The sequence below is a fragment of the Notolepis coatsorum genome (genome assembly GCF_963971535.1).
Source record: "Notolepis coatsorum genome assembly, chromosome: 2".
Lineage (NCBI taxonomy): Eukaryota > Metazoa > Chordata > Actinopteri > Aulopiformes > Paralepididae > Notolepis > Notolepis coatsorum.
Genome location: NC_140166.1, coordinates 50247978 through 50386421, shown reverse-complemented (window position 1 = coordinate 50386421; position 138444 = coordinate 50247978). Strand labels below are relative to the sequence as shown.

General features: G+C 45.1%; 3 protein-coding genes across 7 annotated transcripts; 2 read left to right on the top strand and 1 right to left on the bottom strand.

Annotated features, from left to right (window-relative positions):
• Window positions 1-33948: 33948 nt before the first annotated feature.
• Window positions 33949-39289, top strand: LOC311222862 (tubulin beta-1 chain-like). The gene is made up of 4 exons (XM_084307501.1): window positions 33949-34045; window positions 35670-35778; window positions 35888-35998; window positions 38021-39289. The coding sequence occupies exons 1-4, from the start codon at window positions 33989-33991 to the stop codon at window positions 39079-39081; spliced, it is 1338 nt and encodes a 445-aa protein (XP_084163627.1). The 5' UTR covers window positions 33949-33988; the 3' UTR covers window positions 39082-39289.
• A 15399-nt stretch (window positions 39290-54688) lies between these two features.
• On the top strand, window positions 54689-107406 carry LOC311224250 (tubulin beta-4 chain-like; the record flags this gene model as incomplete). Of its 5 annotated transcripts, XM_084309157.1 has the most annotated exons (5): window positions 84722-84778; window positions 85045-85153; window positions 85263-85378; window positions 95234-95296; window positions 96155-96286. In XM_084309157.1, 5 exons carry the CDS (start codon window positions 84722-84724, stop codon window positions 96284-96286), a joined length of 477 nt encoding a protein of 158 aa, XP_084165283.1. The 5 variants fall into 5 exon arrangements, with proteins under 5 accessions (XP_084165280.1, XP_084165283.1, XP_084165282.1 ...); XM_084309154.1 differs by lacking the exons at window positions 84722-84778; window positions 85045-85153; window positions 85263-85378; window positions 95234-95296; window positions 96155-96286 and adding exons at window positions 54689-54783; window positions 55920-56028; window positions 56138-56248; window positions 60273-61527; XM_084309156.1 differs by having other exon boundaries at window positions 95234-96286.
• Window positions 107407-108082: 676 nt separating this feature from the next.
• Window positions 108083-110344, bottom strand: bcl2l16 (BCL2 like 16). Its single transcript, XM_084307956.1, has 4 exons — window positions 110216-110344; window positions 109959-110073; window positions 109177-109641; window positions 108083-109025 (listed from the first exon to the last, which is right to left on the bottom strand). The coding sequence occupies exons 3-4, from the start codon at window positions 109582-109584 to the stop codon at window positions 108894-108896; spliced, it is 540 nt and encodes a 179-aa protein (XP_084164082.1). The 5' UTR covers window positions 109585-109641; window positions 109959-110073; window positions 110216-110344; the 3' UTR covers window positions 108083-108893.
• Between the last annotated feature and the right edge of the window lie 28100 nt (window positions 110345-138444).

The following is a 138444-nucleotide window of genomic DNA, read 5'->3' as shown; positions in this document are numbered from 1 at the left end:
CATCCCGTACAGGAGTGCTAGCCCTCCTGATGGGGTTTTGTGGTTGAGCATTAAGCTGTTTGTCTCGTCTTTTCAAACACTCCACCATTGACTGTTGGAGGTTATTAATATCGCTCTGAAAAGTCTGTTGTAGTCGTTGACATTCACGGTCAATGTAATACCTGAGAATGTCATCTTGTCTAGTTGTATTTATATGGAAAACCTGGATCTCTCTTTCCACAGCACTCAAACGTGACTGAAGCTGTGTAACGTCAGTAGCCTCAGCAAGTTCTCCCTCTCCCTGGTCTGAGGAAACCTCTTCTCCAACAATACTCCCTTGAATAGGAGAATGCATAGATGTAGCCATGGTATAGCAACCCCAAACTCACAAAACAAAACAAAAGCGCTTAACACTTTGAGCGCCACGCCGGGTTTTCCTTTTTACCCGCTGAATGCCACCATCGGCGCCAATGTTAACGTTAATATCGCCTAATCTATGTTTTAAATTATGGCTATGTGTCTAATCTGCCCATCGCATTATCAAAGACTATTTTCCAGTCAGTGCTGTCAAGGCAGATTGTTTTTTTATCGCGTTGTTTCCGTTTCAGAGCATTTAGAAAAGCACCCGTTTTCAGATAAAAAACAGCCCATTCTGGAGCATTCTATGAAAATCGTCTTTTACTGGAATATTCCACAACGTTGATATTCGTCGGCCTTTTTATGAATCGTTTTCAAATAAACGCTAGATGATCAATATTATATGTGCACGCAAGCACATTACGGCCGCGCACGGATAATCGCCCCGTTGATTTCCTCTTGGACTTTTACAGTGAAACCGAAAGAAGACATTTCACAAAACAGCTTATAACATCATCAAACTTACTCTGATTATCCTAACACTGATAACATAGAGTCCTTACCTGACATCAGATGGTATCCAACTGGTATATTCCAATTCCTGATCACCATTCGAAAAAATCGATAAGTGTATGGATCCAACGCGATACAGTAGAACTCCATGATCCGCGGGGCTCAGAGGATCCAGAATGAACTGTGGTAACCCCGGCTGCATCAGTGGACTGGAAAATGTGGAGTACCGGATTTTTTTCCCCATTCATTTTCATTGAGTCCATTCCAAAATCACTTATGTCATCTGGGAGACGACAGGGGGCGCTTTTTTCCACAATGATCGCCGGCGCCGGTCGGCTATACTCGGGTGATGCAATATGATTTCAGATTGCTAAAAAAAATTATAATAATAATTCCGAGAAATCTCGTGAGTGGCACGGAAAGTGTTAACAACAACATAGAGAATATTTTACACTGTTTTTTTTTCCTTTGTTTTTTTTTAAAGTCCCTTCGTGGTTGCCATTTCTGTAATAAGCTTGAAATAATAAACAAACCTGTTCAGCAATAAATAATGAGAGTACTGGAACAGTGTTAGATTCAAAGTGTTGTATTAAACAAAAAGAGGATCAAAATAAATGGGGCACCCCATAGCAACGTATGGTACAACAAAAATCATCTCAAACCAATAAGAACAGTCCTGTCAGCTTTACAGTCCATTAGCATATAATGTATAATGTTACCATGTATAATGTTACCATGTATCATGTTAGTTGAGTGTCGGGGGGGGATGAGTCTGTGGCTGAACGAGCTTCTCATCTTGACTAGCTCGTCGTAGAGGGGGTGGTAGGGGTTCTCCATGATGGCATCCAGCTTCCTTATCATCCCCCTCTCTACCATCACCTCAAGTCTAGGTGTATGTAACCATGTATAATGTTTTCATGTATAATGTTACCATGTATGTTACCATGTATAATGTTACCATGTATAATGGTACCATGTCTAATGTTACCATGTCTAATGTAACCATGTCTAATGTTACCATGTATAATGTTACCATGTATAATGTTACCATGTATGTTACCATGTATGTTACCATGTATGTTACCATGTATAATGTTCCGGCCTACCAGACCATGCAGCCTGCATGGTAGAGCTAGTAGTGTCCAACAACACTCAAACCTTTGAGTGTCCAAAAGGTGATAAGTCCTGGGTTGATCCACATCTTAAAAAAGGAAAAGAAAAGGAAGTAATCCACTGGGAAACACCACTGCAGCTGAACTGTCCTTGGTTAATGGAGAATCTTTTAGGAGGCCTGGAAAAATCCCTCCTTCATCTCACAATAGCAGTAAGCAAACAAAACTCCATGAGGCCATGATTCCAATCCAAGATGGCCCCCTGATGGTTAGGACCGCCCCTAACCACACCCATACCTGGAATCTTAAAGGTCAAGTGACCCAAATATACTGATATTGGCATATCCTAACATATTGGGCCCACACTTCATTTATCAACACATTGATATCTTCTTCATAAAGTAACGCATGTTACAAGTTACCCCCACCCGCCTACCCATCCCCCCCCGCGTGAATACTTTCGACAACAAATGTTTGTTTCCGCGTTCGAGTTTTGCACTCTGATTGGCCAGGTCATGCGACATGTGCGCCAATCGTGGGACAGCAAGTTCTGCGCCTATTTCCGGGTCTAACAGCCTGCAAACTACCTGCCGTTCTATCGCCATGCTCTAAGACAAACTCTAACCTTAACCAACTTCGAAAGAGTGCCTAAGCTTAACCGTCGGAATCAGGGCAGGCATTCTATCGCCATGCTCTAAGACAAACTCTAACCTTAACCAACTTCGAAAGAGCGCCTAAGCTTAACCAGTGTAGAAACTTGCGGTCCCACGATTGGGCGTACATGTCACATGACCAGAAATGACCTGGCCAATCAGAGACGCGGAAACAAACATTTGTTGTCTAAAGTATTCAGGCATCCCCCATCGCAAAGCGCTCCAGTGCTTGAATACGGCCGGGGGATCCGCTCTATACAATGCAGACCCACGGCTCTCATATTATAATAGGCGTGTCTCTGTATGCAAATGACTTGCGCGAGAACGCGCATCCAGTTTAGAATGAGTGAGATTCACCATTCAAAAAACCTGGGAAAGAACAGATTCTGACTTTAAGAACGGCTTGATGAATGTGGCGGTGGCTTTTCTTATTGTTCTCTTAACAGACAGGTAAGCAAGAATATAAGAAAAATAATAAGAGAGTATTGTTGAATGAGGCCCAATAGGTTTACTACTTACATACTGTAGTTGTCTCCTTAAAGGCCCACTTGCAGGTTAAACCCTACTCTTCAATTATGGGTAGTTTACATCATTGGTATCTAATTTCATTATTTATTTTTTTCCATTTGACGCCCGAAATTCCACTCAGAAAGTGTTAAAAAGGTCCATGCACGAATAACATGTATGGAGCCAATGAAAAAGCGTATCAGTTGATACGATAGTAGCCCTTTTCATGATGCACTCGGTGCATCACAGTCACGAAACGGGCTACCACGATAGCTAACTAACGCTAACGTTACAAGCTCAAACACCTTATAACTACTAACTTACTACTGTCGTGTCCATAAGTTCCCTGGCAGAATACTTTGTTTGTGAGGACAAAGGTATACAAAGAGGAGAGAACCATTTTAAATCGGGGCATGTTAGGAGTTTCGGGAATGCTAGCTAGCTAACTTAGCTACTAACGTTATACACAATATGTACAACGACACAATGATTTACATGAGTATTTACAAATATGGTAACGTGGTTGTGGCTTTTACAAATAGTGGTTAGCTTTAGAGATAAATGGCTATGATCACGGAGCAATAGTGTTAGGTGAAACAGATACTAGCTCCTCGGCTAGTAGTAACAAGAAGGCTCTGCTTCCTGCCACTACCTGGCTGTTACTCTCAGAGCCCCTGCTGCCCTGTACCCTGTGTGATGTCATCATTAAGATGACACACGCACGTTATGAACCATGGATTAAAATATCCACATGCGTGATGGTTGTGGTTGGGCTGACAAAATGTTTGATAAAAACGCTAAAACTGGGTAAATTTTTTCCCCCTCTTCATGAAAGTCACCGTTGGCCTAGTCACATTGTTTATTGAACAAAAATACAACATGCAAGTGGGCCTTTAACACTTTGAATGCCCAGCAGGGGGCGCACATTTAGTGCTTGAATGCCCACATCCACTCCAATGTTAACGTTAATATCGCCTAATCTATGTTTTAAATTATGGCTATGTGTCTAATCTGCCCGTCGCATTATCAATGACCCATTTCCAGTCAACATTGTCGAAGCAGATTGTTTTTTTATCGGTTCATTTCCGTTTGATAGCATTTTGTAAAGCACTAGTTTTCACGGAAAAAAGAAGACATTCTATGATAATCGCCCTTTACTGTAATATTCTAGAACGTTGTCATTTTGCGGCCTATATATGAATCGTTTTCAAATAAACGCTAGATTATCGATAGTATATGTGTACGTGTGCACGCTAGTGCCGCGCGCTGAAAATCGATTCTCTCAGTTCCTGATCACTCTTAGAGTCAAACAGCCATATCACATAATCACATAAAAGCTTATATCTCCGTGAAAACGAGACTGGTAACATAGATTCCTTACCTGAGATCAGATGGTATCCAAATGGATTATTCCAATTCCTGATCGCCATTCGAAAAAATCAATCCTTTATTGATCCCACGAGTATACTGTAAAAACACATAATCCCCGCTGCTCTGAGGGTCGAGAGTGGAGCTGATCGACCCCGGCTGCGTGAGTGAGAAGTAAAATGTGGAGTCCGGGATTTTTTTTCTCATTCATTTTCACTGAGTCCAATCCAAAAGGGTGAATTACCATCTGGGAGACGATAGGGGGCGCTTTTTTTCACATCTGAGCGCTTGGGGTGACTGATTTTCCAACGGTAGACTTGGTTGATGAAATATGAATTCAGATTGCTAATTAAAAAAAAAATTAGAAAAAACTAATATTCTCGTGATGGGCATTCAACCCGCGGGGGGTAAACCCGAGAAAACTCGGGTTGGGCAATCAAAGTGTTAATACTGTAGTTGTAACTGAGGGGTACAATTCCCTGACTGTATTGATAAGTATGGTATCATTAAACCACTACCGCTTTATGTACTTTAACTACTGGCCATACAGTACACAATATCTAAATATGATGAACACTTTCCCACCATGAAACCAGGTCCACACAAAGGTAATAATCAAATATTTAATATATAGCAAAAGGTACATATAATATTCACCATTACATTTATGATTTGAATGCTCTTGTAAGGCAAATGAGTACTCGTAGGCAAATCAACACTGAATGTCCAATCTCTGGTTACGCAGGAAGCAAGTATACAACCTGGCTCTTAAGGAATTATATCTATGGTCACTTAATGATTATAGCTGGATATACTGTAGGGGTCCTCCCGGTTGTAGGCCGGTAGGGGGGGTAGGAGAGCCGTCGGCCGTATCCCGTCTGGTCAACGATGTCTAGGGAGACTTCACGTACAGAAGACAGTGCAGTAGAATCTTGATCCACAGATGAATACACCTTGGCTCTCTTGTAGGCTGTAGCTGTAGCTGTAGCTCCACAGTGAAGAAGAAGCGAGGCGACCTCAGTCTGGTCTGAGCGCCGTCTCACATTGACTCCTTTCGGGGTAGATCCAACACTCACCGGTGTTGGCGATTATCCGCTCCACAAATCAAAGTACCAAAGCAAATATATATTCCATGCCGCATAGGGCTCAGCAGTCGTCGGGTAGGTAATCCAATGTACAGGTCCACTCGGTCCTCGCCTAGAACTCCTCGGATGAAAGCACCACGTGTGGTCTGCCCAACCTGGTTAAGACTCTAGATAACACGAGGAAGCGATGGGGGTGCTGCTCACTTTAGAACTCTAACCGCACGATGCACCATACATAATAGACTATTATTACTTAATAGAAATACGGTGCCAAACTCTGGCAATTCAGCTATTAATTCGCACGAGGTCTCACTGCTATTCTAAGGCCAAACAGGCCATACTACACCGCACGCGGTATCGTGGGGTGAGGCTTCACGTTCTGTTACTTAGTTGGGTAGAAGGGTAAAGGACTAAGAGATAAGAGGAATTCTACATTTACTTGCGCCCTATTTATATGCACGGTGAACAAATAGTGCCACTCTGCTTTCGGTAGCCGTATTCCTGCGCGGAGCCGGGGCTAGTAAGGGCATGTCTCGTCGGTACCTTTGAACTTGAACGCCAGGGGCTGGTCCCTGGCGCCTGGTCCTTTTGTCCAATAAGAGAATGAACTATTATGGGCTGTAGTAGAATAAAGGAATATTCCGTGTATATGTACAAGGAATATACAAGGGATATCAAACGATATACAAATACTATTCAATATATATCCATAAATAAATATATATATTAGGTTTAATCTGATCCTTCACAACAGTAGTTGTTCATTAATGTTACCTAAATGTCATAAGTGAATTATATAGAAACAACTCACCAAAATTTACTATTGCACAACTGATTTTACCCCCCCACCCCTGCACCCTCCCTTGCCTGACCATGGCATTTAGTGAAATTATGCTACTGCTCTAGGGGCTGAGCCCCCCTAAAGGTCTGATGCTAGAACCGCCCCTGATCCACAGCATGGCAATTAAATTAATTTGTCAATGTCCCGACGTCATTTAGTGTCCAGACAACATTAATTGCAATGGTTCCACATATTATGGCATCCAATACGTTCCATAATCCACAGCATGGCAATTAAATTTGTGAGGATTGGCCCATTCCCGCCACACGCTTCAAGGTACTGTGAGGAGGATTGGCTCATGGCCACCACACGCTTCTAGGTCAAGTACCAATTGCCGTCACGCACCTGTCGGTTGTTTGTAATCAGCGCCCAGAGCCCTTCATATACTCGGGTCTTTCTGTCAATCGTTGTCGGGTCGTTTTGGATTACCACTGCTACTGCCTGTTCCCCCCGTTGTTGTGCCTCGTCTGTTTTTCTTCAGGACGTCCATGGAAGTCGCCGCTGTTGTGTATCTCTATCATCCGTTGGAGCTGTGCCTCGTTGCCCGCTTTGCGCATTTGCGCTTTGGTGAGTTTTTGGAACGAACCTTTTGGATTCTCTGTTTTCTGTGTGTTTGGATAACACTGAAGATTTGCCGTTTTTGTTTTGTACTGGACTCAGCTAAACTTGTGTGTTGGTAACACTGAAGATTAAGTCACGTGGGATTGTACCGGGCTCAGCTAAACTTGTGTGTTGGTAACACTGAAGATTAAGTCATGTGTGTTTATACTGGACTCAGCTAAGGAGGACTGGACTGCCTCTGTATTCCGTTGGCTTGTTTATTGACCACTCTCTCTCTCTCTCCGTTCCTCCCCGAGTTGGATCCTGGAGTAGCTGCAGAGCCGCAGAGGCAGTGGCGCTTCGCCGCTTCTCCATCTCAATACCGGGACGATCTGCAGAGCCGCAGACAACTCTGCCAAGAACATTCTCCCCTTTGTTTGTTCTTATTGTTATTTAGCTCATTCCTGTTTCAGAAATAAATACGCCCTAGTCTTTGGCTAACTCTGAACTACCTGTCTGTGCCGTGCTGTTGGGGTCGGTTTCAAACCATAACATTACGACCCGACCATGACGACCCCAGCCGACACAGACAGGGTCAAGGCAGCGTTGGCGGTCCAGATCGAATTGACCAACGACCACAGCATACAGTTAGGTGCGGCTGCGGCTGCGGCTGCTGTGCAGGACCTCCGGGCTCAGGTCCAGCCTATTCAGGAGTCCCTTAGCTCTCTGGCTACCCTGCAGACAGCCCAGGGTAATCAGCAGGCTGATATTCTGCACCAACTACAGATGTTGAGTGAAGCATTTAACGCCCTGCTTGTAACCCCACCTACTCCAGGAGTCTCGGCCAGAGCACCACCCGCAGCCGTGTCGGACCCCGCGCCTCCCGACCTCGCACCTCGGGAGCCCCGTCTCTCCGAACCACGTTGGTTTGACGGTAACTTCGAGGATTGTGCCACATTCATCATGCAATGTGAGTTGGTTTTCCTTCATCAACCCAGCTGATTTACTTCCGAGGGAGCCCAAGTGGCTTACATGACTAACCTGCTCGCAGGCCGAGCAGCACAGTGGGTTACTGCCTCCTGGTCAATGAGGGCTGATTTTTGTTTTTCCTACCCAGACTTCGTGGCAGAGCTCCGCAGGGTTTTCCACCACCCAGCTCGTGGCCAGGACCCAGGAGCTCGGTTGGGCACCTTCCGGCAGGGCAGTGGCAGTGTCACCGACTACACGCTGGAGTTCAGACTGGCCGCAACGGAGAGCGGTTGGAACGATCAAGCGCTTCGTCTCACCTTCCTGAGGGGGCTCAACGACGCAGTAAGGGACCAGCTCGCGACCCGTGAGGAGCCCGATTCCCTCAAGGGCCTATTCGACCTCGCAATTCGCATCGACGGACGCCTCCGGGAGAGAAGGCGTGAGAGAGCCCGACTGGGACCCCCAGACGTTCCCCAGACCCCCCGCACTCGTGACGGTACTGCGGTCCGTCCTGCTCCCTCCGCAACTGGTGGCCCCTTCCCCTCCCGTTCGGTGCCCGAGGAGGAACCCATGCAGCTGGGACGCACACACCTTAGCCAGGCTGAACGGGAGGCCAGGTTCAGGTCCGGCTTTTGCCTCTACTGCGGCCGGGATGGACACCGTATCTCCAATTGCCCCACCCGGCCAAAAGACCAGGCTCGCCGGGACCCCGGGAGATCCTGGTGAGCCGTTTTTCTTGTTCCCACACCCGTGCACCACCTAACCAACTGACGAGCGTCACCCTAGCCTGGGCGGACCAACGGGCGACAGTGGAGGCACTCATTGACTCGGGTGCTGATGAGAGTTTCCTGGATTTCGAGTTTGCCACCCAGGCCAACATTCCACTTGAGGACCTCGAGAGACCCTTGGAGGTGTTCGCGTTGGACCAGCACCGCCTGGCTGACATCACTCAACGCACCTGTCCAGTCCTTCTCACCATTGCTGGTAACCACATTGAGAGACTCCAGTTTTTTATCACCAGATCCCCTCTTGTCCCTGTAGTCCTGGGTCGGCCCTGGCTCACGCTGCATGAGCCCCACATCTGCTGGTCCTCCGGTACCATCAGGGGGTGGAGCTCCTCCTGTCATGCCCAGTGTCTTCAGGCGGCGTCCAGTCCCTCGCCCTGGAGTTCCCTTTGTGAGCCGCCCCCGGACCTCTCGACTATTCCCCCCGAATACCACGACCTCGAGGAGGTTTTCAGTAAGTCCCGGGCTCAGGCCCTTCCGCCTCACCGGCCTTACGACTGTGCCATCGACCTCCGCTCTGGGGCTCCCCTTCCCGGCAGCCGCCTCTACAGTCTGACCGTCCCTGAGAAGGCAGCGATGGATAAGTACATCTCTGAGTCCTTGGCAGCAGGCCTCATTCGGCCTTCCTCCTCCCCGGTGGCGGCCGGTTTCTTTTTTGTTGGGAAGAAGGATGGAGACCTTCGACCCTGCATTGACTATCGCCAACTCAACGAGATCACCATTAAAAACAAGTACCCTCTTCCTCTCATGAACTGCACCTTCGAGCCCCTCACCCAGGCTACCGTCTTCACCAAGCTGGACCTCCGGAGTGCCTACCATCTGGTCCGTATCCGAGAAGGCGATGAATGGAAGACCGCCTTCAAGACTCCCAGGGGCCACTACGAGTACCTGGTGATGCCGTTCGGCCTCACCAACGCTCCGGCGGTATTCCAGGCGCTCATGAACGACGTCCTCCATGACATGCTGGAGGAGTTTGTGGTGGTATACCTGGACGACATCCTCATCTTCTCCAAGACCCTCGAGGAACACGTCCAGCATGTCCGCCGTGTGCTGGAGCGCCTCCTCCACAATCGGCTCTTCGTCAAGGCAGAGAAGTGCCGATTTCACTCCGACTCCGTCGATTACCTGGGCTTCATCGTGGAGAGCGGCTTGACCCGAGCTGACCCTCACAAGATCCGGGCCGTGGAGGAGTGGCCGGAACCCACCTCTCGGAAAGAGCTACAGAGCTTCCTCGGGTTCGCAAACTTCTACCGAAGATTCATCCGGAACTACAGCCAGGTGGCGGAACCACTTACCAGGCTAACCTCTCCCTCCCTGCCGTTCGACTGGTCCCCAGCGGCTTGCGCTGTGTTCCGTTCCCTCAAGAAGAGGTTCACCACCGCCCCAGTCTTGCTCCACCCAGACCCCAAGAGACAGTTCATTGTGGAGGTGGACGCCTCGGATACTGGACTAGGGGCTATCTTGTCCCAGCGGTCGGCAACGGACCAGAAGGTACATCCGTGCGCCTTCTACTCACGTCGTTTCCTCCCTGCCGAGAGGAACTATGACATCGGCAATCGGGAGCTGCTGGCGGTAGTGGCTGCCTTGGAGGAGTGGCGTCATTGGCTAGACGGGGCCGAGAAACCATTCACCATTTGGACGGACCATAAGAACTTGACGTACATCCGTGCTTCCAAGCACCTCAGCGGCCGGCAGGCAAGGTGGGCCAGCTTCCTCAGTCGGTTCGACTTCTCGCTGACCTTTCGCCCTGGGTCCCGCAACACGAAGGCCGACTCCCTGTCCCGGTTACACTCCAAGGGGGCTCCAACCACTGAGGATCCGACTCCCATCCTCCCAGAGGCCAGGGTGGTGGGAGTGGTCACCTTGGGCATCGAGGGGTTGGTAAGGCGTGCCCTACGCTTCCATCCCGCTCCCGGCAATGTACCCGTTCGTCGCCTCTTCGTCCCCGACTCAGTCCGGTCCCGGGTCCTCCAGTGGGGCCATACCAGCCGGTTCGCCTGCCACCCGGGCGTTCATCGCACGTTCTCCTTCCTGGCTCGTCGATTCTGGTGGCCCACCATGAGGAACGACGTCAAGGAGTTTGTTCTGGCCTGCGCGGTCTGCGCCCGCAGCAAGGCCTCCCACCAGGCACCCTCCGGGCTATTCCCATTCCGAGCCGCCCTTGGTCCCATGTGGCGTTGGACTTCGTCACGGGTCTTCCTTCGTCCCAGGGGAACACGTGCCTACTGACCGTGGTGGATCGGTTCAGCAAAGGGGTTCACCTCGTGGCCCTTCCCAAGCTTCCCTCGGCTGCCGAGACAGCGGACCTCCTGACAAGCCACGTGTTCCGCCTCCATGGTTTTCCCCAGGACGTCGTCTCGGACCGGGGCCCCCAGTTCACTTCCCAGCTTTTGCAAGGGATTGGGGGCAACAGTCAGTCTTTCCTCTGGTTATCATCCCCAGACTAACGGACAAACAGAGAGGATGAACCAGAGCGTGGAGTCTGCTCTCCGTTGTGTGGCTGCCGAGAGACCCGCTTCCTGGAGCCGGTTCCTCCCCTGGGTCGAGTACGCCATCAACTCCCTGGTCAGTTCCGCCACCGGCCTCTCGCCTTTTGAGGTATCCCTGGGCTACCAACCCCCTCTTTTCCCTGCACAGGAGTCGGAGGTGGCAGTTCCCTCCGTGCAGGACCATCTCGACCGGTGCCGACAGGTCTGGGAGATCACCAGGACTGCACTGCTCCGGTCATTGGAGCGCGCCAGTCGTGGGGCTGACCGGCGCCGGATCCCTGCGCCGACGTACCACCCTGGGCAGAGGGTGTGGCTGTCCGCCAAGGACCTTCCGCTTCGATCCTCGGCCAAGAAGCTTAACCCCCGGTTCGTCGGTCCTTTTGAGGTTCTGAAGGTGCTCAGTCCCGCGGCGGTGAGTCTTAAGCTTCCTGCGTCCATGCGCATTCACCCCGTTTTCCATGTGTCCCGGGTTAAGCCTGTCTCCCTCAGTCCCCTGATGCCTCCTGCTCCGGACCCGCCTCCTCCCGAGATGGTGGACGGACACCCCCAGTGGCAGGTCCGTCGGCTTATGGACGTCCGACGGTGGGGACGGGGGTTCCAGTACCTGCTGGACTGGGAGGGATACGGCCCGGAGGAACGGAGCTGGGTCTCCCGCCAGCTCATCATGGACCCCGACCTGATCACCGACTTCCATCGTTCCCATCCGGACAGGCCGGGCCGGGCTGGTCGCCGGGTGGCTCCCGTGGAGGGGGGGGTACTGTGAGGATTGGCCCATTCCCGCCACACGCTTCAAGGCACTGTGAGGAGGATTGGCTCATGGCCACCACACGCTTCTAGGTCAAGTACCAATTGCCGTCACGCACCTGTCGGTTGTTTGTAATCAGCGCCCAGAGCCCTTCATATACTCGGGTCTTTCTGTCAATCGTTGTCGGGTCGTTTTGGATTACCACTGCTACTGCCTGTTCCCCCCGTTGTTGTGCCTCGTCTGTTTTTCTTCAGGACGTCCATGGAAGTCGCCGCTGTTGTGTATCGCTATCATCCGTTGGAGCTGTGCCTCGTTGCCCGCTTTGCGCATTTGCGCTTTGGTGAGTTTTTGGAACGAACCTTTTGGATTCTCTGTTTTCTGTGTGTTTGGATAACACTGAAGATTTGCCGTTTTTGTTTTGTACTGGACTCAGCTAAACTTGTGTGTTGGTAACACTGAAGATTAAGTCAAGTGGGATTGTACCGGGCTCAGCTAAACTTGTGTGTTGGTAACACTGAAGATTAAGTCACGTGTGTTTATACTGGACTCAGCTAAGGAGGACTGGACTGCCTCTGTATTCCGTTGGCTTGTTTATTGACCACTCTCTCTCTCCGTTCCTCCCCGAGTTGGATCCTGGAGTAGCTGCAGAGCCGCAGAGGCAGTGGCGCTTCGCCGCTTCTCCATCTCAATACCGGGACGATCTGCAGAGCCGCAGACAACTCTGCCAAGAACATTCTCCCCTTTGTTTGTTCTTATTGTTATTTCGCTCATTCCTGTTTCAGAAATAAATACGCCCTAGTCTTTGGCTAACTCTGAACTACCTGTCTGTGCCGTGCTGTTGGGGTCGGTTTCAAACCATAACAAAATTAGTTTGTCAATGTCCCGATGTCATTTAGTTTCCACACGTCGAGACAACATTAAATGCAATGGTTCCACTTAATTCTCCGTTCCATAGTCCACTGCTGTATCGGAATTAAATCAGTCCTTTGCGCCATTTAGTTTCCACACGTCGAGACAACATTAATTGCGATGGTTCCACATATTAATACGGCACATAGTCCGTTCCATAATCCATAGTATCGCAATTCAATTAGTCTGACGCTGTCTAGTTTCCACACGTCGAGAGTGACTGACAACATTAATTGCAATGGTTCCACATATTACGGCATCCAATACGTTCCATAATACACAGAATCACAATTAATCAATTTGTCAGTCTGATGTTACAATACTCAACAGCGTTCGCACGGAAGCGCAACAATGTAGCATTGTAGCAATGTCCCGAGTCACGTTTCATTCATAAATTACAGCAGCGTCCAAACAATTCCACTTCGTGGTAGGCCATTACAGCTCTTTGGCGTCCTTCAATTCCTTTATCCAGGTCTTCATTAACGTTAGGTTATAACTATAACCAAGTTCTGTTAACACTAGTGAACGCTCAGCGTCTCATGCATAATCTCGCTTCAGCGTATGCACACTGAATACATTTCAAATGTACCTTTAAATGCCAGCATTCATCTGGCCACACCCCCATCCGCTCACCTACATAAGCAGGGATGGGCCACACACTCATCTCCTTCCCAACAAATTTCATCACAATGAAAAATCAAGGGCCTGCAGCAGCGTCTAGACGCTGAGCGTTCACTAGTGTTAACAGAACTTGGTTATAGTTATAACCTAACGTTCTGTGCCACACTAGCTCACGCTCAGCTCCTCATGCATAATAGGAGCTGAGCGGGAGCTAGAAGCTCGACAAATGTACCCTGCTGAGGCCCCCCACAACCATCAGACCAGGGAGGGCCGAGCCCCCCCGACCCACCCTAATGGAGGGCACCTCCCCTATTGGTGGCTTCACGGGAGGGCGACGGACCCGACCGTGCGAAGAGGCACTCAAGCAACTCAACGCACAGGGTGAGCAGACCGTGGCTTGACCCCACGACTACACACACGCACAACCCGCATGCCACCCGGGAACGAACGGAGGAACAACCCCGTTACTGCCCCCAGAATCAAGGGGCAGGGGCAAACCCAACCCCGTGGCAAGACCGTAGCAGCGGAGCGCGAAGGAAGACCCAGACCCACCAAAAGGACTGGACTCCCTGGAATGGGGGCCCGGAGAAGTCCATGATGCCAGCATCAAGACCCCACCAGGTGGGCACGTAGTGCCCCGCCCCCCACATCGCCAGCGTATTCGGACAAAGGCCCCTCAGTTACTGCACCTGGTATTCCCAGGCGGTATCCCATCCAAGTACTAACCAGGCCAGAACCTGCTTAGCTTCCGAGATCGGACGAGATCGGGCGTGTTCAGGTTGGTATGGCCGTAAGCAGAGCGGGCCCTGTCCCCCCAATAGTACACCGCCTGGCACACTGACCCTGCAGAACAGCACGGCCGTAAGCACACAAAAAAGGTTAACCAACGGAAGCAGGCAGCGCACCGGGGAAAAACCAGGCAACAGGCTGTTAACCCTAGCCTGGAGACTGCGGACGAGACAGGCGCCAGAGGGGACAGCTGAACACAGCCGCCCCGGCGGAAGGGGCGTATGCTGGCGTTGTTGCATGACCAAGCCTCCATTCAAAAACCCCCACCCAGAGGGGTTGAGGCAGAGAAGGCTGACACGATTGGCAGACGTCATGAACGTGCAGGGGCACCCTCAACCGGTGAACCCCGAGAGTTGACACTGCTCCAACACACCAGGGAATCAACCACCTTGGCGTTACCCAATGCGGTGGTTGTTCCTATAACCCCTCAAGAAAAAACTCCAAAACACACCTGCGGGTATACACCGGCTATACCGCAGTACAAGTGTCTCAGTTTTCAAAAAAGGGTTAACCCAGGCCTACGGGTCGACGAACATTACCTCGGACCGGGCCTGGCGATACGGGAAGCACAGGGTCACCAGAGGAGGTCAAAAGACCACCCCAACAGGCCCCTCTTCGCCCTGCGTGAGAGAGGAGCGAAAAAGAATGGAGAACCAGCCCCTAAGCACACCGTACTTGGTATTCCCAGGCGGTCTCCCAACCAAGTACTAACCAGGACCAACCTGTGTACAGTGGTGCAGTCGTAATATGTGGATAGAGCGCATCTTTGTGCGTGCGTACTGATCATCCAGTAACACGGCGTGTAACCGCGTGTGACCACGACTGCACCACTGCCTGTGTAGCGGCCGAGATCCGACGAGATCGAGCGTGTACAGAATGGCATGGCTGTAAGCCATTACGACAGTGCTGAGTAAAAACGTACCCAACCAGGGTCTCCATAGCGCCTAACCCTGTGACACCCGGACCGACCTGGCATTTTTCCCCCTGAAAAAAGCCCAAGTCCCTCAGGGTACCAGAACAGCAGATCTGCATCCCCGGCGGACAACGGGTTCAACTGATCCGGACCAGCGTGACCAGAACCAGTCCCGTGCCCTAACCACGCCGACATGCCTACTCCAGGAGAAGGGCAGATATGCGTGTCGATCTTAACATGAAAAGAAGGCGCCACCCAGACGTTCGGGCGAACCGCGCCTGGTGGCCCACCCCAAGGGCGTGAGACCCCTCTACATATGTTCAGATCCATTCCGTCATCATCCCCCAGACATGAACGAGAATCCGTCGAAAAACCAACCCAGGTCGTGGGATTTGGTCGTCGGAAGAGGAAAAAACCCCATCTCAGTTGCTTTATAAAAACGCCGTTTCAACCACAAGCAACCAAGGCGTGCCAGTCAGTCGCCTGTTTACAGCGAGCTAGCACTATACGTGCGTCGGGACACACCCCCATCAATGAACAGGCTATTTAGACCTGTCATTGAATCCCCAAAGCGCCCAAGGGAACGACAAGAGGGGTGTGACACTTCCTAACTCCAACACTTTTTGAATAGAAAAGAAGGAAGCATCAACAGTATGTATCCCAGTCTACACAGCCAGGGGTAAAAATGTTCCACATTTTTACATCCCACCACCCTCCCATAGGAAGGAGACGGGGATCCCCAGAGAGACTTCCCACGCGAGCTGTACAGATTGAAAAGAACATATTGCACCTTGAGCCATGTAAAAAATTGGTTTTAGGGCTCTCCGGGGAAGAGGCACTGAACCCATACACACTCAACAATCGAATTGAATCGAATACATATACAATAGAACAGGACACCTTCTAGAGGGTCCACTCACTTTGACAATCTGAGGAGGAAGGCTCTGTACTCTGATGGAGGCTCCCTCACATGGAAGAAGGAGTCCGAACTCACAGAAGGCCCGAATAGGCGCTTGGTGAGGAGGAGCCCTGACCACCCCCCTGAAACAGATCCATCACATGGACCTGAACAGCACACGGAAGTCCTACCAACAGAGACGCGCACGGTGACGTACTCTATGGTGGGGGAATTCCTGCGGTGCACACGCCCAATATACCAGGCCGTGGGACCAGGAAACTCCCCCCCCCCCCACCGTAACGTGCCGAACCGCCACGTGACGGGAACCTTGAAGGACAGGGGGTGTACCCCTGACCGACAGAAACAAGGGGAAGAGGAAAGGTTACCAGTTCACCCCTTTACGACCCCACACCCATGATACGATGTAATGACAAAAAGAGAATATGACACAGTCATAGTCAGCTCTATGAAGCGTTTGACAGCTCCACACAGCGCATGAGCTAACCTGCTATCTGATTTTTACTAAGGAAAAAACACAGAATAGAGAGGGCTCTAAGAGCCCCGGTCCAACATACACATGTGCTTCTGTGGCCAGTCCAACCCAGTTGTAGGTCACATGACACACACAACCCATCATCACCTACAAAAAATGGCAAAAACACTCAACAGAGGAACGCCGTTTTTCACAATGAGAGAATACATAATTCTCGATTAGTATCGGCCACAGGCCTTGCCAAGCACACACGACAGCGACCAAACCATCTTTTCTTTTAGGAAAAATAAAGTTTCTCCAGCAGTTTTAGCACAACCTCAGCAATCAAGCTTAAGGGTTACATCGCATCCCTACCACACAAAAGACACAAATTAGTGCACAACATGTCTGATAGGAGGATGAAAAAGTCCCCAGGGAACCGGGGGGAAACACAATCCTCTTATTTACCCTCAATACGGCCAGTTAAAACAGGAAAACCTGTTAATATGTGAACACACTGTTCATTGTCATCACAGGCTGAGAAAAGAACATTCTTTTACTCACTTGTCACCAAGCATAGCTTCATAGGTTAGTTACCTTAGTTGTGAGTACACGGTACATATAAACACCAAGATGTTTCTCACACAACAACCAGATCATTTTCACATCTGTAACAACAACCCGATTTGCACGGAGAAGCTAACTGCCAGTGACAAAGACAGTTCACACATAACTCGCGTTGTATCCTAAATGCATTGCAGCAACACACGTTTGGGAAAACATTGTTATTCACAAAACATTTAGAAAAGTAAAACCAGAAGACGTGTTATAAGGTCTGGTCAAACCTTGTCCTACCCGGAACGTAGATCAGCGAAGTGCAGTCACAGACACCGTAGGAACACAGCCGCTCCTGTGTCGCCGCTCCAACCCGCACTACAGTCCTCTTTGTTGACGCAACCTTGCCGTCCTGGCTCAGGGCAGGGTCGACGAAACATCCCCTGTCAAGGATGACGTCATAGTCAAGAGTGTAAAACATGTTAAAATCAAAGCACGTTCAACAGAATAGCATCAAGCTAACGGCCGCTCCAACCGTTCGGGCGCTACTGCCCCTGCTCGCGAGACGCCGAGCTAACGGCGCACGCGACCAGAAGCGAGCTCACGGCGGCGCGCGAGAAGCTAAAGCTACCCCGCGCCAGGCCATGGCCTATAGCAGCAAGCTAACGTTACCTAGTGATCACGACATGCTAGCGCCGCAGCTAACAGCTGACTGGCTAACAGTAGGCCCATCTAAGTAGGCCATGCAGCGATCCCAGCAGGCTAACGCAGCAGCTAACAGCTGACTGGCTAACCGTAAGCTAAGCAGCTATCACCTGAACATATATACAATGACATAACACTCACCCAGACAGGCCGCCGTTCTGAACCTCTCCTCACTTTTTAGGAGAAAAGATAAACAAGATGTCAACACTGCTTTACAACGGTGATTTTACCAACACCCGACGGAATCAGCACAATACCAAACTGGCCTGTGTAGCTGACTTGAACATGGATCTGCCGCTATCGCACATCCATGCACATATCTCCTCATGAAGGAATACTCTCATTTGGATATGAAAGAAGGGGCTTAACACGGGACAGAGAGAAATCCACTCGTCCAGAAAACACAGGGATCACCAGTGTCAATGGTCGCGGCCCACTAGTTAAACTAAAATGGCTTCAGACCAAGGTCTCCTGTCGTCTAGGAGACTGAACAAAGGACCCTAGCCTGGGGCCGGTTTTCATAACATTGTCAATTAGTCCCCATAGCACTAACAGACAAGTGGAGCCTGCCAGCAAAACACTACTCACCCAACCTGGAACGCACTGCTTCTCACAACAGCGGCGCGCCACTACAGTCCCTGCACCGCCGGAGGGTTTCACTCCGTCCAGCCGCATCCAAGAAGACTGTAGCTGGGAGGTATGTAGCGGCGTGAACCCCCAATACGAAACCGGTGGAGTTTGTGGAATGATCACCATCTTCCAGACACTCCAGTACGAAGACAATATCGCCGTATTTTCTCGTTTTAAAATAGTGAGAGAGAAAATAAAGATATGATGTCAACGTATTCTCCTTATTCTTCCTTTCCTTAGAGCAATATTTTTCTCCACGTCAAGTGGGCATATGAGCAACACGTTGCTTGTGATGAAATTTGCGAAGGAGATGAGTGTGTGGCCCATCCCTGCTTATGTAGGTGAGCGGATGGGGGTGTGGCCAGATGAATGCTGGCATTTAAAGGTACATTTGAAATGTATTCAGTGTGCATACGCTGAAGCGAGATTATGCATGAGACGCTGCCTGAGCGTGAGCTAGTGTGGCACAGAACAGCGGTTTCCAAACAATTTCATCTTCACAGAAGGCTGGTTCAGCTCTTCACGCTACTATCAATTCCTTTATCCAGGTCTTCATTAACAGAGGTTTCCAAACTATTTCATCTTCACAGAAAGCTGGTTCAGCTCTTCACACTACTATCAATTCCTTTATCCAGGTCTTCAACAACAGAGGTGTTATTCATGAATCTTCTTACCTCTGGTTGTCTTTGGTGAGGGTTGTCCAACTTTATACTCACACATCCTTCTTTCGTGAGGGAGTTTTCCTACTTTGTAGTGGCCGACTGTCACTCCCTGAATGTGTTGACAGGCGTCACGATGCACCCATAATTAGTTCTCTACTCAGTAACAAAGTTTGTGTTGTAAATATAGAAGAATGTCCAAGTTGCGGCTAGTACAGTTTGCAGGGTTTTATTGTCCAAAAATGAATGATAGTGAAAATGGTTAAATCAGAACAGTTGTCAATTGCTCTTTTGTCAGTTCCAAACAGTGAAACAGGTAGGAAAACGAATCTCCATAACAGGTGCATGAATTACAGTGATCAGCTAGGTTACTTATAGAGGTGGGGTGCCCCCTAGAGTTCAAACATAAATAAGACACTAAACAATAATATAAATACTACAAGTCGGTTTCTGCTTCTACAGGGACCGCACTCGAGGAAAAACGTTATTTTTATTTTAATATGCAACATTTTTATAAGCACAAAACGTTTTCAACATATAAACTTGTCATAAAGAAAATATTTGATTTATCTCATGAATAACTTTGGTTTTAAAATGACGTAATCCTCATCTGGGCTGGCTATCTTTGTTCTGTATCTTGTCATGTCAAAGTACTACATTAATGTAATTTATTAATGTAATTATAAAATACACATGGGTGGGTCTGGATTAACAGGAGGGTATGTGAGAGGGTCTAGGCAGATACAATAATAGACTGTTCTTGAAGTCAAATTAGAACAAATCAGGGATACAACATGAAACATGCTACAATAAACCAATATTAAGATACCCAAAACCAATCTTAACAGCCATATCATTTACTAAACTATGGCTATTTAGTGTATAGCCTTTATTTAATCCACAGCTATTTTTGTTGCTACAAAGTGTCCCCTAGTGGCCTAGTGGACAAGGGGCTTTAGAAATAATATACGTAATAATGCATGCCTGAGGAAGGCAGGGCAGATTTTGTTCACTGAAGAAGCTCTGTTTGACCAGTCAGCACCCTCATGCTGGCCATATATCCAGACCTATCAGGCGCTGCCTGAGGTCATCCGTGATCAATATGCGCCCCCACCCCACCCCCAATTTATCCCACAACCACACCCTCCACCATGGCTAAGCTCTAGAAATGCTCTGCCTACTACATTATGTGGCTAGTAATGTGTTTTAACAGTGAGTCACAGAGGCGGACTTCCCCGCTCACAGCTGAGTATCCTCCTCTCAGGATTGATTGAAAACTTTATTAACAGATTGCAGAATGGGTACAATATACAGTGCAGCTCAATACACACAATTGTTAAGACCAGAGACTTTTGTCTTGTTTACATCAGGGTCCCCCATTTTCAATTCATCACAACATATATGACATACACGGCATAATACAGATACACAGTACTGTTACATCCAGACATTTATGACATACCAGATCTACAAATATACAGTACTGTGTATTAGTACAAAAAGAGTCTAAAAAGAGAGTATATACATTTGAGGGGGAAGAAACTGTACATTGGAGGAGGTTGGGTAGGTGGGGTGGGGGGGAAACTGTACATTGGAGGAGGTTGGGTGGGTGGGTGGGGGGAGGTGTCGCGTAGCGTAGTGTTATGAGTGAGGAAGACTGTGGTTCTACTGTAGTTCTGCAGCGCCTGCCTGGTGACTGTCTGGCCGAATGAGCCCCAGCTGTGTCTTGCTGACTCAGCTCTCTGGGGAGCAGCCAAGGAGACAGAGATGCAGCGCTTAATTTAAAGGCTCCGCATAGAAAATCCCTGGGAAAAAAATCAATGGACTGTATTATTCAGTAGACATCTCCCCCACTCAGACTCAATTGTTATCAGCGAGCCTCTATTTTGTAATACTAGGTCTGGGTGTAACTTGTAGTCATTATAATCTTTTGATTGATGGTCTGAATATGGATTCATTTGTCTGTAAATAATTTTTTTTTTTTTTTTTTACATAACTTCTGGGTAGCTGACTAATGCTGTGTGGAGTGGAAACCTGATATGTGAGTGAATCAGCTTCAGCAGACAGACCCGGCTGTTCCCATCCAACACCTGCCCACCCCTCAGCCCACCCCTCTGCCCACCCCTCTGCCCAGCGTGATTTTTTTTTCGTAGCCGCAGTTTGCGAAGACGCTCTCTGATTGGCTAGCCCGCGTACAGCGAAGACCCTCTCTGATTGGTTTAGCTCTGAAGGGCTCTGGGATAGAAATGTCCGCCTTGTACATATATATTCTCTGCTTCGAAGTGGTTATGCTTTGGCCCTCTTTCGAAGTGGGTTATGCTTAGAGTTTGGAATCAGGGCTGGTGGTCCATCGCCCTGCTCTAAAGATCCACCCCTCTGCCCACCCCTCAGCCCACTCGCCTGCATATCTACTGTACAGGACAAGTAACATACTGGTGCAAAATCAACACTGTATTGTTGTTGTTTTTTCCCCAACATTTTTCAAATTAGAATATTGAAATGTGTTGCCATGCATTTCTGTCTTTTCCCGCCCTGTGTTATTGTTCTATGCATCCTGTAGTGAGAATACTTTTTTTTTTTTTTTCATATTGATCTAAGGTTGTTGTGCTCCAGCACGCATGGCAATCGGATGGTGACTTCAGCCGATATACAAACAGACTAAGAATTATTTGAATAGATGATATGAAAAACAATAATGCAATATATTTGTATGTTCATTTTTAGATGTCACTGATGCATAGTATAGACAGTTTAGACTGTTGTATAAATACAGCATCAGACAACTCCCCTGCACTCTGTGACACAGCTACTGGTGAAAGGGTTAACCTTCTGTAGTGTGGTTGTGAAAGGGTTAACCCTTTGTTGTGTGGCAGTGAAAGGGTTAACCTTCTGTATTGTCTGTAACGGTACCAGTGGCGTCGTTAGCCCTGGGCTTCCGGGGCTTTAGCCCCGGATGTTTTTCTCCTAGCCCCGGATCTAAAAAGAAAAAAAAAAAAAAAAAAAAATTACATTTTTTTTTTTTTTTTTTTTTAACTTTTTTTTTTTTTTTTATGTCAGCATCCCCATTGTCTGTGCTGAATGTTTGTTAGTGTTTGGTATTTTTTGTTGGTTTTTAGTACTTTTAAACATTTTTAGTAAGTAGTTTTCATTTGATCCTATAATTCTTTCATTCACCGATTTGTGGACTTTTCTTTTAGTGTCCTGAAAGGCGCCTTATAAATCAAATGCATTATTATTATTATTATCATCCAGGAGGGAAAAGACACTTTGGATAGTAGGGACTGCATCTCTGCCTGTCCTGACCAGGAAACACTTTGCAACTGTGATCTCCTCTGGCAATAGTTGGATATTGTAATGTGTGGCGAGGGGTTGCAGCAATTCCACTGAGAGAAACTGGTCTGAGGCTGGATAACATGCCTGTATGCCTCTCATAAATTGTTATCCAACTCATGAGAACCTGCTCTCAAGCTCTTGCAGCATTCTGTCGACGACTGGATAGAACAGTCTCTGTCTCAGCTGATCTCCTGAGCTGAGGTCTGAGCTTGTGCCACAAGATGACTCAACTACATACTCGTCCATCCTTTTCTGCTTCCTCCTTTGGCTGGTAGTATGTTCCTCAATCCAAAGGCCATTACATATGGCCTTTGTCCTGTCATACATGTCCACTGCCATCTCTGATGTGCGATAACCTTTGAGTGTGTCCTGCACTGTGCTTTTAAATAGTACAGATATTGAAGATGTGCACTTTAACGCAGCAGCACCTGGAGCCATCCATACCCATGTCCAGTGTCCTATAATAAGCTTTAATCGAACCTCGGATAGTCCGGTTGGTTTGGGGTGGTGTGAAAGCTCATTCACTCTTGCAAGTGAACCCTGCTGCGGTTCATTTGTGATGTGAATGCAAAGCGGACCAAAGGCAGGAAAAGACCCAAAAATCAAATCTTTTTTTAATGAGAAGACTGAAACATATGTATATAATGAAACACACAATAGTTTTTTTTCGATTGCCTAAGCATGATTTTGAAAACGGGGCCCGGTGTTTCAAAACACACAATTAGCACAACCACACACACAATTATCAGAACACCTCAGATCCTTTGCTAAATTAAACACTTGTCAAAACCATACACTAATTTTGTTACCATATGAAACACACGTTACATAATGACTTAATTCTGTTTGAACCAGTTACACACACTGCTGTGCTTAACCTAAAACACATTTAGCAATTCTACTTCTCAGTGATTAGAGTACTGTAAGTGAAGTACGCAGATAATGTGCAAATATACAATAAATTCACCAAACACTACACAAGACCAATGCTGTAGACTGATGAAAATATAATTTATTTATCTACATATACCCAAATCAATGATGCAGACTGATGAAAAAAATAACATTTTCTCTCCATATAACCAAATCAGTCAACATTTCAACATGGAGAATCACAACAATACATGTCCCAGTTTTCATGCTACTATGTGCATAACACTGTAAGCTCAGCAAATATCAGACAAACATAAAATACTGTATCCAGTACAGGTTAAAATTACAGTAACACAATTTTTTTTTTGAAAAAATTTAAACAGAAAATACTAGACATTATCTCTTTGCCTAGCTGGACCTGGCAAGATACATTTTTGTTGTGATTCTCCATGTTGACTGATTTGGGAAAATGGGAGAAAATGTATATTTTCATCAGTCTGCATCATTGGTTGTCTTGTGTAGTGTTTGGTGAATGTATTGTATATTTTCATGTTCTCTGTGTACAGTACTTCACTCTCCTTCCATTTTGGTTGAAGACAGGTGAACTCACCTGCTGCATTTTTATAGTGCTTAAACCTGATTGTGTATCTACAATTAACTGTGTTTTTATTTTGTTATTGGTGTATATGTGTATGTATGTACAGTATATGTATATATATTATATGTATATATATGTGTATATATGTATATTTGTACTCCTGTTGGGGCTTCTTGGACCAGATCAATGTTTTATCTGGCTAAATAAATAAATAAATAAGAAACTGATGATTTGGTCCTGTTAACTTTGAATTTTCTAGGGACTGCCCATATCCCTCTCATGGACCTGGACCTCACTTTGAGAACCTCTAATGATTCTAGTTATTCAGTATTCATCTCTAATTAATCTAAAATTGCGTATTTCTGTGCTTAAAAAAAAAAAAAAAAAAAAAAAGGGGGGGGGGGTGACCCCCCCCCCCCCCCCCCCCTCCACCCCCCTGGGCTGAAGCCCCCAATGTTTTCTAACCCTAAAAACGCCCCTGAACGGTACACAAAATCCACGGTTCGGTACGTACCTCGGTTCGGTATTATTTTCGGTACAGTGGGGGGGGGGGGGGGGGGGGGGGAGAAATAAATAAAAATTGCTTTTCATTTATCTATTTATTTATTTAACTGTATTAAACAATATAGAAACGAATTGGCATAATTTACTGAGCAAACTAATGCTTACTGCTGTAACCTACTAATAACACTTAAAGTAAATCTGAAGATTATTATATAGCAGATGCCTTGGACAACTGTAGCGTGTGCTTGTTTATACTGAGCCCCTTTCATGACTGTGATGCAAGCCCTGCTTGAATACAGGGGCAGGGCTTGCATCACAGTCACGAAAGGGGCTTGTTTATACAGAGCTGGTATGACTTGCTGGCTGAAATACGGACGAGAGGGAACTAGGTAGCGGGGCTCTATTACTTTTAACATGTGCTTAAACCCAGTGTTCTCGACAACGGAGTATGGTCGCAGATCTGCTGCTATAAAAACACCTATGGCGTTTGTTATTGCTTTCGCCCGGTCTGAATTAATAGCGAGATGCTGCTTGAATGCCACGGGGAGCTGGGTTTGCTTCTTCCGTGTACCAGTGATATTCACATTCGGGTTATGCCGTTTCACAAAGTTCGCAATAAAGTTGAACAATGCCGGCACGTAGCCCCTTTCGTGACTGTGATGCAAGGCTTGCAGCACAAGTGTGCATCACAGTCACGAAAGGGGCTAGCCGGCACGTAGCTTTAGTGCGATCCACCTGTCTTTGTCCATTACTGTGGTTAACTGGGAATCCGAAATGATCCCAAACGGGAGACTTGAATGTTGTGGGAGCATCTTCTAGCTCTGGCTTGTCAGTTAGTATTGCACCCGCCATACTAAGGCTAATATGCTATGCTGAATTACAGCTATCGTTCAGCGTGGCTGCGTGGGATGAACAAACAACATCCAGTTAGTTGTGCATGTTATATTAGGGCCGGGGGGATTTAAGTTCCGCAAAAAAAGGTTCCGTACCGTTGCAATCGTTCGGTGCACAGCGCATACTGTACCGGAGGACCACATTGAGGCGGTACAGTACGTATTCGCGTACCGTTACACCCCTATGTCTCAGTGAAAGGGTTAACCCTTTGGTAGTGAAAGGGTTAACTATTAATGCAGCATATTGAAGCTATCCATTGTGTGGTCAGTGACACGTATCAATCCGGATGATACTGTCTGCAGCTTCATAGCACATTTCTTTAAATAGACCAGTGGTTCCCAAAGTCGGGGTCGCGACCCAAAGGTGGGCCGCGAGCAGCCACGGGTGGGCCGCGAGATGATTTAAAAAAAATACAAAAAATAATAATTTTTTTTTGTCAGGCCACTGAACTTAGAAGCAGGCCAGGACAGTGTTTCTAGTTGTATTCTAAAATTCTATTCTATTGTATTCTAAAATGTGACTATATGGTTTTATATTAACTTAATAAATAAACAAAAACGAAAAATCTACTTATTTCAACGAACATTTCAAACTAAATAACAGATTATGCACATAAAACGCTGAAAACAACCGAAGCAACAATAGTATTTTAATGAGGCTATGATTATTATCATTATTATTTTGCAACAAGTTAGCCCTCTCATAAATAGCACATATAAATGAATAACTAACTTGAACTAACTTAATAGGATTGAAGTGATATTTGGCTTAAAAAATCGGTCGCCTGGCAAAAAAAAAAGCCTGACGATGTGCATTGGGCCGCGGCTCTCTGACGCCTTATTTTCTGGGCCCTGGCCTGAAAAGTTTGGGAACCCCTGAAATAGACGATATGAACTGCTTCTTTTTTTTTTTTACAAGTTACCTTGCCAAAGGATTGAACCATGTAATGAATAGCAGTTCTCTGAGTCTGCGTATCCTAGCAGATGCTTTCTGTCAACACTTGAGGCCGTCTCTGATGGGAGGTAGCTTAACCCTTTCACTACCACACTACATTTGGTTGTGTGGCAGTGAAAGGGTTAATGCTGCAGTGCGCTGAAAGATGCTGAGTCAAAGGAAGCCACGTTACCTCGAGAGAGATTTTGAGGGCCAGATCGTGTGTGACTGTAAGTGCACACGAGCAAGTTTATCTTGTGGACAATCTTATATAGAAAAAGGTGCTTCATCATGAGCCATCCATAAAAAGCACAGACCAGCAAATCTTGTCTCACTGCTCTGGGAAGGCTTTCATGCAGATGTAGAGCTAAAAAGAAAAATTAATAATTGATTGGCTACCGTGTGCAGGTGACAGACTGCAGAGGAACAAAAGTGATGGGAGCATGTCTATGTTCCCCGGGTCCTATGTTCCCGGATTCTATGTTCCCCGCTTTGATTGATTGATTGAACATTTTAGACCACCAGCCCTGATTCCAAACTCTAACCTTAACCAGTTCGAGAGAGGGCCTAAGCTTAACCGTTAGAAACAAGGCGGACATTAATAATTAATAAAATAATAAAAATTTATAAAATGTTCAATCTATTAATCAATCAAAGCGGGGAACATAGAACCCGGGGAACATAGAACCCGGGGAACATAGGACCCGGGGAACATAGGGATGATCCCAAAGTGATTGAGATAAAAAAATAAATAAAAAAAAAGCATATTCACTTGGTCCTGATGCTGCTTACAATAAGACACACCCTGCCTCTGTCTGGTCTCTCTTCTTGATGCTCACACCCTGCCTCCGCCTGGTCTCTCTTCTTGATGCTCACACCCTGCCTCCGTCTGGTCTCTCTTCTTGATGCTCACACCCTGCCTCTGTCTGGTCTCTCTTCTTGATGCTCACACCCTGCCTCCGTCTGGTCTCTCTTCTTGATGCTCACACCCTGCCTCCGTCTGGTCTCTATTCTTGATGCTCACACCCTGCCTCCGTCTGGTCTCTCTTCTTGATGCTCACACCCTGCCTCCGTCTGGTCTCTCTTCTTGATGCTCACACCCTGCCTCCGTCTGGTCTCTCTTCTTGATGCTCACACCCTGCCTCCGTCTGGTCTCTCTTATTGATGCTCACACCCTGCCTCCGTCTGGTCTCTCTTCTTGATGCTCACACCCTGCCTCCGTCTGGTCTCTTCTTGATGCCCACACCCTGCCTCCGTCTGGTCTCTCTTCTTGATGCTCACACCCTGCCTCCGTCTGGTCTCTCTTATTGATGCTCACACCCTGCCTCCGTCTGGTCTCTCTTCTTGATGCTCACACCCTGCCTCCGTCTGGTCTCTCTTCTTGATGCTCAGAATCTTCGTAATGGGATGTGGATCACTGATCACAGTGGAGGCACAGAGCCTGAACGTTACGGCTGAGGGGCTGCTGTGTCAAGCTATAATGACCTGCAGCTTCATTCATGAGTTATTTGTGTCCCTGGCTCTCCTTCTGCTGGTCAGAAAATCCCGGCTACTGTGGTGTTAGGGTCTCCAGCGACCCGTTTCAAGGTTATAATATGTAATAACTACCATGTAGTTGATTTTATTAGAACAAGGCTTTATGATATCCTCCACAACACATATATAAGCACAGCAAAACTATGTTTCACCATTTTGAAAATTCTGAAGGTATCTGCAGAAAAAAGGTACGACTATGGTGTTGGGGTCATTCTTGACCCGGCAAGGTAAAACTATACTATACAGGTAAAACTATACACAACTCATACAGTATCTGACCCCACCTCCACCCCCTTCCTCCAAGAGAACAAATCTTTTCTCACATCACAGTATGTGACCCCTCCCCCACCCAGGGCCGCCTCAGGGGGTGTGCGAGCAGTGCGGTCGCACAGGTCCTCGCGGGAAGGGGGGCCTCGCAAAAAAAAAAAAAAAAAAAAATGTAAAGGCCCTTTTTCATCACATACCTAAAATCTAGTTTTGCTTATATCCTTATATATTTCACATTAGACACGTTTGTAGAATGTGTCTGACTTGTTCCGGGCTCTGCGGCTCTGCAGATATACTATTGGAGCTCTGTGGCTCTGCATACACTATTGGAGCTCTGCGGCTCTGCAGCAGATATACTATTGGTTTCAACGAGGGGAGGGGTTACAGGTAAGGTAGTCGGCCGGCGTGCATCTGTCTGACTATTTCCACGGGAGCGCGTGCAGCATTGGAGGTTATGCCAAGACGAAGAGGACGGTCGTTCGGCAGATGGACTGAAGATGAAAGTTGTTGCATGTTAGAAAGTTCAGTCAGGCTAGCCATGTCGGCTTAGCTAAAGGCAGGGACAGCTAGTTAGCTTTAGCTGTCAGGCTAGCCATGTCGGCTTAGCTAAAGGCAGGGACAGCTAGTTAGCTTTAGCTACGGTATCGAGTGCTAACGTGTGGTTCAGTCGGGCTAGCCATGTCGGCTAGTAGCTTAGCTAAAGGCTAACTAGCGTTAGCTAACCTAGAGAGAGTGCGTGCAGCATTGGAGGTTATGCCAAGACGAAGAGGACGGTCGTTCGGCAGATGGACTGAAGATGAAAGTTGTTGCATGTTAGAAAGTTCAGTCAGGCTAGCCATGTCGGCTTAGCTAAAGGCAGGGACAGCTAGTTCGCTTTAGCTACGGTATCGAGTGCTAACGTGTGGTTCAGTCGGGCTAGCCATGTCGGCTAGTAGCTTAGCTAAAGGCTAACTAGCGTTAGCTAACCTAGAGAGAGCGCGTGCAGCATTGGAGGTTATGCCAAGATGAAGAGGACGGTCGTTCGGCAGATGAACTTCGTCAACTCGGTTCTCTCCTTCCTCTTGGACGTTTGGTGAGTTTTTAATGCACTCTATTCTATTCCCGCCGTGGAGATATATCTCTCTCTCTCTCTCTCTCTCTCTCTCTCTCTCTCTCGGACCGGCTAGCTATCGTGGCTAACGTTATATTGAGCCAAGCGGGCCGGCTAGCTGTCGTAGCTAACGTTATATTGAGCCAAGCGGGCCGGCTAGCTGTCGTAGCTAACGTTATATTGAGCCAAGCGGGCCAGCTAGCTGTCGTAGCTAACGTTATATTGAGCCAAGCGGGCCGGCTAGCTGTCGTAGCTAACGTTATATTGAGCCAAGCGGGCCGGCTAGCTGTCGTAGCTAACGTTATATTGAGCCAAGCGGGCCGGCTAGCTGTCGTAGCTAACGTTATATTGAGCCAAGCGGGCCGACTAGCTGTCGTAGCTAACGTTATATTGAGCCAAGCGGGCCGGCTAGCTGTCGTAGCTAACGTTATATTGAGCCAAGCGGGCCGGCTAGCTGTCGTAGCTAACGTTCTGTCGAGCTAGCGTCAGTACCTGGCCACTCTATTTGCAGTTAGCCTCTTTAGCTGATGTCGGCCGTTGGCTCCTTGCTACTTTGTTTTCTCTGGTATAGACCCTCTTCTCTTTGGATTTAAGTGTTGATCTTTGTCCTTTTGGATCTATGTATATTCATGTTGCCTTTGTGAAGTTATCTTTTCCTTCTGTTTTGTTCTTCCATTAAAAGTTGAATATCCTTTAGGGCAATTATTTTTCCCGGGGGGACATATGAGCAACTGAAAATATGTTGGAGGGCCGGGCCAGAATTCCAAACTCAATTATGCATAATATACATTTTATTTCTATATAAAAAGCAGTAAATGGCATTGTTTTGACCCCTGGTAAGAGTGTATGTTATTATTTGGCAATTAAAAGGTGAGGTTAGCTTTAAAAAATATCATTTATTCAAATTAATATTCAAAATGATAAACAAAATGTGAAACATTAATAACAAAGGGCATGTATGAAAAAGTGCTATACAAATAAAGTTATTATTTTGAGTTTCATATACTATTGAAACAAGGATTTTCTTAGCTTTCTAAAGACATCACATCATCTTATAGCCAAAATAAACAAGACATGTCACTGAACTGTATAAAGAAAAGTGTCCCAGTTTTGTAGCCTTTTTTACTTTACATGCCTATATTAAACATTTAATGTTTTCAGAACTGTGCAAAATAAAGAAAAAAATATCAAGTGTCCCATTTCACTTGTTATATTTCCACATTTTAGTGTTCTTCAGTTCTTTTTTTTTCATTCAGTGTGAGAAATCCAGTCTCTGTTGAGCTTTAACAAGTCCATCAAAGTCAGGTTGCATGTCTGAGGTGGAGATGCGAAGCACAGCTGCCAGATGTTCATCAGTGAGAGAGGATCTGTACCTGGACTTGGTAAACGTCATGACTGAGAATGTCTGTTCACATATGTAGGTGGATCCAAAGAGAACCAACATCTTCTGAGCATGTCTCCTCATGTTTGGAAAGTTCTCCTCCTTGAGAGCAGAGTAGAACTCTAGCAGTGATGCTGACTTAAAGTGCTCTTTCAGTAGTGAATCAGACTGCAGGTCAATGAGTTCAAGCTGAACATCAGTGGGTGCACTATCAACACTGCAGGTAAAGAGAGAGGAAACCAGCTGCATTTCATCCTCAACCTTTTTGAAATCTTGAAAACGCCTTGAAAATTCATCATGCAGTGCTCATAACATGGATGAGTACCTGTGCCGGTGATCAGCTGATGGTTTGACTTCTTTCAGGGTTTTCATGTGTTCGAGATTGTTGCTGCCTAGTTGCCTTGAAATTAATTGCAAATAAAAACAATTTAATCTACCTACCTCAGTTGTGAAAAAAAACCACACTTGACAATTTTCGGCTTGCCATTGCCCTGACTGCTTTGTTGTTGAATCAAGTCAAATCCTAGGTAAGCGTATATTGTGCGTGTGAACGTTGACACGAAAAGAAAAAATGTAAACAAAAATTTAAAAAAATATTATATAAACTTTTTTTTTTTTTACTTTTTTTTAATTATCATGTAATCTTTCGCGGGCCGGTCAGAATCAACCCGCGGGCCGTACAATGCCCAGGTCTGCTTTAGGGGCTCATCTTAGCTGTCTTGCTTCTCTCTCTCTCTCTCTCTCTCTGTCGCTCTCTCTCTCTCTCTCTCTCTCTCTCTCTCTCTCTCTCTCTCTCTCTCTCTCTCTCTGTCTGGACCACAGACTCATCTCTCTCTCTCTCTCTCTCTCTCTCTCTCTCTCTCTCTCTCTCTCTCTCTCTCTCTCTCTCTCTCTCTCTGTCTGTCTGTCTGGACCACAGACTCATATCTCTCTCTTTCTCTCTGGACCACAGACTCTCTCTGTCTGGATCGTCACAGACTCTCTCTCTCTCTCTCTCTCTCTCTCTCTCTCTCTCTCTCTCTCTCTCTCTCTCTCTCTCTCTCTCTCTCTGTCTGGACCACAGACTCATCTCTCTCTCTCTCCCTCTCTCTCTCTCTCTCTCTCCCTCTCTCTCTCTCTCTCTCTCTCTCTCTCTCTCTCTCTCTCTGGCCTTGCTCTGGTGGAGGGTGTGCCACTGTGTGTGTGCCATCATGTTAACGTTAGCCTCAGTTAAACCTTGCAACGCCTCGTTAGATGAAGCTGTGTTCTGAGGTGTCCTGTGTTCTGAGCTGTGTTCTGAGCTGTGTGCTGAGCTGTGTTCTGCATGTGTTCTGTGTTCTGAGATGTGTTCTGAGCTGTGTTCTGTGTTCTGAGCTGTGTTCTGAGCTGTGTGCTGAGCTGTGTTCTGCATGTGTTCTGTGTTCTGAGGTGTCCTGTGTTCTGAGCTGTGTTCTGAGCTGTGTTCTGTGCTGTGTTCTGCATGTGTTCTGTGTTCTGAGCTGTGTTCTGAGCTGTGTTCTGAGATGTGTTCTGTGTTCTGAGCTGTGTTCTGAGCTGTGTTCTGTGCTGTGTTCTGCATGTGTTCTGTGTTCTGAGCTGTGTTCTGAGCTGTGTTCTGAGCTGTGTTCTGTGCTGTGTTCTGCATGTGTTCTGTGTTCTGAGCTGTGTTCTGAGCTGTGTTCTGAGATGTGTTCTGTGTTCTGAGCTGTGTTCTAAGCTGTGTTGTGTTCTGAGCTGTGTTCTGAGCTTATATAGTGCTTTTACTGACTATTATATTTCTCTCTCCTCTGGTCAGGGGCATTGCCGGGTCTGTGCAGCGATAACACTGTATATTGACTGTAGAACGGGAGCTCTCTCTCGCTCTCTCGCTCTCTCTCTCTCTCTCTTGCTATATGTTGACTGTATCATGCCCAGCCTCTGGCAGCGCTATTATTTAAGAATATGTTGACTGTATGAAACCCCCCCCCCCCCCCATTCCAATGTATACTCCTCAATCCTATAGTATGCAGATTAATTATTTCAGATGTAAAACTATAGGCCAAGGATTCCATCTTCAGCCCAGGACCCAATTTGATTAAATTCAGCATCATCATCCTGAGATAGATTGATTGGTGGGTGTAGTTCAAAGAGTTCCACTATATATTAAAGATAGATTGGTGGGTGGGTGAAGTTCAAAGAGTTCCACTATATAGACAGCTACCAGAAATGGGTCTGTGACCCGAGATTAGAGAGAATGATGGTACAAAGTTGAAAAGACTAATAATAATAATAATAACTTTATTTGTATAGCACCTTTCATACAGGGGATTGCAGTTCAAATTGCTTTATATCAGTAAGAAATAAGACATAAAATCAGTGTAAAACAAGCGGCAAGAGCAAAGCATAAAGTGGGATAAAATAATGCAGATATATTAATCAAATCATATCAGAACCTCACGTTCCAATAGGCTTCTTGAATTTCTGTAATCTGTTATAAACATGATAATGGTCATAGTATGCACCTGCACCCAGCGGATAGTGGGGCGTAGAGATAAAAGTAAAAATAAGTAAAATAATAGCAAGGGTAATAAAGTGCAGACACTTTTTTTTTTACAGTGCACTACCCCCTCAGTGCAGTGGCATGACATGGCTGGTTTTGATGTTGTGTCTAGATGTGTGCTGTGGCTGTAGACAGCAGCAACACACTGCAGGTCCACGGGGAGTTCCTCCCACTGCCGCTTGTGTGGCTGGTTGGGAGAAGAGGGGACAGACAGACAGCAGATATACTCACTAGTCGCCATAATGCGCAAAATGAGCATTTCTCTTCAGGTTTTAATATACACATGTACACACTACACACACATAGAACTGCATATCGACCTCTTCTGGGCCAAGAGATCTGCTGAAAATAGTCAACGAAAAGAAGCCTCAAATATTCAGCTTTTATGATCAAATTAACTTCATCACGGGGCCTTTTTAACCCAATTCCAATGTCCTTGGAGATGTTATGTGCCCGGTTTTACATTAGTATAACACAATGAGCCACGTGGACCGAGAATGAAGGATGGCGGAAAACCGTCCGCTGTACTCGATCATGATAATAACCACCACCACGCCAAAACATTTCACGTTGATTAATAATACAAGTTCCACTGTCTCTACCCGTGTGGGGAAGAACAACTACAGAAGGAACATAATGTCACTGTATATTATAATAACTAATCTTTGGGGAAGTAGGACATGATGATGTCGGGTGGGTGGGAAGGGTCACACGTGTTAGATATCAATCTGATTGACAGTACAAAAAAGCCAATGGTAATTATCCATTAGAAGAATATATTGGTCTACAATTGTGTCCATCAACGGGTTTCGTGACCATCAGCCAATGGCCATGCGGTATCGTGTAGCCCGGCCTTCAGAGGGCGGGTTCAGTTGTCACATATAAACGGGTATGTTCTTCTGTTTCGCGCACTCTCAACTCGTCTCCCCTTCTTCTGATAGGACTTGTTCTTCTACCTCCAGACAAAATGAGGGAAATTGTCCATCTCCAAGCCGGTCAGTGTGGAAACCAGATTGGAGCCAAGGTTAGTAAATATTCTGTGTTTAATATCCAAGATAAAGCAGAATCCTCGGTCGACGGGTAGTTCAGAGCCCGGTGCTTTGTGTGCGTGTCTGTAACCACAGTACCACACCCTGCCTTTACCAATGTCACTGGCCTTCTTCATGTCAAATAATTGTCATCCGTTTTCAATTATATTGTTGTTGCACATTGATATTGTGGTGCTGTCAAATCACTTCGCATCATTTCATTTTAGCCATTTTTGCGACATTATTTGTGACTGTGGTTGACTTTTTTTGTGACGACGATTTTTTTCTCGAAACTATCCAGATTATGTAAATTATGAAGCATATTATAAGTCTATTTTGGCCCATATGTTTTGCATTACTAAATGAAGACTTGTATATTTTTACATGAATAAGCTTAATTTAACGTTACTATACATTTGGCCCACTGCAATGCGCAAAAAAATAAGTAGGTCCGTTTAAGTTAACGTTAGTCCTGGGGACAACTCTATGCTATCGTTTTAATTAAAGTGTTGCAGTTGTAACAACTCTCAACGACCTTAATCGTCGCAGTAAAAACATTATTGTGATGTTTTTCTTTCTTAATTAATGCTCAACGGCCTGCTCTTTATGGAATTCATTGAGCGCGCGCCGCGCCCCGGATGTGGGCGGTTATGTCAATGACGTCAGCATGAACATTTCAAAATGGGCGTTTTCGTTTATGGATTTCAGCTAGCGGTTCCCGCGCGTGCGTCATATCTGTGACAGTCTACCAATGATGACGACATGTGTTCTAAATTGTGAAAAATGTAACTTATTACGTAAACATGGAAGTAGTTGATACCTTGAAAATGGGGGAACCTGATTGATTGAAAAGTTTATTAAAGAATGGGTACAGTACAGCTCAATACATACAATTGTTAAGGGGATGTAGACCAGAGAGACTTTCGTCTTGTTTACATCAGGGTCCCCCATTTTCAATTCATATGACACACATGACATACAGATAGACAGTACTGCTACATCTATACATTTATGACATACCAGATTTGCAAATACAGTACTGGTTGTGATACTAAAAAAATCCAGAAAAAGAGTGTATAGAACTGTACATTGGAGGTTGGGTAGGTTGGGTGAGGCTGTACATTGGAGGTGGGGGGGGGGGGGGGGTTGGGTACGGGGGGGGGCGCACTGTACATTGGAATACTAACAAGGCCATACTTGGTCTTTACTGTACAACTGGGTTAGGACATTGGTAGGGGCCAGTTTCGAATTGCAGTCTCCCGTAGGTGTTCTTTGAGAGTTTTTGATGTAAACAAGACAAAAGTCTTTCTCTGGTCTGCATCCCCTTAATAACTGTATTGTGCTGTGCCTGTACCCATTCTGCAATCTGTTAATACAATTTTCAAACAATTGGGCTTAGAAGAATAATACGTTTTCATTGCTCGTATATTATTGCTTAACCCTTTCACTGCCACACGACAGAAGGTTCTACTGTCGGTAGTGTGATAGTAAAGGGTTAACCGGCTGTCGTGTGGCAGTGAAAGGGTTTAACCTTCTGTGAATTGTCGCAGTGAAAGGGTTAACTGTTAGTGCGCAGTGAAAGGGTTAATGCTTACCTAATTCAATGACTATCTCTTTCAGTTCTGGGAGGTGATTAGTGATGAACACGGCATTGACCCAACGGGCACATACTGCGGAGACAGTGACCTGCAGTTGGACAGGATCAATGTCTACTACAATGAAGCATCGGGTAACTTTTAATTTTGGGAATTCCTAATTGGATGATGATGACATTCCATTTAGCCGAGTTCAATTGCTGTTGTGTTTTTCTGACTTGCTCTCCCCTCTCTTTCCCCTAGGTGGTAAATACGTGCCCCGTGCTGTGCTTGTCGACCTAGAGCCAGGGACTATGGACTCGGTGAGATCCGGACCCTTCGGCCAGATCTTCAGACCAGACAACTTTGTGTTCGGTAGGTAATGAAATTGTCATAGATTGTGTGACGGGCACAATGTGATTGTATTTGTTTTATTTAGTTGCAGTGCCATGTTTGGCCACTAAGTGGCGCTCTATTGTTTGTGCCTGATGTAGCTACAGGTTTAATTTGATTTAAGGGGAGACACTACAGGTGAATAGGGTAAAAAAATTAATTAATAGATATCACAATGAAACTTCCCCAGTTGATTACTTATATTACAAGTTTTCTGAAATTGTATGTTTAAATATGCAAATGAGGCATGATCTACTTAAATATGCACTAATTTGCATATAATTCCAGGACAGAAATCTGAACATTGGATAAAGCCATTTTCAAAATTATAGTTTCATTTTGTTGACATATTAGACCCAAAGATTATTACAGAGGGGATTTTGGATATCTCTTTTTATCACTCCATAAATCAGAAAATACTAAATTTTTATGGTAAAATTCCATATTTCGCCATGTTTTTAGGAATCAAATGTGATATAAATCAGGGTATGAATGCGATATCAACAAACCCTTCTGTAAATACCTTCAGAACATAGATATGAATAGAACTGGAAGGTTTGGTGTATGAGTGCTACTGAAGTGGAGATTTCTGGCTCAGAGTATGAGGAAAAACTCATTTTTGGGAAAACTCCTTCAAAGTTCTGTATTGTAAAATGCCATACTTTTTTTCAACAGATATTTACAAACGCAATACTTAAATATGTGCACATTTATGGATGCAATAAGGCAAAATGAAGTAAAATAAACAACTAAATGTGTGACATTTTATTGTCACTAGTTTCATAGAAGACATGTTTAGGAAGCAAAATATAACAATCTCAAAATCGAAGTATATTTGCCTATTCACCTGGGGTGTCTCGCCTTAACCTGAGCCAGTGACTTCTTCACTTCCTGTTCCAACTGACGTCAGACGGCAGCATCAAGGGTCAACTTGTTATAGTAGTTTCCCTAGTAACGATGTGGCTAGTTGTTTTAATATAGTTGTGTATATTGAATAATGCTGTATGGCCATAGTCCTTTTTGTATAATTTGTAAATAATAAATTAGTTTGTGCCAAATCCCAAAAGCAATGTCACTCTAAGCTATTGTGCTAAGCTATCCTGGTACTGTTCATGCTGACAAGTTGACGTCACACAGCCAGACATGTTACATTTAATGTTGCCACATGTCCTGTGCAATGGTGTAAAGTATTTTTACTCAAAAGCACTGTACCAAGGTACATTTGAGGGAACTTTGTACTTCTACTGTACTACATTTTAATGGAAATATTTATCAGTTACTTTGAAGAAATATAATTTTTCATGTGAGACGTGTCATGGGTAGATGAAGCTGATTCACATTTTAAGTCTTGTCAAACTTCAAGAGGACATTGATGGGAGCAACCATAACTGGACCACACATAAAAACTAGAATATATACACATTACATTTTTATACTTAATAAAGAAATACTTTATATTCAGTGGCTAGTTCTAGCTGAAGCCGAACTAGAATGGAGAATTAAGACAACTCCTTCCCTCCACTAGTCTGAGGGTCCACCTTGGGCAAGTGTTGGTACCCTCTCTAGCCTCCCTACCTAGGGATACAGGGGCAGCACTGCCTTGTGTGTGTGTGTAGGGATACGCAAACGCTAGGGGGAGAACCCTGAAAGAAAACCACACTGCCTTGTGTGTAGGAATACGCAATGGCTAGGTCCTCACCGACACCTGTAAGGAAGGGCATCCGAGGTATAAAACTAGCTACAAACCAAAAATAATGACTCCAGTGGCGTGGAGTCATCGTCCGTCCAACTTCACTGTAGTGGGAAAATATGGACGTAAAATGAAGATGATTATTATTCAATATCACTTTCTTTCTCTTACCAAGGTAGAATTGTGAATTTTAAGACCTGAGGTTTTCATCTGGGTATTTCTACTTAAATAAACTAATCTAAGTAAATAAACTATGTTCCACCACTGGTCCTGTGAGATTAGTGCTGATGTGTTGTTGTTGTTGTTGTTTGCAGGCCAGAGCGGTGCCGGTAACAACTGGGCGAAGGGCCACTACACGGAAGGAGCGGAGCTGGTGGACTCTGTGATGGACGTGGTGAGGAAGGAGGCAGAGAGCTGCGACTGCCTGCAGGGCTTCCAGCTCACACACTCCCTGGGCGGCGGCACAGGCTCCGGCATGGGCACCCTGCTCATCAGCAAGATCCGTGAAGAATATCCAGACCGCATCATGAACACGTTCAGCGTGGTGCCGTCGCCCAAAGTGTCGGACACAGTCGTTGAGCCTTACAATGCTACGCTGTCGGTCCACCAGCTCGTAGAAAACACAGACGAAACCTTCTGCATTGACAACGAGGCCTTGTACGACATTTGCTTCCGCACCCTCAAACTTACAACCCCCTCATACGGCGACCTCAACCACCTGGTGTCGGCCACCATGAGCGGCGTCACCACCTGCCTCAGGTTCCCCGGACAGCTCAACGCCGACCTGCGCAAGCTGGCCGTCAACATGGTCCCGTTCCCCCGCCTCCACTTCTTCATGCCCGGCTTTGCACCGCTCACCGCCAGGGGCAGCCAGCAGTACAGATCCCTGACGGTCCCAGAGCTCACCCAGCAGATGTTCGACGCCAAGAACATGATGGCCGCCTGCGACCCCCGTCACGGACGCTACCTCACCGTGGCGGCCATTTTCCGCGGCCGCATGTCCATGAAGGAGGTCGACGAGCAGATGCTGAATGTACAGAATAAGAACAGCAGCTACTTCGTTGAGTGGATCCCCAACAACGTGAAGACCGCCGTCTGTGACATCCCTCCCCGCGGCCTCAAGATGGCGGCCACCTTCATCGGCAACAGCACGGCCATCCAGGAGCTGTTCAAGCGCATCTCCGAGCAGTTCACCGCCATGTTCCGGCGCAAGGCCTTCCTCCATTGGTACACCGGAGAGGGCATGGATGAGATGGAGTTCACTGAGGCGGAGAGCAACATGAACGACCTGGTGTCGGAGTACCAGCAGTACCAGGACGCCACCGCAGAGGAGGAGGGAGAGTTCGAGGAGGGAGAGGAGGAGGATTTAGCTTAAATTGGTTGTAATAGTGCCTCTACCAAGCTGTAATTCACTGACCTTGTCAGATTACCTTTCCAGTGTGTTTCCATCATCTGTCCTTATGTTTTGTCACCTTTTTGTTGGCTCTTCTCTTGTCTGTTGATGAGTAGTTCAAAGAGTTCCACTACAGCTACCAGAATTATTATTATTTTTTACATGTAATAATAAAGTTCCTTTTGCTTAATCTTGGTCTTGGTGTAAACTAGTGATTGATTATCTGGTCTTCAATTCACTGATTCTTGACACTAATGACTGAAATGCAAGGTCTCAAATGATTTTATTAGGAAATTTCACAAGTGAAGTGTGATATACTCGGCGTGTGTGGAAGATGGTGCTTTTTCACAAAAGGAATCCAGTCCATGGCAACCTAATGCCAAATCATGTGCTAGTTGTATGATTCATAACATGGGGGATTTGCTTTTGAACCAGATTAGTGCACGTATTATTTCCCTTGATGGCCAAATAAGCCACCACTGCTAAATGACAACTTTGTTAAGTCGCAAGACTAGTAAAGAACATTAACTTCACATTTTGAGATCTGCCCTCGGTAGCAATGTATCCCCAAGGCCAGATCGGGGCAAATTTACCAGAACTAATTAAATGTATTGCATGAAATGATCATCTGATATGGGTATTCCTCTGGTCTGGCATAGGGTCATGTGACTTTGACTAGGTGACATGTTCCTCACACAGCTCTGATCGCCCAGTCGACACTTTCAGCTTAAAGGGGACCTGAATTTATTTCTTGTGTCAGTTTGCTAATAAGATTTTATTTGGGCGTCATGCACCGTATCCAATGAGGTTACGGTAGGGTGGGTTTACAGTAAGCGGTGGTCTAAAGTAACCCATCTGAATACACAAATTACATGTACTTCAATGTCAAAAACGTCTCAACCTTTACTTATGTAGAATTTTCAATGGACTTTTACCAGAGTACCATTTTTTATCTGGTTATTTATTCTAATACTTAAAATAGTGGTACTTCCTCCACCACTGCAGATGAGATACCAAGTTTTTAGGGAGTCCTATTTGCTAATATCAATAGCTGACAGAAAATGTATGAGACAAATTAAGAGCACACTGGGACAACAACGGCTGAAAGATAATAGACGGGGAGCTAGCTGGTCATATTAGACATATCCTCTCTCTGACACCCAGTCACAGAGCTCAACGGGGGAGGCCCTTGTGTGGTTTACATTGCACAGCGTGTGCTGTATGTGTGACCTAGATATTATGAGCATAATAAGTGTTTGCCACATATATTGAACATGGGGCCTATGCGCTGTAATGACATGCAAGCTATAGTGTCTGTTTTGTTGAACCACTATTCATTCAGAGAGCTTTAACCCTTTCACTGCCGCGCTACCAAAACGGTTAACACTTTCAGCGCGACAATACACAGAAGGTTAACCCTTTCACTGCCACACGACAGCCGGTTAACCCTTTCACTGCCACACGGCAGAAGGTTAACACTTTACGGTCTGTGACCGTCGGTTGTGTGATAGATAGTAAAGGGTTAACCTTCTGTCGTGTGGCAGTGAAAGGGCTAATATCTGCTATTCGCTCGCGGAACTAATCTACATAAAAATGTGAGGTATGCACGGATGCTGCAGGACTATGAATGGTGGAAACCAGGGGCGCCCATTTGGTATGGCAAGGTATGGCACTCGCCATACCTTGGCAAATAAAAATGTAAAAAAAAAAAAAAAAAAACATGTCTTCCTTTTTTACAATTTTTTATGTTGATTTAGAATTCGAATGTCAACATTATGAATGAAGCTTCGAACTATTCGGTACAGCCCTAGCATGTTTTGATATTGTCAATTATCTCACTTTTACTCTGTGACTTTTGCTGTGACTAACTGAAATATGCCCCAAAAAAAAGGAAAATGGATATAGGGACGTTTTTTTATCAAAGGGCAGCAGAGACAAGTCATACAGGGACACAGGTAAGGTCTGGCTTAGTGATTATAATAGTGCAGTTCAGCATTCAGTAACCCATACTTTTTGTGAATGTGTTTTTGATACTACATTCTGTTGAACACACACCTCAAAACCGTACCTAAGGAAAATTGGCTCAATTGCAAGAAAAGTAATAGACAGTTATGATATTACATTCTGCATAATTCGTATGCAAAATATTGTGGTTCCCTGCTTTAGTCTGTTGACACATTTCTATACTAAAAATACTTGTGTAGTCCTGTGTCATACCTAAATGTCATATAACTGAATTGTATAGAAACAACTCGCCAAAAGTGACTATTGCACAACTGATTTGACAAAAAAATTCCACCAAGAGGGGGGAAACCCCCCCTCCTCGCCATACCTTGCCTTTTAGTGAAAGGACGCCACTGGTGGAAACACCTTGCGGCCATGCGTTTGAAGGCCCGGCCGCCCGTCGTCCTATAGGCAGCAGCTCTGGAACGCTGGCGTCACGGACACATTCTCGCCCGCCATTCAGATGAACCCTTTCACTGTGACAATACAGAAGGTTAACCCTTTCACTACCACACTACAGAAAACGGTTAACCGTCTGCAGTGTGGTAGTGAAAGGGTTAACCTTCTGTAGTGTGGTTGTGAAAGGGTTAACCCTTAGTCGTGTGGCAGTGAAAGGGCTAACCTTCTGTATTGTCAGTGAAAGGATTAACTATTAATAAGCCGCTCCGCCCTCATTCCACAACTCACTGTTTTTGAAGGACCCAATGTGTTCGAGATGGATTTCAGTTCGCCTCGAAAGTAGACGAGAGTAGCCGAGTGAAGCCGGGGGAGGAGTTAAAAAGGCGGACACTTCCGATTTCACGAGAGCCTCTCGCCTAGTCTCGCATGGCAGATACGCTTTCACGTCACCACACACACATTACACACCTGTCCAGCTCATTATAATGCGATGGCCGTGTGCAAAATTAGATCAGATTCAAATGTACAGCACACCATATACTGCTATAGTGGAATATACTATTCATATACCATAATGTATACCATCTTGTTGCACGCTCCTGGCCGCACGCACACACAACACACTGCTGAATAATTCTGTTTTGCATCAATATATATATATGTATACTGTGTATATTGAGACAAAACAGAATTATATATACAGTATTGAGGCAAAACAGACGATGCATGTGTGTATGTGTGTGTGTGTGTCTGACAGCTTGAAGTTTATCATGATGATATGATGATAACGCATAACATAATAAAGTTTTCAATCAATCAAACGTCTCATAACTCCCTGGCTGTCACGTGGCTGGTGACTGACAACTTTTCTGAGCCAATAGGCGCTTTGCGCGACCGTAGCAAGTCGCTTCCCACGCGGGAGGCGTCTATATTTATCACAGCCGAAGAGTGCAAGATCGCTTCCGCATTTTGCCCTGATTGGCCCCGGTAACGCCCTCCAAATGCCCATTTTCTTTTCCCCCGCTCAGACGCCCAAATGGAATACATGTATGTATATTATCGCGATGCGATAACGTTATTTCCCTGTACATTGCAACGTTAACACAACGCAGCTGTCAACTGTACTTTACATATTATCCAAACGAGGACCACATAACGCCATAACACGCCATAATGTTATTTCCCTGTACATTGTAACGTTAACACAACGCAGCATTTCCCTGTACATTGCAACGTTAACACAACGCAGCTGTCAACTGTACTTTACATATTATCCAAACGCGGACCACATAACGCCATAACACGCCATAATGTTATTTCCCTGTACATTGTAATGTTAACGTTAACACAACGCAGCTGTCAACTGTACTTTACATATTATGGAATACATGTATATTATCGCGACGCGATTCACTCGCAACGCCATAAGGTTATTCGGGCATTCATAAAATTGATTGAATGAAATTGATTGAATGAAAATGTTATTAACAGATTGCAGAATGGGTACAATACAGTACGGCTCAATACACACAATTGTTAAGGGGATGCAGACCAGAGAAAGACTTTCGTCTTGTTTACATCAGGGTCCCCCATTTTCAATTCATCAGGACATATATGACATACAGATAAACTGACAGCCCTAATTACAACCTTTATTTAATGGTTAATATGTGATTGACCAGCGTTAATATGAACCAAAGGCTGCCTTTGGCTTTAATATGGCATATGGCACGTTCTGGCATCTGTGATTAATGGGGGTCTGAACCGCGTCGAACCAAGCGGCGACCTCATGCGCATGCGCGGCGAGCACCTGGGCGAAGGAAAAGGAAATGCGCATTACCGTACTGGCGTATGGCGAAGCATGCGGAAGCGATCTTGCACTCTTCGGCTGTGATAAATATAGACAGCCGGCGTCAGCCGGCTGAGACTGTGGAGCCTCGCTCTGAAGGCTGCTTGTGGCTCGGTCCCGCGAGAGTTCCGCGCCTCGTCTCGTCAGATTTTCAGAGCAAGTCGGACAACATTCTAACCGTCATGCAACGCGCTCGGCGAGGCCGTAGTAAAACCCATAGTGTTCTATATATATCTATGGTAAAACCTGCCAGATCTGCGTCCGCCTATCCCATCTCGAACACGCCTGTACTGTGGCGCCTCGCTCTGAAGGCTGTGCGTGGCTCGCTCCCGCGAGAGTTCCGCGCCTCGTCTCGTCAGATTTTCAGAGCAAGTCGGACAACATTCTAACCGTCATGCAACGCTCTTGGCGAGGCCGTAGTGATTTCGGTTCGCCTCGACTAGTAGACGAGAGTAGCCGAGTGAAGCCGGGGGAGGAGTCAGATCGTCGGACACTTCAGCAGTACTAAATACCTATATGTCCCTATGCCATAAATGTCATGTATGTTGTGTATGTCATAAATGTCTATATGAATTGAAAATCGGGGACCCTGATGGAAACAAGACAAACGTCTTTCTCAGGTCTGCATCCCCTTAACAATTGTATGTATTGAGCCGTACTGTATTGTACCCATTCTGCAATCTGTTAAATAAAGTTTTCATTCATTCATTCATTCAGATTTCACGAGAGCCTCTCGTCTAGTCTCGCATGGCAGATACGCTTTCACGTCACCACACACACATTGCACACCTGTCCAGCTCATTATAATGCGATGGCCATGTGCAAAATTAGATCAGATTCAAATGTACAGCACACCATATACTGCTATAGTGGAATATACTATTCATATACCATAATGTATACCATCTTGTTGCGCGCTCCTGGCCGCACGCACACACAACACACTGCTGAATAATTCTGTTTTGCATCAATATATATATATGTATACTGACACTGTGTATATTGAGGCAAAACAGAATTATACAGTATTGAGGCAAAACAGACGACGCATGTGTGTGTGTGTGTGTCTGACAGCTTGAAGTTTATCATGATGATATGATGATAACGCATAATGTAACTGAGGGGTTACAAAACCCTGACTGTATTAAAGATTGTGATAGATTAAACCACTGCTAGTTATGTACTTTAATTACTGGCCAGACAGTACATCAAATATAGATGGTGAACACCCACAAGAACACGGCATTGACACAGAAATACTATTGGAGGGTAATTTATTATTATTAGGCAACGTTAGGTTACAGAATGAGAATTAGGGTCGCGCTTGTATGGCGAAGAATATACGTAAAGTCAGTCAAGAGCATGAGTCACTAAGAATAACAGGAATCCTACGATGGGTCTAAGTTGACACCACCTGTCGTATAGTAGCAATTATATAGGGCAACACTGGTACCGACTGGAGACAATGGGTTCCCTCCGGGGTGTAAGGCCTGGAGGGTAGAGGAATGCTCGGATACTCAGTCTGATTCAATGAGGAATAAAGAGACTCCAGGTACAGGAGTCGGTCCTTGTAAACTCCCTTGATCAGCAGCCAAAGCAATAATTGTAATCCAAATGCCCGACAGCATTGATGACAGCTAGCCAGCCCCATCCACGAGGCAGGCCCGAGTTGTAATCCTCACGAGGTTAAATCCCAAACGATAGTGGAAATCAACGATGCTCTTCTCCGGTGGTCACGTCCCAAATCAATATAATCCAACCAGGAATGGTTCTGCAATCGCCGACGCCGATTCTCCTGTGTACATGTCCAACGGTTCTCCGCCTAGGACTCCTCGGGTGTGGGCGACGTATTTAGGCCACACAGCCTGGTTAAGTACACTAGCTAAAGACACGACGAACCGCTGGGTAATGCTACGCACGAAAGAACTGTGGCCGCACGATATACAATAAATGATCGACTATTTACTTCACATTAGATTAAGTCGAACTCAACGTTACTTCATTAAACTCTGACACTTTTACCATTCTATTCGCACGCGGTTCTCAATGCTCTGTTTAGACGCAAGGTTGCTCACTTCACTGTTTTACCGAACTTGATGAAACAGCTACTTAGACGAACTTGATGAACTACTGCTGGGCACACCTGTGCCAGCATATATACTTAAATGATTATCTAGTTCCAAACCTCAGTCCTTGTCTGGTATCAATACACTGTCTCCGGGCATGTTCTGACATGCCCCAAACTCGCCCATTGCACCTGTCTGAGTGCGAGACTGCCTGGCGCCTGGGGTCGCTGTCCAATAGGAGAGCGAATATTACTCTGGTTTGAACGTAGGTAAAGGGATATACCGTGTATATATAAATAATATACAAAGTATATAAAACAATAAATGTAGATTCTCAACTTTAATCTGGCCCTTCACAACAGCCGCCTCCTAATTAGTCCGCACCTAATTAGTTAAGGGAGACAGATTAATAGTCCAGTCAACTGCTCAATATCTGTTGTGAGGAGTAGGTCAATCTACAAAGTCAGTGGGTCATGGTCGTCATCAGGGGAGTCAGGGAGCCTCGGCAACTCTATCAGCCTCGCCACGGGTCGGGTGTAAGTCCGCCCTTGGACAATAACTTCTGCCGCTCTGACCTTCCCGTCGGCACCAGTGATCACTTTGCTTACGCGGCCGGCCGGCCACATAGCTCGGGGTAGTGACTGGTCTATGATCATAACGACTGTGTCCACTTTTAAGTTGTCCCTGTCCTTGACCCGCTTCTGACGGGCTGGAAGGGATGGTAGGGAGCTTAGGAGGAAGCGGGCCTGAGACTGGTTGATCTGTGCTTGGCTGTGTCTCCACATCCTCCGTCTGTTCCTCTTGTTCGGTCTGTACCCCGTCTGAGGAGGGGCCGGTTCCGGCCGCCCCATCAAGAAGTCGTTTGGGGTGCTGGGTTCGAGGTCAGCTACGTCGCTTGGAGCGCAGCTGAGGGGGGTGGAGTTCGGAACTCCCTCTTCTTGAGCCCACGGTTCTCTCACAGGCTTCTCGTCTAATGTCAATAGCCTCGCAACGGGCTGTACGAGAGAGTGGCCGGTGTCGCTCACCTTTGTGTGCAGGCAGCGTGTAGACGTGGGTTGACTGTCAAGTCCGTAGAGGGGGCCCTGGAGCGTCCACCCCAGTCGGGTCTGAACCGCGACTGGGCATCCTTTAGGTCCGATGTGGGCCGCCTCGATTGGGACAAGGAGGTCCGCGTGGTCGGAGCCTATGAGCAGGGTCGGTGTGGCGCCGTCGATAAGCGGTATAGGTAGTCTGCGTAGGTGCTCGTACTTCGCCATCAGCTGTGGGATGGGGTAGTTGTAGCTTGACAGACCTATGTCATGGCCTGTAAATGCTTTAGTGATGCTGTACCGCTTCTCGGACTGCCCGACCGCTGCTATTTTGAATGAGACGTTCTTGCCCTTTATGGTTTTCAGGTCTCGCTGAATAGTACGGATTGTCATTGTTTCTTTGTTACCCCGCAGGCCCAACTGGGCTGCGGCGGAAGCGAGGAGGAGAGTCTTTTCAGACCCATCATCTAGGACGGCGTAAGTGTCCATGACCTTGTCCTCGTAGCTTAGGATCACTCGGACCACCTTCAAGAGCACTCGGGAGCTCCCGCTCTTCGCAGGGTCTATGTACATGACGTTCACTCTCGAGCTGCTTGGGGGTACGGGTTTCTTCTTGTTGCTGTCGTGTAGGACCTCCAAGTGGGCGCCGTCGCACTTGCTGCATCTTTTCTTTAGGCGGCACTCAGCTGCCATATGGCTGCGCGCGCAGCGGAAGCAGCGGCGGTTGGCTTTGATCCACTGACTCACCTCGTCAGCGGTCAGCTTCTTGAAGGTGTCACATTGAGACAGCCAATGTTCATTTTCACAGTACTGGCATACAATCTTCCACTTCCCCTTGGTCTGGGGGGTGCTGTGGTTCTTGTGCTGCGGCACTGACTCGGCCTGGTGCATAACTGTCACTGACCGGCGGTTATCGTTGGACCTCCGAGGTCCATCTCTAGGGTCAGAGCCACTCCACACGAATGTGTCCAATCGTAGACTGCTAACTTCCCTGGCGAGGAAGTCAGCTAGGTCTAGGAGGGATGGTTCTGGGCCGTTGGGGTCACTGTGGTCTCTCTGCCGCCGAAAACGCTCTTGACGGGCTGGAGGGAGCTTCTCCAGTATCCGCTCCACGTTAGAATTTGCATACAGTTCATGTCTCCCCTTCTCCTTTTGTGACCCCAGCATCCCCACGAGGGATTGTACCTTGATAGAGAGGTCATCTAGTGCTCTATTGTCTTTGGCTGGGGGGAGGCGGTCGATATCTCATATTTCTTGGATCACGTAATCCCATATGCGTCCATAGCGCTGGTCGAGGGCCACCAGAGCCGCGGAGTATGGGGTGCTTGAGTTGGAATATGCCAGCGCTATGTTATGCGCTCTGGGCACCTTGAGATGCTTGAGGAGGATGGCATATTTGTACGACTCGTCGGGGACATCGGACATCATAGTCTCCAAACACATGCGTAATTCCGTGTACTGTGCTCTGTCCTCGCGCGTAAAGTCTGGGAACGTCGGTGCGCCAAGGTAAGATGCCATGGATGGCTGGGACACCGATGAGCGTAGGGGGAGAGGCCTCCTGGGCGAGTCTCCCCGTACGTGGGGTCGTGGGTTAGTGCTGGGTGGGTACCAGAGGCCGGGCCCCCAGGTGCTGCTCCTCGGTGCTGACTGTGTATTAAACTCAACCTTGGTTTGGGTCGGGGGTTCGTAACGCAGTGGCTCGGGGCTGGGGTCGGGCTGTACTGGGCCTCCTGGTCCAAAGTAGGTTCGTGCTGGTGGGCTTGATATCCCTCCTCTTCCTCCGCTAGGTCTTGGAGTCTTCTAGTTAGTCTCTCTGCGACGTAGGCCGGTTCTTCCCGTTGGCTGGGTCCCGTATGGACCGGTCGGGGAGGGGGCTCGGCGACGTAGGCAGGTTCTTCCTGCTGGCTGGGTCCCGTGTAGTCTGGTCGGGGAGAGGGCTCGGCGACGTGAACAGGTTCTTCCTGCTGGCTGGGTCCCGTGTAGATGTGTCGGGGAGGGGAAGGTGCCCTCGACCCGTGTCGTGATGATCTCCGGGAGCTCCGCGTGGAGGAGTGGGGGGTAGCCCTCTGGATCAATTGTTCTATCATCTGCGCCTGCAGGCGGTCCCGTTCCGCTTCGCGCTGTGCATTGGCGGCGTCGCGCTGTGCATTGGCGCGGTCTCGTTCCGCCTCGCGCTGTGCATTGGCGGCGTCGCGCTGTGCATCGCGTTGCGCATTGGTACGGTCTCGCTGAATGGTTTCTTCAGCCTGGAGGCGCCTCTCTTCCAGTCTGATGGTCATCGCTGTGTCGGCCTGGAGGCGACTCTCTTCTAGTCGGATGCGTTCTCGCTCGTTCTGTTGTTGCGCCTGGAGGCGTTCTCGTTCCACTGCAGAGTGTTCGCGCTCACTAAGTGTCTGTGCTTGGAGACGGTCTCTTTCGGTTGAAGCTGTCAGCGTGGGGATTAAGGCTTGCGCCAGTCTCTGGTCAGCCTCGCTGGGGGATGACACCGATGGAGGTGATCGGGCGTTGACAGGGCTTGGTGGAGACCTGTTCTCCTGGCGCGCTCCGAGGTCTATCTCTTGAGCGCGGTACTCTTCTCGTGGTTGCGCGCCGAGGGCTGTCTCGGGTACGCGCTCTTGGGTTGGTTGTGCACCGGGGTCTATCCCTGGAGCGCTTTCTTTATCCTGGAGCGCTCCGGGGTCTATCCTGGTGACGCTGTCTGGAGGTATAGTCACGTCATGTCCCGCTTGGTCCCCCCCGTGAGCTAAGTCAGTTTCGCTTGAACTCTCTGGGGTCTCTACTGGCAGGGCCGCCAAGTCGATAGGAGTGGGCATGCTTAAACTATCCGTTTTATCTGTATTTAACGTCCGTTTAGATAAGCTAGGGGGTAAAACGAAAGCGAAGTCCTCTAGATATGGAGGTGGCTGACGTTTGCGCTGCGGGCGTTCTAGCTTAGGAGAGCCGCTTGGAGAGTGTTCACCGCTGGCCATGTCAATATTAATATTATATTAAATATTACACTGATACCCTCCGGCTCGAAGGACCAATTGTAACTGAGGGGTTACAAAACCCTGACTGTATTAAAGATTGTGATAGATTAAACCACTGCTAGTTATGTACTTTAATTACTGGCCAGACAGTACATCAAATATAGATGGTGAACACCCACAAGAACACGGCATTGACACAGAAATACTATTGGAGGGTAATTTATTATTATTAGGCAACGTTAGGTTACAGAATGAGAATTAGGGTCGCGCTTGTATGGCGAAGAATATACGTAAAGTCAGTCAAGAGCATGAGTCACTAAGAATAACAGGAATCCTACGATGGGTCTAAGTTGACACCACCTGTCGTATAGTAGCAATTGTATAGGGCAACACTGGTACCGACTGGAGACAATGGGTTCCCTCCGGGGTGTAAGGCCTGGAGGGTAGAGGAATGCTCGGATACTCAGTCTGATTCAATGAGGAATAAAGAGACTCCAGGTACAGGAGTCGGTCCTTGTAAACTCCCTTGATCAGCAGCCAAAGCAATAATTGTAATCCAAATGCCCGACAGCATTGATGACAGCTAGCCAGCCCCGTCCACGAGGCAGGCCCGAGTTGTAATCCTCATGAGGTTAAATCCCAAACGATAGTGGAAATCAACGATGCTCTTCTCCGGTGGTCACGTCCCAAATCAATATAATCCAACCAGGAATGGTTCTGCAATCGCCGACGCCGATTCTCCTGTGTACATGTCCAACGGTTCTCCGCCTAGGACTCCTCAGGTGTGGGCGACGTATTTAGGCCACACAGCCTGGTTAAGTACACTAGCTAAAGACACGACGAACCGCTGGGTAATGCTACGCACGAAAGAACTGTGGCCGCACGATATACAATAAATGATCGACTATTTACTTCACATTAGATTAAGTCGAACTCAACGTTACTTCATTAAACTCTGACACTTTTACCATTCTATTCGCACGCGGTTCTCAATGCTCTGTTTAGACGCAAGGTTGCTCACTTCACTGTTTTACCGAACTTGATGAACAGCTACTTAGACGAACTTGATGAACTACTGCTGGGCACACCTGCGCCAGCATATATACTTAAATGATTATCTAGTTCCAAACCTCAGTCCTTGTCTGGTATCAATACACTGTCTCCGGGCATGTTCTGACATGCCCCAAACTCGCCCATTGCACCTGTCTGAGTGCGAGACTGCCTGGCGCCTGGGGTCGCTGTCCAATAGGAGAGCGAATATTACTCTGGTTTGAACGTAGGTAAAGGGATATACCGTGTATATATAAATAATATACAAAGTATATAAAACAATAAATGTAGATTCTCAACTTTAATCTGGCCCTTCACAACACATAACATAATAAAGTTTCCAATCAATCAATCAATCAATCAAACGTCTCATAACTCCCTGGCTGTCACGTGGCTGGTGACTGACAACTTTTCTGACCGCTTTGCGCGACCGTAGCAAGTCGCTTCCCAGCCGGGAGCAGCCGAGTGAGAGGTACTGTGGCGCCTCGCTCTGAAGGCTGTGCGTGGCTCGCTCCCGCGAGAGTTCCGCGCCTCGTCTCGTCAGATTTTCAGAGCAAGTCGGACAACATTCTAACCGTCATGCAACGCGCTTGGCGAGGCCGTAGTAAAACCTGCGCAGATCTGCGTCCGCCTATCCCATCTCGAACACGCCTAAAAGGCTTGTTCAGATGGATTTCGGTTCGCCTCGACTAGTAGACGAGAGTAGCCGAGTGAAGCCGGGGGAGGAGTTAAAAAGGCGGACACTGCCGATTTCACGAGAGCCTCTCGCCTAGTCTCGCATGGCAGATACGCTTTCACGTCACCACACACACATAATGCGATGGCCGTGTGCAAAATTAGATCAGATTAAAATGTACAGCACACCATATACTGCTATAGTGGAATATACTATTCATATACCATAATGTATACCATCTTGTTGCGCGCTCCCTGGCCGCACGCACACACAACACACTGCTGAATAATTCTGTTTTGCATCAATATATATATGTATACTGTGTATATTGAGGCAAAACAGAATTATATATACAGTATTGAGGCAAAACAGACGACGCATGTGTGTATGTATGTGTGTGTGTGTGTGTCTGACAGCTTGAAGTTTATCATGATGATATGATGATTGATAACGCATAACCAGGCATGCGTTGTTCATGGGACGGGGTAGCACGGTGTGCAAGCTCACTCGCTATTTGCATATCAATAGCGCCGGTCGTCAGGTGTGTTAAATACGTTCTCAGACACATTCACACCTAACATGTTGTGAAGACGTGTTACATTCCATTCGTAGAGGCAATTAGGCACTGTCTTTAGTCTGTGCCCAAGCGAGGGGACATTAAATGCGCATTCGCGGGAGCGCGCGCACGCGCCGGGAGCGCGCGTGCACGTGGTGCGTGTCACCCCAGATGATTTCAATAACGCACCACTGCGCATAACATAATAAAGTTTCCAATCAATCAATCAATCAATCAAACGTCTCATAACTCCCTGGCTGTCACGTGGCTGGTGACTGACAACTTTTCTGAGCCAATAGGCGCTTTGCGCGACCGTAGCAAGTCGCTTCCCAGCCGGGAGCAGCCGGCTGAGAGGAGGCTTGTTCAAGATGGGATAGGCGGACGCAGATCTGCGCAGGTTTTACTACGGCCTCGCCAAGCGCGTTGCATGACGGTTAGAATGTTGTCCGATTTGCTCTGAAATTCTGACGAGGCGAGGCGCGGAACTCCCGCGGGAGCGAGCCGCGCGCAGCCATCAGATCAAGGCTCCACAGTACCTCTCAGCCGGCTGCTCCCGGCTGGGAAGCGACTTGCTACGGTCGCGCAAAGCGCCTATTGGCTCAGAAAAGTTGTCAGTCACCAGCCATGTGACAGCCAGGGAGTTATGAGACGTTTGATTGATTGAAAACTTTATTATGTTATGCGTTATCAACTTATCATCATATCATCATGATAAACTTCAAGCTGTCAGACACACACACACACACACACACACACACACATACAGCAGTGTGTTGTGTGTGCGTGCGGCCAGGAGCGCGCAACAAGATGGTATACATTATGGTATATGAATAGTATATTCCACTGTAGCAGTATATGGTGTGCTGTACATTTGAATCTGATCTAATTTTGCACACGGCCATTGCATTATAATGAGCTGGACAGGTGTGTAATGTGTGTGTGGTGACGTGAAAGCGTATCTGCCGCGCGAGACTAGGCGAGAGGCTCTCGTGAAATCGGCAGTAGGCTTGTTCAAGATGGATTTCGGTTTGCCTCGACTAGTAGACGAGAGTAGCCGAGTGAAGCCGGGGGAGGAGTTAAAAGGGTGGACACTGCCGATTTCACGAGAGCCTCTCGCCTAGTCTCGCGCGGCAGATACGCTTTCACGTCACCACACACACATTACACACCTGTCCAGCTCATTATAATGCGATGGCCGTGTGCAAAATTAGATCAGATTCAAATGTACAGCACACCATATACTGCTACAGTGGAATATACTATTCATATACCATAATGTATACCATCTTGTTGCGCGCTCCTGGCCGCACGCACACACAACACACTGCTGTATGTGTGTGTGTGTGTGTGTGTGTCTGACAGCTTGAAGTTTATCATGATGATATGATGATAAATTGATAACGCATAACATAATAAAGTTTTCAATCAATCAAACGTCTCATAACTCCCTGGCTGTCACATGGCTGGTGACTGACAACTTTTCTGAACCAATAGGCGCTTTGCGCGACCGTAGCAAGTCGCTTCCCAGCCGGGAGCAGCCGGCAGCAGCCGGCTGAGAGGTACTGTGGAGCCTCGCTCTGAAGGCTGCGCGCGGCTCGCTCCCGCGGGAGTTCCGCGCCTCGCCTCGTCAGATTTTCAGAGCAAGTCGGACAACATTAGGCTTGTTCAAGATGGATTTCGGTTTGCCTCGACTAGTAGACGAGAGTAGCCGAGTGAAGCCGGGGGAGGAGTTAAGAGGGCGGACACTGCCGATTTCACGAGAGCCTCTCGCCTAGTCCCGCGCGGCAGATACGCTTTCACGTCACCACACACACATTACACACCTGTCCAGCTCATTATAATGCGATGGCCGTGTGCAAAATTAGATCAGATTCAAATGTACAGCACACCATACTGCTACAGTGGAATATACTATTCATATACCATAATGTATACCATCTTGTTGCGCGCTCCTGGCCGCACACACACACAACACACTGCTGTATGTGTGTGTGTGTGTGTGTGTCTGACAGCTTGAAGTTTATCATGATGATATGATGATAAGTTGATAACGCATAACATAATAAAGTTTTCAATCAATCGAACGTCTCATAACTCCCTGGCTGTCACATGGCTGGTGACTGACAACTTTTCTGAGCCAATAGGCGCTTTGCGCGACCGTAGCAAGTCGCTTCCCAGCCGGGAGCAGCCGGCTGAGAGGTACTGTGGAGCCTCGCTCTGAAGGCTGCTTGTGGCTCGCTCCCGCGGGAGTTCCGCGCCTCGCCTCTCCAGATTTTCAGAGCAAATCGGACAATATTCTAACCGTCATGCAACACGCTTGGCGAGGCGGTAGTCAAACCTGCGCAGATCTGCGTCCGCCTATCCCATCTTGAACAAGCCTATTCTAACCGTCATGCAACGCGATTGGCGAGGAAGTAGTAAAACCTGCGCAGATCTGCGTCCGCCTATCCCATCTCGAACACGCCTAGTGTCCGCCCTCTTAACTCCTCCCCCGGCTTCACTCGGCTACTCTCGTCTACTAGTCGAGGCAAACCGAAATCCATCTTGAACAAGCCTAGGTACTGTGGAGCATAGATATCTATGCTGTGGAGCCTCGCTCTGAAGGCTGTGCGCGGCTCGCTCCCGCGGGAGTTCCGCGCCTCGCCTCGTCAGATTTTCAGAGCAAGTCCAATAGCAAGTCGGACAACATTCTAACCGTCATGCAACGCGCTTGGCGAGGCCGTAGTAAAACCTGCGCAGATCTGCGTCTCGAACACGCCTGATGGTCTGGTGGGTGGGGAGGATCACACGTGTTAGATATCAATCTGATTGACAGTACAAGAAAGCCAATGGTAATTACCTATTAGAATATATATTGGTGTCAATCAACGAGTTTCGTGACCATCAGCCAATGGCCATGCAGTATCGTGTGGCCCGGCCTTCAGAGGGCGGGTTCAGTTGTCACATATACACGGGGAGTCCTCTGTTTCGCGCACTCTCAACTCGTCTTCCCTTCTTGTGATAGGATTTGTTCTTCTACCTCCAGACAAAATGAGGGAAATTGTCCATCTCCAAGCCGGTCAGTGTGGAAACCAGATTGGAGCCAAGGTTAGTAATGAATTATTATGTGTTTAAAAGTCTTTCTCTGGTCTGCATCCCCTTAATAACTGTATTGTGCTGTACTGTACGCATTCTGCAATCTGTTACAATTTTCAATCAATTGGGTTTGGAAGAATAATACGTTTTTATTATTGCTTGATTTTATTGTATTGATGGATTAAAAACACACACCACGGATCCAAAGGATAACATGAGCGAGTAACACTCTTATTTCCGTCATGGTCCCAGGGCTGTTAGGCCACAACAAAACACGACAATAAAACAACGCATACATTTAAAACATTACATTATAAGACTAACCTATCACTAAAATTGTGTACCCCACAATAACTAAAAACTGATTGAACTATATAGGGGCTATTCCTCTATTCTGTCCATGAGCCACTTCCTGACGCTTCTCTTGAAGCTGTGGAGGCTCAAGCTCTGCTTGATGGGGATAGGCCGCTTGTTCCAATCCTCGGCTCCAGATAAAGTAAGGGAGCACTGGCCCAGTTTAGATCGGAAAGAAGCAGGCTTCAGGTTTGCTATGCTTGCTCTAGTTCTGTGGTTGTGGGATTCGTTGACCGGGGTGAAGTAGTTCTGGAGGTATCTAGGGGCCCTTTGGTTTATAATTAATATTGTGCACTATGTTCAGTCTGAGCTGGGTAACTCTGGCCTCCACGGGAAGCCAGTTTAGCTCCTGAAAGTGACAACTCCCTATGTGGGTGCGAGGGCCAAGACCCATTACCAGCTTATTTTGGGAAACCTGAAGCTTCTTTTTTATAGTCACTGTCAGGCCCTCGAACCACGACACGCTACCATAGTCAAAGTGGCAGAGTACTAGGCTATTTGCTAGTAGCCTGAGGCTATCTCTGCCAAGGAGGTTGGCTTTCCTAGCTAGGTACCTGGTGCGGCCGTTGACTTTGCCCAGTACTTGGGAGGGAGTAGCCTCCCCGTCTAGGCTCCCGTCTATCATACAGCCTAGATACTTCGTTTTTTTTTGTTTTAGGGTTACAGCTCCTAACTGGATGTTAAACTCCCGTGCTTAACCTTCTGTGAATTGTCACAGTGAAAGAGTTAACAGTTTGGTATTGCGGCAGTGAAAGGGTTAATGCTTACCTAATTCAATGACTTATCGCTTTCAGTTCTGGGAGGTGATTAGTGATGAACACGGCATTGACCCAACGGGCTCATACTGCGGAGACAGTGACCTGCAGTTGGACAGGATCAATGTCTACTACAATGAAGCATCGGGTAACTTTTAATTTTGGGAATTCCTAATTGGATTATGATGACATTCCATTTAGCGGAGTTCAATTGCTGTTGTGTTTTTCTGACTTGCTCTCCCCTATCTATCCCCTAGGTGGTAAATACGTGCCCCGTGCTGTGCTTGTCGACCTAGAGCCAGGGACTATGGACTCAGTGAGATCTGGACCCTTCGGCCAGATCTTCAGACCAGACAACTTTGTGTTCGGTAGGTAATGAAATTGTCATAGATTGTGTGACAGATTGTATTTGTGTTATTTAGTTGCAGTGCCATGTTTGGCCACTAAGTGGCGCTATTGTTTGTGCCTGATGTAGCTACAGGTTTGATTTAACCTGAGCCAGTGACTTCTTCACTTCCTGTTCAAACTGATGTCAGACGGCAGCATCAAGGGTCAACTTGTTATAGTAGTTTCCCTAGTAACGATGTGGCTAGTAGTTTTAATATAGTTGTGTATATTGAATAATGCTGTGTATGGCCATAGTCCTTATTGTATAATTTGTAAATAATAAATTAGTTTGTGCCAAATCCCAAAAGCAATGTCAAGGCCCTCCCATAGTCGAGCAGACTGTACGCGGACTGGACTCAGCGGAGGTCCACTGGACTCTTTGAGCTTTCATAGTTGAGCGGACCTCCACGGACCAATTTCCTACATGTCACGTGCCAGTTTACACAATTGTCCCCACGCTGTTCAACTTCTGTCATGTCGTCGTCATCCGATGTCAAAATAAAGAGTGTTATCTCCGTTTCCAATATTTCGATAATAAAACGGGCAGTTTTACGCACTTGAATAACGGGTATATAGGCTTGAGGTGGACAGCGCGTGGTGCTGAAATGACAAACACGCATTGCATGAAATAAAAGCACCAGTTTTATTTCAAAATATTGGAAACTGAGATAACATTCTATGTTATCTCAGTTTCCAATATTTCGAAATAAAACTGGCAATTTTACACACCATTTAGAAAAGCCATTCAAACATATCTCTTGGCACGGAGCGAGTGGTCAGAGTAAAATGCAGATCGGCGTCACATTAAATGCAGTTCGATGTCAACCAAAACGTAGAGCAGCGTTTTGTGTGACACCAAGTCAGCGGCGCGGATGTCCGCGTCAGAAAATAGGAGCTTCGCACTTGGACTCTGCTGTGGGTCTGCTGTCCGCTGAGATCAAAGCTCAAAGAGTCCGCGCCGACCTCCGCGGAGTCTGCTCTGTGTACAGTCTGCTCGACTATGGGAGGGCCTTCACTCTAAGCTATTGTGCTAAGCTATCCTGTTAGCGTGTATCACTTCCGCAACGGATTTAGTCGGAATTCGGTTTCCGGGTTCCTCTGATTGGCCACTGACCCCACGTGACCCTACCCTATTACACGCCCCCCTTATCGACGCGCGTTATGCGACGCTCTACAGCTCTTTCGCTGACTTCCTCGCAGAACAGCACCTCTGTATTAAATGCCGACTCATCAATCAATAACAACATTAACGTTAGCATTAGGCTAACGCCAAGCTGTAATGTTACCAGTCTCGCGTCTATCTGCTAACGTTAGCATTAGGTAATAACCGGTTTAAAATGGATGGTGATTACCTCACGTTGTGTCTTCTGCTAGCATTAACGTTACTAGTACAAACAATCAAACCAAAACATTGACATCTAACTTATCTTTAGATATTTATTCGACCTCTAATGTCTTAACTATGAATGAACACAACACTCTACTTAACATCTTTAGCTAATAAAGTACTCAACCTCTACTGTCTTTAACTATGAACAAACACAACACTCTACTTAACATCTTTAGCTAATAAAGTACTCAACCTCTACTGTCTTTAACTATGAACAAACGCAACACTCTTATGTTCTGGGCTTATGGCTTGTCCAGCAAGGTAATCACTGGACTGAACCTCTGCTGCAGCTTATGGCTGCTTGTATCGGGTCTATGGCAGGGTCGTAGCACACGTTAAGAGGGGGAGACGTGACAATCTGAGATCGTCTCAAGTTAAAGTCTTCTCGTGGTATGCTTTCACAGGGAGATCCTGATATAGAACTGAGTGTGCTTAGGGCTCAGACCCATGCTCTTACAGTAGGACGGAGTGTACTTTGGGCTCAGAGTGACCCATGCCCTTACAGTAGGACTGAGTGTACTTTGGGCTCAGAGTGACCCATGCTCTTACAGTAGGACGGAGTGTACTTTGGGCTCAGAGTGACCCATGCTCTTACAGTAGGACTGAGCGTACTTGGGGTTCAGAGTGACTCATGCTCTTACAGTAGGACTGAGTGTACTTAGGGCTCAGAGTGACCATGCTCTTACAGTAGGACTGAGTGTACTTAGGGCTCAGAGTGACCCATGCTCTTACAGTAGAACTGAGTGTACTTAGGGCTCAGAGTGACCCATGCTCTTACAGTAGGACTGTGTGTACTTAGGGCTCAGACCCATGCTCTTACAGTAGAACTGAGTGTACTTGTCTACACTCTACTCGGTTGAGTACTTTATTATCTAAAGATGGTAAGTTAGAGTGTTGTGTTTGTTCATAGTTAAAGACAGTAGAGGTTGAGTACTTTATTATCTAAAGATGGTAAGTTAGTGGTGTGTTTGTTCATAGTTAAAGACGGTAGAGGTTGAGTACTTTATTATCTAAAGATGGTAAGTTAGAGTGTTGTGTTTGTTCATAGTTAAAGACAGTAGAGGTTGAGTACTTATCTAAAGATGGTAAGTTAGAGTGTTGTGTTTGTTCATAGTTAAAGACTGTAGAGGTTGAGTACTTTATTATCTAAAGATGGTAAGTTAGTGTTGTGTTTGTTCATAGTTAAAGACAGTAGAGGTTGAGTACTTTATTAGCTAAAGATGTTAAGTAGAGTGTTGTGTTCATTCATAGTTGGACATTAGAGGTTGAGTAAATATCTAAAGATAAGTTAGATGTCAATGTTTTGGTTTGATTGTTTGTACTAGTAACGTTAATGCTAGCAGAATAGACACAACGTGAGGTAATCACCATCCATTTTAAACCGGTTATTACCTAATGCTAACGTTAGCAGATAGACGCGAGACTGGTAACATTACAGCTTGGCGTTAGCCTAATGCTAACGTTATCGTTAATGTTGTTATTGATTGATGAGTCGGCATTTAATAGAGGTGCTGTCGGCATTTAATACAGAGGTGCTTCACAGCGCGGCGTTTCCGATATTATAAATACGGAAACAGCTGTTCTGCGAGGAAGTCAGGAAATCAGCGAAAGAGCTGTAGAGCGTCGATGAGGGGGGCGTGTAATAGGGTGGGGTCAGTGGCCAATCAGAGGAACCCGGAAACCGAATTCCGACTAAATCCGTTGCGGAAGTGATACACGCATCCTGGTACTGTTCATGCTGACAAGTTGACGCCAGACATGTTACATTTAATGTTGCCACATGTCCTGTGCAATGGTGTGAAGTATTTTTACTCAAAAGCACTGTACCAAGGTACATTTGAGGGAACTTTGTACTTCTACTGTACTACATTTCAATGGAAATATTTATCAGTTACTTTGAAGAAATATAATTTTTCATGCGAGACGTGTCATGGGTAGATGAAGCTGATTCACATTTTAAGTCTTGTCAAACTTCAAGAGGACATTGATGGGAGCAACCATAACTGGACCACACATAAAAACTAGAATATATACACATTACATTTTTATACTTAATAAAGAAATACTTCATATTCAGTGGATAGTTCTAGCTGAAGCCGAACTAGAATGGAGAATTAAGACCACTCCTTCCCTCCACTAGTCTGAGGGTCCACCTTGGGCAAGTGTTGGTACCCTCTCTAGCCTCCCTACCTAGGGATACAGGGGCCGCACTGCCTTGTGTGTGTGCATATGGATACGCAAAGGCTAAGGGGAGAACCCTGAAAGAAAACCGCACTGCCTTGTGTGTAGGAATACGCAATGGCTAGGTCCTCACCGACAATGGGGTTACCTGTAAGGAAGGGCATCCGAGGTATAAAACTAGCTACAAACTAAAAATAATTACTCCAGTGGCGTGGAGTCATCGTCCGTCCAACTTCACTGTAGTGGGAAAATATGGATGTAAAACGAAGATGATTATTCAATATCACTTTCTTTCTCTTACCAAGGTAGAATTGTGAATTTTAAGACTGAGGTTTTCATCTGGGTATTTCTACTTTTTTTACTTGGTAAATGTAAATAAACTATGTTCCACCACTGGTCCTGTGAGATTAGTGCTGATGTGTTGTTGTTTGCAGGCCAGAGCGGTGCCGGTAACAACTGGGCGAAGGGCCACTACACGGAAGGAGCGGAGCTGGTGGACTCTGTGATGGACGTGGTGAGGAAGGAGGCAGAGAGCTGCGACTGCCTGCAGGGCTTCCAGCTCACACACTCCCTGGGCGGCGGCACAGGCTCCGGCATGGGCACCCTGCTCATCAGCAAGATCCGTGAAGAATATCCAGACCGCATCATGAACACGTTCAGCGTGGTGCCGTCGCCCAAAGTGTCGGACACAGTCGTTGAGCCTTACAATGCTACGCTGTCGGTCCACCAGCTCGTAGAAAACACAGACGAAACCTTCTGCATTGACAACGAGGCCTTGTATGACATTTGCTTCCGCACCCTCAAACTTACAACCCCCACATACGGCGACCTCAACCACCTGGTGTCGGCCACCATGAGCGGCGTCACCACCTGCCTCAGGTTCCCCGGACAGCTCAACGCCGACCTGCGCAAGCTGGCCGTCAACATGGTCCCGTTCCCCCGCCTCCACTTCTTCATGCCCGGGTTCGCACCGCTCACCGCCAGGGGCAGCCAGCAGTACAGATCCCTGACGGTCCCAGAGCTCACCCAGCAGATGTTCGACTCCAAGAACATGATGGCCGCCTGCGACCCCCGTCACGGACGCTACCTCACCGTGGCGGCCATTTTCCGCGGCCGCATGTCCATGAAGGAGGTCGACGAGCAGATGCTGAATGTACAGAATAAGAACAGCAGCTACTTCGTTGAGTGGATCCCCAACAACGTGAAGACCGCCGTCTGCGACATCCCTCCCCGCGGCCTCAAGATGGCGGCCACCTTCATCGGCAACAGCACAGCCATCCAGGAGCTGTTCAAGCGCATCTCCGAGCAGTTCACCGCCATGTTCCGGCGCAAGGCCTTCCTCCATTGGTACACCGGAGAGGGCATGGATGAGATGGAGTTCACTGAGGCGGAGAGCAACATGAACGACCTGGTGTCGGAGTACCAGCAGTACCAGGACGCCACCGCCGAGGAGGGAGAGTTCGAGGAGGGAGAGGAGGAGGATGTAGCTTAAATTGGGTGTAATGTTGTGTAATTCACTGACCTGTCAGATTACCTTTCCAGTGTTTCCATCATCTGTCCTTATGTTTTGTCACCTTTTTGCTGGCTCTTCTCTTGTCTGTTGATGAGTAGTTCAAAGAGTTCCACTACAGCTACCAGAATTATTATAATTTTTTACATATAATAATAAAGTTCCTTTTGCTTAATCTTGGTCTTGGTGTAAACTAGTGATTGATTATCTGGTCTTCAATTCACTGATTCTTGACACAAATGACTGAAATGCAAGGTCTCAAATGATTTTATTAGGAAATTTGACAAGTGAAGTGTGATATACTCGGCTTGTGTGGAAGATGGTGCTTTTTCACAAAAGGAATCCAGTCCATGGCAACCTAATGCCAAATCATGTGCTAGTTGTATGATTCATAACATGGGGGATTTGCTTTTGAACCAGATTAGTGCACTTATTTCCCTTGATGGCCAAATAATCCACCACTGCTAAATGACGCCTTTGTTAGGTGTTAAGTCACAAGACTAGTAAAGAACATTAACTTCACATTTTGAGATCTGCCCTCGGTAGCAATGTATCCCTAAGGCCAGATCAGGGCAAATTTACCAAACAAAGTAAATGTATTGCATGAAATGATGTTCATCTGATATGGGTATTCCTCTGGTCTGGCATAGGGTCATGTGACTTTGACTAGGTGACATGTTCCTCACACAGCTCTGATCGCCCAGTCGACACTTTCAGCTTAAAGGGGACCTGAATTTATTTCCTGTGTCAGTTTGCTAATACAATTTTATTTGGGCGTCATGCACCGTATCCAATGAGGTTAAGGTAGGGTGGGTTTACAGTAGGCGATGGTCTAAAGTAACCCATCTGTACTAGAGTACAATTTCCAGGCGCTTTACTTCAGTATTTACATTTTAGGGAACTTTGTACTTTTGTCAAAGGAAATATTGTCCTTTCTATTTATCCAAACCCATCGGTCACTAGTTACTTTGCATAGAAAACAAGGCAAAATTTGAAGCTAGTCAAATAATCAGCCAGCATAACGACCATGTGACACTTTAACAACCTTTACAAGTCGATGGATGAAGAATGAATGCTTCAGACCACTGAATACACAAATTATATATTACATGTACTTTTGATACTTCAATGTCAAAAACGTCTCAACCTTTACTTATGTAGAATTTTCAATGGAGGACTTTTACCAGAGTACCATTTTTAACTGGGTATTTATTCTAATACTTAAAATAGTGGTACTTCCTCCACCACTGCAGATGAGATACCAAGTTTTTAGGGAGTCCTATTTGCTAATATCAATAGCTGACAGAAAATGTATGAGACAAATTAAGAGCAGACTGGGACAACAAAGGCTGAAAGCACTGATGAAAGATAATAGACAGGTAGCTAGCTGGTCATATTACTGACATATCCTCTCACACCCAGTCACAGAGCTCAACGGGGGAGGCCCTTGTGTGGTTTACATTGCACAGCGTGTGCTGTATGTATGACCTAGATATTATGAGCATATAGTGTTTGCCACATATATTGAACATGGAGCCTATGCGCTGTAATGACATGCAAGCTATAGTGTCTTTGTTTTGTTGAACCACTATTCATTCAGCCCAGAGAGCTTTAACCCTTTCACTGCCGCGCTACCAAAACGGTTAACACTTTCAGCGCGACAATACACAGAAGGTTAACCCTTTCACTGCCACACGACAGCCGGTTAACCCTTTCACTGCCACACGGCAGAAGGTTAACACTTTACGGTGACCGTCGGTTGTGTGATAGATAGTAAAGGGTTAACCTTCTGTCGTGTGGCAGTGAAAGGGCTAATATCTGCTATTCGCTCGCGGAACTAATCTACATAAAAATGTGAGGTATGCACGGATGCTGCAGGACTATGAATGGTGGAAACCAGGGGCGTCCATTTGGTATGGCAAGGTATGGCACTCGCCATACCTTGGCAAATAAAAATGTAAAAAAAAAAAAAAAAACATGTCTTCTTTTTTTACAATTTTTTATGTTGATTTAGAATTCGAATGTCAACATTATGAACGAAGCTTCGAACTATTCGGTACAGCCCTAGCATGTTTTGATATTGTCAATTATCTCACTTTTACTAGGTGACTTTTGCTGTGACTAACTGAAATATGCCCAAAAAAAAAGGAAAATGGACATAGGGACGTTTTTTTATCAAAGGGCAGCAGAGACAAGTGATACAGGGACACAGGTAAGGTCTGGCTTAGTGATTATAATAGTGCAGTTCAGCATTCAGTAACCCATACTTTTTGTGAATGTGTTTTTGATACTACATTCTGTTGAACACACACCTCAAAACCGTACCTAAGGAAAATTGGCTCAATTGCAAGAAAAGTAATAGACAGTTATGATATCATATTCTGCATAATTCGTATGCAAAATATTGTGGTTCCCTGCTTTAGTCTGTTGACACATTTCTATACTAAAAATACTTGTGTAGTCCTGTGTCATACCTAAATGTCATATAACTGAATTGTATAGAAACAACTCGCCAAAAGTGACTATTGCACAACTGATTTGACAAAAAAAATCCACCAAGAGGGGGGAAACCCCCCCTTCACCCCCCCCCCCCCCCCCCCTCCTCGCCATACCTTGCCTTTTAGTGAAAGGACGCCACTGGTGGAAACGCCTTGCGGCCATGCGTTTGAAGGCCCGGCCGCCCGTCGTCCTATAGGCAGCAGCTCTGGAACGCTGGCGTCACGGACACATTCTCGCCCGCCATTCAGATTAACCCTTTCACTGTGACAATACAGAAGGTTAACCCTTTCACTACCACACTACAGAAAACGGTTAACCGTCTGCAGTGTGGTAGTGAAAGGGTTAACCTTCTGTAGTGTGGTTGTGAAAGGGTTAACCCTTAGTCGTGTGGCAGTGAAAGGGCCAACCTTCTGTATTGTCACAGTGAAAGGGTTATCCCTTTGGTAGTGAAAGGGTTAACTATTATTATACAACGGCATGCAAATTTCTCGATTCTGATTGGCTGAAACAGTCATTTTACACGTCTTTATTGGCAACAATCCACGCTGCTGGCCCAGGACCCGCCCACAACCGACCCACATCACATCACTCCGCCGGATCACAAGAAGGTGGCCAATAATATTTACAAATGGATATGTTAATGGCGACTAAACGACTAAATATGAAGCGATTCTGTCAAGGGGAATGTGTTAGCCCTTTAAACAATGTTGGATGATGTAATTGATGGGTCTTGAGGCAATCTAGAACAAAAGAAAAATCGCGGTTTGATTGATAGATTAATTGATTGATTTAAATTTCTACTTCCTTCTTGCTACTGACTGCAGCGTTCTCTCTCACTGTCCGACGCTGGCGTACCCACAAACACACACACACACATACACACACACACACACACACACACACACACACACATACACACACACACGCACACACACACTGTGACACACACACACACACACACACACGCACACACACACACACACACTCCTGTCTGCAACAGCGGGGGAGTCAGACTGAGAGAGAAGCAGCGCTGTTTTAAGTGAGCATGGTCTATTGAATTGATTGATTGGTTGATTGCTAATTTTATTACTGTACCCCTGGTTTCCAACTGGTTAAGTTTAGGCTAAAAGAAATAAATAAAAAAATAGGGCGAAGAAAACGTTTTTTTCCTATGCATTCCCTTAACAATTGTGTGTATTGAGCCGTACTGTATTGTACCCATTCTGCATCTGGTAATAAAATTTTCAATCAATCATTCCAATAATACACAGTTGGATGTGTTAGTTGGTTGGATGCACTTCAAGCTGCTTCCACATGAGGCAACTTCTCTCAATCATTCCAATAATACACAGTTGGATGTGTTAGTTTGGTTGGATGCACTTCAAGCTGCTTCCACATGGAGTTGTGGGAACTACTTTTTCTGGCGGATGGTTTTTTCAATAAATCTTCGATTAATGTGTGTTTATTGTATAGAAATAAGGTTGGATGAATCTGGCAGTTGTATAAAAGCTTTACACCACGTGCAGTCGTGATTTGTGACCAATAAACCATGCCTAGGGGGGTCTAACGACCCTCGGCTGCGCCTCGGGCCTAACAACCACCCCTAGGCATGGTTTATTGGTCACAAACCACTCCTGCGTGTGATGTAATGCTTAAATAAGCCGCTCCGGCCTCATTCCACAACTCACTGTTTTTGAAGGACCCAATGCCCCCCCCACCACCCCCCCTCCATTCCAATGTATACTCCTCAATCCTATAGTATGCAGATTAATTATTTCAGATGTAAAACTATAGGCCAAGGATTCCATCTTCAGCCCAGGACCCAATTTGATAAAATTCAGCATCATCATCCTGAGATAGATTGATTGGTGGGTGTAATTCAAAGAGTTCCACTATATATTAAAGATAGATTGATGGGTGGGTGAAGTTCAAAGAGTTCCACTATATAGACAGCTACCAGAAATGGGTCTGTGACCCGAAATTAGAGAGAATGATGGTACAAAGTTGAAAAGACTAATAATAATAATAACTTTATTTGTATAGCACCTTTCATACAGGGGATTGCAGTTCAAAGTGCTTTACATCAGTAAGAAATAAGACATAAAATCAGTGTAAAACAAGCGGCAAGAGCAAAGCATAAAGTGGGATAAAATAATGCATATATATTAATCAAATCATATCAGAACCTCACGTTCCAATAGGCTTCTTGCATTTCTGTAATCTGTTACAAAACATGATAATGGTCATAGTATGCACCTGCACCCAGCGGATAGTGGGGCGTAGAGATAAAAGTAAAAATAAGTAAAATAATAGCAAGGGTAATAAAGTGCAGACACTTTTTTTTTTACAGTGCACTACCCCCTCAGTGCAGTGGCATGACATGGCTGGTTTTGATGTTGTGTCTAGATGTGTGCTGTGGCTGTAGACAGCAGCAACACACTGCAGGTCCACGGGGAGTTCCTCCCACTGCCTCTTGTGTGGCTGGTTGGGAGAAGACAGACAGCAGATATACTCACTAGTCGCCATAATGCGCAAAATGAGTATTTCTCTTCAGGTTTTAATATACACATGTACACACTACACACACATAGAACTGCATATCGACCTCTTCTGGGCCAAGAGATCTGCTGAAAAGAGTCAACGAAAAGAAGCCTAAAATATTCAGCTTTTATGATCAAATGAACTTCATCACGGGGCCTTTTTAATCCAATTCCAATGTCCTTGGACTCGCAGGGGCGTATCTAGACCCAGCACTCTACTGGGGCACAGGAGGGCACAGAAGTATATGAAGCCAAATTTTTTTGCCGGTTTTTACCGGTTTTTGGGCGAAAATGGGTGGATTTTGTAACTATTTTTTTTTTAACTTTATTTCGGTTTTAGGGTTAGGTTAGCGTTATGTTATTTAATTATTTTGGGCAGCCAGCCCCCCAAACTCCTGAAATGCATAGAAATCTATGAAATAAATAAAACAATCTGACATTTATATTAAAAAGAGCTAGCCCCCCAAACCCCTAAAATACATAGAAATCTATGCATTTTGGAACAGTTACTATAGTCAAGAAAGCATTTAGTCATACTTAAAGTTTGAAGTGCTTTACTTGCATTGAACATTGCATTGAACATTGAACATTGAGGAGACATCATTAGAAAGCACAATGTATGTATGTTTCCATAGTTACGCAGATGACACACAATTGTACATCTCCGCTGAACCAAATGATCACACAGCTATAAACGTTAGGTTATGACTATAACCGAGCTCTGTTAACACTTAGTGAACGCTCAGCGTTTCATGCATAATCTCGCTTCAGCGTATGCACACTGAATAAATTTCAAATGTACCTTTAAATGCCAGCATTCATCTGGCCACACCCCCATCCGCCTACCTACATAAGCCGGGATGGGCCACACACTCATCTCCTTCCCAACAAATTTCATCACAATGAAAAATCAAGGGCCTGCAGCAGCGTCTAGATGCTGAGCGTTCACTAAGTGTTAACAGAACTCGGTTATTGTCATAACCTAACGTTCTGTTCCACACTAGCTCACGCTCAGCGTTTCATGCATAATAGGAGCTGAGCGGGAGCTAGAAGCTCGACAAATGTACCCTGCTGCGGCCCCCCACAACCATCAGACCAGGGAGGGCCGAGCCCCCCCGACCCACCCTAATGGAGGGCACCCCCCCTATTGGTGGCTTCACGGGAGGGCGACGGACCCGACCGTGCGAAGAGGCACTCAAGCAACTTAACGCACAGGGTGAGCAGAGCGTGGCTTGACCCCACAACTACACACACGCACAACCCGCATGCCACCCGGGAACGAACGGAGGAAACAACCTCGTTACTGCCCCCAGAATCACGGGGCCAAGGGCAAACCCAACCCCGTGGCAAGGCCGTAGCAGCGGAGCGCGAAGGAAAACCCAGACCCACCAAAGGGACTGGACCCCCTGGAACGGGGGCCCGGAGAAGTCCATGATGCCAGCATCAAGACCCCACCAGGTGGGCACTTAGTGACCCCGCCCCCCACATCGCCAGCGTATTCGGACAAAGGCCCCTCAGTTACTGCACCTGGTATTCCCAGGCGGTATCCCATCCAAGTACTAACCAGGCCAGAACCTGCTTAGCTTCCGAGATCGGACGAGATCGGGCGTGTTCAGGTTGGTATGGCCGTAAGCCGAGCGGGCCCTGTCCCCCCAATAGTACACCGCCTGGCACACTGACCCTGCAGAACAGGCAGTCAGCATGGCCATAAGCACACAAAAAAGGTTAACCAACGGAAGCAGGCAGCGCACCGGGGAAAAACCAGGCAACAGGCTGTTAACCCTAGCCTGGAGACTGCGGACGAGACAGGCGCCAGAGGGGACAGCTGAACACAGCCGCCCCGGCGGAAGGGGCGTATGCTGGCGTTGTTGCATGACCAAGCCTCCATTTAAAAAACCCCACCCAGAGGGGTTGAGGCAGAGAAGGCTGACACGATTGGCAGACGTCATGAACGTGCAGGGGCACCCTCAACCGGTGAACCCGAGAGTTGACACTGCTCCAACACACCAGGGAATCAACCACCTTGGCGTTACCCAATGCGGTGGTTGTTCCTATAACCCCTCAAGAAAAAACTCCAAAACACACCTGCGGGTATACACCGGCTATACCGCAGTACAAGTGTCTCAGTTTTCAAAAAAGGGTTAACCCAGGCCTACGGGTCGACGAACATTACCTCGGACCGGGCCTGGCGATACGGGAAGCACAGGGTCACCAGAGGAGGTCAAAGACCACCCCAACAGGCCCCTCTTCGCCATGCGCGAGAGAGGAGCGAAAAAGAATGGAGAACCAGCCCCTAAGCACACCGCACCTGGCATTCCCAGGCGGTCTCCCAACCAAGTACCAACCAGGACCAACCTGTGTAGCGGCCGAGATCCGACGAGATCGAGCGTGTACAGGTTGGCATGGCCGCAAGCCATTATGACAGTGCTGAGTAAAAACGTACCCAACCAGGGTCTCCATAGCGCTCAACCCCGTGACACCCGGACCGACCTGGCATTTTTCCCCCTGAAAAAAGCCCAAGTCCCTCAGGGTACCAGAACAGCAGATCTGCATCCCCGGCGGACAACGGGTTCAACTGATCCGGACCAGCATGACCAGAACCAGTCCCGTGCCCTAACCACGCCGACATGCCTACTCCAGGAGAAAGGGCAGATATGCGTGTCGATCTTAACATGAAAAGAAGGCGCCACCCAGACGTTCGGCCGAACCGCGCCTGGTGGCCCACCCCAAGGGCGTGAGACCCCTCTACATATGTTCAGATCCATTCCGTCATCATCCCCCAGACATGAACGAGAATCCGTCGAAAAACCAACCCAGGTCGTGGGATTTGGTCGTCGGAAGAGGAAAAACCCCCATCTCAGTTGCTTTATAAAAACGCCGTTCCAACCACAAGCAACCAAGGCGTGCCAGTCAGTCGCCTGTTTACAGCGAGCTAGCACTATACGTGCGTCGGGACACACCCCCATCAATGAACAGGCTATTTAGACCTGTCATTGTACATGTCAAAATACTTCCCAAAGGTCAGTGAATACCACGATCACAACACCAGAGGGAGCTCCACAAATCATGTTAAACCCAGATTCGGCTCAAATAAGGGACTAAACACGTTTCGCAATTATGCCACATCAATGTGGAACGCCCTACCCAAAGCTGTAAAGGAATGTGGATCACTACCCACTTTCAAAACCTCTCTCAAGGGACACCTACGGGAGACTGCAATTCAACACTGGCCCCTGTAAATATCCGAACCCAACCCCCTCCAATGTACAGTCATTTACCTAGTATGGTTTTGTCAATAGTCCAATGTACAATTTTGTTTGTTTGTACAGTGTCCCCCCCCCCCCCCCTCAATGTACAGTTTTGCTTGTATATACAGTGTGCCCCCCCCCCCCCCCCCAACCACCTCCAATGTAGATTACCCAGTATGGTTGTCAATATCCCAGTGTACCCAACCCCCCCCCACCCAACCTCCTCCAATGTACAGTTTCTACGTCAAATGTATATACTCCCTTTTCCGGACTCCTTCTGTATCACAAACAGTACTGTATTTGCAAATCTGGTATGTCATAAATGTATAGATGTAGCAGTACTGACTATCTGTATGTCATGTATGTCATATATGTCCTGATGAATTGAAAATGGGGGACCCTGATGTAAACAAGACGAAAGTCTTTCTCTGGTCTGCATCCCCTTAACAATTGTGTGTATTGAGCTGTACTGTATTGTACCCATTCTGCAATCTGTTAATAAAGTTTTCAATCAATCAATCAATCAATTGAATCCCCAAGGCGCCCAGGGGAACGACAAGAGGGGTGTGACACTTCCTAACTCCAACACTTTTTGAATAGAAAAGAAGGAAGCATCAACAGTATGTATCCCAGTCTACACAGCCAGGGGTAAAAATTGTTCACATTTTTACATCCCACCACCCTCCCATAGGAAGGAGACGGGGATCCCCAGAGAGACTTCCCACGCGAGCTGTACAGATTGAAAAGAATATATTGCACCTTGAGCCATGTAAAAAATTTGGTTTTAGGGCTCTCCGGGGAAGAGGCACTGAACCCATACACACTCAACAATCGAATTGAATCGAATACATATACAATAGAATAGGACACCTTCTAGAGGGTCCACTCACTTTGACAATCTGAGGAGGAAGGCTCTGTACTCTGATGGAGGCTCCCTCACATGGAAGAAGGAGTCCGAACTCACAGAAGGCCTGAATAGGCGCTTGGTGAGGAGGAGCCCTGACCACCCCCCTGAAAACAGATCCATCACATGGACCTGAACAGCACACGGAAGTCCTACCAACAGAGACGCGCACGGTGACGTACTCTATGGCGGGGGAATTCCTGCGGTGCACACGCCCAATATACCAGGCCGTGGGACCAGGAAACTCCCCCCCCCCCACCCCCCGTAACGTGCCGAACCGCCACGTGACGGGAACCTTGAAGGACAGGGGGTGTACCCCTGACCGACAGAAACAAGGGGGAGAGGAAAGGTTACCAGTTCACCCCTTTACGACCCCACACCCATGATACGATGTAATGACAAAAAGAGAATATGACACAGTCATAGTCAGCTCTATGAAGCGTTTGACAGCTCCACACAGCGCATGAGCTAACCTGCTATCTGATTTTTACTAAGGAAAAAACACAGAATAGAGAGGGCTCTAAGAGCCCCGGTCCAACATACACATGTGCTTCTGTGGCCAGTCCAACCCAGTTGTAGGTCACATGACACACACAACCCATCATCACCTACAAAAAATGGCAAAAACACTCTACAGAGGAACGCCGTTTTTCACAATGAGAGAATACATAATTCTCGATTAGTATCGGCCACAGGCCTTGCTAAACACACACGACAGCGACCAAACCATCTTTTCTTTTAGGAAAATAAAGTTTCTCCAGCAGTTTTAGCACAACCTCAGCAATCAAGCTAAGGGTTACATCGCATCCCTACCACACAAAAGACACAAGAGTGCACAACATGTCTGATAGGAGGATGAAAAAGTCCCCAGGGAACCAGGGGGAAACACAATCCTCTTATTTTACCCTCAATACGGCCAGTCAAAACAGGAAAACCTGTTAATAAGTGAACACACTGTTCATTGTCATCACAGGCTGAGAAAAGAACATTCTTTTACTCACTTGTCACTAAGCATAGCTTCATAGGTTAGTTACCTTAGTTGTGAGTACACGGTACATATAAACACCATGATGTTTCTCACACAACAACCAGATCACATCCGATTTGCACGGAGAAGCTAACTGCCAGTGACAAAAACAGTACACACATAACTCGCGTCGTATCCTAAATGCATTGCAGCAACACACGTTTGGGAAAACATTGTTATTCACAACATATTTAGAAAAGTAAAACCAGAAGACGTGTTATAAGGTCTGGTCAAACCCTGTCCTACCCGGAACGTAGATCAGCGAAGTGCAGTCACAGACACCGTAGGAACACAGCCGCTCCTGTGTTGTTCGAACTGGGCAGCGTCGCCGCTCCAACCCGCACTACAGTCCTCTTTGTTGACGCAACCTTGCCGTCCTGGCTCAGGGCAGGGTCGACGAACATCCCCTGTCAAGGATGACGTCGTAGTCAAGAGTGTAAAACATGTTACAATCAAAGCACGTTCAACAGAGTAGCATTAAGCTAACGGCCGCTCCAACCGTTCGGGCGCTACTGCCCCTGCTCGCGAGACGCCGAGCTAACGGCGCACGCGACCAGAAGCGAGCTTGCGCGGCGCGCGAGGAGCTGAAGCTCCCCGCGCCAGGCCTTGGCCTATAGCAGCAAGCTAACGTTACCTAGTGATCACGACATGCTAGCGCCGCAGCTAACAGCTGACTGGCTAACAGTAAGCCCAACGTAAGTAGGCCATGCAGCGATCCCAGCAGGCTAACGCAGCAGCTAACAGCAGGCTGGCTAACCGTAAGCTAAGCAGCTATACCTGAACATGTATACAATGACATAACACTCACCCAGACAGGCCGCCGTTCTGAACCTCTCCTCACTTTTTAAGAGAAAAGAGAAACAAGATGTCAACACTGCTTTACAACGGTGATTTTACCAACACCCGACGGAATCAGCACAATACCAAACTGGCCTGTGTAGCTGACTTGAACATGGATCTGCCGCTATCGCACATCCATGCACATATCTCCTCGTGAAGGAACACTCTCATTTGGATATGAAAGAAGGGGCTTAACACGGGACAGAGAGAAATCCACTCGTCCAGAACACACAGGGATCACCAGTGTTAATGGTCGCGGCCCACTAGTTAAAACTACAATGGTCTTCAGACCAAGGCCTTCTGTCGCCTAGGTGGCTGAACAAAGGACCCTAGCCTGGGGCCGGTTTCCATAAACATTGTCAAGTAGCCCCCATAGCACTAACAGACAAGTGAAGCCCGCCAGCAACAGTACTTACCCAACCTGAAACCCACCGCTTCTCACAACAGCGGCGTGTCCGACAGTTCAGCTGTGGCCTGACAGGTTTCACCCCAACAAACACAGCAAGGAACTGCAGTTGAGAAGCATGCAGCGGCGTGCTCCCAATACGAAAACCGGTGGAGGGTTTTTAGAATGATCACCATCTTCCAGACACTCCAGTACGAAGACAATATCGCCGTATTTTCTCGTTTTAAAATAGTGAGAGAGAAAATAAAGATATGATGTCAACGTATTCTCCTTATTCTTCCTTTCCTTAGAGCAATATTTTTCTCCACGTCAAGTGGGCATATGAGCAACACGTTGCTTGTGATGAAATTTGCGAAGGAGATGAGTGTGTGGCCCATCCCGGCTTATGTAGGTAGGCGGATGGGGGTGTGGCCAGATGAATGCTGGCATTTAAAGGTACATTTGAAATTTATTCAGTGTGCATACGCTGAAGCGAGATTATGCATGAAACGCTGAGCGTGAGCTAGTGTGGAACAGAACCCTATTTCCGCCTGTCTCTTAGCAATAAACAAATGGATGACGAACAACTTCCTAAAATTAAATGAGGGCAAAACTGAAATCCTACTAGTCGGTCCTATAACAAAAAGAGAAATGTTACAGAGCAATATGGGGCAACTTACTCCTTGGATCAAACCCGAAGTTACAAGTAAGTAACCTACACTGGTGTCCGGTAACATTTAGAATTGATTTCAAGGTCCTCCTCCTTATATACAAAGTATAAACATTGCGATCATCTACTACTGGTCTATTGAAGGTTCCAAGCCACAGTCTAAAGAAAATCGGGGATGCAGCCTTTGCTAACTATGCACCAAAGTTATGGAACACACTACCTATGGACATTAGGGAAGCTAGATCTCTTAATATTTTCAGAAATAAGCTAAAAACGTACCTCTTCACCATAGCCTTCTAATACACCCCGCTGTTGATTGTACTGTAGCACTATTTTACTCTGGCTATTCTATTGCATAATTTTACTATCTATTCTACTATTCTATTATTGCACTGTATTATTGGTGTGCAAACCAGTCAACTTACAAAAAAGAGCCTGTTGGAGGATTTCAACAAGATAAATGCGACAACAGTGCAAAATATTTCACTATAATATTTCAAAGCGAAGTAAAAAATATTATAATAATTATTTGATCATGTTAAATGATCATTTGATCATGTTAAAAAAGGGAAAATAAAAAAACATTTGTTTAAAAAATATATATATATAATAATAATAATAATAATAATAATAATAATAATAATAATAATAATAATAATAATAATAATAATAATAATAATAATAATAATAATAATAATAATAATAATAATAATAATAATAATAATAATAATAATAATAATAATAATAATAATAATAATAATAATAATAATAATAATAATAATAATAATAATAATAATAATAATAATAATAATAATAATAATAATAATAATATTTTTTTTATAATAATAATAATAATAATAATAATAATAATAATAATAATAATAATAATAATAATAATAATAATAATAATAATAATAATAATAATAATAATAATAATAATAATAATAATAATAGATCAAATTTATATAGCGCCTTTCATAGAACCCAAGGTCAGTCAATCAGTGGGGCACAGATGATCATCAGTAGGGCACGTGCCCTACTGATAGTGGTCTAAATACGCAGATGTTTTACATTATAGTATAACACAATGAGCCACGTGGACCGAGAATGAAGGATGGCGGAAAACCTGTACTCGATAATGATAACCACCACCACGTCAAAACATTTCACGTTGATTAATAATACAAGTTCCACTGTCTCTACCCGTGTGGGGAAGAACAACTACAGAAGGACATAATGTCACTGTATATTATAATATCTAATCTTTGGGGAAGTAGGACATGAAAACCAGAGACAAAAAATGCTCTGAACTTCATAAAAGTCAGACAAAGCTTTCCAAAAGCTCAAACAGTGAACTCCAAGCCCACGTGGTTGAACAAAAAATTCAAAGAAACAGACTAAGAAATGACGTAAACACCATGATCAAAACCGCAAAAAGAAATTTCATCAACGACAAAACTGAGGAAAACAAAAACAAACCCTGCAAACTTTGGAAATTACTCAATAATCAACTAGGCTGCAGTAAAAAACTTAAAACCAGATTCTCAAACATAAACATAAAGACGGACAACACGCTCATCACAGAAAAATTGAGCGCCCTCCAACCTAACAAGGCCACTGGCCATGACAACATCCCCTCCAAATTCCTCAGAGACTCAGCAGCCGCCATCACCCCAGTCATCACACACATAATAAACCTCTCTATAAAACAGGGACACGTCCCCAAGGACTTCAAAATTGCGAGAGTGACCCCTCTGCACAAAAAGGGCAGCAAATTAGACCCAGGCAACTACCGCCCTGTTTCTATTCTTACCTCCATCTTGAAAGTCATGGAGAAAATAGTCTACGAACAGGTCGAAAAGTACCTGGCGGAAAAAAATCGAATCTACGAATTCCAATCTGGCTTCAGAACGTCCCACTCCACTGACACATGCCTCCTCTATTTGAACGACCACATCAAACAAGAGGTGGACGCGGGCAAATACTGCGGCATGGTCATGCTGGACCTACAAAAGGCCTTCGACACTGTCAATCACTCCATTCTGATTGACAAGCTAAAAGCAATTGGTTTTGATAGTTTATCAGTGAGCTGGATGCAATCCTACCTGGAGGGGAGAGAACAGATGGTAGAGGTAAATGGTACTCTATCCCCCCCCCCCCACAAGGAAGCTGTTGAGGAGCCACGAAGTGACCCTTTTATTTTGACATCCTGTTCTCTCTGTCACTTGTATGATGCGGTATATTGAGCATTTAACATGTATTTATAGAGGATTAAATATAAGTATGTATTATAAGCTTGATAACAGGACAAGTAGGGATCTGATCTAAGCACCAAAATGCGCACTGAAAGTCAGTGATTTATGAAGAAGTTATGATTATTAATTAATTATTATAATTAATATTATTATTAATACATATTATTATTATGTATTCTTTCTCCCTACTTGTGTAAAACTGTAAGAACTATAGACTATAAAACTGTAACTTGTGTACACTACCATATCTTGTGTAGCCCTCTCTTACAGTTCTTGAAGCCAGGAATGTGACCTTGAAGGTGGATCGCTGCGGCAGGGTTTTAACCCTTGCAGTTATGGGGCAGAGAGCTATTATACACTTTAAAAAAACTACATATATGATGTGTGAACATATCAATCAGTGTTTAAGTATATGAGTATTGAATTGTACATGTATATATGCTATATCTGCTTTCTGTCAAATTTAGATCATTGCAAACATGCATAAACATGACAAGTGACGTAATAGGGTTTTTCCCAACAGAAAGTAATCTGTTACTTCTCCAGTGGCTGTGACGACTAGAAGGGGAGGAAGGTTCATCCTTACTGAATGTGTTATGTGTTATGTGTTGATTGGCTGGTAGAATGACATCACTGTATTTAGACCAATGGTGAGAGGTCTTGATATGATGCAGAACCTGGCTATATAAAGCCCGGCTCACTTGCTCCGAGTTAGATTTTTGATTTGAGATTTTTTGAGATCTTGTTTTAGCCCCAGGCAATGTTGAGCGATGTATGGAACATAGCCTGGGCATTTTTCAGAGTGGAGTCCCTATGCCAAAACTCTGTTTTTTTAGATGCTATGCTATGCTAGAGAGAGATGTTTTGTTTTATACTTATTTTTACTGGATTGGACATTTCCAAGACAGAATCTTTGTAACTTACTTTTTCTAATTAAACCAACTTTGTTAAAATACTTATTGAATTCGTGGACTGCTTTCTTTCGTGCTGTTCTATCACAATGTGTCACGACGCTGGCCTCGCCCTGCTCTCATCTGAGGTAACACGATATAGCTATATTCTGGAAGCCATGCAGATTAAATCAATTGCTGGTTACTGCTTTTAGCTAAAGTTATATAAAGGATATAATATATATATTAAGGCTGTCAAAGTTAACGTGATATTAACGCGTTAACTCTCGATTCTATTAATGCCACTAATTTTTTTAACTCAAGATTAATTTAAAAAAGAAAAAAAGAAGAAACTTTTTTTTTACTTTTTTTTTTTTTACTAGACTTCACTCAGGTGTATTATTGATGCTCTCATTGATACTATGTTTGTTTCTGAAGTGTGTGTGTGTGTGTGTGTGTGTGTGTGTGTGTGTGTGTGTGTGTGTGTGTGTGTGTGTGTGTGTGTGTGTGTGTGTGTGTGTGTGTGTGTGTGTGTGTGTGTGTGTGTGTGTGTGTGTGTGTGTGTGTGAGAGATATAGAGAGAGAGGGGGGTGAGAGAGATGAGGAAGGGGCAAGAGAGAAAGAGATCTGGGAGAGTGTGTGTGTGAGAGAGAGAGGGGGGTGTGTGATTACTCAGCCCTTGTGTGGGTGAATGTAACAAGTTCCTAACGTTTTCTTTCCCCTATTATTTCATGCACACTTTATTCATTGTTTTAAATTATTATTTTCTTTTAAGTTATTTTGTGCATCACTCTGTTTTGAATTTGATGCAAATTTGCAATGCATGAGGGTCATCCTTTTGTGTTAAATGGCTGCATAAAGCAAGCATTTGTTGACTCGCATGTTGATAAGAGTATTAAAACTTGGAACTTGAAAAATATCTGTTTAAGGTAAAAAAAATAAAAATGCGATTAATTTGCGATTAATCGCGAGTTAACTATGGACAATCATGCGATTAATCGAGTTAAATGCTGCAGCACCCCCCAGCACCCCCTCAGTTATTGCAAAAAAATATATATATATATATATAATTTTCTTTTTTTTTATGTTTTTTTTTATGACAGTATTTATATATTTGTATATACTGTAACTGTATAACTGTAACACTGTATATTATAAGTTTATCCTGCTCAAAGCACTTCACCATTTTAATATTGTGTGTATTGAGCCGTACTGTATTGTAGCCATTCTCCAATCTGTTAAATAAAGTTTTCATTCATTCATTACACTACTGTATGTACACAATCATACGTGTAAAACCGAGTAGATTTTCGAGTGATGACAGACTGTAAAAGACTGATTGAATGACAGGTGAAACAACTAATTGTATTCACCTCCCGTCTCCCGCCCTTCCCACGCGCCACGAACCACTGAGCTACTGTGATACAGTGCTTGCGCAGTCAGTCGATTTTTGCTAGCACAGAATGTCTCACTCGCAGAAAAGAAAAATATCAGATTTATTTTCTAAACGTCCCGCCGGTCCCAGTGACAGTCCCACTAAATCTGATAAACGTCAGAGAGAGACAGAGACGACAGGTTCAGCCTCAGCATCAGGTATTGAAGAGTTAACGGAGTCTGTTCCCCTATACCCCCCCTCGGGCGCCAGGGGCTTCCACTGAGGGGTGATGCAAATAGGGATGGGGTGTTATGGCAGCTCATGATGGAAATAGTGCGCACCGAGTCTGATCCCGAGTTGAAGAATTGGCTCCAAAAGAGAGACAACTGGATGTCCAACAACATCCAAAACGAAATCTTACAGCTGTTTGCCCATGATATTCAGCGACAAATTAGAGGCAAAGCATCCAAAAGCCCATTCTTTGGCTTGAGCGCTGACGGAACCACTGATGTCACTCAATGGAAAAGAACAATTCTCGTGTAATATACAGTTCGCCGATGACAACTTGGAAGCTCAGAACTTCTTTTGGGGTTTTTACAATGCCCGGCCCAGACACAACAGCCGAGACGCTGTTTTTGTGTATAAAATACTTTTACGCCTCGACCTGCCCATGGAGAGGCTGATAGGATACTGTTTTGACGGGGCCAGCAACATGTCTGGGGGGTACAGGCTAGACCAGGGGTTCCCAAACTTTTCAGGCCGCGACCCAAAAAAAACGGTGTCAGAGAGCCGCAACCCCCACTATTATAGGAGGTAAAAAAAATTAAAAAATGTAAACGGAAATGTATGGTTGAAACATGCAAACGTTCAAACGCACACACACTAATAAGCATTGGAGGCTTTTAACCAGGGCCGGACTGGGGAAATCATTCAGGCCAGGAAATATAGCCCCAGTCAGGCCACTTTTTAAGCAGGGGGTCTGGGGGTTGTTACAAAGACTTCATTTCCTGCATTCTGGTGCAGGATTTTTTTTTATTTGTACCCTTTAAATGCCAGTGTTTGTGATGGCATCACAAATTATTGTTAAAAAACAGGCTAGCATATGTATGATTAGCAACAAGAGTCCATTCTCTTCGGTTCAAATAACAAACTCAGCAAGACCGACGGCTTCTCAGTTACAGTGGGTGACAATATTGTCACAAGGAAAGAAGATATTACCTACCTGGGTTCCATCCTAGAGGCAAATCTTTCCTGTGACAAAATGGCATCCAATGTAATAAAAAAAGTCAACCAACGAACTCGATTCTTGTACCGGATCTCCTCACTGGTAAACAAGAATACCCTGAAGACTCTAGCAGGAGCACTCATTCAAGGGTACTACGACTATGCTTGCACCTCATGGTACCAAAGCACCTCAAAGGCGCTAAAAACAAAATTACAAACATCTCAAAACAAACTGGTCAGACTACTGCTTGACCTTACTCCTAGAACCCACCTCACCCCTGCCCACTTTGACAACCTAGGATGGCTTAGAGTAGACGACAGAGTACAGCAACTTGCAATGGGCCTGGTCTACAAGATACACTACACGACCAAGGTACCCATGTACATGACAAAATACTTCCCAAAGGTCAGTGAATACCACGATCACAACACCAGAGGGAGCTCCACAAATCATGTTAAACCCAGATTCGGCTCAAACAAGGGACTAAACACGTTTCGCAATTATGCCACATCAATGTGGAACGCCCTACCCAAAGCTGTAAAGGAATGTGAATCACTACCCACTTTCAAAAACACTCTCAAAAAACACCTAAGGGAGACTGCAACTCGAAACTGGCCCCTGTAAATGTCCGAACACAACCCCCTCCAATGTACAGTAAATTACCAAGTATGGTCTTGTCAATAATCCAATGTACAGTGTTTGTTTGTACAGGTGTACAGTGTACCCCACCCACCCCTCCTACCCAACCCCCCCCCCCCCCCCCCCACTCCTACCCAACCCCCCCCCCCCCCCCCCCCACCCACCCATCCACCTCCAATGTACAGTCCCCCCCCACCCCGCCTACCCAATCCAATGTACAGTTTCTACGTCTAATGTATATACTCTTTTCTTTCTGGACTCTTTTTGTATCACAAACAGTACTGTAATTGCAAATCTGGTATGTCATAAATGTATAGATGTAGCAGTACTGTCTATCGGTATGTCATGTATGTCACATATGTTACGATGAATTGAAAATGGGGGACCCTGATGTAAACAAGACGAAAGTCTTTCTCTGGTCTGCATCCCCTTAACAATTGTATGTATTGAGCTGTACTGTACTGTACCCATTCTGCAATCTGTTAATAAAGTTTTCAATCAATCAATCAATCACAACACAGATATTTATGGATTTTCAGTTTTTTGTAATTGATAAATACAATATTTTATTCAACTTCAGCCCTGATCATAACACCACATATTCATTTTATAATTCTAACCCTTTAAGGCTTTTACCGACATCATTGACTCTGTCGGTCTCATTCAATTCGTTGACCAACCCACTCACAGTGGTGGGAACACCCTTGACCTAGTCCTAGCCCGCTGTTTCACTGTGTCAAATTTGACCGTCTCCCCCTATGTTCCTGCTCTCTCAGACCACTACCTCATCAAATTTCAAATTGATCTGACGGTTTCTTGCCCAGACAGTGTAGAATCCTACATGAGCCGTCGTATTAACGCCTCAACTGTCCCAACTCTAGTTAACTGCCTACCAGACACCCTCTCTCCCTTCCTCTCTTACTCTGGCCCCCTTGATCTCTTTACAGACAAACTTAATGCCGCCCTTCGTAGCACGCTCGACATTGTCGCTCCCCTTAAGCCTAAAATTAAACGTGCTCCGCAAAAACTAACTCCCTGGTTTACGGAGGAAACGCGCTCCTTTAAAAAGGCTTGTCGCAAACTTGAACATAAATGGCGTTCGACCAAACTCGAAGTATTCCGCCTCGCCTGGAATGATAGTTTACGTAACTACAAAAAGGCACTCTCACTTGCCAAAACCTCATATTTTTCCAGGCTCATAGATGAAAACAAAAACAACTCAAAGTTTCTGTTTGACACAGTTGCAAAACTTACGGAGAAACAACCAAGTGCCCTAAACCATGCGTTCTCGGCTAACGAATTCATGACATTTTTTACCAAGAAAATTGACCTCATTAGAGATGAAATTGTTGCTTTACTCAACAATCAGAGTCCCTCCCAACCTCTGACGGGCATTCCCCCTGACTTTGATTCCAGCCATACGCTATGCTGCCTTGAAAACGTCTCACTTAGTGCCCTCTCTAAACTGGTTGGCGCGGCTAAACCCTCAACCTGTCTGTTTGACCCTCTTCCAGCAACTCTCATCAAAAAACTCTTCCCAACTCTAGGCCCTGCTCTACTCAATATCTTCAACACCTCCTTGTCTACTGGCGTGGTGCCCCTGGCCTTTAAATCAGCCGTCATTAAACCACTACTTAAAAAACCGAACCTCGACCCTCTAATATTGAAAAATTACAGACCTATCTCCAATCTTCCGTTCCTATCCAAAGTGTTAGAACGGATCGTTGCAACGCAACTTACTGACCATTTATCAAACAATAATCTTAATGAATCATTTCAATCTGGCTTTAGAGCCTTACACTCCACCGAAACGGCGGTTACCAAAGTCACAAATGACTTACTGCTCTCTCTTGACTCAAACCTCACTTCTGTGCTCTTATTGCTTGATCTCAGTGCAGCCTTTGACACGATCGATCACTCGATTCTTCTAGGTCGGCTTGAGAATCATGTTGGCATTCAGGGTCTCGCACTAGCTTGGTTTAAATCCTATTTAACTGATAGAACACACTGCGTGGTCTATAATGATTTAACATCTGAGACCCTCCCAGTGCAATGTGGTGTCCCACAAGGCTCTGTCCTGGGCCCTTTGCTATTTTCGATTTACATGCTACCCCTCTGCGATATCATACGCACATTTGGCATAAACTTTCATTTTTACGCTGATGACACCCAATTATATATACCTATTAAGCCAAATGATTCCTCCCAACTACAAAACCTTGAGGCCTGCTTGCTTGCCGTCAAAAAATGGATGTCGCAAAACGTTCTACTCCTTAATGCAGATAAAACTGAGATGTTAATTGTTGGCCCCCCAAACCACAGAGGCCTGTTTCAGGACATCTCCCTCAACTTTGATACCTGTCATGTATCCCAGAGCTCCACCATAAAAAACCTCTGAGTCATTTTTGATTCCTCCCTCTCATTTAATGCACATATAAAAAATGTCACCAAAATTGCATTCTTCCATCTTCGTAATATCGCAAAAATTCGCCCCATTTTAACTCTGGCTGATGCTGAAACCCTGATTCATGCTTTTGTCTCATCACGTCTGGACTACTGTAATGCACTTTTTTCAGGCCTACCTAATTCATGCATCAAAAATCTTCAACTCGTGCAAAATGCAGCTGCACGGATACTAACTAGAACTAGAAAATTTGATCACATCACACCAGTTTTGTCCGCCCTACACTGGCTTCCTATCCAAGCCTGATCTGACTTTAAAGTGCTACTCCTCACCTACAAAATTTTAAATGGGCTTGCACCGCTCTATCTATCCGATCTCATCTCCCGATACTCACCCGCTCATGCTCTGCGCTCACAAAATGCGGGGCTTCTATCGATCCCTAGGGTTAAAAAGAAATCCGCCGGCCACAGAGCCTTTGTCTACCGCGCTCCCTACCTGTGGAACAAATTACCTGACGTCATCAGGGGCGCCTGCTCTGTCGAAGCTTTTAAATCCCTGCTTAAGACTCATCTTTTCTCTCTCTCCTTCAACCTACCCTGATCTCACCTGGTCGGGGACTGACCTTTAGATTAATCTGTCTAGTTTAGTTAGGGTACAGGGTACTACATGGTACTACAGGGCACTACAGGGTACTACATGGTACTACATGGCACTACATGGCACTACAGGGTACTACATGGTACTACTACATGGTACTACAGGGCACTACAGGGTACTACATGGCACTACAGGGTACTACAGGGTACTACAGGGTACTACAGGGTACTACATGGCACTACAGGGTACTACATGGTACTACATGGCACTACAGGGTACTACATGTCTGCTCTTTTGCAGCACCACAAACATGGGAACTCTCTAACTCTCCCCCCCCCCTCCCTGCGCCGCCCCTGTGCCTCAAATAGATCCGCTATCAGCTCTATCTTTAATCTTTCAAAATGTTCATTTGCTATCGCTATTAGCTCTATCTTTAATCTTTCAAAATGTTCAGTTGCTATTGCATGCACTCATCTGTGTTTCACTACACACATGAGTGCATGCTTACCAACTGTCCGTCTGCAATACTACTATCACCAACATCTAAGAAGGGAGATCCCCCCTTGAATGGCCCTTCTAAGGTTTCTCTCCTCCACACTGCCTGTGGAGCTTTTTTCCCTATTGTTAGGTTTTAGTGAGTTTTTCCTTACCTTCGCGTGGGGTATGTCTGGGAGTGCTTGCATTCTTTCATTTATTTGCATTTATCTTAAATTTTTTGGACCTTATGGTGTTCTTGTTCTGTTCTTGACTTATTGTTATGTTTTCTTCTTGACTTGTTTAAAGAAGACCTGTACGGCCCATGGGGACATTAACGTGTGTTGTCGGGCCTTATAAATAAATTTGATTTGATTTGATTTGATTAAATGCCAGTGTGTGTGATGGCATATATTTGCAATATATCAAATGCAAAGTACATTTTTCTGGGGGGATTATTACAGGCTAGCATGTGTCAATGATTAGCAGTTTTTCGTAAGGATCCCGCCTCCACCAATCACATGCGGCTCCCTTTGTGTGTGTGTGAGAGCAAGAGAGAGAGAGAGAGAGATAGTTCTCCAACTTGTGTGAGTTGCAGTGATCTCCTGGTTGTTCCCCACCTAGGTTATCTAACTATTGCGCTGGTGCAACTAGAAACACTGGCCTGGCCTGCTTCTAAGTTCAGTGGCCTGACTGCAAAAAAAAAGAAAAGAAAAAAAATGACATTTTTCTTTTCTTTTTTATCATCTGGCGACCCCCCAGCACCCCCTACCGATTTAAAGTTCTAACGTGGCTGGTCCCCTCCCCATCATATGTATATACTCTGTCAGGATCTAGGGGTAACACAGTACTGTATATTTGAATACCGTTTAAGTCACAAATGTATCAGTACTAAATACCTATATGTCCCTATGCCATAAATGTCATGTATGTTGTGTATGTCATAAATGTCTATATGAATTGAAAATGGGGGACCCTGATGGAAACAAGACAAACGGCTTTCTCAGGTCTGCATCCCCTTAACAATTGTGTGTATTGAGCCGTACTGGATTGTACCCATTCTGCAATCTGTTAAATAAAGTTTTCATCCATTCATTCATTCATTCATTCATTCATTCATTCATTCATTCATTCATTCATTCATTCATTCAGATGATGTCGGGTGGGTGGGGAGGATCACACGTGTTAGATATCAATCTGATTGACAGTACAAGAAAGCCAATGGTAATCATCCATTAGAAGAATATATTGGTCTACAATTGTGTCCATCAACGGGGCCCGGCCTTCAGAGGGCGGGTTCAGTTCTCACATATAAACGGGGAGTCCTCTGTTTCGCGCACTCTCAACTCGTCTTCCCTTGTTGTGATAGGAGTCGGACTTGTTCTTCTACCTCCAGACAAAATGAGGGAAATTGTCCATCTCCAAGCCGGTCAGTGTGGAAACCAGATTGGAGCCAAGGTTAGTAAATATTTGGTGTTTTAAAGTCTTTCTCTGGTCTGCATCCCCTTAATAACTGTATTGTGCTGTACGTACCCATTCTGCAATCTGTTAATACAATTTTCAATCAATTGGGCTTGGAAGAATAATACGTTTTTGTTATTGCTCGTATATTATTGCTTAACCTTCTGTGAATTGTCGCAGTGAAAGGGTTAACCGTTTGGTAGTGCGGCTGTGAAAGGGTTAATGCTTAATGCTTACCTAATTCAATGACTTATCTCTTTCAGTTCTGGGAGGTGATTAGTGATGAACACGGCATTGACCCAACGGGCTCATACTGCGGAGACAGTGACCTGCAGTTGGACAGGATCAATGTCTACTACAATGAAGCATCGGGTAACTTTTAATTTTGGGAATTCCTAATTGGATGATGATGACATTCCATTTAGCCGAGTTCAATTGCTGTTGTGTTTTTCTGACTTGCTCTCCCCTCTCTTTCCCCTAGGTGGTAAATACGTGCCCCGTGCTGTGCTTGTCGACCTAGAGCCAGGGACTATGGACTCGGTGAGATCCGGACCCTTCGGCCAGATCTTCAGACCAGACAACTTTCAGTTCAGTTCGGTAGGTAATGAAATTGTCATAGATTGTGTGACAGACACAATGTGTTTGTGTTATAGTTGCAGTGCCATGTTTGGCCACTAAGTGGCGCTCTATTGTTTGTGCCTGATGTAGCTACAGGTTTAATTTGCCACTTCCCGTTCAAACTGACGTCAGACGGCAGCATCAAGCATAGATATATATAGAACACTAGATAGCTTAAGGCGGAGTCACCAGCGTCACTGAACCGCCGCCATCTTGCCCAGGTCAGCCTTGAGTGAGTGAGCTGCACAGACAAAAATACTCATAACTCGCTGAAATATTGATGGATTTACAAACTGGTTGGTTTGCTATAAACATCAAAGATGTAGTTATGATACTGCATACTTATAAAATATAAATATACTTATTTATAGAAAACGAAGAAGAAGAAGAAGAGGATGCGTTTTCCGGTGATGACGTCAGTGTGAGAGAGACGCTTCTGCTGTTCTCCCCAAACCCCACCGAGAAAATGTTAGTTTAAACACTACTTATAGTCAACAAAGTTTTAATCCATGGTAGAGTTGAAGTAACCCTAATAATGTCAACCAACGAGGAAAAGAAGAAGAAAGGACAAGGACGCGCCACAATTGAAACTCGCTCAGCGACAAACAAACAGGACGACGCCGACGTTGAACTTGAACCTGGCGCTGCGGGTGGCTGCGACGAGGAAAGTAAATGGGAAAACATCGCTGCCCGTGTGGTTCGCGATGTGACTGAAAAGTTAAGTGCCCTGATGGACCTAAAGCTTACTGCCCTGACTGCAACACTGGAGGGCTTTAATAGCCGAATGTCAGACAATACCAAACGCATTACAGAGGCGGAATCCCGCATCTCAGCGGCCGAGGACAACTCATCAACAATAGAAAACAGACTGAAAAAGCTGGAAAAAACAGTGACGACTTTGCAACAGCGGGCGGAAGATGCCGACAATCAAAGCCGACGTGAAAGCGTTTGTATTATGGGTTTGAAAGAGGGGACAGAGGGCACACAACCTGTTAAATTCTTCGAGACCTGGCTTCCAACTCTGCTTAATATCGACACCGAAAAAGGCAGTGTGAAGATTGACAGGTGTCGCAGGGCTGCAGGAAACATCCAGCCTGATAAAACCAGACCTGTGGTCATAAAATTTCAAACCATGCGAGATGCACAACGAATTATGACAGCAGCACGGGCGAAAGGCGTACTGAACTACGAGGGCAATAAACTTTTGATCAGACCAGACATCTCCTATCAGACCAGGATGGAAATACGTAAATACAACAACGTGTGTGATCAGCTCATCAAAAAAGGGATACGATTTAAAATGCGCTTCCCTTCGAGACTAACCATTACACACAACGGCGAGGACCACTCTTTCAAGACCCCACAAGAAGCGGAAGACTTTCTGAAAGAAGGGGATTAAAGGTACTGTCCACCCAACACATATCGGACTGATGGAATGCGCTCATGCAGAACGGACTGAGATCTCTCTCTCTCTCTCTCTCTCTCTCTCTCTCTCTCTCTCTCTCTCTCTCTCTCTCTCTCTCTCGTTTTGTTGCTTGTTTTTTTTTCTTTTTTTCCTCCCAATTTTTTTTTTACTGGCTCACTTCACATTATACTGGTATAGGTTATTAATTATTATGTATTAAAAGACTAGTTTTTATGATTGAAATGTCCAGCTTTGATTTGAGACACAAATATTGGGGCTCCCCCCAACCCCCACAATGAGTTGGAATGGAGTAGTCCGGATAAAACTATGGCAAGCATATCTATAACCTATGGAGTGCTACAGTAGTTCATGGTTAGGATGATATTTTTTTTATAGTCACCGTAATCTCCCGGGCTCTCCCCACATTTCTTCTTTTTTTTTTTTTTTTCTTTTAATAAAATTTGTATCACTTTATCTGATATGGGCTATACAGTTTCATGATATGCTTTAGTCACGTGATTTATGGTTTAAATACTCTTAACTCCTTCAGATATCAAACAATGGATTCAAAATCATGATTATAGATCAGTGGTACAACTATCTTTGTCTTATTATTATTATTATTTATTACACCGTATTCATGCAATTCAGACAAACAAACAGACCAATGTAACTCCAATTTGAATATATACACAAAAAAATATGATTCATTCCCATAGTTTATTATTATTATTATTATTATTATTATTTTTCTCCTGATTGCAATTTTTCCTTTAAATCCATAAGGGCCACAATATGTGGACAAAAATAATGGTAGTAATAGGTGGGGGGGATTAAACAGAAGAAAATGGTCATACTATTTTTGGTCAAATTATCGGATGCGAGTAGCCTATATTATCTTTAAATATCTGATTGAAATTACACCTACAGACAAGGAGTGAAGCTCCAGTACTGTTGGGTTTTGTAACTATTTACTACCAATTGATACGGCGGTGTGGGGATGGGGGGGGTGTGCGGAGAGGGGCCGATTTTATCACTCGATAGATTGGCCTTTTACTCTCCCGCGGCGGGACTCCTCTCAGCTTCACTGGAACGATGTTAATCATTTTAGCCCATCCATTAGGGATGGGCCGTATGTGTTTTATGTGTAACCCGTCTGTACAAGACGGCAGGGTTATTTTGTTTTATGTACTTCACCCCCTCCCCCCTCCGTTCACTTCCTCCTTATTCCAGCCATTTAGAGACCTGCCCACATTAGCCTCAATAGAAGCGTCAAAAAAAATATTGCATTACCAACAACCATACAACAACATGTATAGATTATGGCTAGTTTGAACATAATGATATGGAACACTGGTGGAATAAATAAACAACACAAACGAAAAAGCGTGCTCACACTGATGAAAAAAGAACAGGTGGACATAGCTCTGCTAAGCGAAACGCACATTTTAGAGAAAGACATAGATATGTTAGCGGACAACACATATCATAACATCAGTCACTCTTCCTTTGGAACGAGAACTCGGGGAGTAGCCATAGTCGTTAGACGGAAGTTGAATATTGAATTGAAGGGAGTATGGTCTGATGCAGATGGTCGGATAACTATAGCTAAGATTTTACATAAGAACAGAAAAATAGCGTTGGTAGCGGTATACGCCCCAAATTTATACGAAGTTAGTTTCTTCACTACACTTACCAGAGCAATGTTAGACCTTCCCGAATACTCATTTATAATCGGTGCGGATTTTAATGCCATTTGGAACCCAAGGATGGACAAATCAAACCCCTCCTTTTCCAATGAACAAAAAAATGCATCTAATGCATTAAAGGATTGGTCGAAGATTACAGGTGTAAATGACTTATGGCGTTCACTCAACCCCATGACCCGGAAGTACTCTTGTCGATCTGCGAGACATAATACATTATCCAGAATAGATTACGTTTTCACAACCCCGAGACTATTTGATAACTACGATGTGGAAATGATACCCAATGCATTGTCTGATCACTGTTATTTACTCTTAAAAGGAACATTTGGTATACTATCATCCCGAGCCCCAAGATGGCGATTTAACACGATGCTGCTTAATAACAAGGAATTCATTACACAAATCAAAGAAGCTCTTACGGTATTCCTACGGATAAATGTGAATTCGGTGCAGGACCCCAGAATATTATGGATGTCGACAAAGGGAATGATCAAGGATTTCACCGATAGCTTTTCCTCCCAAATACGCAAGAATCGATGCTCAAAACTGGCTGAACTGGAAACACTTTACTCAACGTTATTTAATTCTTTGCAATACAACAACTCGGTTCAACTGGAAAATCAAGTCAATATACTAAAAAAAGAGATTAACGCCATATACAGACAACAATCTGAATTGCAAATACGTAGCACAAGACAACAGCAGTACTCCCAAGGTTCCAAACCAAGTCACCTATTAGCTATGCGACTAAGAGTCAACGCAAAATTTGCAGATATAACTACCATTAGAGCACAACAAGGACTTGTTACAGAACCCAAAGAAATAAACACGACATTCAAAGAATTCTACTCCAACTTATACAAATCAGAAACGACCTTCGATCAAAACAAGATGGACACATATCTTAATCAAATTAACCTCCCTAAACTTTCAGAGGATGGCGCTAAACAGTTAGAAACACAGATCACACTAGATGAACTTAGGGAGGCCATATCTGAAATGCAAAGTGGAAGGGCCCCTGGAAGAGACGGTATCCCACCAGAAATGTACCTCTCTTGTTGGGACATAATTGGACCCTTATTACTAAATATGATTTTATACTCAGTCAAGGAGGGGAACTTCCATAAGAATGACAATATTGCACTCATAACAGTCCTCCTCAAAAAAGACAAAGACCCCACCGAGTGCGGTAGTTACAGACCTTTAAGCCTCATCGGAACCGATATCAAACTGTACTCTAAGGTATTAGCCATCAGACTACAAAAGCATATGACGTCTTTAATTCATCCGGACCAAACAGGCTTCATAAGAGGCCGCCTGATCACTGATAACATAAGACGATTACTACACGTACTAGATGCTAACAAGGAAGACAACACACCTAAGGCGATGCTGTCCCTGGATGCAATGAAAGCTTTTGACAGGTTGGAATGGTCGTATCTATGGGCAGTGTTAGAAAGGATGGGGTTAGGAAAAGGATTCATTGATATGATTAAAGTATTATACAAAGACCCATCGGCCATGATTACAACAGGTACAATCACCTCCGAAATCTTTCCAGTATCACGGTCTTCCAGACAGGGTTGCCCCCTTAGTCCCGGACTATTCGATCTATCATTAGAGCCTTTGGCACAATATATAAGACAATCCCAATCCATAGAACCAATCGTAATCAAGGGCACACAACACAAAATTAGTTTATATGCGGACGACGTAATACTGTTCATGCAAAACCCCAACACCGCATTGCCTCATATTCTCAAGTTGATTGAGGACTTTGGAGATTTATCGGGATTTAGGATAAATTGGCCGAAGTCGGCCTTCCTCCCACTTAACGCCCCTGCAAAAAGAAATATAACCCTCCCAGAAGAGATACCGATGGTAAAACACTTTAGATGTTTGGGAGTTGAAATATTCCCTACCATAAGCCAAACGGTGAAGCACAATTACATAAAAATCCAAAACAAAATCAAATACGACCTTGTCAGGTGGTCAAAACTTAAAAACTCAGTACAAGCACGAATATCAATAATTAAGATGGACGTCCTACCTAGAATCAACTTCTTCAGCTCAATGCTACCGTTACCCCCTCCAAAGGGTTACTGGAAAGAATTACACTCCTCCACATACAAATTTATTTGGAATAACAAACCACCACGTATAAAAAGATCCACCGCACAGAGAAACAAAGCAGACGGTGGTATGGCATTTCCAGATTTCCACCACTATTTTAAGGCATACACTTTAAGACCACTGACAACATGGTTTGATCCCCAAGCATCAGTATCCTGGAGAAATTTAGAAGAAAATATAGTAGCTCCACATAGGCTGAAGGACATAGTGTACACCAAATTATCAATTAAGCAATGCGAACGGAAATTTGGCCCCATAATCACTCATGCAATCCGGATATGGCGTGAAACACAAAAAAAAGACTCTATCCCACATACATGGCATAATCATACTCCCTTATTCAATAACAATGCACTCTTGATTGGAAAACAACCTATAAGATTCCCTAGATGGGAAAAGCAAGGCATACACACATTAGGAGACGTTTTCAACAAACAGGGTTTTTGTAGTTTTGATGAGATATGCAAAAAATTTAATCTCACCAAGTCCTCATATTATTTTTACGCACAGTTATTGGCATGTTTGAAGGCTCACGGTGTTCCATTAAGGATACCAATTGTACACCACAGATACCACAAATTCTTCTATGAAAGAGAGACATCGAGAGGTTTTGTTTCAGATTTTTATCATCAATTACTAACGGCCTCGTATGAAACCCTACATCTAGACTCAGTCTGGAGGAGGGATATACCAGACCTGGAGATAGACTTTGACTGGCAAGAAGCCTGGGCAAATGTACGCCTTGCATCAAGGAACCCGGACCATCAACAAATCAATCTTAACTATATTCACAGGACATACTTAACTCCTATAAGACTGAACAAAATGGGTCTTAAACAAGACTCCAAATGCTCCTTATGTACAAATGGGGATGAAGGGACATTTATGCACATGTACTGGGACTGCCCACCAGTTAAGATATTTTGGAAAGAAGTGACCCAGCAATTGTCAAATCTCTTAACTCTGGATATACCTGTACACCCCTCTGTATTACTGCTGAATGATGTCTTTGAGCATGCAGTACCTCCACAGCTAAAGAGATTGGTTTTATCCGGTATCACAGTGGCTAAAAAGCTGATAGCATCACGATGGTTTCAACCGGAAAAAATGTGCCGTAAGGTCTGGATTCTTACATATCTCGATGTGATTTATCAAGAAATATCAACAGCTAGAATTTTGGGTCTCAATGAATCCAAAATGGCAATGTGGTTAGAAGTGGTGGAGAGAATAAAAGCCAGCATATAATGGTAGTGTCTGGTTAGGAACAAATTATAATGGTTGGATTATCCAATGGGGGGTCCGGGAGAGGGGGGTACGAGCTGGAGCATATGTGTATTTGTATATCCTATTGTGTGTTGTCATGTTTGTTTATGTGTTTGTTTAAAAAATAATAAAAAAATAAAATACAAAAAAAAAATATACTTATATACATATAAATTAAATAATAATGCTTGTAATAAACCAAACCGTTTGTAAATCCGTCAATATTTCGAGTTATGAGTATTGCAGCTCACTCACTCTCTCTCACTCCAGTCTGTGCAGCTCACTCACTCTCACTCAAGGCTGACCTGGGCAAGATGGCGGCGGTTCAGTGACTTCGCTCTCCATTGGCCGGCAGCGCAGGTAAGCTATCTAGTGTTCTATATATCTATGGCATCAAGGGTCAACTTGTTATAGTAGTTTCCCTAGTAACGATGTGGCTAGTCGTTTTAATATAGTTGTGTATATTGAATAATGCTGTATGGCCATAGTCCTTATTGTATAATTTGTAAATAATAAACGAGTTTGTGCCAAATCCCAAAAGCAATGTCACTCTAAGCTATTGTGCTAAGCTATCCTGGTACTGTTCATGCTGACAGTTGACGTCACACAGCCAGACATGTTACATTTAATGTTGCCACATGTCCTGTGCAATGGTGTAAAGTATTTTTACTCAAAAGCACTGTACCAAGGTAAATTTGAGGGAACTTTGTACTTCTACTGTACATTTTAATGAACATATTTTTCAGTTTACTTTGAAGAAATATAATTTGTCATGCGAGACGTGTCATAGATGAAGCTGATTCACATTTTAACTTGTCAAACTTCAAGAGGACATTGATGGGAGCAACCATAACTGTAGTAGAAAAGACTCGCGCACATCCCAAATGTAGTCACGGGTGCTAGACTCGAAATAGATATGTAATGTTTGTGGAAAAAAAAGTCTGCACACCGTCTATACAGTGTTCCCAAGTTTTAATGTACTTGAACACAACGTTTCGGCCTGTGGCCTTTTTCAAGTGTCAACGACATGTGAAAAGGGGTGGGGTATATATACATATACAAATTAAAGGTCAAGGTTGAGCCAGGTCAAAGTTCAAATCAATTAGCCTATAGGCTACACATTTACAGACCATATTGTAGCTCAAGTGCCTAGAACATACGGTACATAGTAACAATAACAGTAGTACGGTAGTTTAGTAGTTAAATGTGACACACCTTCACATGCCAAAATTGAGAAAATATATAATAAGAACTTGAAAAACAGAAAAATTAATTAGAAAAACACAGAATCAGGACAGAATGTGTGTATTTACAGGAAGGGTTTGATGTCAAACTCTTCGTTCAGTCCAAGAGGGGCCATAGTCTGCAGGGTGTGAATATGGTAGGTCTCTCTCTGCAAAAGTAGTTTGCCATGGTCTCCTCCTCTCGCTGGTCTCTCTACCTTTTCAATGCCTGTATCTTAATGTGCTGATATTGTGTCCTGCCTGTCTAAAGTGTACTGCAACCGGGTTATGTTCATCACCACATCTGATGTTGCTGCGGTGTTCGCTGATGCGTATTTTGAGTTGCCGGTTGGTTTTACCTACATAGTACAGGCCACAAGGGCATTTGATTAGGTAGATGACATGAGTGGAGCTACAGGTGATGAAGCCACGGACTCTGAGGGTTTTACCATTACGTGGATGTGTGTAGGTCTTACTCTTAATAGTGTAGCCTTTTTTAATTCAAAACCTACAGGACAGTATGTAGTGCAGCACAGTGGGGACTGGTCCTTAGTGGGTCTAATTCTAGGTTGTAGGCATTCGTCCTGTGTAGCCACATCAAAGCGGTTAGCAGCTTTATCTATCCATTCTGTAGGATATCCTCTCTCTGGAATCTCCTGCTCAGGTCTGTGGACTGTCTCTGATATAGACTATCGAGGCTGCAGATTCTCCTGGCTCGGTGAAACTGGCTGACCGGGAGGCTCTTAATGAGGTGGGTGGGATGGAAACTGTCACCCCGTAGTAAGGTGTTTCGGTCAGTAGGTTTGCGATATAACTATAACTGGACCACACATAAAAACTAGAATATATACACATTACATTTTTATTAGTGCTGTCAAACGATTAAAATATTTAACTCGATTAATCGCATGATTGTCCATAGTTGACTCGCGATTAATCGCAAATTAATCGCATTAATTTTTTTTATTACCTTAAACAGATCTTTTTCAAGTTCCAAGTTTTAATACTCTTATCAACATGCGAGTCAACAAATGCTTGCTTTGTGCAGCCATTTAACACAAAAGGATGACCCTCATGCATTGCAAATTTGCATCAAATTCAAAACAGAGTGATGCACAAAATAACTTAAAAGAAAATAATAATTTAAAACAATGAATAAAGTGTGCATGAAATAATAGGGGAAAGAAAACGCTAGGAACTTGTTACATTCACACACACAAGGGCTGATTAATCACACACCCCCCTTTCTCCCTCACACACACACTCTCCCAGCTCTTTTTATCTTTTGCCCCTTCCTCATCTCTCTCACCCCCCTCTCTCTATATCTCACACACACACACACACACACACACTTCAGAAACAAACATAGTATCAATGAGAGCATCAATAATACACCTGAGTGAAGTCTAGTAAAAAAAAAGTTTATTTTTTTCTTTTTTAAATTAATCTTGAGTTAAAAAAATTAGTGGCATTAATAGAATCGGGAGTTAACGCGATATTAACGCGATATATTTGACAGCCATAATTTTTATACTTAATAAAGAAATACTTTATATTAGTGGCTAGTTCTAGCTGAAGCCGAACTAGAATGGAGAATTAAGACGACTCCTTCCCTCCACTAGTCTCAGGGTCCACCTTGGGCAAGTGTTGGTACCCTCTCTAGCCTCCCTACCTAGGGATACAGGGGCCGCACTGCCTTGTGTGTGTGTGCATAGGGATCCGCAAAGGCTAAGGGGAGAACCCTGAAAGAAAACCGCACTGCCTTGTGTGTAGGAATACACAATGGCTAGGTCCTCACAGACAATGGGGTTACCTGTAAGGAAGGGCATCCGAGGTATAAAACTAGCTACAAACCAAAAATAATTACTCCAGTGGCGTGGAGTCATCGTCCGTCCAACTTCACTGTAGTGGGAAAATATGGATGTAAAACGAAGATGATTATTCAATATCACTTTCTTTCTCTTACCAAGGTAGAATTGTGAATTTTAAGACCTTCATCTGGGTATTTCTACTTTTTTTACTTGGTAAATGTAAATAAACTATGTTCCACCACTGGTCCTGTGAGATTAGTGCTGATGTGTTGTTGTTGTTTGCAGGCCAGAGCGGTGCAGGTAACAACTGGGCGAAGGGCCACTACACGGAAGGAGCGGAGCTGGTGGACTCCGTGATGGACGTGGTGAGGAAGGAGGCGGAGAACTGCGACTGCCTGCAGGGCTTCCAGCTCACGCACTCCCTGGGCGGCGGCACAGGGTCCGGCATGGGCACCCTGCTCATCAGCAAGATCCGTGAAGAATATCCAGACCGCATCATGAACACGTTCAGCGTGGTGCCGTCGCCCAAAGTGTCGGACACAGTCGTTGAGCCTTACAATGCTACGCTGTCGGTCCACCAGCTTGTAGAAAACACAGACGAGACCTTCTGCATTGACAATGAGGCCTTGTACGACATTTGCTTCCGCACCCTCAAACTTACAACCCCCACATACGGCGACCTCAACCACCTGGTGTCGGCCACCATGAGCGGTGTCACCACCTGCCTCAGGTTCCCCGGACAGCTCAATGCCGACCTGCGCAAGCTGGCCGTCAACATGGTCCCGTTCCCCCGCCTCCACTTCTTCATGCCCGGGTTTGCACCGCTCACCGCCAGGGGCAGCCAGCAGTACAGATCCCTGACGGTCCCAGAGCTCACCCAGCAGATGTTCGACGCCAAGAACATGATGGCCGCCTGCGACCCCCGTCACGGACGCTACCTCACCGTGGCAGCCATTTTCCGCGGCCGCATGTCCATGAAGGAGGTCGACGAGCAGATGCTGAATATACAGAATAAGAACAGCAGCTACTTCGTTGAGTGGATCCCCAACAACGTGAAGACCGCCGTCTGCGACATCCCTCCCCGCGGCCTCAAGATGGCGGCCACCTTCATCGGAAACAGCACAGCCATCCAGGAGCTGTTCAAGCGCATCTCCGAGCAGTTCACCGCCATGTTCCGGCGCAAGGCCTTCCTCCATTGGTACACCGGAGAGGGCATGGATGAGATGGAGTTCACTGAGGCGGAGAGCAACATGAACGACCTGGTGTCGGAGTACCAGCAGTACCAGGACGCCACCGCCGAGGAGGAGGGCGAGTTCGAGGAGGGAGAGGAGGATGTAGCTTAAATTGGGTGTAATGGTGCCTCTACCAAGCTGTGTGTTTCCATCATCTGTCCTTATGTTTTGTCACCTTTTTGCTGGCTCTTCTCTTGTCTGTTGAGTAGTTCAAAGAGTTCCACTACAGCTACCACAATTATTAATTTTTACATGTAATAATAACGTTTATTTTGCTTAATCTTGGTCTTGGTGTAAACTAGTGATTTATCTGGTCTTCAATTCACTGATTCTTGACACAAATGACTGAAATGCAAGGTCTCAAATGATTTTATTAGGACATTTCACAAGTGAAGTGTGATATACTCGGCTTGTGTGGAAGATGGTGCTTTTTCACAAAAGGAATCCAGTCCATGGCAACCTAATGCCAAATCATGTGCTAGTTGTATGATTCATAACGTGGGGGATTTGCTTTTGAACCAGATTAGTGCACTTATTTCCCTTGATGGCCAAATAAGCCACCACTGCTAAATGACAACTTTGTTAAGTCACAAGACTAGTAAAGAACATTAACTTCACATTTTGAGATCTGCCCTCGGTAGCAATGTATCCCCAAGGCCAGATCAGGGCAAATTTACCAGAACTAAGTAAATGTATTGCATGAAATGATCATCTGATATGGGTATTCCTCTGGTCTGGCATAGGGTCATGTGACTTTGACTAGGTGACATGTTCCTCACACAGCTCTGATCGCCCAGTCTACACTTTCAGCTTAAAGGGGACCTGAATTTATTTCCTGTGTCAGTTTGCTAATAACATTTTATTTGGGCGTCATGCACCGTATCCAATGAGGTTAAGGTAGGGTGGGTTTACAGTAGGCGATGGTCTAAAGTAACCCATCTGTACTCGAGTACAATTTCCAGGCGCTTTACTTCAGTATTTACATTTTAGGGAACTTTGTACTTTTGTCAAAGGAAATATTGTCCTTTCTATTTATCCAAACCCATCGGTCACTAGTTACTTTGCATAGAAAACAAGGCAAAATTTGAAGCTAGTCAAATAATCAGCCAGCATAACGACCATGTGACACTTTAACACAACCTTTACAAGTCGATGGATGAAGAATGAATGCTTCAGACCACTGAATACACAAATTATATATGTCATGTACATTTGATACTTATGTAGAATTTTCAATGGAGGACTTTTACCGGAGTACCATTTGTATCTGGGTATTTATTCTAATACTTAAAATAGTGGTACTTCCTCCACCACTGCAGATGAGATACCAAGTTTTTAGGGAGTCCTATTTGCTAATATCAATAGCTGACAGAAAATGTATGAGACAAATTAAGAGCACACTGGGACAACAACGGCTGAAAGCACTGATGAAAGATAATAGACAGGTAGCTAGCTGGTCATATTACTGACATCCTCTCTCTGACACCCAGTCACAGAGCTCAACAGGGGAGGCCCTTGTGTGGTTTACATTGCACAGCGTGTGCTGTATGTGTGACCTAGATATTATGAGCATATAGTGTTTGCCACATATATTGAACATGGAGCCTATGCGCTGTAATGACATGCAAGCTATAGTGTCTTTGTTTTGTTGAACCACTATTCATTCAGCCCAGAGAGCTCTAATATCTGCTATTCGCTCGCGGAACTAATCTACATAAAAATGTGAGGTATGCACGGATGCTGCAGGACTATGAATGGTGGAAACGCCTTGCGGCCATGCGTTCGAAGGCCCGGCCGCCCGTCGTCCTATAGGCAGCAGCTCTGGAACGCTGGCGTCACGGACACATTCTCGCCCGCCATTCAGATTAACCCTTTCACTGTGACAATACAGAATGAATGAATGAATTTATTCACACACACACACGATACATTACATGTGAGTATCCTCATGTGATATAACAATGTCGCAAATTGTGTGCATGTGCCAGGTTTCCCAAGAAGCTATTTAAAGCTTTTGGAGGGAGCCTGAACACAGATACAAACAGAATATAAACAACAAAAAACGGTTAACTGTCTGCAGTGTGGTAGTGAAAGGGTTAACCTTCTGTAGTGTGGTTGTGAAAGGGTTAACCCTTAGTCGTGTGGCAGTGAAAGGGCTAACCTTCTGTATTGTCACAGTGAAAGGGTTAACTATTAATAAGCCGCTCCGCCCTCATTCCACAACTCACTGTTTTTGAAGGACCCAATGCCCCCCCCCCCTCCATTCCAATGTATACTCCTCAATCCTATAGTATGCAGATTAATTATTTCAGATGTAAAACTATAGGCCAAAGATTCCATCTTCAGCCCAGGACCCAATTTGATTAAATTCAGCATCATCATCCTGAGATAGATTGATTGGTGGGTGTAATTCAAAGAGTTCCACTATATATTAAAGATAGATTGATTGATTGAAAACTTTATTAACAGATTGCAGAATGGGTACAATACAGTACAGCTCAATACACAATTGTTAAGGGGATGCAGACCAGAGAAAGACTTTCGTCTTGTTTACATCAGGGTCCCCCATTTTCAATTCATCAGGACATATATGACATACAGATATTCAGTACTGCTACATCTATACATTTATGACATACCAGATTTGCAAATACAGTACTGTTTGTGATTCAGAAGGAGTCAAGAAAAGGGAGTATATACATTTGACGTAGAAACTGTACATTGGAGGAGGTTGTGTGGGGGGGGTTGGGTACATTGGGATATTGTCAACCATACTGGGTCATTTACATTGGAGGTGGTTGGGGGGGGGGGGAGAAACACTGTATAAACAAGCAAAACTGTACATTGAGGGGGGGGGGGGGGGGGAGACACTGTACAAACAAGCAAAATTGTACATTGGACTGTTGACAAAACCATACTAGGTAAGTGACTGTACATTGGAGGGGGTTGGGTTAGGACATTTACAGGGGCCAGTTTTGAATTGTAGTCTCCCGTAGGTGTCCCTTGAGAGTGGTTTTGAAAGTGGGTAGTGATCCACATTCCTTTACAGCTTTGGGTAGGGCGTTCCACATTGATGTGGCATAATTGCGAAACGTGTTTAGTCCCTTATTTGAGCCGAATCTGGGTTTAACATGATTTGTGGCACTCCCTCTGGTGTTGTGATCGTGGTATTCACTGACCTTTGGGAAGTATTTTGACATGTACATGGGTACCTTGGTCGTGTAGTGTATCTTGTAGACCAGGCCCATTGCAAGTTGCTGTACTCTGTCGTCTACTCTAAGCCATCCTAGGTTGTCAAAGTGGGCAGGGGTGAGGTGGGTTCTAGGAGTAAGGTCAAGCAGTAGTCTGACCAGTTTGTTTTGAGATGTTTGTAATTTTGTTTTTAGCGCCTTTGAGGTGCTTTGGTACCATGAGGTGCAAGCATAGTTGTTCTGAAGGGCCAGATTAACACTGAGAATCTACGTTTATTATTTTATATAACTTGTATATTATTTATATATATATAAGCTATATACCTTTAAGCCTCCGTTTGAATCATAGCATTATTCGCTCGCCTCATTGGACACTGCCCTTGACACTGGCGGCGCCAGCAGTCGCGCCCCCCAGACAAGTTCAAAGACGTGTCCGGACAAGTTGAGACATGCCCTTGGCCAGCGCATTGATTCCGGTCAAGTAATTCGGTTGCGCTCTAGAAATCACTCTGAGTATATATTGTGGAAGGCGCAGCAGCCGTAGTGTGCAGCAGTAACGAGAAGCGTGTGAACCTTATTGAAGTGAAGTGCGAACCTAACCTAGCAAGCAGCTGTAGTGTGAACTTAACGTAACGAGTATCAGAACACGAGGTGAAGTGTGAAGTAACCTAACAGCAGAACGATTGGACATGTGAGCAGTGGAAGTCTACCCGCGGTGTATCGTTACGGATAGCTAGTAGCTCCTTAGATACGACCCTAATATTGTAGAACCATTGTTGGTGTATTATAGTGAATTGTGTAAGCGAAGTACCGTGGAGAAGAGCATAGTTAATACCATTGGCGTTTGGATTTAACTACACCTGAAGACCTGCATCGGGCTAGCTTCGAGGACGAAGCTAGCTACCTATCATCACTGCCGTCGGGCTTTGGATTAAGAGCTATTACCCTGCTATCGAGCACTTGGATTACAAAGACTGGATCTGTACGAGACCCCTTTTTCTTCAGTGACCAGCAGGAGTATCCGACTATTCTTCAATTCCTCTGGAGCTTACCACTCTGTGGGGGAAATCACCAGTCTCCAGCTATACCCCTCGCTTGCTCTGTATCGCCATCTCACTCCATGCAGCGTTCCGGTCGAGTATTATTAACCTAGGAATTATTCATTCCCACTGACTTTGATACTCTGACATTCTACTATCATTTGCCATAAAAGAGCAACGTACTAATTTCAGTTGTATATTGATATTGCTATTAAAATACTGTAAACGTTATCTCTTTGTCCCCGTGCCGTCTATTGAGTGTCTGCCATATTTAACTAACTGTACTGTCTGGCAAGTAATAATATTTAGTAGTGGTTTAATCTAAACAATCTTTAATACAGTCAGGGTTTTGTAACCCCTCAGTTACAATAGTCGTAGTACCCTTGAATGAGTGCTCCAGCCAGAGTCTTCAGGGTATTCTTGTTTACCAGAGAGGAGATCCGGTACAAGAATCGAGTTCGTTGGTTGACTTTTTTTATTACATTGGATGCCATTTTGTCACAGGAGAGATTAGCCTCTAGGATGGAACCCAGGTAGGTAATTTCATCTTTCCTTGTGACAATATTGTCACCCACTGTAACTGAGAAGTCGTCGGTCTTGCTGAGTTTGTTATTTGAACCGAAGAGAATGGACTCTGTTTTGCCCATGTGTAATGATAGTTTGTTATCAGCGAGCCATATGCAGATTTTGCCTAGTTCCGAGCTGAGGGTTTTTTCAACCTGTAACTTGTTCTTGTCAGAGACCAGCAGGGCTGAGTCGTCCGCAAACAGGAACAAGTTGCAGTCACAAGCTGGGTGGGTTAAGTTCAAAGAGTTCCACTATATAGACAGCTACCAGAAATGGGTCTGTGACCCGAAATTAGAGAGAATGATGGTACAAAGTTGAAAAGACTAATAATAATAATAACTTTATTTGTATAGCGCCTTTCATACAGGGGATTGCATTTCAAAGTGCTTTACATCAGTAAGAAATAAGACATAAAATCAGTGTAAAACAAGCGGCAAGAGCAAAGCATAAAGTGGGATAAAATAATGCAGATATATTAATCAAATCATATCAGAACCTCACGTTCCAATAGGCTTCTTGAATTTCTGTAATCTGTTACAAAACATGATAATGGTCATAGTATGCACCCAGCGGATAGTGGGGCGTAGAGATAAAAGTAAAAATAAGTAAAATAATAGCAAGGGTAATAAAGTGCGGACACATTTTTTTTACAGTGCACTACGCCCTCAGTGCAGTGGCATGACATGGCTGGTTTTTGGTCGGGTGGGTGGGGAGGATCACACGTGTTAGATATCAATCTGATTGACAGTACAAGAAAGCCAATGGTAATTATCCATTAGAAGAATATATTGGTCTACAATTGTGTTCATCAACGAGTTTCGTGACCATCAGCCAATGGCCATGCGGTATCGTGTGGCCCGGCCTTCAGAGGGCGGGTTCAGTTGTCACATATAAACGGGGAGTTCCTCTATTTCGCGCACTCTCAACTCGTCTTCCCTTCTTGTGATAGGATTTGTTCTTCTACCTCCAGACAAAATGAGGGAAATTGTCCATCTCCAAGCCGGTCAGTGTGGAAACCAGATTGGAGCCAAGGTTAGTAAATAATATTCTGTGTTTAAAAGTCTTTCTCTTGTCTACATGCCTTCTCTATTTGAACGACCACATCAAACAAGAGGTGGACGCGGGCAAATACTGCGGCATGGTCATGCTGGGCCTACAAAAGGCCTTCGACACTGTCAATCACTCCATTCTGATTGACAAGCTAAAAGCAATTGGTTTTGATAGTCTTATCAGTGAGATGGATACAATCCTACCTGGAGGGGAGGGAACAGATGGTGGAGGTAAACGGTACTCTACCCCCCCCCCCCCCCTCACAGTGAGTTGTGGTGTTCCACAAGCAAGCATACTACAAGCTACTGTTCCTAATTTATGCAAATTACATGTCGTCAGCTTGTGACTGCAACTTGTTCCTGTTTGCGGACGACTCAGCCCTGCTGGTTTCTGACAAGAACAAGTTGCAGGTTGAGAGAACCCTCGGCTCAACTAAGGCAATCTGCATATGGCTCGCTGATAACAAACTATCATTACACATGGGCAAAACCGAGTCCATTCTCTTCGGTTCAAATAACAAACTCAGCAAGACCGACTGCTTCTCAGTCACAGTGGGTGACAATATTGTCACAAGGAAAGATGAAATTACCTACCTGGGTTCCATCCCAGGCCAGAGGCTAATCTTTCCTGTGACAAAATGGCATCCAATGTAATAAAAAAGTCAACCAACGAACTCTATTACCGGATCTCCTCTCTGGTAAACAAGAATGCCCTGAAGACTCTAGCAGGAGCACTCATTCAAGGGTACTACGACTATGCTTGCACCTCATGGTACCAAAGCACCTCAAAGGCACTAAAAAACAAATTACAAACATCTCAAAACAAGCTAGTCAGACTACTGCTTGACCCGACTCCTAGAACCCACCTCACCCCTGCCCACTTTGACAACCTAGGATGGCTTAGAGTAGACAACAGAGTACAGCAACTTGGTCTACAAGATGCACTACGTGACCAAGGTACCCATGTACATGTCAAAATACTTCCCAAAGGTCAGTGAATAGTAATACCACGATCACAACACCAGAGGGAGCTCCACAAATCATGTTAAACCCAGATTCGGCTCAAACAAGGGACTAAACACGTTTCGCAATTATGCCACATAAATGTGGAACGCCCTACCCAAAGCTGTAAAGGAATGTGAATCCCTACCCACTTTCAAAAACACTCTAAAAAAACACTGCAATTCGAAACTGGCCCCTACAAATGTCCTAACCCAGTTGTACAGTAAATGACCAAATATGGCGTCAGTATTCCAGTGTACCCAGCCCCCCCCCCCCCCCCCACCACCAATGTACAGCACCCACCCAACCTCCTCCAATGTACAGTTTCTACGTCAAATGTATATACACTTTTTCTGGACACTTTTGTATCACAAACTGTACTGTATTTGCAAATCTGATGTCATAAATGTATAGATGTAGCAGTACTGTATCTGTATGTTATGATGAATTGAAAATGGGGGACCCTGATGTAAACAAGACTAAGTCTTTCTCTGGTCTGCATCCCCTTAACAATTGTATGTATTGAGCTGTACTGTACCCATTCTGCAATCTGTTAATACAATTTTCAATCAATTGGGCTTGGAAGAATAATACGTTTTTGTTATTGCTCGTATATTATTGCTTAACCTTCTGTGAATTGTCGCAGTGAAAGGGTTAACCGTTTGGTAGTGCGCCAGTGAAGGGGTTAATGCTTACCTAATTCAATGACTTATCTCTTTCAGTTCTGGGAGGTGATTAGTGATGAACACGGCATTGACCCAACAGGCTCATACTGCGGAGACAGTCAGCTGCAGTTGGACAGGATCAATGTCTACTACAATGAAGCATGCGGTAACTTTTAATTTTGGGAATTCCTAATTGGATGATGATGACGTTTTTAGCAGAGTTCAATTGCTGTTGTGTTTTTCTGACTTGCTCTCCCCTCTCTTTCCCCTAGGTGGTAAATACGTGCCCCGTGCTGTGCTTGTCGACCTAGAGCCAGGGACTATGGACTCAGTGAGATCCGGTCCCTTCGGCCAGATCTTCAGACCAGACAACTTTGTGTTCGGTAGGTAATGAAATTGTCATAGATTGTGTGACAGACACAATGTGATTGTATTTGTGTTATTTAGTTGCAGTGCCATGTTTGGCCACTAAGTGGCGCTCCATTGTTTGTGCCTGATGTAGCTACAGGTTTAATTTGATTTAACCTGAGCCAGTGACTTCTTCACTTCCTGTTCCAACTGACGTCAGACGGCAGCATCAAGGGTCAACTTGTTATAGTAGTTTCCCTAGTAACAATGTGGCTAGTCGTTTTAATAGTTGTGTATATTGAATAATGCTGTATGGCCATAGTCCTTTTTGTATAATTTGTAAATAATAAATGAGTTTGTGCCAAATCCCAAAAGCAATGTCACTCTCTAAGCTATTGTGCTAAGCTATCCTGGTACTGTTCATGCTGACAAGTTGACGTCACACAGCCAGACATGTTACATTTAATGTTGCCACATGTCCTGTGTAAAGTATTTTTACTCAAAAGCACTGTACCAAGGTACATTTGAGGGAACTTTGTACTTCTACTGTACTACATTTTAATGGAAATATTTATCAGTTACTTTGAAGAAATATACTTTTTCATGCGAGACGTGTCATGGGTAGATGGGGAGCATGTCTCTATGTTCCCCGGGTTCCAGGGACCGAAATTAGAGAGCGCCACCCGCCATTTGCGCTCAGTTTTTACTGAGACGTCTGAGCGCCGTGTGGCGCTCAATCAAATAGTCATGTGAAAACCGAAAATCATGATCAAATTCTTTAGCGGAGTTCTCACTCGCTGTCTCAGCAGACATGAAGCGCGCACCGCGCACTGCTGCTGCTACCCCCTCCCCACCTGTTTCTGTATGCTGCATGTAAACAGAGGCTATTGCCTCCGAGTCACCGTGACGTTAGTTAGCACTTAGCACTGCTGCTCCTACCCCTGTATGTAAACAGAGGCTATTGCCTCACCGTGACGTTAGTCTAGTCAGTGTGGGACCTTCGTGAGATAACGTTGGCTACCGTTACAAAATGACCCAGTCAACTATTCACTTAGTTTAATACACGAGGCATTGTGTAACGTTATCCAGCCGGCTAGCTACGGATAGCTCCCGACATCAACAAATCCTCCAGCATAATACCTCCGTTGGCTAGGTAACTAGTCACTACGAAATGTTGCAGTAAACTAAATAGTTCACTGAGGCGTTGTCCCAACGCCATCCAGCAGTAGCTACAGATAGCTCTTGGCATCAATGTCCTACAACATAACAACAACATGCGTATTCGAGTCCCTGGTTTACATCGCATGAGTGAGGGCTGCTGACTAGGGTCCAGGTGCAGCGCCGGAGAATTCTTTTGCATGCTGAATGTAGCGTTTAGGGTCCAGCTGCACCCCCGGAGAATCCTTGCTGGAGCTGGTGGCCACTCGAGTATACACACACAGTGGAGCTGTTTGCAGACAGCGAGGTGGCGATGTCTCGCAGATAACACAACCACAAGTATGATTATATAATATATATATTTTATTAAAAAAAATATATATATAAAATAATAATAAAAAAAATGTATCAAAAAAAAGTTGGCGGGTAAGAAATATGCTTGGCGGGTAGATTCTACCCGCCACTGGCCGGTTAGTCAAAAAGTTAATTTCGCTCCCTGCCGGGTTCTATGTTCGCCGCTTTGATTGATTGAACATCTTGCACCACCAGCCCTGATTCCAAACTCTAACCTTAACCAGTTCGAAAGAGGGCCTAAGCTTAACTGTTCGAAACAAGGCGGACATTAATAATTAAAATTATACTTCAATCTATTATCAATCAAAGCGGGGAACATAGGACCCGGGGAACATAGGGATGATCCCGGTAGATGAAGCTGATTCACATTTTAAGTCTTGTCAAACTTCAAGAGGACATTGACGGGAGCAACCATAACTGGACCACACATAAAAACTAGAATATATACACATTACATTTTTATTCAGTGGCTAGTTCTAGCTGAAGCCGCACTAGAATGGAGAATTGTGAATTTTAAGACTCGAGGTTGATTTCTACTTGGTAAATGTAAATAAACTATGTTCCACCACTGGTCCTGTGAGATTAGTGCTGATGTGTTGTTGTTTGCAGGCCAGAGCGGTGCAGGTAACAACTGGGCGAAGGGCCACTACACGGAAGGAGCGGAGCTGGTGGACTCTGTGATGGACGTGGTGAGGAAGGAGGCGGAGAGCTGCGACTGCCTGCAGGGCTTCCAGCTCACTCACTCCCTGGGCGGCGGCACGGGCTCCGGCATGGGCACCCTGCTCATCAGCAAGATCCGTGAAGAATATCCAGACCGCATCATGAACACTTTCAGCGTGGTGCCATCGCCCAAAGTGTCTGACACAGTCGTTGAGCCTTACAATGCTACGCTGTCGGTCCACCAGCTCGTAGAAAACACAGACGAAACCTTCTGCATTGACAACGAGGCCTTGTACGACATTTGCTTCCGCACCCTCAAACTTACAACCCCCACATACGGCGACCTCAACCACCTGGTGTCGGCCACCATGAGCGGCGTCACCACCTGCCTCAGGTTCCCCGGACAGCTCAACGCCGACCTGCGCAAGCTGGCCGTCAACATGGTCCCGTTCCCCCGCCTCCACTTCTTCATGCCCGGGTTCGCACCGCTCACCGCCAGGGGCAGCCAGCAGTACAGATCCCTGACGGTCCCAGAGCTCACCCAGCAGATGTTCGACTCCAAGAACATGATGGCCGCCTGCGACCCCCGTCACGGACGCTACCTCACCGTGGCGGCCATTTTCCGCGGCCGCATGTCCATGAAGGAGGTCGACGAGCAGATGCTGAATATACAGAATAAGAACAGCAGCTACTTCGTTGAGTGGATCCCCAACAACGTGAAGACCGCCGTCTGCGACATCCCTCCCCGCGGCCTCAAGATGGCGGCCACCTTCATCGGCAACAGCACGGCCATCCAGGAGCTTTTTAAGCGCATCTCAGAGCAGTTCACCGCCATGTTCAGGCGCAAGGCCTTCCTCCATTGGTACACCGGAGAGGGCATGGATGAGATGGAGTTCACTGAGGCGGAGAGCAACATGAACGACCTGGTGTCGGAGTACCAGCAGTACCAGGACGCCACCGCCGAGGAGGGAGAGTTCGAGGAGGGAGAGGAGGAGGATGTAGCTTAAATTGGGTGTAATGTTGTGTAATTCACTGACCTGTCGGATTACCTTTCCAGTGTTTCCATCATCTGTCCTTATGTTTTGTCACCTTTTTGCTGGCTCTTCTCTTGTCTGTTGATGAGTAGTTCAAAGAGTTCCACTACAGCTACCAGAATTATTATTTTTTACATGTAATAATAAAGTTTCTTCTGCTTAATCTTGGTGTAAACTAGTGATTGATTATCTGGTCTTCAATTCACTGATTCTTGAGACAAATGACTGAAATGCAAGGTCTCAAATGATTTTATTAGGAAATTTGACAAGTGAAGTGTGATATACTCGGCTTGTGTGGAAGATGGTGCTTTTTCACAAAAGGAATCCAGTCCATGGCAACCTAATGCCAAATCATGTGCTAGTTGTATGATTCATAACGTGGGAGATTTGCTTTTGAACCACATTAGTGCACTTATTTCCCTTGATGGCCAAATAATCCACCACTGCTAAATGACAACTTTGTTAGGTGTTAAGTCACAAGACTAGTAAAGAACATTAACTTCACATTTTGAGATCTGCCCTCGGTAGCAATGTATCCCTAAGGCCAGATCAGGGCAAATTTAAATAAATGTATTGCATGAAATTATATGGGTATTCCTCTGGTCTGGCATAGGGTCATGTGACTTTGACTAGGTGACATGTTCCTCACACAGCTCTGATCGCCCAGTCTACACTTTCAGCTTAAAGGGGACCTGAATTTATTTCCTGTGTCAGTTTGCTAATAAAATTTTATTTGGGAGTCATGCACCGTATCCAATGAGGTTAAGGTAGGGTGGGTTTACAGTAAGCGGTGGTCTAAAGTAACCCCTTAAGTACAATTTCCAGGCGCTTTACTTCAGTATTTACATTTTAGGGAACTTTGTACTTTTGTTTCTATTTATCCAAACCCATCGGTCACTAGTTACTTTGCATAGAAAACAAGGCAAAATTTGAAGCTAGTCAAATAATCAGCCAGCATACGACCATGTGACACTTTAACACAACCTTTACAAGTCGATGGATGAAGAATGAATGCTTCAGACCACTGAATACACAAATTATATATTACATGTACTTTTACTTTTGATACTTCAATGTCAAAAACTTCTCAACCTTTACTTATGTAGAATTCTCAATGGACTTTTACCGGAGTACCATTTTATCTGGGTATTTATTCTTAATACTTAAAATAGTGGTACTTCCTCCACCACTGCAGATGAGATCAGATACCAAGTTTTTAGGGAGTCCTATTTGCTAATATCAATAGCTGAAAGAAAATGTACGTGGGTCCAATCTGTTCCCTAGCAACGCAATTCCAGTGAAACAGTCTATAGCAGTGAAAGGGGCAGTTCACCTAGAATTTCCCCTTGTGATTCTCCTAGTTTTGGAGATATCAGCTGTAGATATGTTGTCACTCTAATACAATGGAGCTGAATGATTGTCTCTTTCCAGAAATCATGACTGTAAAATAATCCTCAGACCTGGTTAGCATTTTCATGTAGGAACTATTTTGGATGGATAGCACTCTGGAATTTTTTTTTAGTGTGTGTGTGCATGCGTGTAGGTTGGTGGGTGGTTATTGCTCTATAACTTAAGAAAGTTCAAGTACAATTTTGAATTAAGCAGACGTTTAGATTATTTCCCATTCTGATCACCAGGTGGCAGTGTTTGTTAAGCCATTCTTCTTTTCCACAGGAAATAGGCAAAGATACTTGTAGCCAACAGCAGCAGTGTCCAACAGCACACTCTCTTCACCTGCCCCTCCAAGTTCTGCTTTTGTCCAAAGCGTGACAAAAAACCATTCTGCCAACAAGAAATTGGATGAACTGTTAGTAGCAGAATTTGAATGATGTGACTTTTTGAATAAAGGCTGTGATATACAGTATCAAGGGTTGTATCCACACAATGTTAACTTTTCCAGAGTGGATCTTTATTCCAACCAGTGAACACTTACCCATCCACCCTTGTCTCGTATGTCAGGACAGATGACCCTCTCCACGTAGCCCCCCACACACTCTTTGAGCTGGGGCAGGACGTCCACCATCCCCCTCTCGTGACAATGCAGGGCCATCTGGCCGGCCAGCACGTACACCGACAGCACCGCGCTCCACGCCAGGTCCCTCCGACGCCCGGGGGTGGGGGCGGCGAAGTGCTCGTCCAGGATGGACATGAGCATGGGGCAGGCCGAGTGCTCGGTCACGTCCTGGAACACGCGGGGCCAGCGTCTGAAGAAGATGGGGAAGCGGACCAGCAGCTCGTCCCCGGCGTGGCGCAGGGCAGCGGTGCAGGCCGTGGGGGCGGGACCCATGGAGGAGCCTTCTGGCCCCCCCGACGTCACATAGTCGATGTAGTCGTGGGCCATGAGGAAGGCCTCTCTCACCAGGGGGTCCGCGCTCTTCAGCCCCAGGCTGGCCAGCGGCTCCAGAGGGATTGATTGATTGATTGAAAACTTTATTAACAGATTGCAGAATGGGTACAGTACAGTACGGCTCAATACACACAATTGTTAAGGGGATGCAGACCAGAGAAAGACTTTCGTCTTGTTTACATCAGGGTCCCCCATTTTCTAATCATGACATTTATGACATACAGATATACAGTACTGTTACATTTGTGACGTACAAGATATGCAAATATACAGTACTGATAAACAGATCCTAACAGTAAATATATACATACGGGGGGGAGGGAACACATTAGGAGGGGGTGGGTGGGCCTGGTCTTCCTGCAGCTCACCGGGTGGTCACCAAGCCGTGAGTTCAATCACATCACAGATCAGCAATGTATCATTCAAGGAACACTTATCCATTCTCTCAGTCAATCACTCGTGGAGGTTCAGAGATCCTGTTCTCTGAAATTACAATGGTATATGGCATAATATAATACATATTGAAGATTGGGCAGAGGATATGCATGCATGCATAACCACAACTCTGCCTTGTTGCTGGATTGATCGTAAAAGAGCAATCGGTAAAGAATTATTCACAACTCACCCCATCCGCATTAAAAAAAAAACACAAACGGTTCCAAGACACACACGGACGTCCAAGGAAAACACAGCAGGTGATGGAACATATAGGGGTCCAGAGGAGTGTGTCTCGGTCGGTGTGTTTCAGTTGGAGTAGGTCACCCAGCTCTGCTCGCCTGCTTTCCCCCCTGCAGGCTAATTATAGAGCCCTTGTTGGAAACTGACACTGATCTCCTGCCCCATTTGCACAAGCATCAACCCTCCTGACACACATCCTCATTCCAACACAAGCAGGCCTGGCTAAATAAAGACGGTGCCGTGGTCCTGGTCTGGGCCAGACGCAGAGCACAAACTGCATGCAGCGGTGTAAAGTACTTGAGTAATTGTACTTTGTTACAATACTTAAGTACTGTTTTGGGGGATTTGTACTTTACTCGAGTATTATTAGATTTGTATACTTGTACTTTTACTCAATTACATTTCAGAGAGAAAAAAACATACTTTTTTACTCATTACATTTAAAATGCAGACCTACAAAGTACAAATCTCACAGGTCCAACCATTTTAATTAGTATATTTGTTTCTCTGGCCGAACTAACGTTAACGTTATTAATCCTGCGGCCGCGCTTTATTTAAAAACAGCCAATCAAATCCCGATCAATGGAAAGTTAACTCGCCCACACATGCTGATTGGTCCTTGTGCAAGACTAGAAAGCGGGGATCTTTGATTAAACACCTGCTATCAGAAGAATACAGTCAGAAAAAAGTTTTTACTTTTTAGTACTTAGGTACATTTAAAAGTTGAAACTTTTTTACTTTGACTCAAGTGTGTTTTTAGCCAGATACTTTTACTTGAGTAAGATTTTGAGACGGTACCCATACTTTCACTTGAGTATAATTTCTGGGTACTTTTTACACCCCTGCAAACTGGTTAGTATTACAGGTGAGCTGTAGCAGATCAGTGAATACATACAAATAATCAAAGGCAATTTGCTGGTTTCAGCTGGTAAGGCATTAATTGGTAGTTCTTTTTTTCTGGTTGGTTGTAATAAAACATGTTCTCAATTTTCTGAAATGTGCGATTCAGCGCATGTGTGCAAACATGCACAGTTTGTATTTCAGTTAACACAGATAGATCTTCAAACTCCAGACCATCTCAAATAGGAACAGCTGAGACCCAAACAACCCCACCTTCAGACCACCCCAAAAAGGTCCTTCTGAGACCCCCCAAAAATGTGGGGGGCTATTGTGGAGGCTCATTTAACAACATGTCATATTTTTACCCTTTTAGGCTATTAACCTATATTAGAAGTATATTTTATTCATCCTATAACACAGCTCTTAGTTTTAGTTTCCTTGCCAAATCCACCGGGAGTTTCTTCTGAATAATGTGGCGACCGCGCGTTTTTCTTTTTTTTTTTTTTTTTACCAATAACAACAGGAATGTGACAGGATGCTGGTGTTTTTCAAGGCTTCAGTTTCCTGCTATTCACTACTGTTTTCCTTCTTTACACTTGAGTCTAGCAACCTGCCAGTTCTACTAGTCGTGGATCTTTTTTTATTATTATTAATTTTTTTAAAGAACTCTCATCCCTGTATTTCTCCACTAGGGAGCAGTGTCGTGTTACTAAAGCTGTACTGCTTTTCTTCCCAGTACCTTGAGGGAGGTATGCTGGCTATTTCTGCCAGGTAAGATAACCATTTTTTGGGGTGGAATTTGAGAGGTCTCCCCATCATTTGCCAGTTCAACAAACTTAAAAACAAAATCCACCATAGCATTGGTTTTCGACTACAGACGTATCTATCACTGTGGCTGGTGGTGTCTAAACAATAAACTGGAAATCTGAACGTACCGTGTCATTCAATTTCCATTCTAATAAACGTGTTCAAATAATTGCTCACGGCTGTTTTACGAGAGCAAAGGAAATAAAGTGTTTCCTTCATGCTACACTGTCGTACTGAACGACACTCGGGCACGCATGAGTGAGTCTATATTGTCCTTTAAGTGCTAACTCCCCTTTTGCAATATGATTTGATGTGCCACTTGGGAACGAATCAAACACTCTGCATGGCATTTATGCGTGTTGTTAATACACTGATTTATAAGCAAGCGGGTGCATGATCAAGTGGAGCAGTACCGACTCTATGCGTTTCCTGGCCATCTGGCGCATTGGTTGCATGTGCATGGAAGAGAAGATAAGGCCAACAGCCCAGAGAGGACCCAACTCCCCTATCCCTCCCTCCCCATTAAGATGTGACACAGCGAGGCTGCCCGTTTCTTTCATTGCAGAGCCAACGGACAGCGGAAGTGACACGGGTGATACGGCCTCCTATGCAGCGACATCTGCAAGCCGGGGAGCTTCCTGTCTGGAGCCGGGCCTCTTTGATGTGTACAGCGGACTGCGGGTCGCAGAGGAGAGGAGGGTCAAAGGTGCCACAGTAGATGATGGGAACTCCATGGTTACACTGGGTGTTTTTGTTTTTGTTTTGTTGCTGAATCCAGGCATTCCATCATTCAAAGCATCCTCACCTTCTCCATAACTGTTTGGTACAGCAATTTGGACACTCACTCCAAAAACAAACTCCAAAGAATTATCAATAAATCCTCCAAAATAATCCGCACCCCCCTCCCTTCTCTCGAATCACTCCACCGCCAAAGCACAATTAGAAGAGCTAGAAAAATCATCTCTGACCCCACTCACCCAGCACACCACCACATCTTCCAGCTGCTGCCCTCCGGGAGGCGCTACAGATCCCTGACCACCAAAACATCCCGCTTTAAAAACAGCTTCTTCCCCACTGCCATACGGACACTGAACTCCCTGTAGTACCCCCCCCCCCCCCTCCCCGCAACCCCCCTTACCTCTGCTGACATGGACATAAACTCTGAACTGTAATTGTGTATTTGTGTTTTTTTCTAACTGCATGTAGTATGTACGTTGTAAGTGATGTTATATGTTCTATGTTTTATGTTGGAACAAATGCTGTAACATGCTGTTGCTCAACGCCCATGCGCAGTAGATCTGACATCTGCGTGCCCTCACCAACGTCCGGTGACGACAGAGCTGTCCCAAATAGCTGCAGCTACCATGTGTTGCCAAGTTATTGTTATAAGGACCCCAGTCCAAGCTACAACAGTCTGCATTCCCTTAACAATTGTTTGTATTGAGCCGTATTGTATTGTACTCATTCTGCAATATGTTAAATAAAGTTTACATCCATTCATTCTGCTAGCATTAACGATTGCATGAGCAGCTGGCTAACGTGAGCTAACGTTAGCTATCAGACCCTGTTAGCTCAGAGCTCCTCTTTCAATCTTAACAAGCATTAAACACGTTGTAAGTGATGTTATATGTTCTATGTTTTATGTTGGAACAAATGCTGTAACATGCTGTTGCTCAACGCCCATGCGCAGTAGATCTGACATCTGCGTGCCCTCACCAACGTCCGGTGACGACAGAGCTGTCCCAAATAGCTGCAGCTACCATGTGTTGTCAAGTTATTGTTATAAGGACCCCAGTCCAAGCTACAACAGTCTGCATTCCCTTAACAATTGTTTGTATTGAGCCGTATTGTATTGTACCCATTCTGCAATATGTTAAATAAAGTTTACATCCATTCATTCTGCTAGCATTAACGATTGCATGAGCAGCTGGCTAACGTGAGCTAACGTTAGCTATCAGACCCTGTTAGCTCAGAGCTCCTCTTTCAATCTTAACAAGCATTAAACAAAATGGCCCAGTCATCTATTCACCTTTGTTTAATACACAAGGCGTTGTCTAATGTTATCTAGCTACTGATAGCTCCTGATATCATCAGTTTGGTGCTGGCTGGCTAACTAACGTGAGCTAACGTTAGCTGCTAGCCACAATGCTATACTGTTATACTGGCATATTCCATTCACGTTAGCATGTAGCTAACAACATCAGAGATCTTTTTGTGAGACTAAACTATCCGCTCTTGGTGGTCAATTGAGTTGATGTTAGTTTTGTTTCATAAACAAAAGAGAGGCAGAACACACAGTGAATGTATCCGTTTTGTTTATTGCACTTTTATTGCACTTCTTTGCTGAAAAATCAGTGCTACATTGGCTACATAGCTCACGGAGGCATTTAACTCCAATAGGGGGTATCTGCAGAGCCGCAGAGCCAGGCTGGACGGGTTGGAGGCGGTCTGGACAAGTATTAGTGGTCTGGACAAGTATTTGCACTACTGCGCACCATTTTCAACTTCACTTTCGTCTCGTTTAAGGTACATATTAGACAGTAATGTTACATCTAGACATTTATGACATGTAATAGTAGAGTAAACTTGTAAATAGACAGTAATGTTACATCTAGACATACCAGATCTAGTAATAATAGAGTAAACTTAACTTTCGTCTCAGTAACAATGTTCATAAAGTGTACATCTAGACATGATGTGTACATAGACAGTAATGTTACATCTCTAGACATACCAGATCTAGTAATAATAGAGTAAACTTAACTTTCGTCTCAGTAACAATGTTCATAAAGTGTTGAGTGCTACAGTGTAGGTTAGTTTATTAGGACAAGTGCATGACAGTAAGGTTAGTTAGGGTTAGATTTTTTTTATTTAGATAATGGTTGAAGTAGTGAGTCTTTAGTCGACGGCGAAAGATTAGACGGGATTCGGCTGTCCTAACTGGGGTGGGTAGTTCATTCCACCATTGTGGGGCAAGGACTAAGAATAGGCGACTTCTCTTTGATGACCCTCCCGGAGCTTGGATAGGAGTAGGAATAAACTGTACATATACAGCACTGTTTGAACCTGGCACACAACATACTTCACATGTCATTTTTCTTTTTGTGGAGACGAAGATGATGAGTACCGGTCTTCTCCTCAGACATATAAAATCAGTTTTTCAATACAAGTACGACTCAAGACACGGAACATTAGTATGCAAAATAAAAAATTAACACAGATTTTGAGTGTGAATGAAAACTTTATTTCAACAAGATTGCAGAATGGGTACAATACAGTACGGCTCAATACACACAATTGTTAAGGGGATGCAGACCAGAGAAAGAAGTTTTGTCTTGTCTTCTCGTACTAAAAACGTGACTGTTAGCACAGAGACGGCTGCAGTTACACACAGGGCCATTTTCGTTTCGTTTTCAGGGTCAGTTTCAGAACGCAACGTAATGGCAGGCAAGTTAGGCCCAGTCCACACAAGCGCTGGATTTAATATAACCATAATTGTATGTGCGCAGTTGCACTGTTCGGCCACACACAACCGGGGATTTGCTACACTGCAACCCCGGTCTTTGAAAACCGGAGTCCAGGGTGAAGTTTTGCGGTTTTGTGTGGGCATAGCAACCAAGGTTGGAGGGAGGGAGCAGAATTAATTATTCGATATCAGTATAATAACTGGACTTTGAGAAGTCTTTATTCATGCAGACAGACACGCAGTTAGTTGGGTCGCTGATGCGTTTGAGTCTCTGCACTCCCTCCCCCCAAGGGCAGCATCGCTCATCGGTGAACCATCACATCTAAATGCCATATGAACACAACAAAAAGTAGCTCTCATCTGTGTACCTAAAAACAGTTCTGTAGTCTTCATCGCCAAAGCCAGAGGTATGCTCTATGTATTTCGAGTCCAATAATAGAATCTCCTGTATGCGTGGCTTCAAGACCTATAATGGGTATTGTTACAAAGGATCAGATTAAACCGAATATATATATTTATTGATTGATATATATTGCATAGTATTTGTATATCGTTTGATATCCCTTGTATATTCCTTGTACATATACACGGAATATCCCTTTAGCCCAGACCATAATATTTCATTCTCCTATTGGACAGCGGTCCACAGGCGCCGGAGCCGTGCCTCCAGAGTCAGGTTCAAAGTCACCGTCAAGACATGTCTGAACATGCCCGGCCTTGCCCAGGGATACGAGACAGAAATGCTGGTTGGCACTAGTTTGTTCACCGTGCATATAAATATGGCGCAGGTGAATACAGAAGCACTTAGTCTTACTTAGTCAGAAGTCAAGAGTTACCCAATAAGTTGAAGCCTCACCCACGATACAACGTGCGGTGAAGTATGGCCTGTTTGGCCCCAGAATAGAGCATTGAGACCGCGTGCGAATTAATAACTGAATTGTCAGAGTTTGGCGCTATACCGTCGAGTGCGACATATTTCTATTAAGTCAGTAATAGTCTATTGGTCTATAGTGTATCGTGCGGCTAAAGTTCTACAGTGACCAGCATCACCAACGCTTCCTCGTATTAGCTAGAGTTCTTATCCAGGCTGGGCTGCTTTCATGGCGCTTTCACCCGAGGAGACCTAGACGAGAACCGTGTGGACATGTACACTGGATTAATCTACCCGACGACTGCATAGCCCTTTGCGGCTGGATTATATTTGCTTTGGTCCTGTGATTTATGGAGCGGAGAATCGCCGACGCCTGCACGTGTTGGATTTACCCTGCGAGGAGCCAAGTCGAGTCGGCGCCTCAGAGAGCCTGAGGCCGGCTAGCTTTCTTCACTGTGGAGCTACAGTCTACGGAGAACAGCTGTATTCGTCTGTGGATCAAGAGGCTATTGCACCGTCTCCTGTACTTGGAGTCTCCTTAGTCATCGTTGACCAGACTCTCTACTACCGACAGATCCCCTACCCCTGCTGGCTTACAACCAGGGGGACCCTTCCAGTATCTCCCGCTATATATTACTAGTGTACCATAGATATAATTCCCTAAGATTCAGGTTGTATAATTACCTCCTGCGTAACCAGAGAATGGACATTCATTGTTGATTTGCCTACGCACATTCCTTTGCCTTACAAGTGCATTCAAAGTATAATAGAGAAGTATTATGTACCTTTTGCTGCAATAAATACTTAAAGACAACTTTGTGTAGAACCGGTTCATTGTGGGAAGTGTTCATTATATTTAGATATCATGTACTGTATGGCCAGTAATTAAAGTACATAAAGCGGTAGTGGTTTAATGATACCATACTTATCAATACAGTCAGGGAATTGTACCCCTCAGTTACAGGTATGTAAAAATAAGCACAGCATGTCAGTCAGGTTTCTGTGGGAATGTGGATTCTGCTATTCTCCCAGAACGGCAGACATGATTAAGTTTATAAGACACGCATTACTAATTTCACTTACACATAGCACAAAGTGGTTTTCGGTCCAGACTGGAAAGACTATTGCATGTTTCATCTTCATGTCAGCCTAATATTTATGAAACATGAGTTTACCATTAGAGTAGGGATGTGCCATTATGCTTATTCAATTTACTAACTGAATAATTATATTTATTTCATCAATTAATTACACTTACCGGAAATGAAGCTAACGGGTTGATACTTCGGTCCTTCCAGGTAGGAACAACATACATGTCTTCTATATAAATGTCCATGTCCTGATGAGGAAAAAACAAACATGATTATTAATAGTCTGCCTTCAGTACCAAAAGTTACTTTTAAATGTGTAATTAAAAAAGAGGTCATACACGTTTCAGAGCCAGTTCACCAATGAGCTTCAGGCATGCATTTCCAATCTGCAAGAAATCACAATTAAGACATTATAGTGAACATGACTGAAACTCTCCCTTCGGTAATAAATGTTAATCTGTTAGACCATGTGACTACTCACAGTTGAATCCATATAGCTGTTCAACCCAAGGCTCCAAAACTCATCCCGTGTCAAACAAGTTTGTCCTTCCTTCACAATTATTTCTTCCGAAGGCCTCTTTCGGTCCAGGACATAACTGAGCTGAAGATAATAACCATTGTTGTGATACAGATGAGTAGTTTTACATAGAAAGTAATTATTTGTAGAAATTTGCCTACCAGTTGTTGTTGGATAGGGTTTCGGGACTTCGCCCAGGGTTGGTCTGGTGAGTAGTCATTGTCCACTGGAATCTCAAGTTCTACACGGATGGACATACACAAAAATATAAGAGAAATAGTAACAATGTTTAATAAAACTAATAGTGTAGAGGTAAGAATGACTGTAGGTAGGCATAGGTTTTTATAGGCCTGCTTCTGCTACAGAAGCCAGGTTCTATGGTGTAATAAATAGTTAGCACTCTTGACTTGGAGCAATTAAGAGTTCACTATTTAAGGTGGTGGGTGGCAGTTTAATATGATTATTGGACAAATCATGCATGGTTTCAGTCAAGGCGGCTAAACTTGAATTTAAGACATTTTAAGACTTTCTAAGGACCCATGCATGCAATTCCACTTACTTGTCATTGCTGGGGGCAGACCTGAACCCGCTTCAGGGAGCACACCTTGAGCTGCTTCCAGTGACACTGTAAGCAGATGACAAACACAGCTTAGTAAGGAACAGTGAACTTGATGAATGAAGACATTTATACATTATTTCCTAGATCAATTAAAAACAGGATTAATGCATTAAATATCTTTAATGCAAGTGCAAGTAGAAAATGTACCCAATACAGCCTGGTGGTAGCTGTTTATTGCCACCGCTGTCGTCCCAAATAACTTTTTGATGTTGTCCATTCGCTTCTTGTTTTTGTTGTTGTTGAAGTGTTCTAGGATGTTTTTTTTGTTTTTTGTTTTTTTGCAGGAAGTGTATTGGCACATTCAAGTTCTGATTGGTTGAAATTTGCCTTCATGTTCGCCACCTACTGCCACCTACTGCTTTGGCATTGTACTACATCACTGTGCTCAGGAGGCAAAACGAAAGTGCTCAGGTTGCAAACAAATGTCTAACTCGGCTGCCACTACGTTGCGACCTGGAAAGCGAAACTCATCTTGAAAACGAAACGAAAACATCAGGCAGTGTAACCGACGCTAGAGTACTCACTGTGTTACTAGTTGGTTCAAGGGAGCGTTTAAATTTTTTACCACCAAAAAACAAACACGGGTGAAATGTTACTTTACAAAAAAAAAAAAAAAAGTTTCATTTGATAATTCATTGCCAATCAATCTGTCATTAAAAATAATGATTTTTTTAACTGTCTTTTTTTTATACTCTTTACACAAAGGGGCTTGTGAAACAGTGTTCAGTCTAGTGTACAATAAATGGCACACTGTATGTGGCAGATAATAAGGCCAACCGCAAAATCCTAATTTGGGTTGGAACATAACAGGGTTTTCCCTACAATGGGGATTCGGGAATATGATCCGGGTACAGCGGCGCTAGTCGGGGAGAACGCCGTGTGGTTTGTTGTACCTTTCAAAAGCGTTCCCTCTTACCTCTCTAAAAAAGAGAAACCGTTTCAATTGTAATTCCTGCCGAGTCACGTCTGTCATTATAATTATGTGAATATTGGTAAATATGCACACACACACACAAGCATAATTTGGAAATGGCAAAATGCGAGAAAAAAAAATTAAATAACCTCTTTAACAATACAGGAACAAAGAGAGTTGCAGTGGCCTTTATCTAACTCAAGGTGACAATGATGGTCTTTTTTCGCGGCGACGCTTGCATCATGCCACAGGGCGCAAATGAAAACACAACGAACCAACCTTTTATTTTTGTTTGTTCCGTCGAATGGAACAATACGCTGTGTCTGTCTGCTTCTCTTGTCTGTTCTCTAACAAGCCGCAGAAGGATATCTCTGGGCTTTCAGGAAGTTGCTTATCAACATCTATACAGAAGTATAGAAAGTGCACTTTGAAGTTTCTGTACCCATTGAAGAAGAAGTAGAAGAAGAAGGAGGGGGGGGGGCGGGGAAAGTCAAAAGCTGCAAGGTGACAGAGGGAAGGTTGTGAACGACCACCAGGTGCTCCTTCCCACCCTTCCAGCAGTCAAACAATCGCTGATCTCCCCGCCCTCTTTGTTCTCCGCTCCCATCAGCTTCACAGTGGGGGGTGTGGTCAGAAGGAGGAAATTGCACTGAATTTGTGGGTAATTGAAAACACCTCTATCCCCCCGCGTCTCCATCTCTACCTGGCTTTAAAAACGCCCCCCCCCCCCCCCCCCCCCCACCCCAGCGACCACCTCCTATTCCAAATACAGTTCTAAAATGGCACCCCTCTCCCACTGTACTGAATTGATGCAAACGATCGCGGGGCCCATTTGCCGTCTGGTAGGAGTGGTGACCCACTTGTGATGTGTGTGCATGTCGCCCGCTGGCTCCTGCCTCCACCCTTCTCCCCCAATTGCAGGTATTGATGCCCCGCCATTGTTTCCACCTCCACCCGGGCGGTAGAGTGGTTTGTAGGAAATTGGGGGACCCCTCCAGGCGTTAGATGGCTTTTATCGATTTCCACCAGCCTCTCCTCTCCCATTTAACCCTCTGCTTCGCCGTACAAGCCTTTTTTAAGGTAGCAGCTGCGTCGGCGAAGGCCGCTTGTTGTTAAGTGTCACCACTCTGTTCCATAGATGCAAAGCCCGTATTGTTTCCAACCCCTCACACAGACGAGATCGATGACAGAGAGGAGGAAGTGTTCTGACTCCGTCTGAACGGGCTTGTCTGCTCTGTCCAATGGAACGTCCAACGCCTTCCGTCGAATGTCCAGCTAGGACTGTGTTCGTGTGCTGCATATATATATATAAGCCAGTATGGGTCAGGGTCAGATTGGGGTCAAGACAAGAGGTCAGTACCACCAAGGACCCCAAATCAGGTAGTTCCATTATGGGTTAACCTTCTGTAGTGTCATGGTTGTGAAAGGGTTGACCCTTTGTCGTGTGGCAGTGAAAAAGGGTTAACCTTCTGTATTGTCACAGTGAAAGGGTTAACCATTTGGCAGTGTGGTAGTGAACGGGTTAACCTTCTGTATTGTCACAGTGAAAGGGTTAACCATTTGGTAGTGTGGTAGTGAACGGGTTAACCTTCTGTATTGTCATGGTGAAAGGGTTAACCATTTGGTAGGCTGGAGTCGGACAAGCTATGCCTCCTAAAGTGTGTTAACGGATCTTTTTTTCTGTCCATTTTCAGTTCAGTTACACCTGTGAAACCATCCAGGCTCTGAACCTCTCCTCAAACCCCCCCCAGCCCCCCCCCCCCCCCAGCCCCCCCCCCCCCCCCCCACACCCCCAAACCACTTCAAAACGTGCACGTGGAATTAAACCGCTTATTGAGATGTGTAACAATCGGTGTGCAATGTGATGTGCAATTCCGGCATACTAAAATAGAGCTAGAGAGAGGCCGTTCTGTTGGCTGTTATGATGAAGGAGAGGCGAGGTGAGAGTTGAGCAGTCTCTCATCATCAGCATCAGCACCTCTCTGACACCACTGGAGCTACACGCCACATTCACAACAAGCGGCCCGTAGCCGTCCTCTTCACAATATTTAACTTTCAGCTGCAGCCGGTGTAGTGATATGCAGTAGGTACCATATAATGGCGGTGTGGAACCCGGACGATATATAAGCATGCACCAGTATGTATGAGGGTCGCTATGTCAACCAAGTAAACTTGAGTCCAGTCTGCAACTCGTTGTCTTCATTGTCTCGATAACACTTCATGGTGACAGCGGTAACAGTAGTGGATTGCTACTACAAGCAGGACGGGAGATTGTCTGAGGATAATTCTGCATCGGCAGTAGGAAACCCGTCACTCCGTCAGCGCTAACTCGGCGCTAATGAAGCAATCTGACAGCTGACAACTGACAGCAGCAGTCCACACGCTGGAAGCGCAACCCGAATGAGAAGACGTCATGGCATCACATTTGCCAACAATGAATTGGGCCGACCCGGATCAGGGTGAGGCTATTTCATTGTTTAAACAAAAAATGTCTCTTTACCTGGAAGATGAGGAAATAGAGGACGATGCTAAACAGGCACAAAAAATATGTCGTGGCATTGGAGATGAAGGACTGAAACGGCTGAATGCTAGTGGACTCAGTGAGGCTGACAAGAAAAAGCCAGCCAAACTATGGGAATTCTATGAAGGTCAGTTAAAATTGAATGTTAACTTTAGAATCCATAGGCTCCAATTAATGCAATATAGACAAAAAACAGACGAAAGCATTGATGATTTTGTGACCAGAGCCAGAACATTAGCTAAAAAATGCCAGTTTGTTGATGAAGAGCTCAATGAACGTTTAATGGAGCTGATCATTGCCAGCACACCCCACGATGCTCTGAGGAATGACCTGTACAGCAAACCCAAAGGCCATCCTCTACAAGAGGTGCTACAAGAGGGGCGGAAATATGAAGCCCTATCAGCAGGCAATGAACAGTTACACCAACTGGGTATGTCACATGGTGAGAAAATACATGCAGTGGACAGAGGGCGAATATGCCAAAACTGTGGCAGGAGCCATAAACCCTGTCAATGTCCTGCATTCAACGATGAATGCTGCTCTGCCTGTGGTACCAGAGGCCACTGGGCGAAGTGCTGCAGGAAAAGCAGGCGGCAGGGACAACAACGCTTCGGTCAAAGCCAAAGAAGCAAGTCTCTACCACCACCACAAAGACAGGACAGACAACAGGCCTCCAGGAGTTACCACAGACAGCGGGGTGAGTCCCATATCAATGCTATAGACAGCACAGAGGCTGATGAAGAAGGGGAGTACCAAACAAAATTCTACTCAATCACCATCAGTGAGAAGTGCATGCACAGCATTGAGAGCAAGCCACCCAGAGAAGAGGCATACACAACACTGAATGTGAGACCACCTGACCTACCAGGCCACAGACATACACTCCGTCTAAAAATAGACACAGGGGCATCAGGCAATACTCTTCCACTACGCACCTTCAGACAGATGTATGGCAAGGATGCGTGTGCGCAGGAAAAGCTGAGGAAAAATTACAGGAGGCTATCGGCATACAGTGGTCATCAGATTCCCTGTATGGGTACTATCGACATTCCATGCCAGTACAAGGACTCACAATGGATCAATGCCAGGTTCTATGTTGTGGATGTGCCAGGTCCAGCTGTAGTTGGACTGCCAACCAGTGAGCTGTTAAACCTGGTAACTGTCAAGGTTGATACAGTAAACAAGAAGGTTAACAACAGCCAGAAACCACTGAAGAGGATATCAAACATTGCGGAGCTAAAGAAAGCTTACCCAGACCAGTTTGATAAATTAGGCAATTTTAGTGGAACCGCTAAGCTCTTTTTGAAAAAGGATGCTGAACCTTTCATTGACCCACCACGGAAATGCAGTATCCACATCAAAGACAAGCTAAAATCAGAGCTGGATAAAATGGTGGAGCAAGGTGTAATAAGAAAGGTGGGAGAACACACAGACTGGTGCTCCAGTCTGACGTACGGCACGAAAAAAGACGGCTCCCTTAGGCTATGCCTAGATCCTCAAAAACTGAATGCCAGCCTTAGGAGATGCCCACACAAAATTCCAACTGTGGAGGAATTAAACCCAGAATTTGCTAATGCCAAAATATTTAGCAAGCTTGACGCAAAAGCAGGGTATTGGTCTATACACCTGGATAAAGACTCACAACTCCTAACAACATTCCGGACTCCATTTGGCCGGTACTGCTGGAAGCGCTTACCCTTCGGTCTGAGTGTGTCTCAAGACCTCTTCCAGGCCAAGATGGACCAGATCCTAGAGGGGCTCCAAGGTGTGGTCAGCATAGCTGATGACATAGCAGTATATGGAGCAAACGAGGAAGAGCATGACAAGAACCTGACCAACCTGATGCAACGAGCTGGCGAGGCAGGTGTTGTTTTCAACAGCGACAAGTGCACCATAAAACAAAGCAGCATTTCCTTCTTCGGCAACCTGTACACAGGCAAGGGCATCATGCCAGACCCAGATAAGATCAGGGACATACAACACATGCCAACACCCCAAAACAAAGATGATCTGCACAGATTCATGGGAATGCTCACATACCTGTCCCCCTATATACCAAAGTTTGCAGATAAGGCTCACACCTTGAGGGGGCTGCTAAAAAACGAAGCTCCATGGATATGGGACACTGACCACCAGAAATGCTTCGAGGACCTGAAGTCAACGGTCACCGAGCATGCATGTCTGAAGTACTATGACCCAAACACACCTTTAACCCTTGAAGTGGATGCATCACAGAAGGGATTGGGCATTGCTTTGGTGCAGAACAACAGACCCATCGCCTTTGGCTCAAAGACACTGACTGACTGCCAGTCAAGATACAGCAATATAGAACGAGAGATGCTAGCCATTGTATATGGGATGCAGCGATACCACACGTACCTATATGGGAAATCGTTTCTCGTGGTAACAGACCACAAACCACTCGTGACCATATGTGAAAAACCACTGCATGCTGCACCACCACGACTCCAGCGCATGCTGATAAAGACACAAGGGTACAATTATGAAGTCATGTACCGACCCGGTACTCAAATGATCCTGGCAGACACCCTCAGCCGGTTGCCAAACCCAGAAAACCATGGGGACATAGAGCTAGATGAGCGCATTGATGGAGTTGATATGGAGATCGAGGATCAGAAGCAATATGCCATTGCATTAATAAACTTCTCCCCTGAGAAACAGGACGCTCTCCGTACAGAAACAGTGAGGGATCTCAAACTTAATGCCCTCAAAGAAGTCATTCACCTAGGATGGCCAGAGCACATCAAAGACCTGCCGAAGGACCTGCGTGCTTACTGGTCCTTCAGGGATGAGCTCGCAATGGACGCAGCAGTCATATTCAAAGGTAGACAGGTACTCATCCCAGACTCCATGACTGAGGACATCCTGAAACAGTTACATGTGGGCCACCAAGGGATTGAGAAAACGCGTCGCCTTGCCAGAGAAAGTGTCTATTGGATCAAAATGAATGATGACATCGAAAGGGTGTGCAGATCCTGCAGAGTGTGTGTGGAACATCAGGATGCAAACCCAAAAGAACCTCTCCACCCACACCACATACCATCCAAACCATGGCAGTCTATCGCTTCTGACCTATTTGAGGTCAAAGGTCGCCAGTTCCTTCTGACTGTGGACAGGTATTCCAAATATCCACTGGTGGATGAAATGCCTAATGTGTCTAGCCATGCAGTCGCACAAAAAATGCAGATGTACCTGTCACTGTTTGGCAGAGTAGACGAGATCCTAACAGATAATGGGCCACAGTACACAGGGCAGGCCTTCCAAAGGTTTGTAACAGACTGGGGAGTCAAACACATCACAAGCTCTCCCCATTACCCAAAGAGCAATGGGTTCATTGAAAGGCACGTGAGACACATCAAATCAATTGTGACCAAAACCCTGGAACAGGGAGGCAATCTACAGATGGCATTACTACAGGTCAGAGCGACGCCCATCGACAGTAAACTGCCATCACCAGCAGAATTGATATTTGGGAGACCTGTCACCACCCTGCTGCCAAGTCGGGCAGAGCCAGGCAGGGAGGAGCATAGGGTTCACATGGAACAGAGAACAGCGGACCTAAAAGAGCATCACGACCACAGCTGCCGCAGAGAATTACCCCCACTCCGCCCCGGACAGCATGTGACTGTGCTGAACAAGGATAGAGGGACATGGCATCCAGCTATCATTGTACAAAAATGCATTGAGCCAAGAAGCTATGTTGTACAAACACCAAATGGCAACCAGGTCAGGCGGTGCAGGAGCCACCTGCGTGAGCTATACATCCCACAGATGCAGAGAAGTCCAACACAGACACACTTTGCTGTGCCACAGCTTCAAGAGGACACCCACGAGGGCCCACCGGAAACACCTACGATGCAGAGTGACCCACCGGAAACACCTACGATGTCACCCTGTACTACACAGGTGCCCAATAGCCCAGGACCAAGACGCACAAGATGTGGGAGGGTTGTGAACAGACCAGATTTTTACAAAGACTATGTGACCTGAGCACACATTATTGCACGGAAGGTGCCCACTACAGAGGGCCAGAACAACACCAGGAGCACAAGGCTGGGTCATCATGGGGACTCTGGTGCTTTGTTATCATTATGGTCTTGGGGGGTGAATGTAAACCTAAATAAGGGGGAGGATTTGCACTTGGTGATGTGATTTCAGTGGACTATTGACATAAGAGTGTTCCGCTAATTATATGGGGCGATGCTGCTAAACAGGGGGGATGTAGTGATATGCAGTAGGTACCATATAATGCCGGTGTGGAACCCGGACGATATATAAGCGTGCACCAGTATGTATGAGGGTCGCTATGTCAACCAAGTAAACTTGAGTCCAGTCTGCAACTCGTTGTCTTCATTGTCTCGATAACACTTCAGCCGACATCCCTCTTGTTCACGTAACAAATGCCTCCTTCTCAATCAGATCACATGGGGGCGGAATGAAGCGCCGGTGCACGCACACACACACACACACACGCGCACACACACACACACACACACACATGCACACACACACACATGCACACACACGCGCACACACACACACACACACATGCACACACACACACGCGCGCACACACACACACATGCACACACACACATGCACACACACACACACACACGTGCATCCTCGCTCGCTTGCTCTCTCTCTCTCATTTTCGGATATGCACACACATGCTCTCTCTCTCTCTCATTTTCTGATATGCACACACATGCTCTCTCTCTCTCTCATTTTCTGATATGCACACACATGCTCTCTCTCGCTCTCTCTCTATCTCTGTCATTTTCACACACACACACACATACACACACACACACACACACACACACACACACACACACACACACACACACACACACACACACACACACACACACACACACACACACACACACACACACACACACACACACACATAAATCCACATAATGCACATATGCTTACGCACATACGCATACATCTACTCTCTCCCTCTCTCTCGTTCTCCCTTCCTGGTTTTTGAGATAATGAGATTAAAATTCTAATTTTGTCAGCGAGACAAAGTTACCTGTAAGTTATGCACAAGCAGATACGTGCCAGAAGAACACTACTACAACTATTAGCTCTCTCTCTCTCTCTCTCTCTCTCTCTCTCTCTCTCTCTCTCTCTCTCTCTCTCTCTCTCTCTCTCTCTCTCTCTCTCTCTCTCTCTCTCTCTCTCTCTCTCTCTCTCTCTCTCTCTCTCTCTCGCTTGACCTTACAGCCTCAGAGAGCAACAGTGTCATTGTTCACATTTGCCACTACTTTGCCTGTAGCAAATCTATAATAATAATAATAATAATAATAATAATAATAATAATAATAAAATAATAATAATAATAATAATAATAATAATAATAATAATAATAATAATAATAATAATAATGATGATGATGATGATGATGATGATGATGATGATGATGATGATGATAATAATAGAATATTATTATTATTATTATCATAACATTCATGCAATTATATCTCCATGCAAATGTGTTGGTAATTCAGAATTATTATGATGACAGGATTACTACGAAGTGTTACTTATTTTTCTCATATTTTTATATTCAGAGTTAATTATATTGTTTACACTGTTTATTTTTCTCATATTTCTATATTCAGATCTAATTGTTTTGCCTATATTTATGTCCTACTATTACCCTGCCCATACATGTACCTCCCCTCCCCCCAGCCTTATGCTTCTATGATACCCACATTTCCCCAAGGGGATCAATAAAGGAATAACTTATCTTATTTTATCTTATCTTATCTTATCTTATCTTATCTTATCTTATCTTATCTTATCTTATCTTATCTTATCTTCAGTGCTGGCCACCTGCTGATGAGGTATAAAAACCTTTTTAAGGCAAGGTGCAAATGCAAATGAGGTGTGAATGTAGTGCAAATCTCTTTAATAAATAGATAAATATAATGTAGTGTTAAAGTGTCTAAAGTGAGTGTTAAGGTGAGTGTTTGTTTATAGTGAGAGTGTGTGCATGTGGATGTGTGTACAGTGAGTGTAGATGGATGGGTTGATGTTACATAGAGTCATTGAGTGTCCTGATGGCCGGGGGATAATACTTAGCATCAGTGCTGCTAACCCTGTGGGGGTTCATCTATCCTATAGGTCATTTTTTTTTTTTTTTTTTTTTATCTTCTCCGTTACGCCACCTGACCGCCCCCTATAGGTCATTCTAACTGCATTTGCTGTTGGCATCATGGCAGGTTGTGGCCACTCGCTCTGCTTCCACTTCCAGGTAACGTATGGTATTAGTACGGCCGTTAGGCAGCAAAGCTGTGCAAACACACACACACACACACACACACACACACACACACACACACACACACACACACACACACACACACACACACACACACGTGGCATCGTGCTGGGATTGATCAGAGGCTAAAGATTGGCAAGAGATGCCAACAGGCCTGGACCCCATGGAGTGGAACCAGTCAAATGTGTCATTGTTTGAGTTTAAACTATAGCAAAGGTCAATGGAGTTATTGACTTTGGGAATGTACCGTTGTTGTTGTTGTTGTTGTTGTTGTTGTTGTTGTTGTAATGTTAGATTCCACCTCATGGCGTGGTGTAAAGTTCAAATGGGTGAATGGGGATAGCGTGAAGTGGATTGCAATGAAGCAAGCTAGTGCACAAATACATCTCGATTTGCATACAGTACAACCAGAGACATTAGAGTGTTTAACCCTTTCACTACCACGACGGTGTGGTAGTGAAAGGGTTAACCTTATGTAGTGTGGTTGTGAAAGGTAACGCCGGGCGCGTCTATTCGAAACCCAAACGGTTCGTGCTTCCGCGTTCGCGTTTTCCGCTCTGATTGGCCACTGACCTACGCTAGTTTTGCCCCCCCCCCCCCCCCGGTATGAGCGTAGAAATAATGCGTGGAGAGCGGAGAGCGAGCCTCGCACACACGCACTTTGAAATGGGTATCACAGTAGTACGCCCTACTGTAGAACATGACATATTAGCATGACATCTGATTTATTAATGCCAATACTAGGGACAAACACAATTGGCACAAGTGTAAATCATGGATTATTCACTGAGTTTTAACATCTGCTGGCTTAGCTCACCTCGTTTGTCACCTTGTTTGTCTGCTGGCTGTGGAGCCTGTGGTCACAAGTTCAAATCACTCTTGGTTCAATTTTTTTTTTTTTTTTTTTACGTTTAATTAATTCATCCACTCTGGTTGGATGGTGTGTATGTATATGTATGTATTGTGCTGTATAATGACAATACATTCGAAGCTGTCTGACGCGCCACTGTCGTGTCCATAGGCAGCGTAGCGATTTCAAAATGAGCTCTGATGTTGTGTAGTGGTTTGCAGCATGGGGCCCTTGAGGGGGGTTCCAGCGAGTTTAAATGTTACTATTATTTCATTAAAGGAACACACATATGGGAAATGCTTTTGCCGCCTTTTCCAGAGTCAGACAATAAGGTAGATAACAATTTCCTCTCTTTGTGTTCAGTAGAAAGCTATCTGGCTGAAAGCTAGCCTAGCTTAGCACAAACTAATGGAAGCAGATGGAGAAGACAGTAAGAGCATTTCCCATAATGTTGGCATTTTCCTTTACTAGAAAAGAAGTTAGCCCAGTGAGATAATGTATAAGAATGACCATTCTGTTCATAGGTTTCAGGACAGCTATGGAACGACTGATGGGGCGGCACCAGAGTCAACATCTCACCACAGTGACAGTGGATCAGGACGTAGAGCACTCGTCTAGTTATCAGAAAGGTTCCTGGTTCGATTCCCGCTCCTCCCGGGCAGCGTGTCGAAGTGTCCTTGAGCAAGACACTTAACCCCTAATTGCTCCCGATGAGCAGGTTGGCACCTTGCATGGTTGCCTCTGCCGTATGTGAATGTGAGGAACGAAATTGTAAAGCGCTTTGGATAAAAGCGCTATATAAATGCACCATTTATTTATTTATTTATTTTATAATAGGAGTCCGCGACCAGATGTGTATTGATCTGTGGGGTTCTTGTCACCGACAGGCTGGAGAACCACTCCTGTAGACAAGAGAGGAACAGCAGGGGTCCTTGAAGGCGGCCCAGTTGTTACCCAGCAAAATGAATCATTCGTTTACACAATGACATATTGTATTGAAAGAATGGGTATTATAGGTAATAGGTTTTACTTAGATCTGGACCCATTTGGAGGCATGGCCATGCAATACTACCCTCTGCCCCCATTGCTATCACCATTTACCCAGTCAGTGGTATCCCTTTCACTATACCACACTACAGAAGGTTAACCCTTTCACTACCACACTACAGAAGGTTAACCCTTTCACTACCACACCACAGACGTTTAACCTTTCACTACCACACTACAGACGGTTACCGTCTGTAGTGTGGTAGTGAAAGGGTTAACCTTCTGTAGTATGGTGGTGAAAGGGTTAACCCTTTGTCGTGTGGCAGTGAAAGGGTTGACCTTCTGTATTGTCGCAGTGAAGGGGTTAACCCTTTGGTCGTGTGGTAGTGAAAGGGGTACACTATATTCGGTGCTCAATTATATCTCAAAATGGACACCTTTTTTTTCCCCAAGTGCCAAAAGCACAGTCCGTTGGGGAGTTCTTGTCGTGAAAAACCCTGACGTATATATACAGCAACGCGGCTGAAGCCCCAGACTGGGGGGGGGGGTCAGGCCAGGCGGTCGTCCTCGGTGGTGGTCTGGCAGCGAGGAGGGGACCAGGGGAGAGAGGAGGAGGGCAGGCAGGGAGCGGGAGCAGAACAGGGGGCAGTCAGAGAGGGAGCCGCTGCTGCTGCTGCCTCGCTGGACTCCAAACCAAACCAGATGGACTCATTTATGGCCAATTAGCAGTGCGCTGTGAACGGAGAGCCTCGCCGACTCACCTAGCGATGTTATTATTACAGCTTTTATCTGGGTTCAGGAGAGAGAGAGAGAGCTGCCAGCTGCTAAGCTGTGTTTTGATGGGCGTTTGACCCCCCAGACCCCCCCGAGGCAAGCCGAGCGCCGGTCCTAGTATAGAGGATCCAAATGGAAGGCCGATGAACAGCTTGGGAATTTTAGGGGTTATCTTTTTAAAATAGAAAGGAATAGATAGAATAGAAATACTTTATTCATCCCGAGTAAACAGTAGCCATTTAGATAGACAAAAACAAAAGTCACGAATAAGAATAGCATAAGCCTAAGAATAAAATACGGTCCGGGATATACATTTCCTATGTCACATTCTAATATAAAATATACAGTAAAAATATACAGAAATATACAGTACAAGTGTAAATTTGTAAATGTAACAGTCCAGGAAGGTTGTACTGTCTGTCACCCTGTGCTCAGTGATGCAGTGAGGCACAGTGATGCATTATAAAGTCTGATGGCTGTCGAAATGAAGGACTTCCTGTGCCGTTCAGTGCTACATCTAGGGAGTCTTAGTCCAACACTGAACGTGCTCCTTCTGTCAGCCAAGTCTGTGTATAGTGGGTGGGAGGGGTTGTCCCTGATGGCGTGGAGCTTAGCATGCTTTTTTAGAAAGCAGTCGGGGCAGGATTGTGCACTGTATACGCGTGAATCATCCGTGATTTACGGTGTGGATTCGTAAAGGAGGGGAACACTATAACGTTGACAGAAGATACACAGAACACTTTGCACCCGACTGCCTTACATGAGAGCATGGCGACACAAAGGAAAGGTACATGGCTGGTTTTGGGGGCTTCTAACTTCTTCTAACGCCGGCTCTCTCCACAGAGACTGGGTGAGACAGTGTCCTGTTACTGCAGAGTGTACTTGGTAGAAAGGGGGGGATTGAGTCCTACACAGGAATGTTGCTATTGCCTCCCCCTCTTTCATCCCTCTCTCTTTCCTCTAATCGTTCCCTCCATCGCTTACTTGGCCTTTGCTTGACTCCCTCCGTGATGGTCCACTTCACTTAGCTCATAAACAATGCCCCCCCCCCAGCCCCCACCACACCTTCATATTTCTGCTTGCCTAGGAACACAGACCTCTCGCAGCCTTCGCTGAGCTTTTACCTTCCAGTCATCTCTCTCTCTCTCTCTCTCTCTCTCTCTCTCTCTCTCTCTCTCTCTCTCTCTCTCTCTCTCTCTCTCTCTCTCTCTCTCTCTCTCTCTCTCTCTCTCTCTCTCTCTCTCTCTCTCTCTCTCACCTTCCAGTCATATCAGACCTTTTACCAGTAATTAGTTGAGGGAACACAGCACAGTGAGATATTTCCCTAATTCATCTCCATCTCGGGCAGACGGAGTAGGGGAAGGAAGCTGTGTTGAACCTGCTGAGATAATGATGGGCTCATCACACGCATCTAAACAAAGCAGCAAAGTCGGAGTGCCTTCTCCCGTCGCCTCTTTATCGTGCGCGAGAGAGCTGTTGCGAAAGAACCGCGCCGAAAAAAAGGAACAAAGAAATGTAACTAGATGTAACCAGATGCGGCGATTGGTGCAGCAGCAGACAATTGTCTGCGGCAGTTTGTGTGCAAGCGCCGCCGCACACACACGCATACTGGGACAATTACCATCCAGAGATCAATGTAAATACAAACTATGAAAGGACCACAGTTCTCTCGCTAGTTCGTCGTCCTACTACTACTGCGCTTTGAGCCCAAGCGTGTGGGGCGCTTGGAGTGGGAGCGTATCTACGTTCCCCGGGTCCTATGTTCCCCGCTCCCGATAAAAAGGGTCCTATGTTCCCCGGGTCCTATGTTCCCCGCTCCCGATAAAAAGGGTCCTATGTTCCCCGGGTCCTATGTTCTTGTCTTCCTCTACATCAAATATGTTGGTCACGTGGCAGTTTTCTCTCCAACACCGCCACCAAATATTCTGTTGGTTGGTGCAGTGACTGTTTATGGTATCTAAAATTATCTAGAACAAATGTTTCCTTATCATTATCTTAGCCAATGTCATTGCTCCCGGATCCCGTAATAACAAGGTAGGCTAATGACAGTGTGACCTGGGGAACATAGGACATAGGGGGGGGGGGGGGGAGGACATAGGGCCCGGGGAACATAGGGATGACCCCCTTGCAGTCAGGGGGGAGTCGTGTTGGTCGCGGTATACGTCCCACCGAGTGTCGAGGCCACCGCGGATGGTTTTTTGAAACTCCTGCCTCTTAACCCTTTCACTGCCACACGACAGCCGGTTAACCCTTTCACTGTGACAATACAGAAGGTTAGCCCTTTACTATCACACAACCGACGGCGATGCTCCATCATTAGCATCATTAGCTCCGCGAATGATGCTAATGATGGAACATCACCGTCGGTTGTGTGATAGTAAAGGGTTAACCTTCTGTCGTGTGGCAGTGAAAGGGTTAATTGTCCCCGCTATGCTTATCAACACCGCCAATCCCAACTAGAGCGGAAAGACACGGCGACGTTCCCATTACAGTGGGAGCAGAACATGGAGGAGAGCCGAGGAGGCGAGGGAGCGAGGGAGAGTCTCAGGAGAGCCGTGCAGATGGCTTCATCTCCAAGTTCAAAAAACAAACGACAGGAGGGATGGGGGCGAGGGACACACACACACACACACACACACACACACACACACACACACACACACACACACACACACACACACACACACACACACACACACACACACACAGACAGGTACACACATACAGAGACAGATATACACACACATGCACACACACACACACACACAGACAGGTACACACATACAGAGACAGATATACACACACACACACAGACAGGTACACACATACAGAGACAGATATACACACACACGCACACACACACACACACACACAGGTACACACACACACACATAGGTACACACACACAGACACACACAGAGACACACACAGACAGGTACACACATACAGAGACAGATATACACACACACACAGAGACACAGAGACACACAGAGACACAGAGACACACACACACACACACACACACACACATACACACACACAGGTACACACATACAGAGACAGATATACACACACAGTGGCGGCTGCTGACCAAATGAAGCACAAATGAAGCACAAATTATTATATTATATTATATATTAAATTATATTTTTAAAACATCCCCCACTGTGTGTGTCAGTGGTCAGTGGACACAGATGAAAACATTAGGTGACGGCGCACCTGACCAGACACAGATGCAAAAATTACATATTCGGTGACGGCGCACCTGACCAGACACAGATGCAAAAAATTACATATTCGGTGACGGCACACCTGACCAGACAGATGAAAACATATTAGGTGATGCGTGACGGCACACCTAACCAGACACAGATCAAAACATATTAGGTGACAGCGCACCTGACCAGATCAAAACATATTAGGTGACAGCGCACCTGACCAGATCAAAACATATTAGGTGACAGCGCACCTGACCAGATCAAAACATATTAGGTGACAGCGCACCTGACCAGATCAAAACATATTAGGTGACAGCGCACCTGACCAGATCAAAACATATTAGGTGACAGCGCACCTGACCAGATCAAAACATATTAGGTGAAGGTGACAAGGAAAAGGAAAGATGAAATTACAAAATGGGATCCAATGTAATAAAACTAAGTCAACCAACAAACTAGATTCCTGTACCGGATCTCCTCTCCGGTAAACAAGAATACCTTGAAGACTCTAACAGGAGCACTCATTCAAGGGTACTACAACTATGCTTACCAAAGCACCTCAAAGGCACTAAAAACAACATTACAAACATCACAAAACAAACTGGTCAGACTACTGCTTGACCTTACTCCTAAAACCCACCTCACCTAGGATGGCTTAGAGTAGACGACAGAGTACAGCAACTTGCAATGGGCCTGGTCTACAAGATACACTACACCACTAAGATACCCATGTGCATGTCGAAATACTTCCCAAAGGTCAGTGAATACCACGACCACAACACCAGAGGGAGTTCCACAAATCATGTTCAACCCAGATAGAATAATTTAAAAAGTTTAAAAAAAAATTAAAAAAAAATATTTATCATTTTTTTTTATAAAAAGAAATCATCATAACTTAGAAATGAGATTGCATAGGTCTATGAATCGAGATCGCGATTTTGTTTCGATTAATTGCCCAGCCCTACTGTGTACAGTAAGTTAGCTTGGTGATCATCATTGTGATGTAATATAAGCTAAGCTAAAGGTAGCTAACAAATTGGCTAGCTACTGTTTTTCTGATCCAGATGCATAAGTCCTCTCCATGTTGCTGATTTATACTTCGGTCCTTTGGTGCAAAGTTTCATTTAGCCTACAGTGCTACTGCCTACACAGTAATGTTACTGACTGTACAGGGCTCTCCAACGCCTCTCAAAGCAGGAAATGGTTGGATAGGAAATGGTGTTCTCTGATTGGTGTAAAAAAAAGTGTCAGAACTGTCAATCATTCAAGCCCCATTAAAATGAATGAGTGAGTCTAAGCCTCACGGGTGTGCACTTAGACCAGTTACTGTCCAATCAAAGGTGCTATTTCGCTGCCATATTAGCTAGTGAGGCACTTGAGGAATGTGCCTCACTACTAGCCAATGTAAGTGATTGGGAGCTGTGTATCACTTGAAAAAAAAAAGAAATCACTGGCATGTTTTTCCAGAGAGGAAAACATTTCTAATAAAAAATATATATAAAAAAAAAAAAGAAATAAAAAAAAAATATATAAATATTATGTATATTAACCCATTCTCTGCCATCGCTGTTTGATCTCTGCCAGCACTGTAAGTCTATGGAGATGTTCACCTTCTTTGCAGGGTTATAACTTTTTTAATTGTATTGCTAAATTGACATTACTATGGCCCATTCAACAGCGATTATCTATCGTTCAGGATGTAGGAACGTTTTACTTTTTCATTCACACATTCATACGAAAATACCGTCTAGAGTATAAATATGTTTTTATCGTTTTCTGCAGTATTTCCCAGAACGTGAGATATAGGCACAAATGCATTATATTAGATCATCAAATGCAGTTTGATACCGATCGACGCTATATAAAAAATGTCAACTGTACATGGTCCTAAACGGTATGACTGATCATGCGCGGGTGAACGGAGGGGGGGGGGGTCGTTTATAATTCCGTGATAGTCGTTAGATGCTTCATGTAGTATGGGTGATATATTGATCAGAGCAGTTTGTATAGAAAATGATAAACAAAAACTCTGAAACTCACGTCAGTCTCCTCGTACCGTTGGGCGATGAGAGTGGAGCAAACAGATCCCAGTTATATGGTGGGGATCGAGGCGATCCATTTCCGGTTTGTATATTACTAATACACGCCCAAATCATGTAGATTATTGAGTTATGGCAAAGATCCATATCCACGTGTGTGTATTGAGTCCCGCGACGATAAACGAGTGGCCGGACGGAATAGGGAGACGCACCGGGATCACAAGAGATCCACTTCCGGTTGCAACTCGCAGATCAGCCACCAGGTGGCAGTATTGAAGCGTTGCAGAGTTGTGCTGGCTCACACAGCATCCGACAAGGCTCCGTGAGAATACCATGGCGAAAATATGAAATTATGATCAGAATCACGTCGTACGCCGTTATTGGTAGAATTCGCATGAACTTGAAACCCGTTGTACGATGTTAATAATAATTTTTTTCTTTTTCTTTTGTATACTAGTGAAGCACTGCCTTACTAGTAGATGAATACTGTCTTACCTGATGTCTATGTCAGAGGAGAAAGGTTGACAGTTGTATCCGAATATAGATACCTTGGGATAAAAATGGACTCCAACCTTACATTTAAAAAACAAATCAAATCGGTAGTAAACAATGCAAAGTTTCACTTATCAAACTTCCGTCACATCAGAAACTCTCCGTCAACAAAAGCAGCAACACTGTATTTTAATGCCATTATTATGTCACACTTAACATACTGTCTGACTAGCTGGACACAAGCCTCCTGTACAACATTACGATCTGTACAGGTAGTTTACCATCAGGCTGTGAAAGTTCTGGACAGGAAAACAAACAGCCACCACCATTGTTATAGCATAGCAAACCAGAACCTACTGAGCTGGGACAATCTTGTCAAATTCAAAGATGCCTGCCTTACCTATAAAATCCTACATGGCTTGGCTCCTCCCCCCCTCTGTACTTTCATAAAACAGAAAGCATCTGCTGATAGATATACCAGGTCTGTAGTCAGAGGGGACTGTGTAGTCCCAAACAGGAGGTCTGCTTTTAGTCAGACAGCCTTTTCCGTGAGAGCAGCCCACACCTGGAACAGTCTGCCAACACGGCTCAGGGAGTATCAAAGTTACATCTCATTTAAAACTAACTTAAAATCATGGTTGAGAGATGGTCAAGTGTGCGACCATTTTAACTGAGGGATTGTATTTTGGTGTATTTATTTGTATGTATTTTAGTGTATTGTAACCTATACTGATTCCTACTGTGTTTTAATTACTGTACTATGTTTTTTAACTGAGGGGTTGTATTTTAATGTATTTGTTTGTATGTATTTTAGTGTATTGTGGCCTATACTGATTCCTACTGTGTTTTAATTATTGTACTATGTTTTAATTATTGTTGTGCTCATGTCACCTGCCCCAGAGACTACAGTTGAAAATTAGCCAACTTGGCTAAACTGGCATATTTACAGTCAAATGTTCCTTAATATGCACTGTCTCTGTATTTTAAACCAATAAATACAAATACAAAAATGCAATAACCTCCACTGACACACACAGAGACACAGAGACACACAGAGACACACACAGACAGGTACACACATACAGAGACAGATATACACACACAGACACACACACACAGACAGGTACACACATACAGAGACAGATATACACACACACAGACACACACATATATATATATATATTACACACACACACACACACACACACACACACACACACACACACACACACACACACACACACACACACACATACAAGCTCTCACTCAGACCCACACATGCACTCTCACATACCGACAACATGCAATCAATTCGCTTTTAACCTCCTTTCTATAGCCAGCTCCCTTCAAGGCTGCCGCCGTCCCACAATGCAGCGCTGCGGAGGAGGAGGCTCTCCGAGGAGCTGAGAGCATCGCTGTGTTTCAAGCCTTACTGACCCCAGAGCCGTCAGATGGTTCCACACAGCCCCCGTGCTCTGATCTGTATTATATCACAGAGGGAGGTGTAGTCTGACGTCACTTTAGTTTCCTATAGGGAGGTGTAGTCTGACGTCACTTTAGTTTCCTATAGGGAGGTGTAGTCTGACGTCACTTTAGTTTCCTATAGGGAGGTGTAGTCTGACGTCACTTTAGTTTCCTATAGGGAGGTGTAGTCTGACGTCACTTTAGTTTCCTATAGGGAGGTGTAGTCTGACGTCACTTTAGTTTCCTATAGGGAGGTGTAGTCTGACGTCACTTTAGTTTCCTATAGGGAGGTGTAGTCTGACGTCACTTTAGTTTCCTATAGGGAGGTGTAGTCTGACGTCACTTTAGTTTCCTATAGGGAGGTGTAGTCTGACGTCACTTTAGTTTC

Bases quoted from the DNA above. Each gene is read 5' to 3' on its own strand.
- bcl2l16 (XM_084307956.1), bottom strand. From the start codon at position 109,584: ATGGCCCACGACTACATCGACTATGTGACGTCGGGGGGGCCAGAAGGC. The intron at 109,026-109,176 runs GTAAGTGTTCAC...TCTTGTTGGCAG, and splicing joins TACGAGACAAGGGTGGATGG to AATGGTTTTTTGTCACGCTT.
- LOC311222862 (XM_084307501.1), top strand. From the start codon at position 33,989: ATGAGGGAAATTGTCCATCTCCAAGCCGGTCAGTGTGGAAACCAGATT. The intron at 34,046-35,669 runs GTTAGTAAATAT...TATCTCTTTCAG, and splicing joins GAAACCAGATTGGAGCCAAG to TTCTGGGAGGTGATTAGTGA. The intron at 35,779-35,887 runs GTAACTTTTAAT...TCTTTCCCCTAG, and splicing joins CTACTACAATGAAGCATCGG to GTGGTAAATACGTGCCCCGT.